Here is a 144,179-nt window from a genome sequence, read left to right as displayed (position 1 = left end):
GAATCGAGTAGCAAAAAAATATATATTGGCCCAAAGTTGAGCTCGTCCTTTGCTTGTGCATGAACTTATAGACGGTATCATAGTGCAGGGATGAAGATTATGTGGTATCTCTTGAGTTTTTTTCAACGCCTTATCAATCTTGAGCACTTGAAAAAATATAACCCTCACGGCAGTTACTATATTAAAATATTCAACTAGTGTAATAGGAGTTAAGGAGCAGTAGTGTTGTTATTACATTTATACGATAGAAAGTACTAATATCTACAGTAGTTTCTTTTATTATTTAAGTAGTATTATAGAAATTAATGATTTCGGAACAGTTATTAACAATTATTATCTTCTAGAGTCTATACACGCGTTAACCTGCTCAAATTCAATGCAGGCTGTCTAAAGGTTCTCTGCTCCTGGTATGACGGTTTCTTTTCTAGATGTCTTATGTGTCAAGTCGAAGCACCTTTCAGACATCATATGAGACCCCCCCCCCCTTTTTTCTGTCCTACATGTCTGTAGAAAAACTAGATATTTTATGAATACCACTATAAACAGACTCTGCAGGGAATTTTGATCACATTGATCCAATATTTTGAAAACATTAGTTTGAGACTATGTAGAATAAAAAATAAGAGGTTAAGAACCTTGAAAAAATTTAATATTCAAATGAAGACCATTCTGAAGCATTTATACATTACGGTGGAATAGTAAATGTATGTAACATTATTTATTTTCAATATGAGTAACCTTTTTTCTTTTTTATTGCAGAGCATAACAATAGTTCCCTAAACTTGAGCAATCCTTGTGAGAAGCAGAATATCATGGGATCCATTGTAGCAGATGCTTCGCCTTTCTTGTATCCATTTATCGTCGAGTACAGTCTGATTGCTGCAGCTGTACTATACGTCATGTGGAAGAACATAGGCAACAATCCCATGTTTCGCATCGAACAAAGTGCTGAAGACGCTTTATCCAGAACTTCAAGCTCGCAATCCTTTCACAGAGTTAACTGTGCCGGTTCCAGCAGAGGGTTGTTCGTAGGTCTATTCCTCTTAGTAATCTCGACAATTTGTTTAATTGTATTTTTCGTTTTTATCCACCACCAAGACCTAAGTCTCGTGGCTGTCTATCTCTCCGATTTATCTCATTCGATCATAATGCTTGTCTCAATTTTCGCTATCATCGTTGGGTTCTTCCGAGTTCGATTACTGCGTTTCCATTATGATCGGAAAGACCATCTCCGAGACCTTCTACTTCGAGTCAGTGCCTTTGGTTTATACACGTACGCTATGTTTGGCATTATAGCTGGAACTCTTTCACCGTTGCACCACACTCCTAATCTGCTGGTCATGATCACCAGCTGCCTCACCATAATCCAAGTCACCCTCCAGTCCCTATTCGTTGCTGACATCACGTGCAGATCGACTCATCTGCCTGAACATGATAATACGAAACCTGGAAGACAAGTAATAACTTTTCTCCTCATGGTCAACTTAACTTTCTGGATAATCTATACCTTCGAAATGCAAAAGGTTCAAGCCAGTCCTGTACAGCTTGGATTTTACGGATTCATGGCGTGGACAGTTATAGTTAGAACAACATTGCCTCTTAGTATTTTTTTCAGATTTCATTCATTTATAACATTTGCTGAGGTTTGGAAGAACTCTTACAAGAATATATGCAATTGAAACAAATTAGATCTTATGTTTCTTCAATTTTTATCGGCTTTTTGAAATGATACTAAGTGGTGTATTACGATCTTAAGTGTATTCGAGTTTGTTCATTCACAAGTCAACTATCTTTATTTGGAATGAAATTTAGTGTGCCCTTACTAAAGAAAGTAAAACTAAAGTTTCTCCAAAATCTTGGCAGTTAAAGCTGTGACACTTCGACAAACGTAGAATACACTTTAATGATGGTTGATATAGTGCCAAAAATTCAACGGAACAATATGTTTATCAATATCTCAGTAGTCAGAAAATTTGTAGTTTAGTAAGGTGTTTGCTGAAAGTATACATATTTTTGCGTAAGCATAATTAACTTTTGATGAAACAGAAAAATTCTCGGAATAAATGCATTATAGTTTTGTTTTAAATGTAAATCGATCAATTTTTTTTTCAAAAATAAAAACTTGAGAAATGTTTGTAAAAATGTACTTTCTATTCAGAATAAATTTATGTGGCAGAAGTGATGATATTTTTCTTACGAATAGGAACAGTCAAAGGTGGTACGAATGTCTCTGATCAGCTCTAACTTTTTTCATACAAAAATATCATTTGCTTCCTTAGTCAAGCCGAAAACATACATTTAAACCTAAAGGAGTTCAACTCAATAACACTTCTGGATTCGAACAAGCTTTTCAAAGACTCCTCTCAAACTTTTTATAGACTTCATTGTGATTGCAATTTTTCAAATCTTTGTAAACTTGAACCTTTCTTAAAAGAACTTTTACACGTCGTTTATATATATAAAAAAAAAAGTTCAATCAAATTTCTCGAAATGCCATTTTCGAGGGCCAAAGTGTCAAGAAATTTTTTATTCAAGAACTTTTTCATCCTCCCAAAAAGCGATTTTTCTCATTTTAGAGGGGAAGTAAGACATCATTCTCTGTAACATTTTTATAGAATAGATCCCTGCATTGCATACGCATGGAAATTATTTTAAGGTACAAAAAACATGCATTGCAGGTTTTTCACTTTAAACATTTTTCTTTGAATTCTAATGACAATGTTTAAAATATGCAACTTTACATATGAGAGAACTAGAGGTAGTCCATGCAATTGAACTCCTGATTTTAACATTTTTCATGCAATTTTTAACAGTAAATACTTTTTCGAGTCTTCCGTTATTATGCAACAACATGCCCATTGAGTGCAATAATAATAACTCATGATTTTACTTTTATATGTCTAAGTACTAATATCCCTGAAAAATATTTATATTGTAGAATAGTGTTTTGAAGTATGATTAGTACTAGATTTCTCTCTCTTTGTATGTTTTTTTTCCTAAATTAATTGAAAGGGAAGAGTATTATTTTTTTTCTTGTCTAAATGACTTAAGAGGTTTAAAATGGAAGCGAAAATGTATTGTTGGTTGTATTTGTGAATCTGATGTATTCTTAATGTAATGAATATCGATAAATCATAATATGTGTACTTACGTTTCATTACTTATCTGTGATCATTTTTCTTTTATCATTATTAATAGGTCATGATTTATTTTTCTCATTATCAACTCAAATTTCATTCAATTCATTTTCGTAAAAAATAATTGGTTGTGTATTAAGAAGATAATGTTAATAAATTTCGGTAGATCAGAAAAAAATTAAAAAAGAAACTGTACCGTTTTTCAATGATGAGTAGAATTCGATGATCATTTTACTAAAGTTTGTTATTAAGTGTTGTGTGGTTTTAATCAACTCTATGTACCAAGAAGTATTTTCATTTGTAATGCGTGTTGTAATATGTATTAATAAAAAGATTCCTTTGAAGCACGGTCTTTTTCTTCTGATAAACAGAGCACTTACTTGTTTAAACCAAGACATAAAGTGAAAATTTTCACAAAGCATTCCTTTTTCTTATTACTTCAGATCTTAATCGCATTGATGTATTAACATAAGTTATTTCAATGCATGAAATGAATAGACTTTAGCAAAGGGACATCTAGTAGGTAGGACAACGTTATCCCTAACACAGATCGATGACGACTGACTTAACCATCGAGAGATGGCATCACCAGTCATCTCCGTTTCCCCGATTTAAACATTAAACTAAAGGGAAAGGAAATATTTAGCCAAGAAGGTCAATTTCAAAAACTAATAAACCAATATATTTAGTTAGTATATGTTTATAGATCACAGTACGAAAACAAAAATTTGAATGTTCGTTGAAAACGTTTTATGCTGTGCTATAGCTTTTCCATTTCATAAAATGAGTAGTGTATTTTTTAAATACGTTAACCTCTACTTTATTCAGTTTATCAGTAGGGAAACATATTTAATGTTAAGTTGCAATGAACTACTGTGCGACTAATTTAAAGCCAATAAATTTTAATTTCAGAAAATTATTTAAAATTCAAAGCAAAGTATAGACTTAATATTTTGCTTTGTAAGTCGCTGTTCTAAGTTTGTAGAATATTTCTATAAAAAGTATTCATTTAGGAACATAGTCTTTTTTTTTTTTAAACTCAAATCCAACATTTTGGTAAAGTTACTTCAAAATCAGATAATATATGAGAAAATTAAAAGCTTCGTGTCAAGAATTTGAGAATTTTTTCATGAGCAATCGAAATAAATATTGGTGGGAAGAATGGTTTTTGAGTAGCTCAATACGTAAAATCAATTTCAAAGCCTAAGAATTAAATTTACATATGAGAAAATTTTAAAAACAAAGCTACACTATTTAAATCTGCGTCTTTAGAACATTTGGCGAAAGAAATTCCTCTCTGTCTCATTCCTAAAACATTTACTCGACGGGGAGATAAATTGAAAACTATACCATTAAAATTTTCAATTGTCATCCGGTTTGGCGCCAAATTTAGTGACATATAGCAATGTCGGTCGCCAAAATTGGTCGCCAAAATTGGCACAGTCAAAGATGGGTTGGGGAGCAAGTAGGAGGTGGATCCCCGTAGTTCCTACATCGAAATATGTTTTGAAAATCCATACCTTACATTTCAGTAGCATTACTTCAAAGATTTATTGGAAATCAATCACAGGAACAAGTTTGAAGAGCTTTTAAGAAAGATGTTAAGTAATCTACAAAAATAAATAATAAGAATAATAGTCTCATGGCACCTAAATAAGACACCGAACTTTAAAAGCTTAAAATTCTTATTCTCGAATGAGTAAATTAATATATATATATATACACTAACTACCAATAAGTATTTGGACACCTATGCAAATATCGATATCTGCGGTCCTAAGGTACGTCACGGCCTCCGCCGGTATATATCGTGTAGGAAACAGCATCGGCTTTAGTTGCATGCAAGATGCCTCGCTGTTCGGAGCTCTCTGATTTCGAGAAAGGTATAACTATCGGGTATCACAAATGTGACCGATCATTAAGGGACATTACTTGCGATCTGAAGTACTCAAAATCAACAGTGGCCCATGTGATTAATAAGTGGAGGGTGAGCGGTCATTGTCGGAATGTGCCCCGAGTCGGCAGACAAACGAAACTGGGAGATAGAGACGGACGAGTGCTGTCCTGAGAAATTCGGAAGAACAGCACCCAAACGATGGCCTTCATCAGCGAGAAATTTCAACAGGCATCTGGGAGTATTGTTTCATATAATATCATCCGTAAGGAAGTACATCTGCTTGGTTTTCATGGTCGTGCTGCTCCCCATAAGCCTTTGATCACAAAGTCTAACCGCGCTACTCGGTTAATGTGGTGCAAAGCACATCGAAATTGGACCGTAAATCAGTGGAAACAGGTTCTTTTGAGTAACGAATCAAGGTTCACCCTTTACCGTTCGGATGGCAGGGTCTGGGCCTCGTGTCTACCTGGAGAACGTCTCCTGCCAGAATGCATTGTGCCAACAGTCAAGTTCGGCGGAGGTGGAATTATGGTCTGGGGGTGTTTCTCTTGGTATGGGCTGGGATCCTTGGTCCCCATTCATGGTAAGCTCAACTCCGATGCCTACTGCACTATTTTGGATGACATTGTGCTTCCTACGTTGTGGCAGTTTTACGGGTTGGACCCCTGTTACTTTCAGGACGACAATGCCAGTTGTCATGCTTCGACGTTAACCAAAGCTTGGTATGGTGCCAATGGAGTTCATCGCATGGACTGGCCTGCCCAGAGTCCAGACCTGAACCCTATCGAGAACCTCTGAGACGAGTTGCATCGACGAATTCAGGGGTGCACTCCCCGTGCAAAATCGGTGAAGGAACTTCTATGTCTTCTCCAAGCTGAGTGGAAGAAAATACCACTAGCTGTCACACAAAGACTTGTGGAAAGTATTCCCCAGAGGGTTCACTCTGTAATTGCCTCTCGTGGAAGCTCTACCAACTATTGATTTTGAATAAAGTTAGTTTTTCTTTTCTATCACAGGTGTCCAAATATTTAATGGTAGTCAGTGTATATACTCAATCCTCAAAATATATTTTGGGGAAAAATGATGTATTTTAGACAATCGTAAATTTTCTTTAAATATAGTTCAATGATTTATTAGAAATTAATGACAAGAAATTTTTTTTAAAAATGCAGATGATATCAAAATAAATATGGATGAAGTTTCATAAAAATGCGGTAGTGAGAAGCAAAAGGATGTAAGTGCCTAAATGAAAAAAATTTGGAGGTGCCCAGTAAAAATAGTAGGAAAATCTCTCCACTGTTTTGAGCAAGAGATGGTTCTAGTAGGATAGGCTTGGTAGGTGCTGTTACGCAGCAAGATTTGGAAAAAAATCCAATGAAAAGGCCTACCCTGAATCTGAACTTTAAACTTATTTTATTCAAAACTTCATGAAGTCCACTTACATCCCTATGCTTCTCACTGCCTCAAATGGTCATAGATTAACAAAATAAGTAAGAATCGATATGAATTAATTAGTGCGTCAGGAAAGTTTAAACATGTAACGCTTTATAAAAGGGATAATGAAACCAATGAAATATTAAACATACAAAAAAAAAATTATTCCACACATTACTCTTAGTGAAAGAAAAAGCTGTTACAGTAATACATCATCATTGATTATTGCGAATTCTGATGATTCACAACGCTTCAGAGGAAATGCAATAAAATGAGCGTGTTAGTTCCCTGTAAACATAGAATAACATTTGCTGTATTAAGTCGATGTTTGCGATTCACCTTAGTAATAATGTAACAGCACACAAGCTTTAAGAGTTGCATATAAATATACTTTATACATCTTTGTACTTCCTTTAGCTACAGTTCTCGTGAAAATGTGGATGCCTTTGAACACCACCTCGAGATTCATCGACGTTAGAGTATGTAATAATTTATTCTTCAATGAAACAAGGATATTTAAATGCTCTTATTTTCATCACATGTTTGCGAACATAAAAGGACTAAACCAGTTAGAAAAAATGTAATAAATAAGGCAGCATAGTATGCGCTAACAACGATTAAATAAACATTTTTCTCGTAAACCAGTATCTTAAATTTATCGATTATTGACAATAAAATAAATTTCTTTCTAAATTCGAATTCCATTTTAAAGCATTACTGAGAGATTTGCCATAAATCATTTGATTGTTATCGACGATTATCGTTGTGCTTAGTGTTGGTTTACTGCAATTATTTTGCTCAACTTTACCACTGATGATGTCAAAAGAGAACACGACTGAGATAGTCGACACACTGATCCAAAATTGCAAAAACCTGTCCTCTGGCTGTTGCTTTTCGAGATGATTCAAACTGTTACTGCTGCGCTTTCAGATTTTCACCAAAGATCAATAGCTGTAAGTTGGTTTATGGTAATGTTCCAAACTTTCAGGAAGAGTCAAAACTCAATTATAGTTCTAAACTAGTACGTAACAAAATTGAAGTGTAGGAAGTACTACACACACATAGTATTAGCCAGATGTATTATAACTATGCAGCCAGCTAGATTTTGGTCACTATCACTACAATCCGAAACTAGAACGCTTTGAGACCAACAAGCTAACAAGACGATGAACATTCGACTGTGACATCATTATTCACCGTTGAACTCACAGAATTGCGAGATTTCGCGTTTCGTAGGCATTGGCATTTCTTTTCAGAAACTCCTTGACGTTTGTGTTTCACGCGCCGATTCTGGAACCATATCTTCACCTGCTTTTCTGAAAGTCGTAAGTATGTGGCTATTTCGATTCTTCTTAGACGAGATAGGTACATGTTTGCCGCAAATTCTCTTTCCAACTCCACTAGTTGTGTACTGCTGTATGCTGTCCTCACTCTCTTACAACTTTGTGCTTCTTCCGGGTTCAAGTCCTTACAATCTGAAGAAAAAAAAAATAAGTAAAATGATATCATTTCGTTTTTTTAACACATTGTTTAAACTTATGTCGCTACTTTATTGTGAAACAAAGCACATGGAAGACAGAAAATAGAGAGCGTATGAAACTAAAAGTACAAAAAATGGCGGGAACCATTCGAACGGCATTCTTCAAATTACAACTGCAGTATTATAGTAAACGTTTTACACTAAGATAAAAGGGTACTTTCTTTGGAAACAGACATAGGGTATAGCAGCTATTTTGATCTTATTTATGAGCTTTATGAATGCTTCATCTGCAACCTTCAATAACAACGGCGGCTTTCTAGAGTCTGGAAACAGAAGTTTACTGAAGTAGCTTAGGTTGTTCCTGATTCAGAGTATTATCTGTGGATTTTAATTCAATTCATTCTCTGCCGAACTACGTTCTAGAAATTTCTACTTTGGCATTAAGGACTTAAACTAATGATAAATGATAAACTTACGAATTTGTGAGAAATTCTTGGAGTATCACTTTTTTTTGACCACAGAATTGGTCTCAAAATTTTAGTGTCGAAACATTTTCCATCTATTCGAAAAAGTTTAAAACGAATTTATCATTAGTTAATGTTTTACTGTGAATTAGTTAAATCTAGTTGAGTTTTACTGTAGACGTGTACTTCTAATGTTTTTATTCACTGCCAAAGCCATTTGTTGTTGTGTCTAATGAAGTGCAGAGTGCGAAAGATTTAGATGCCTCCAAAAGTCTTGATGACAAGATCTGGTGGTGCTCCAAGTTGGAGGAGGGAGCGAATAATGGCCTGGCAATTAAAAACATGATCCGGGGCTAGTTGTGAATGGGAACAGTGCTTGCAGGTGGGATAGGATTTAATATTAGTTTGTAATATCTTCATGTCTTTGAAATGTCCTGTACGTAGCCTAGCTATTGTAGAAGAGAGGTTTCTTGGGCAGGTGAAGCTCGGGGATTTTTGCCTTGCTGAAATGCTGATTGTAGATCCATCGCCTAGCAACAGCATTCACGTCTGTGAAGGTAGCTGTCAGAAGTTGATCTTGTCAACCTCCCACATGCTTCCTTTGCAAGGGCATCTGCATACTCATTACCGATATGAGCGGGGATCGACTGGAGAACGGCCAAAGCCATTTCATGTTAGTGATACAAATCACAGCTGAAAAGCGTTCAATGTGGACTGGCATATTCGAACAACATGTCAACCATGTTGCCGCCACAAGAGGTTTTTTTCTAAACCAACTAATGTATCTGTATGAATTACAATTGCTATCACATATTAACCTTATCAAACTCACGTCAAAATAAGTTGCACTGAGAACTCGCTATGTGAGGATTTTTCTCACATCACTATTTTCCTCAAGAGTGTCTAAAATGTGCTTTAGTTGAGTATATTTCATTTAAAATTCACTATAAGCATCACATGTTATAAAAAATACTTCCTGAGACAAAACAAAACTTAATGTGAGTATTTTTCATATGGCGTGAATTTTGGAGGGGTTAAAAAAATATTCAGTTTTATTAATCCTGTTATAAGTTTTAACTAAAACCGAAATTGTTCTCATTCTTTGACTACCGAAAAGAATGGCAATTTAACAAAGCATGAACAAGGAGGCAAGTACTTTTTTGTATCAATAATCAGCACATAATGTGTGATTGTAATTAATATGTCCCAGTTTCAAAATGCTTTAAAAGGAAAACGACTGGTCAGAATGACTTCAAATTTGAAATGAATGTACTTAAAGAAAGAGAAAACGAGATGGAGTAAGAAAAGAAATTGAAGTTTATTAGTTTTTCAATGAAGTACCACGCTCTGCTTGTAAAAAGGGTCCGGGACACAATTTTTTTTTTCTAATCATTTAAAAAAAAAATCCGTTTTTTTTCTGTTTAGCAGGAATTTTTGAATTTAGTTTCTATCCATCTAGAACGAAAGCTATAGCTATTTTTGTTGACGCGTTTAACTGTTATATTTCACTTAAAAACTTTAAACGCGTTTTCCTCCATGATGAAATTTTTCCCGAGTTTTTGTATTTAAACTATTGTTAATCAAGAACTGATAAAGATAAAGTAATGAAATGTGGAGCATATCTTTTTCAAACAGTTTACTTCAATTTTTATTCGACGAAATTCAAATAAAACGCTTACTACAAAAATATGATTTAAAAAAAAACGAAAAGTATCTTCGAATTTTTCGAAATTTTTTCTCAATTATTTTTTGTTCAATTATTTTTTTTTTTAAATTGCCAAATAAAAATTAAATCTTAGATATTTGTGCACAAGTTTTTGAAAAAAAATTAAAAATTGACCATGAATATTTTGAGTTATAGCAACTAAAAGCAACCTCATTTAAAATAAAAAAAATAAATTTCAATATTTTTTTTAATATTATGATTTTGCTTGTTAAATAGATGTTGAATCAGTGTAAAACATTTTAAAACTCTTAATTGTTTCTTTTTTTTTTTAAATGTGTCCCGGACCCCCTGAAACTCTTTTTCAAGAATGGTGACTGTGTGCTAGAAGTTTTAAGGAAATTCCTGTCATTTAAGAGTAAAAAAGGGCTGTAGTTCGATGTCTACCCGAGATACTCGCATGAAAAAAAAAATGATTCAGAAATTCGAAAAGAATGTGAATTAAAATGTGAAAGAGAAAATAAATTAGTTACTTTGACGTCAGTATAAGATGTGACCGCAGCATTAAAGGATGGGCATTTTTCTTACGCCATACAGAATCTCCTTTCTTTAAATGGACGTTTCACTTGCCAAATCGATTAGCTCCATAAAACAAAAAGTCGAGAAAAGGGATTAAGAAGATGGTGTTATCCATTGGAATGAATGGGCCCTCGTGTTACATTTTCCGCCATCGCAGGATCAGAACCAAAAGTTTAATATAAATTCACATTCTAAGCATTGATTAAGCACTATTAAGGCAGAAATGAAGATTATTTTAAAAAGTGGAGTTAAACGATTTGGCAATTAAGGCATCCAAATACTAGATTTAGTTCAAATTTGAAATCATTCTGACCAGTGATTCTTTTTATACAGCATTTTGAAAGAGGGACGTTAACTCACTGTAAAAAAATCCGGAAACGTTTCTGAGTATATCGTGCAGCTGCGGTTCATGAAAGTTTCAAAAACGTTTCTGAGTATTTCGGAATCCTCTTTCTGTAATGTCCAGAAACGTGTCTGAGTATTTCGGAATCCTCTTTCTGTAATTTTCAGAAACGTTTCTGAGTATTTCGGAATCCTCTTTCAGTAATTTCCAGAAATGTTTCTGAGTATTCTGTGCAGCTGTGGTTCATGAAAGTTTCGAAAACGTTTCCGAGTATTTCGGAATTCTTCAAACAATTTTCAAAAACGTTTCCGAGAATTTCGGAATCCTTTTTCCGTGATTTTTTCTAAGATATAATTCTTTACTATAGTATTGCATACCATATCAGTTTCAATTCTTTCATATCTAAGAGCAATAATACACGCAATTTTAGAATCATTCGTGGATTTTTTTTTTTTTTTTTTTTTTGAATTTCTAATGACAAATAGCATGGTTAACAGCATGACATATGCACAGTTATAAATTTTTGAAAAATTATGAAATAATCTAGTAGTTTCATTCCTAATCATAAAAAAAAGTCCCCTTCCGAAAAGTACCAACAGAGAAATTGATGAATTTAAATATGACACCAAGTCCCCCTGCTGGAACCATTCGGGTTGATTCTTCGGTTCTTGCCCTTTTCCAGTTCATCACAAATATAAATACTTAATCAAAATAGGTTACTGATTTTATTTTTACAGTGTGCGCAAAATGCATTATATATTTTATTTATTAAAACATTGAACTCTATTACATGATTATTCCATTTCATATATACGAGAATCCCCCCCCCCACCATAAGAGTGATGGTGCACCCATAAAATGCTATAAAGCGCCCCCCCCCCCCTTAAAAAAGCAACTCCCTGAAAATGTCAACGGCACAGTCTGCGTGGTGAACGCCCCTCGTCTTCTCCCCATATGTACATTGCATATTAATAACATAGTTTTTTAAAAAATGATCACTTTTAAAACAATGACATGAAATAAAATTCCTTTTTATTTTGGCTTGTAAATACAGCTGTTCCAATTTTTGCCACTGACTCATTCCTCCTGACTGTCCTACATTAAACTAGTACATCCGCGAAGGAAATGTTATTTACGGAACAACTAATGTCAAGGAATTTTTATTGTTAATCACATTTAACAAAATGTTTAAGCAGATGAATTCATTGCAACCGTTTTTGAGTTTTTCGGAATAACTTTTCTGAGATTGCCTTTATAAATCTTCTTTCTTTTGTGTAATTACTCAGTTTCAATTTGTTACAACAAATAGTACACTGCGTACATAGGAGGTATGTAGGATAACTTTAAATTAATTAGATAAACCCAAAAACAGTTACAATTGAGCCTCATCAAATGCTAATCAACAAAAATATAAATGTATACAACAACATGTTTTAAAATATTCATAATACTTACAAGTGAACAAGCGGAATAAAATCTAAGTAACTCCATTACAACTGGATAAGTAATCCAAAGGGTTTCGTTTCATAAAGTATAAACACGGGTGTTGAAACTATTCACGCTTGAACACACAATATATGTCTAATCATGAAAATATGATATGTCTCACTGGAAATTGTAAAGAAGCAAATCATTATTAACCAACCTAATAACTGCTTACATGTCTAAAAAATCAAGGGCAGTCCAAAATGCGAAGGCGTAAAATTAGTTTCGACGCATTTTACCACTCTCTAGACATGAAATAACAAGCAATCCAATGGTAAACAGTTGCTTACTGCAGCAACCATAGATAAGGAAATAAATAAGTTCTCACTGGCGCCCGTGTTGGAAGGATAAAATACGTTTCGAAGCATTGCGTCAGCACTTCCGCTTCTAGATTTTTTGAAATAACAAAAAGCTTTCTGAATAATTAGGAGTTCGCTATTGGATGAAGGATTCTTACTATTTCGGAAACGTTTCCGATATATCCAGAAACGTTTCCGAAATTTGTTACAGTGTAGAATCATTTTGTACAATGCATGCGTCTAAACGTGGTTTAAAACTTACTAATATGTATTATTTAGAAGCTATTAAACTGAAGTTAATAAGCGAAATATAATATTTTGAGATAGGTATAGTACAAATAACAGGAGAAACACCCATATGTTTGGCGGAAGTAGACATTTAGTGGCACTCTTAACGAATGCTGCGTTCCAGCATGATTTAGAGCTCCAAACCGCTACCTATGCTCAAAATCTTACACTTTCCGCTTGCACCAACGGTTCTCAATCTTGAAGTGAATTTTAATGTTCAAGCTACTCTATGGCCTTAAGTTCTGCATTTAAACTATTGAAACTTGTTTTTACTGTAAGTAATAGATTCACGTTGCTTTTCATTTAATGATATTTTGTGGTTACGATTTTTTTTCGCAGTCCTTTAACTAAATATCATAAACCATTCATAAAAGCTTAATTATAACAAATGTTTATCCTAAAACAGCTGCAGTAAAACATCATTTATACGTCTCTCAATTATACGTCTTTTACAATTCTGCGGAGTTTTTATGAAGTCCCGATACATTCCAATTCACTTTAAAGCAAAAATGCATCGTTTATACATTTCAAAATATCAATTATACGTTGTTTCTCCCTCCCTGAAATTTGAGTAGAAAGAAAACAATTTATTTCATTACAATGTAACAAAGAAATGAAAACGGATCCAATTTTTATACATAATTCATTTTATTTCTCAAAGGAAGCACAAAAATACTTATAGGTCAATTTCAAGTAGAATTATAGTGACATAATTTGAATTAGAAAATTAGTTTTTAGTTAAATGTAAAAACGTTTTCCAGTTCACTTTTTGCAGCAAATCAATTTTTTAATTTAAACAATTTAAATAATTAATCTCTAATAATGAATGGTTTGCTGTAAGAGATGGTATTATATAAGATGCGGTTTAGGAAATCAGCATAAAATATTAAAAATTCAAAGTTTTAAAGAAATACGCATTAAAAACAATAGATTAGTATTTTTAAAAAATATATTGTATTATTACAGCAGGAATTTAAAGTACAAATGGCAATCATCTGGACTTCAAAAAAGTTATTATTTTCCTATTAACAGAGTAAAATAGCAAAAAGCAATCTGTTAACATATGCAGCAACTTTAAGTAGTTTTCGAAATATAGCTGAAAGTTTTAAAAATTCAAACACACAGAAACCATAAACTAAAGAATTTGAAAACATTACTATAAAAAAATTAGTTCAGATATGCAAAAACCGTTTTTACGAGTATGTATAGTCAAATTACATTTTAGATTCTTATTTAAGATATTTTTTTGCTAGATCAGCAGCAATTCATTAAAAAATATTCGTCTTTTTAACAAACTATAGACGATAAATAAAAATTCACTCTTATTACCATGAATGCTCAACTTTTGCATTTCATCATTGCGTAATTTCTTCAACATATACAGTTAAGAGTAATTAGAAAAGTGTTAGACATGTGATAATAGAAAAAATATGTTATTACGATAACTTGAAGTACAAAGGGCATAATAAAGAAAGACATCAAGCATAAAAAGTTACAAACAATATATAGTATACACGTGGGTCATCTAATACGCTGAGCATGACTAAAACATTTGAAAACATGCGAAAGTTTCAGTGCGTGGGATGGCGATAGGAAGCAATATAAATTTTCTCGCATGATAATAATTGACATGAATTTTAATTTGACATGATAGTATTTTATGGCTGCTTTCAACAAAATTTTGAATTTCATGCTCTTTGACTTCAATCATGTCACCTGCCGTGTATAATTTATCCCAAATCACACACAAGTCTGTCATGTTTTTCCGAAATAGTTCACTCACGTAATCACTGATTGAGCTATTAGTACCATTTCTCACAGCAAAAGTATTTAATATTATTAATTAAGTTTTCTTCAAATTGTGTAAATTAAAAATTGATATACTTCAAAAAAAAAAAGTGAACTGAAAAACATTTTTACCTTGAACATATTACTGATTTTCTAATTCAAATTATTTCACTCAAGTTCAGTCATTTTCTTTCGATTGTTCAACTTGAAATTAACCTATCAGTATTTTTGCGCTTTCTTTTAAGAAGTGAAATGAGTTCTGTGTGAAGATAGGATCCATTTTCATTTCTTTGTTACATTGCAATAAAATAAATTGTTTTCAGCAACATCTGTTAACTTGATGAATACGTACCTGTGAAGCGGCTTTTGTAGGTAGGAAAGCACCGCCATGTGTTTTAGTGTTACGGCGTTCTATTCCAGGGGGTTTTGGGGAGGGCCGGTGGGAGTGCAAAAAGGTACTTTCGGGCTTGAAGCGCTTGATTAGTGATTTGAGTCTAACTTTGAAAGTAAGTTGTGCGCTTAGTATTTAACAAAGGTGTAGATTGTAGATACTCATTTTGCTCAGAATTTTAATCTCTACAAGTAATCTGCTATATGTATGGTCTTTGGAAGAGTTATTTTTGAGATATTGTTACATTAATGAAAAAACAGGTGTTTTTTGTCCCTAATTTGGGCGTAACGGCTAAAACTCACTTAGAAGAAGGGGGGGAAACTTAGTATGTGCTCATTCCAGACCCATGCGGCCATAGATTAAAGCAACTTCCAGCTTTCCACCAATTACTTCCGTATTCAACTTCCCAACCACTGGGCTATAACGAACTATGCATAATTTATTATTATATTTTCGTGAAAGTATCTCTTATACCCACGGAAATATAAGCATTTCTTTCAAAAATACAAATTTTGTTTTGAAGGTTTTCGGCTCATAACACGCAGTTTTTCAGTCAAACGTTACTAAACTTTCGGAATATTTGACAGCATACAAGAGAAACATAATAAAATTTGAAATTAAAAGATTGAAAATTTAATGAAACATGAACGTTTAAAGCGTTAATTTTAACGTCAATTTTCACCGCGCATGCGCGAAAGATAGCAATTTATAACCTTCATAATCAAAATCCCAGATAGATGCAACTCATAAAAAAAATTCCACCTCAATATCTTTAAAATCTAAAAAGTTATCAGCGATCTTAATGAGCCGAATTTCAGTAATTCTTGGGTATGCGACGAATCGTGATGGATCGTTTGCACATAATCCGTTTTTTATCATGAATCATTCTGCACGATAACAGGTAGGTGTTGCCAGTTTGCGAACGACCCCTTAGCAAGGGCACCCGTATAGGGGGGCAAGGGGGGCTCAAGCCCCCCTCCCCTTAGAAATGAGAATTTCCTTACTCTTAGTGCTTTTTTCTTTGCAAAAATGTATAAAAATTTCTTTTCCAGACATTAATGAATAAATTATTAAAAATATAAAAACTTAATATGTCTAATCTGTACTGAAATCGGTTTCCACAGGGAAAATATTCTGCTAAACCACGGGGAAAATTTTTGAGCCCCCCCCCCCCTTAAAATTTTGCATATGGGCGCCCTTGCCCCTTTGTTTTCATCGCCTATCCAAGAACTGTTGAAATTCGGCTCATTAGATCGCTGATAACTTTTTAAATATCTAAAGATATCGAAGTGGAACTTTTTCATGAGTTGCAGGATCTATCTGGGCTTTGGATCACGAAGGTTATAAATTGCTATCTTATGCGCATGCGGAGAGAAAAATTAATTGCTTTAAACGTTCATATTTCATTAAATTTTCAATCTTTTTCTCTCAAACTTTATTATTATGTTTCTCTTGTATGCTGTCAAATATTCCGAAAGTTAAGTAACGTTTGACAGAAAACTCTGCTTGTTATGAGCCAAAAACCTTCAAAAGAAATTTTGCATTTTTGAAAGAAATGCTTATATTTCTGTGGGTGTAAGAGATACTTTCACGAAAGTATAAAAATAAATTCTATATAGTTTGTTAACTTATTTCTGAAATTTATTGCTTATTCTCAGCTATTTACAATAAAAGATTATAAAAAACCTTCTTGTGTTTCCTCAATCTTTTGCTGGTCCCCTAAATGAATAGTAGACTTAATTTTTATTTGAAAATGACAGCTGGAGTATACTTTTTAAGTGAAAAAAATTACAAAGCAATTAGTCTCTAATTTCTCGAAAAATCCGTAAAAATGTTATTTTTTGAAAGTGTCCCAATACTTTTAGGCATATAGTGTACATCCGGTTGAAAGGAGAAGCGTTAAATTCGATTAGGACAAGACTTCCCCCCCCCCCCCCGAAAGATATCGGCTAGGACTACTCATTCTCCGATCCTTCCATTTTGTTTTCTTAATTATCTGAATAAATTTTCGTTTGATTTTGATCAATTCAAATGTTTAACGCTTGGTTCCTCGCGGAAATTTCAATCGCATAACAATTCTGAGAAACGGATTAATGTCGGACAAATCTTTTAATCTAAGAAGACCAATGGCATTAAAGATAATGTTTAGTGTGGAAAAAATTGCTGAAATTCAAGCTATATTTTAAATTCTGTTTCAAAAATTAGATTAAAATTATATTTAAAAATCAATATGCATTTTTCGATAGACTTAATATTGATTAAGCAAAAGGGGTGATTTATTGAATCCAATCGCAGTGAATTCAAAGTGCAAATGATTTTATAGTTGAAAAATGGTTCATGAGATTTCATTTTAAAAAAATGTTTTGATTCTTGAGTTTTATTATTATTATTATTTTTATTCCTTTCGCACTAAAAAAGATAATATATTTTCCATAAAATTCACTTTGTTGAAGGTGAGAAACTGGTTAGTTGCATGATTTCGATTTAATAAATTCAAAGAAAAGCATGTCGAGGAATGTGCGGCAAAGTGAAACAGCGTGGCAAAGTGAACTGGTGAAATATTTACTCTTCTTTTAGCGCCACCTATCTGGTAATATTTTAACTATGTAGTAACACGTGTAGTCTATTCCAGTCAAGAAAAAATTACCTCTGAAAATCAAAGAATATAATAATGCAAACAACTTTCAAAAATTGATACTCTTATTATAATATTTTGTTGCAAGTTAAAAATTATTTTTGTTATTACAAAATGATAAAGTTATAGTTATTAACATTTTAAATATTAATTAAAATAAACTACTACTCGGTGCAGTATGCATTTGTTTAATATTAAGCTTATTTGTATTTTAAATGCTTTGCTCATTTAGTCAAATGCATATGGGGTAAAGTGAAATAGTTTATTTCTTTAACTTACTAAATCCTTTATCAAATCACTTATGTATTCATTTACTTAGTAACACTCTTATTTATTCACATTCACTTGCTTTCCTATCCATTCACTATTTTATTCACTTGTTTATTTTCTCTCATACATTTATTTATATATGTATTTAATCATTTATTGCTTCATTTCATTTTCATTTATTCTCTTATTTACTCTTCATTTGATCAAAGAAATCTTTAATAATTGAATAGAAAATACTTGATTAGAAAAATATTTTATTTTTCACTTTGCCACATGAAAAAAAAGTGGAAAATTTCCACTTTTGTTGGAGGTACAAGTTTATTGCCGAAAATAAAAAATAATGTTTCAATGCAAGTTTTATTATAGTACTATATATTGTTCCATCTTTATGTATCCTTATTATGATAGAAGTTTGGTAAGACCTCATTTGGAGTATGCTGTTCAGTTTTGGTCTCCTTATCTTAAGAAAGATATTAATGTATTGGAAAGGGTTCAAAGGCGGGCTAATAAATGGACTTTCTCATTTAGATTATGATTCCAGGCTTAGAATATTAAAAATGTACAGTCTTGAGCAAAGAAGAGACCGAGGGGACATGGTTCAGTTGTTTAAATTTATTAAAATGAAAGATGTTATGGGGCTAAAGTTTAGCACTGAAAACAGGACAAGGGGTCATTGTTTTGAGCTATTTAAATCCAAGGCTAACATGGATATTAGGAAAAATTATTTTAGCAAGGTAGTTGAACCTTGGAACAGCTGCCCGGAAGAGGTGGTAATGAGCAAGGGAGTAGATAGTTTTAAGAGGGCCATTGATCTTCACTGGGTATTGTAAATGGACTAGGACCAGCAAAGCTGGTCCCAGAGCCTGTTGCTGGTCGTCACTTTTGTATTTGCATTTTCAGAACAAAATTTCCAGCTCGTTCATTTTGAAAAAAGCAAGTAATCTTAACTATTTCACTTCGCCTCTCATTCCTCTACTTAATGTTACTACAAAAGAAATTATAACCTATAAAGTTATAATTTTCAACGCATACGAAAGGTGCGATCTGAAAACTGTTTAATCTAAAAATTCTTAGAAACTGTAAAACACCTATAGAACCTCCACAACTGCAACTCAGACAACTAGTACACAACTAGCCCGTAGATGTCAAAAGCATGCATCATAAAAAAAGTACTTAGGTATCCCATATTAGGAAGTCATAATGGGTGACTTTACACTACTTTTTCAAATTTGAAATTTTATACGGATAGAAATGTTTGCCATAATTTAGTGTCTTCAATTAGTTCTTTCCTACCATTTCAAGCTTAAATATTGGGAAACATTTTCTTGGATACAAAATGTTCCTAATTAAGTTCACTAGCATTAGAATTTTCAGAAAGATAACGTCTAACAGTTTGGAAGAATGAACTATACACTGTTAAAAATTTTCCGGAAAATTTACAGTAATTGTTACTGGTATCCATGTTGCCAGTAACTATTACCGTAAAAATCAAATGTTACTGTAAGATTTTACGGCTTCTTCGGTAGCCCACAGCAACCAATTGGCGCTGGGATCGCTTATTTCTCCGGTAGAAATTACCGTAGAAATCAGCGATGCGTTAAGTCCGCCATTTTACAGTAACAATTACCAGAAAATCTTCCTGAATTTTTAACAGTGTAGTTGTCTTTTTCATATTAAGGGGTTACAGTACCTCAAAAATAATCAAACGATCAAAAAAACATTTTTTGCCCTTTTCACAGCTAAAAATTATTCCTAACACAGGGGGAAAGTTTCAACGCTTTAGTTCAAATATGAAAAAAAATATGAGTGATTTTAGGTCGTGCTCGCTATGTGTTCATATGCAAAAAAAAAAAAAAAACTTGAAATTGCTTTTTCTCGATGATAGTTTTGTGTTTTCATGTTGGTGAAATCCCTAAAGATTTTTTTTCTATTAAAGATACAGCTTTAAAGTAATACTTTTTGCAGTACGGATAATATATTTAACAAAACTAGGCACTGGATAAGCATTTTATCAATTACTGAAATGTTTAGCGCATGTTATACTTTTTAAAAAATGCAATTTTTTGCATAATTAATCTCAGAAAATTTTCGAATAAATATAAAAGTAAATGAATGCACAGGTTTTTAGGGATGATTATTGCGATCGTTTAGCAAAATAATAATAATAATAAGTAAAAAACAAAAAAGCCTTAAGAATTTTTAAAAATTGAAATTTTCCTAACTTATTTTAATTTATAGAAAAAAATACGCAAATTTTGAAAATAAATTATTGAATGCGAAGTATGCATGTTAAGGTTTCAAAGAATAACATACTTTATACTTAATTTTTCAAAAAATGTTTTGAATGTAATGTGACCTCTTAATCCTTAACTGGTGAGTGACTTTTTGTAATGAGGTTGCAGGTACACTTAAAAATTCAGGAAGATTTTCTGGTAATTGTTATTGTAAAATTGCATCGCCGACGCATCGCTGATTTTTACGGTAATTTATACCGGAGAAATAAGCGATCCCAGCGCCAACTGGTTGCTGTGGCCTACCGAGGAAACCGTAAAATTTTACAGTAACATTTGATTTTTACGGTAATAGTTACTGGCAACATGGATGCCAGTAACAATTACCGTAAATTTTCCGGAAAATTTTTAACAGTGTATGTAATGTAACCCCATTATTATTTGTTTTGTGGACTCCACAAAATTTAGTAAACTAAAGCAGGAAAATTCAAGAATATTTCGAAATTTACATCCTTTAGGGTTGTCAAAAGAGTTCCCAGTATATCGCGAAACGCATACAATGTTTGCGCGTTACAATGCATTTGGAGAAACAGATGAGAAATATGAAAGGTGCGAAACAAACCAAGTTCATGTAGGACAAAATGTCTAAACGTATAAAAATTAATGAAATTCATTGGGAGCAATAACAAAAACGAACTTTTACTGTGTCGGTTAATTCTTTAAGTTTGATGCTATGTGACAAATGTATTCAACAAAATAAAAAATCCCTTTTCATATTTTTCTGAATTCCTGAGTATTTTCCAATTCTAGTACTTGTAATGTATTGTTATCAATAAGCTCCCATCAGAAAAGAAATAATTTATTACTAGAGAGCAGTTGAAAATGCTACCGTAAGTAGGCAAAAATATACTTCAAGTAACAACAAATAGCCGGTAAAATCGCATATTTCTCATAAAAGCAGTACGTAAATAGATAACATTTGTAATAAAATCTAAAGCGTTGTAATTTTTCCAACAAATTTATGCCCTTCACTAGCATAAAAGTATAGATGACACGTACTGGGGGCAAGAAAACTTTCAGAAGTAAAGGGGCTATGCACCTCTTTTTTTAAGTTCCAAATTAAGTTGATTGAAAAATGATAAAATTCATCGATTCTCGTGAAAGAATTGACTTTATGATTGTGTGTTTTATATTTTCTCACGTTATCATTTCATAAAAATTAAAATAGAACTTTGAATTGAAAGGAGGAAGTCTACTGGGGCCGTTTGTCCCAATTTTTCAGGCCATGAAACAATTTTCTTAGAGAAAGTGATTTAATCAATAGTGACTTCAAAATTCAAAAGCCCAATTTTTTTTGAAAAACCATACTTAGGGGCGCCGGCCACCGAGTTTCCCCGCCCAGTGAATTCTTAATCCCGGACTTTGTGATGCACCAGACGCTGTTTAGAATGTAAATTCCCAAATAAGAACTTTAACACTACACTTGTTACAACAAAAATTCGCGCTCTTTATTAGTTCTATTAACTGGAAAAGGGGCAATATTATTTTGAATTACAGTCCCATTAATTTTATATCAATACCACATGGATAATCTGAACTGTGGACAATGTTGCAAAAATGAAAAAAAAAGAAGAGAGAGAGAAATAAAAACAATGAAAGACAAAAAAAAATGAAGGGAAAAAAAATTTAACTGATGTTGAATGTGGCATAGTATATTGCATGAATTAAACACACAGGATATAGTTGTCTTCTTCCACTTGTGAAAGCATGATGTGCTTCATTGCATTGACTTTTTTCATTAGCTTCAAACGCTATACTTGAAACTGAAGTAAAACTTTGCTAATGATTCTGATTCAATTAGAGTTTTGTTTATCTCCATTGTATTGTCCGTTCGGCTCTCTCAGTAAATCCGAAAGTTCAAGTTTAATATTTAATTTCTTAACAATTGACAAAGAAGTCCCACTTTAAGTAAAGAATAATCTTATTGATGGGAGGATTTCCATTTCAGAAGGGAGTTGCAATAAAATTTAGTTTTCTTTCAGAAAACAAGTTTTAATACAGAGCCGTACGGCGGGACCATTATAAAATTTTCAGAAGCTTTACCCTTTTTTTTCTTTCTTTCTTTCTTTTTTTTTTTTTTTTTTTTTTGTAAGGAAACTATTTCTCGTAAAAGACATTATTTTTGAACTGTGTTTTCAGCTTAAGTAAAGAGCCTTTAGTAAAAAAGGAATCGTTCTTGGTGGAGGAATTTAATGTCACGGCCTTCATTATTGCATAAAATGCAAATTTGCTCCTAAGCTAATTCATTTTCTGAAAATTTTAGTGCAATTAAGTACATAGTCAAGTTTTAATTGTGTTTCTTACAACAGTGTAAAAGTGGAGAGGCGCACTGCATGAAATGCACACGAATACTGTGTGTGTGTTCGTGAAATGCGCATACAACACTCGTCATTGCAAGATACGAAGATTCGTTTGTGCGTGCAACGTGTATGAGCCATGATATTGACCTTTCCTCGCAATTTTAGTAGGTTCATATTCTTGTTATTTACATGAATGCTGAAAAGTCATTCATGTGTCAACAATCGGTAACAATTAATAGAGGAAGAAGACACTAAAGTGTCACCGCCCGTTTACAGATCGTAGAGTAAAAATACACTACAGCTGACTGATAACACATTAAACAAAGGGCACATTTAACCCTTAACCGGTGAGGTGGGGTGTCTTACGTATTATGTTAATGAGATTTTTGTGTTATAACGTTTTGCAATGTTCATGAATCGATCGCCAAACACGTTACTAAAAAAATGCAAATTTGACGGGAAAAGCAAAAAAAAGTGTTTGATAAGAATATATGCATCTAATAACGTGTAAAAAATATCTAAATAATCAATAAATATATAAAATTAAATAATTATTTATTTTATTTCATTTTATCATTTTATTTATTTACGAGTGGCACCCGCACGGCTTTTCCCGTAGTAGAAAATTAAAAGGTCATTTGGTTTGCCTGTATATTAACAAATAGTGAGGATGAATTTCTCGCCAATTGGCTATGTTAAATGGCTCGCCCATGTTACGGTTCCACGTTATGATGATTTCGTAATCTACTATTCCACGTTGTGATCATTTGCTCGGAAAAAAATTCTTAAAATTAGAATATAAAAAGAACAAAATCGAATTTTCGAAAAATCGCTTCGAGGTGCACACCCCCATGCTACAAACTAACTTTGTGCCAAATTTCATGAAAATCGGCCGAACGGTCTGGGTGCTATGCGCGTCACAGACATCCTCCGGACAGACTTTCAGCTTTATTATTAGTAACGAGCTATGATTACAGAGATTTTTAAAATACGAATATGCTAGTAAAAATTCCTGTAAAACATCTTTATTTTTGCAAAATGAAAATAATGATTTATCTGATCCATTTCTTTTGGAATGAATGGTTCAAGTACATAACTTTTTGCAAAAAGTTCTCAATCTTCTCTTGAGTTCAACTTATTTTGATCGTAAAATAAAGAATTTCTGACACACTTAGCGGAAAAGCTCTAAAAGTATTTAGGAGCTCTCGCATGCCCAAAAAAGAAATTGAGGGAAGTGCATATTGTCATTCCAACAAAGTAAAAACATTTTTTAGCTTCAAATTACCCTGTAAATAACTAAATCATCTATACTAATAATATAAAGCTGAAGAGTTTGTGTTGTTTGTTTGAACACGCTAATCTCAGGAACTACTGGTTCAAATTGAAATATTCTTTTTGCAATGAATAGTCTATTTATTGAAATAGTGGTACCCGCACGGCTTTGTCCGTAGTTGAAAATTTAAAAGTCATTCGGTTCACCTGTATATTTACAAGTAATAGATGACGAATTTCTCGCCAGTTGGCTATGTTCATTTGCTCTCACATTCCACGTCATGATAATTTCGTAATTTACTTGTCCATCTTATGATAATTTTGCTCCGGAAAGCGTTCTTAAAATTGAAATAGAAAAAGAACAAAATCGAATTTTGGAAAAATCGCTTCGAAGTGCACACCCCCACGCTACAAACTAACTTTCTGCCAAATTTCATGAAAATCGGTCGAACGATCTAGACGCTATGTGCGTCACAGACATCCTACAGTCATCCAGATAGAGAGACTTTAAGCTTTATTATTAGTAAAGAAGATTATTATTATTATTATTTGAGATACTAGGTTGTCATTCTAGGTCATCGATACATGGCTGTATATCGCTCCTTTGGAAGAAGAGTGACAAAATACGAAGAAATGAAATTTTACAAGGCTGAGTTTGAACTCTTCAGGCAATTTGCAATGCAAAAGTAAATTTGCTGTGCTCTCCAGTGGTTAATATTAGAACAGGAAACTAATTATTTTCCCAAGAAGATTGTCCTTTGAAGGCTTTTAAGCGAAAATAAATAAATAAATATTTCGTACTGTGGCACTCTTCTTCCAAACGAGCGATATGTATATGTGTGTGTTTTAGTTATATTCGCATAAATAAGTGCAGAAATCATCGGAAATTTTCCCACTCAGATTTGATAGATTTTGTTTGACACACAAAAAATCGTCAAATTTTGAAATTGTTTTTAATTATTATTTTAAAAACTTCCGTTTTCTTCTGCTTAAAAGGACGTTTGAATCTTTTTTCTATCTCAGTTAGAACGAGATATATAATTAGTTTTGTTGCATGCATTTAACTATTATTGCATTTAGCTTTAACATTTTAAACGCGTTTTTCTCCATGATTCAATTTTTCCCGATTTCTAGCATTCAATTTCTTATAAGTAATGGGCCGATAAAGTAATGAAACTTGGATCATATCTTTTTCAAACAGTTTACTTTAATTTTATTCGGCGAATTTGAAAAAAACGTTTACTGCAAAAAATATGATTTTTAACAAATAAAGTACCTACGAATTTTTCGAAATTTTTTTTCAAATATTTTTTATTGAATTAATATTTTTAAAATCGACGAATAAAAATTAAAGCTTAGATATTTGTGCATATTTTTTGGTAAAAAATTTGAGAATTGACTAAGAGCATTTTCAGTTATAGCAATTAAAAGCAACCCCATTTAAAAAAAAAAAAACAAATTTAAATTAAAAAAAAATTAATATTTATGTTATGATTTTGCTTATTAAATAGAAGGTGAATCAGCAAAAAATTTCAAAACTCTAAAGTATTTAATAAAAAATTTTCAAAATGTGTCCCGGACCCCCTTAAGTGAAAAAAAAAAAATGGAAAAAAACTTACCGTTTTCTTCTTTTTGAAACGCTGGCGAATTCTTGATCACTTTTTCTTTTTTCGAGTCACTTTTATTGCTGTTTGAAGTCGGCAGTGGCTGTGTCGATGACAGCTGCGTCTTGGTAAGAGAGTTCAGTTTTTCCGAATCATGATTGCAAGCGGTGCAGTCCAGTGCCCCATGCGATGCATAACTGAAAATACCTTTCTGAATATAATCTGGAAAACCAAAGCTCCTACAAAAATGATGCGGAGTCAGACACAAAGAGTGGGGTAACATAACGTTGCTATTGGTAGGCCACAAACTTTTATGCAACATTGCTTTGCTCTCAAATTCGGAGGTTTCGGCCCCTGAATCAGTTTTTGTCAGTAGAGTTTCCATTAGAAATGATTTAGACATGTTTATGTTTATGTTTCGGATGGAAGTTTACTTTGAAGTTTTATGATTTCAGAATAAATTTCTGTCTTTTATTCATTTATCTCACAATGAATTTTCAAGTTTAATTCTTGCACACTCCATGCTAGTCAGTTTTTGTATCTACTAATTTAAGAAATTATTTTGTCGAAGTTGACCAGAGCTTCACAACACAAAAGCAAATCTATTTTATCTCGGAATGAAAGATTTGCAATCCATATTGAGGTCAGACCATATCTGAAATAAAATTTGAATCAGTTGTGCAAGATAAACCTCTTTCTTTCTCAGTCTCAAACTTTTCACGTTTTTGGCCTTCAATGGAGTTTTTTTAAATAACATCAGATGCTTTAAACTATTTCAAGTTTACCACAAGCTCATGAATGATCAACTTGACGCAACCTAATTATATTTCACAATTAGACAGACGACGATAAAAATGTTAAAATTTTATGATCGAAGAAAAAAACGATTTCTCAATGACAACAGACTATTCTAAAAACGGAGCAGTATTCTGAGGTCCTCAAACCGACTGAACAAGACGAAATTTAAAACTCTATATAACTCAACTTCGGATAGCATGTAAAAAAAGACCAAATGATGCTGAAGAAAGTTTTGGATGGTGCTTGGGGACAGGAAAAAAGAGAGATTCGATGGGGGGATGATTGCGACATGAAAGCAAGAGTCCTTCATTTGTCGCGTGTGGGACAGGAAAGGGGTCGGCCGTCGAATGGGAAAAGGGAAGGCGGGCTCTGATTTGTGAAAGGCGGAACCAAATTGTACCCGCGTTGCAAATAATGTGCGAGTGCGTCTGGTTTCTCAATACTTAATTAGTTCTGCATCAAGATTTTTTTTTTTACATCCCTCCAGTACGCTCTGCTGGTAGAAAAAAAGTCACATTACTTTATTTATTTATTTATTTATTTATAGGTTCTGTGACTATTAATACAATTAACAGGACATACTCGTAGGACTGAAACAGGGTTCGAATTTAGCGTTCTTTAGTCGTTTGTCGCTCTAAGTTTTTGTTTGATGAATATGCTTTCAAACGCCAGAGTCATTTTTAGTAACTTTACATTATGCAGTAGGGTCATTCCATATCAAGTGATCCAAAGTTTTTTCCCTCACCCTTTTGTATTTCTTTGAAATTTGGCTCATCGGTTGCACGCTTTGAGGTAATCAAAAGTTCAAATTCTTAGATTTTTATCTCTATTATTTTTTTATTTATGACACTTTGATTTTTCGAAAAACCCTCTTTTTTTCATGGATGCTTGAACATAAAATGGACGATAACTCAGCACCAAATATAGATAGAAAGATTTGGTAAAAAGCCTTTTAAAGTACATTAGTTGCTGTTTAATAGGATATGCAACATGACTAATTTCAAAAAAAATTTAATTTAAAAAAAATGAAATTTAAATTTTAAATTTAAATTTCTCAGAAAAGGTATAATGGATTTTTTTTTAAAAATTCTCAAAAATTTGTGTGTATTTTATCTTTATGTGTGCAAAATTTCAAGTTGGGATCTCAATGGGATCATATTTTTATGAATTTTTAAATAAAATTTGACATATGAAATAATGACATTTTTCAGGTTCTAACTAGTTAAATATGGGGTTCTCTTACTGGGGATGGTCTAGTAAGTAGTAATTGATCATGACTATGCTTGAAATGAGCTGACATAAATTTGTGGATTAGTAAACCCCCCCCCCCCCCTCCGCCACACAACCACATTTTATCTTTTTTTTTTTTTTTTCAAAACAGTATTCAAAAAATAAATAAATAAATAAAAAGCTGGCACGTAAGAGTTATAACCATAATAAACTGGGACGCACGCTGCTAAACATCAGTAGTGACTAAAGCTTATAAATGGGTTGAGGGGGGGGGGGGGGTCATAAAAACTAAAAGTCATAAAAACTTTAACAGGCAAATAGAACCACTCATTTACAGCTTTTTTTCTTTCGGAAACTGGGACGGTAGGGGGGAGGGGGAGGAGGAGGGGGGAGGCAATCTGGAATGAAACTTAACAACATGGAAGGTTATGCTCAAACTAGCAAAATTTGTTTGATTTATAACTGCTTTTAATTTATGTATAAATAGATCTCGCTGCATTGCTCTCTTTTACGACTGAAATTAAAACAAAGCTAGCATTAAAGAAAAGAAAAAAACAGCTGCACTCCGAATGTTGTAGAAAGACATTTAGTTTTATGTGACAGACATGTGATCTGATACTTAGATTTATTTTTAGTTTAGTGTGAAAAGAATGAAACAACACGGGGGGAACACTCCTATTTTGCTATGATCTTGTGGCAAACTATTTCTTTCCTCCCTCCAATATTGAAAGTTGGTGCAGGGGTAAGGGATGGAATGAATCATAACTTTCTTATCAGATAGTGAATTAATCAAGTACACTTTGTGAAGTTAGGATTGAAAAAGAAACACTTGGTCTGAAAAAAAAAAAAAAAAACCATCAGGTGAGGCGTGATACTTGTATAGTGTTAATCGTATGTGTGGATGAGTGGGGGGGGGGGGGTAATGTACTTCGTCTTGCTTTAAAGAAGAACATTTGCTAGCTTTTAATATGTTTTCTATTCATTTTGTTTTATTTTATTTATTTATTTATTTTTTACATTTTGAAAATAGTTTTGAAAAAAAATAATAAAAGTGGTGGTCCGGGAGGGAGGGGGGCTTTTCTTGTCTTAAAGAAGAACATTTACCAATTTTTAATAAGTTTACTATTTATTTTGGTTATTTATTTATTTATTTATTTTTACATTATGAAAAGTTTTGAAAAAAAAAAGACAAAAAGTGATTGTGTGGCAGAGGGGGGGGGGGGGGGCAGGTACTAATCTACAAATTCATGTCAGCTCATTTCAAGCATAGTTATGATCAATTATTACTTACTAGACCATCCCCAGTAAAAGAACCCCATATTTAACTAGTTAGAATCTGAAAAATGTCATTATTTCATAAGTCAAATTTTATTTAAAAATTCATAAAAATATGATCCCATTGAGATCCCAACTTGAAAATTTGCACAAATAAAGATAAAATACACACAAATTTTTGAGAATTTTTTAAAAAAAAATCATTATACCTTTTCTGAGAAATTTAAATTTAAAAATTAAATTTTATTTTTTAAAAATTAAAATTTTTCTGAAAATAGTCATGTTGCATATCCTATTAAACAGCAACTAATGTACTTTAAAATGCTTTTTACCAAATCTTTCTATCTATATTTGGTGCTGAGTTATCGTCCATTTTATGTTCAAGCATCCATGAAAAAAAGAGGGTTTTTCGAAAAATCAAAGTGTCATAAATAAAAAAATAATAGAGATAAAAATCTAAAAATTTGGACTTTTGATTACCTCAAAGGGTACAACCGATGAGCTAAATTTCAAAGAAATACAAAAGGGTGAGGGAAAAAATTTCCCAAATTTTGGATCACTTGACATGGAATGACCCAGTATTGTTTTGGCTTACGCGGACCCCCCGGACGGTAAAACCTAAGGCTTACAGTAAGAGTTGGGGTGTGTGCGGAGAGAAAGTATTATTGTTGCTGGTAAGGTTCAAACTCGCTTTTAGAATAGATTTCATGTCTATCTTCTTCAAGCTTTGTACAAAGAAGCTAATTGACGTTCACGGAATTACCTTTTTCTCACATTTCATCGCCCACGTGCTTTTCCAAACAGGATGTATTTCAAAGTGAGTTTTAACAGGAAACAATCGTAAACTGCTGATTAAGACTCCTACTGGGTAATTAGGGCTTGTGCTAACTACCGAAAAGTAGCACGAATCTCTTTCACGGCATGGCATGAATAGAATAAATTATATTTTAAAATAAATGCCAAAGCAGAACATTTTGTCAACTAAGTTAAAAAGTGCTAATGGTCAATATGTCTGTGTCTTTTGCATCCCAATTTCGAAGTCTGGGCTGAAAATATGTAAAATGTAGTTCAATCACTTGATAGCAATGGAAATGCAATATATTTTACCGATAGTTTTATGGAAAAATATATAATGCTTCCCAATATCCTGCTACGGAGAAGTTGTAATTGCAAGAAACTAAGGGCAATTTAGTTTTTTTTTAAATCAGTACTACAATAACTCATATTTTGCAGCATATCATCTGACCTACTATTTCTTCTAGAAGCTTTTTCAGACTTCACACAACTAAACTTAAAAGTAATGTTATTCTTAATATTAATGTTACTCTGTAGCTAATCACTCGACTTATATTCTACGGATAATAAAGAAGAAACTTTTTATACTTGTTTTATTAATTTCAAGCAAATTAGCGAAACTAAATCGAAGCTTAAAATGCCCAATAAAATTTTTTCAATAGAGTTTACTTAAAAAAATTTGCTGGAGATCAGGAGAAAAAACTCCTATGCGAGAAATAAATGGCAGTGAAAATAATTTAGAACCTTTTTTAAAAATATATATATATATGCTTCTTTGTATGTTTATCTTTTAGTTGAAGAGCACCGAAAACACACAAACAAGTATTTGAAAAGCATATAATAGCTGTTAAAAGTATAGCTAAATAATCATCATGATTTATTTTATTTTTTTTTATCTGTTTTTGTTTTCAGCAGTTTTGAAGAATCATTTAAATTTATTTCAGGTTTTCAGGTATAACATTCATCAGGGCGCCATCCTACGAATACAACGTTTTGGAAAATTTACTTTGAGTAATAGGAAATTTCTTTTGTTAAAATAGTCGGAACTGCTTAATCGCAAACGCTAGAAACTAAACTTATTATAAAAATTAAAACAAAGTTTATGTTGGACAAAGAGCTTACTAAGCGGGAAAACATTCTTGACGGGAATTTCTTAAGCGAGATTCACTATATAGTCAAGTTAAAAAAAAAAAATTCTGGTTTGCAATTTTAGCGGGGTGTCTAAGAACCCGATTCAATGGTGAAAATCACCCCTATTTTTCAACCCTCTCGCTCGTTTACCTCAAGCTAAATTAATCGTGAAACATTTTTAATCTTAAATTGGCGGCTAAATCTGCATGAAACTCCACACACTATTTTATAAATCAGTGAGAAATGAAAAAAGTTTTAAAAAAACAAGAGATAAATTTGCATGGCAAATGTAGAATAAATATGAAAATGAAGATTTACTCACAACATCAATTACAATTAGAAGCCATATTATTTACCCTTTACCAAAAAAAAAAAAGAAGAAAAGAAAAAGAAAAGAAAACACGAAAAAAAAAATTGTATATACAATCAACTTGATAATTCGAATTCTCTAAGGACCTGCTGAAACCTTCGAGTAATCGGTAGATAGAGTTATCGGAAGTTCCTATCCCAGCAATCAAGAATCTCTTTTATTAATACTTTTTTGGAATTAGTGCATAATATATAAAGTATAACACCTATTGTTTGGATAAATCTGTTATTAGTTCTAAAAAAAAAACCTTCTCGGAGAATAAATTTTATTAAGATGCTTCGAAGAAAGAAGATATTTTTGACTGCTGACTTTTTTTTTTTTTTTTTTGTATCTCATCTTAAAATGTCATTAAGTTTCTAAATACTATTTGACTTATCCCCATTTTTGGAGTTTTCCCAGACACTGCAGTAAAATATTCGTAAAATCTGATACTGACTGTGGTAAAGATTGCACATAATCCTCCATAATCCCTCCGTAGAACAAGTATTCACACATAGTTACATTTTCCTCAATATTCACTAAATAATTTCATTTCCGCTCAGTCCACACCAACAAAGATAAGTCCATCAAAAATTAGCAAGCAATGAAATTTTAGGTTGTCAGCAAAGGGAAAAAGTAACGCAACCTTGCAACAGCATGCACATGAAGGAGCACTATTGTAAATAAATTATCTCCCTCATACAAACTGGTTAGCAAAGCGATGTGTTTAAGGAAGAAAAACTTTTTTTTTAATTTTTATAAAATGAAAACAATATTTTCGCAAAAACTTCGACTTAAAAGGAGCACATTCGTGATACCGCACTGTAAAAAAAAATCCGGAAGCGTTTCTGAGTATATCGGGCATTAGCTGTGGTTCATGAAATTTTCAAAAACGTTTCTGAGTATTTTTGAATTATCTTTCTGTAATTTCTAGAAATGTTTCCAACTATATAGGAATCCTCTTTCTATAATTTTCCAAAACGTTTCTGAATATATTGTGCAGCTGCGGTTCATGAAATTTTCAAAAACGTTTCCGAGTATTACGGAATCCTCTTTGTAATTTTCGAAAACGTTTTTGAATGTTCCGGAATCCTTTTTCTGGGATTTTATTTTACGTCTGGATTATTATTTTGTGTACTATAACAATTTTAATTGGTTCTTTTACATCAAACAGCAACAGCTATTATACTTACAATTATATTTTTTTTTTCTTCTTCTTTGGCATTTTGCAACATCTTGTACGATTTTAATTTGCAAATGTCAAATCGGGGGGGGGGGGGGGGATTTCATGGTGGATGCTGAAAGAACCAATTGAAGTTAATACTGTAAACATTAATATTTAATAAAGCTTAACTAGTAAACTCAATATTTCACTATTGAAATTCTAATGACAGAGCGATTAACAGTACAGCAAATGCCAATTTTCAATTCATTGCAATTAAATTTGAAAACAAGGGTTGCAGGGAAAATAAAATGAAAACTTACATATCAGCACTACTATGTCTACAGACATATCTTGAAAAATATTTAACCTCAGAGTGTTAAATTCTTCGAACTTGGAGAGTTAATTACGTGAAATTTAAGTTAAAAAAAATTATCAATCTTACACTAATTTAAGGGAAAATTTCACTTAGCTTAAAATCAGGTTTCTTGTTACAGAAAATGCATAATTGGTGCTTGCAACTTTGCAATCAACTTTGCAAAAACGCTAAATTGTTTTGAGACAAAGGAATATGCCAGTTCGAGTTATCGAGAGTCAACCGTTTTCCATAGCTGTGAAACAAATTTTTTTCTTACGTAAGGGTAGCGACGTAGGGTGTTTTACCCTAGCATTATATCTTTTTTATCCACTCCACAAAATGAAGCAAACTAAAGTAGGACGTGAAAACAATAAGTAACCATGATTACTCAAAAAAAAAAACTATGGAGAGATCATTACAAACAAAACCAAATTGAATACTTCATTAGAGTGTGCCCCCCCCATCAAAATTTAAAAATATCAGCTCTAACTGAAAAGCAGATCACTTCAATGCTACAGGAAATTCCGCCGCTCATTAGGCTTCCGACTACTCGTGTAATGAGCTATACTATCAAAATGAAATAATGAATTTGTTTCATTTTATTAATTAGAAATTTTGTTAGTTTCGGCAATACTGCATTCAACATAAATCACTTTTGAACCATCAACAGAATTCAATTTCCTTAGCGTTCAACTTTCCATTTACAAGTGTTTGTTTCTTAATAATGAATGCTTCTTACATATTTGTTTTGTTTTTTTTTTTTTTTTTTTTTTTTTTTTTTTAATATAGGTCTTGAACCCATAAATTTTACACCTGAAAAGATTGCTTCTATTTATCTTCCAGTTTCGTACTCATGTCAAAATAATATGCGTTCTAAAAATGAGTTTTCTGGGATTTTCTCAACACGTTAACTGTGGCCAATGACAAGTACAAAAAAATCCTCTCATTATTAGTTGGCCGTTTTTGATTTTTATATGGGTCATTCTCCAGAAAACGTAACTTTTGAACGCAAATATCGTTCAATTTCGAAACCTTTTGCTACTTTTTTTTTTTTTTTTCATTCTTAAATGAAAGTGTCACCTACTAGAAGTAACCATAAACAATGGCCCAGCTAAGTTCCAATTATTTTACTCATAAATAGAAAAAAATAAAATAATGCCTTGTTTACGGAAATAAAAAAAAAAGAAAAAAGCTTTTAATGCTTAAAAATCGAGGCCGATTCAATACCAAAGTAGCAATTTTGTTAATGGTGCAAACAATGAGCAATTTTAGTGATTGGTGGGAATCTAATATTAAGCTCTCCTAATTAAAGTACGGCTTAATTAGCAGTTATCCTTTTAGTTCAAATGTGTGTTAAAAAATAGCATTTAGTGAATTTGAGGATACACTGGCAATTTATAATTTTGGTAGAATGCTTAAGATTGATGTATTTCCCCTCCATCAGTTACTTTCGCCTCAGAAATAATGACATTGATAAGGTCTGACACGGAGGTGAGGAATTTTCCATTAATAAAGGCCTAATGGATACATTTTTCAGGGAAATATTTTGTTTTTTCGTTGCTACAATCCGCACATATTAAGTATATGAAAACATGTTCACTACTTTTTTTTACATTGATTTACATCCCTGAAATTCAAGCTCATGGAGGTTTTTAAAGCAAAATCCATCTTATTGTATTTCGAAAAAAAATCTCAACTTTTTTAGTGACTTAAAATAAACAAGGGGGCTGGCTCCCTTGTATCATGGAAAATAAAATTTGACGTCATTACTGCCACGTGTTAATGAGTGATGACATTTTGTGCTTAGGTAACGGAGTTGAGAATTTATTGTGTGACATGACTACTTATCCTATTAAAACAGACTAAAACACAATATTAAAAAATAAAATATACTTAAACAATTAGTATTTAAGACACTTGTGAAAGGAATAATAAATAAGTATATACCTTTAATTAAACAAGTTACTAAGCAACAGAAACAGTCACACAAAGTGTGTGATATGATACCGGAGGTGAGAATGCACAGTTGTGCACCAAAAATGTACTAAAATAAAAATTATTAAATAATTGTTTTGGCTGGTTTAAATAGATATATTTTTGATAAAATTAAACCGTGTTGTAAAATGAATTGTTCTTTAAAGCTTTTTCTGTAAAAGGCGTGTGACTGAAAAGTTACACTTTTTGAAGAATGACCCATATGAAGACATTAAGTACACAAATCAATGATCAGCAATGAAAAAAAATCCAAAATTTAAATTTAATGAGTTTTAAATTTAAATTGCGTGGGAAAATGTCAATACTGTTACACTTCAGAAAACTCATGGAGATGTTCACGGTATTATCCCTACAGCCATCATCTATATAGCGGATTAGAATGAACGGCAGCAAAGTTCTTGTATGATTCCATTGTGTAAAATGTTTGCTATACAGGTTGATTCTAAATTGTTTTTGTAGTTAAAAGGGGTGATAGTGCTTATTAGAGTGGGTCAAAAAAGCTTTTTTTCGAAATCCGTTTTTTAATAGCGCGGAAAAGTTCCTTTCTGGGTCTGTTCAAACCCTCAAAACATTTCACTAATTTCCTTTGATATTTAGCCGCGCCCCTTTGACTTAAAAGAGTTTCAAATAAAAAAAAAGACAAAAATGTACTCTGTCAAGCAGCAGAAATGTTAACACGTTAATCAGTCGTAACCCTCAAAAACTTATATGAATTTCGTCCCATATTTAGATTCGTCCCTTTAACACTAAAAAACTGACAAAATGAAGAAAATTTGTTTAGTTTTTTTTCTTCAAAGAACAATAACTTAAAAAGTATGTTTGAAATTAGTACTGAAATAGACAACGGAAGTATGCAATGCGTTCGTTAGAATATAAACACAACTCATCCAATTTTACTTGCCATTTATTAGCTGATTTAAAAAGAATGCTCACATTCAAATAAAACCTGTTCTATACAATTTCCTTTTTTATGCCTCAAACAGTATTTTCTGCAAATTTAACTGGCGCTTCAAGCAAAGCAATGACCAAAATTATTGCAGCAATTCTCGCTGATTTTGATTCCCTCCCTGAGCAACAAAAATATACGTATAATTAGATTAAAACAAAGTAGGAAAATAAGTTCTGAAAAAGGGAGAGAACTAAAAGAAAAGGAATTAATATCAGTTAAAGGAATTCCTATTAAGAGTTCACATTTTGACGATCGCATAGATGACACCATTCAAATGACATCTAGTCATCAAACGTTAGCATCTGAAGTGCATGTAGTATCTATAGAACTAGTTAGTAAGTACATCCTTCATTTATTGCTAACATCAGGTGAAAGTGAAAAATAAATATCGCATGGTATTATAGTTCTTACAAAAAATATATGTGAGCTTATTCATCTTATCTGTTATTGAATGCGATGAGACATAATTTTTTTTTTTTTTTTAAATAGAACCGACTTCAAAATTGCTCTAAAAAGTGAAAAATAATTTTATTCTTTAAACACCATCGATAATACTTTTAAACATAATTTTTGAAGTTGGCGCAAAAACGATCAATAAAATCATTCACAACCATAACTCAACTACAAGTATAAATTTAACCAGGTCCAGTTTCTTCACTACCAAATGCATTACGCATTGATGACAGCATATTTGAGTAACGATTAAATGTTTCGTTCCTAACTTTGGATGATTTTTTGATAAAAATATGAACGAAGCATGGTTACAATGGATTTTACTTTTTGTTTTTGCGCCAACTTCAAAAATTATGTTTAAAAGTATTATCGATGGTGTTTAAAGAATAAAATTATTTTTCACTTTTTAGAGCAATTTTGAAGTCGGTTCTATTTTTTTTTTTTTTTCAAAATTTTTTTATTTCATTCTTTTTAGTGTAAATGTAGATATTTCAGTAAAAGTAAGAAGTTACCTAGTAAGAAGTTCGGCCCTATATCACTGTATTGCTTTAGAAAAGCCGTTATTCAAAATTATCATTACAATTACTATTAATGTTACTGTTATATGGCACCAAACTTTTATAACAATGAGTTTCATATTGTCGCGTAGATGAAGATAGCGAAGACAATGTGAAAGCCAAATGACGCGAATACTCAAGCGTTAGTCTCAACTCGAGATCTTTATTCAGAACCACGAATGAACGTTACATCTCCTTATATACAACTTGAGAAAGTGCTGGAACTTTCCAGACTTGGAAAGATACAGAAATTAATAGAACATTCGAGAAAATACGGGAAACAGTAGAAACGAAATTTTAGTAAAATTCACTTTGTCCTAGTCGGGATTTGAACCCGGGCCGCTCGTGTGGGAGGCGAGAATTCTACCACTGAGCCACCGTTATCCACGAGTGAAAAGTGCGAACTTCGCTACAATATCATTTAATAGGGAAACTGCATAAAAATTACCGTTTTTTGCCCATAACTTTTTTTCTAAAGAACAAATATGGTCAAACAAAGTAATGGGACCTAAGTTGAGCCATCCCCTATCCATTAAAAAAAGAATCATCAAAATCGGTTCACTAGGTGAGACGCTATGAGTGGACAAACAAAAAAAAACATACATACGGTATGAACTGATAACCGCCTCCTTTTTGAAGTCGGTTAAAAATTAAAGAAATTATCTCTTATTTATAGTGTTTTTTTCTTTTTTTTTTTGCGATTACTATTGCAATATGTCCCACAGTAATGCATTTAAAGTGGATCATTTTGAGAAAATTTAGAAACTTCTGTTAATGAAGAACATTTGACATAACATTTTTCATTAACAGGGAGATCATGTCAAACAGTATAAGACTCGGTTTTTGATACAAGAAAGTTTCTTTCGGGTTCGGGGGGGGGGGGGGGCTCGGATTTTGGTCCGAGACAATATCACCCGGGGTCGGGCGGGCTCAGGCGGGCCCGGGCTGTCAAAAATGAGCCCGAGCTCATCTCTAGTAGAGAATTTCTGCATTATTGAAGAACATTTTCTAATTTATTTCTTAACGGTATTTATCGAAATTAATGTGAAATAAAACGCTTTATAGATCATAAAATGCCTGTCGTAACTTAAAAAATTTCTCTTCTTCGAAATTGATGTTAATTTACTAAAAGCGATAACCCAAGCATATGAATATATAAAACATCGTATGGTACGAAAATCAATGATGCTTTCTAAAGAGATGTTAAATGTGATTTGAATTAAGAGTAATTGCAGAGCGCCGGAGCCAAAGGAAAACTTATTTTTTCTATGCAATGAAATTTACGTTATGAAATTGATCTCATTTCAATGTTCAGGTATCCGACTAGGTTCGGAGCAGTTTTTTTTTTAAAACACTATTATGAAATAATGTTTTTTTTAGAAGCAGAATGATCTTAAAACGTGTATTTTTCTTAAAAATAAACTATAATATCAATAATTTTTTTTAATGGGGGATTTTTTTGGCAAAAATGACTGAAAATTACCAGTTAAGAGGAACACTGTATTAATAAAAATTAACTAGCTATGCACAATTTGCTTAGATTTTTTCACATGTATAAATATTTCACATGAAACAGACCGCAGGTTAAGAAATATTTCAAGAATTTTCAGGTTTATGACAAATTACGTGACTTTATCCAGAAATTTCTCAAAAATTTGTCACTTTTTTTCAGTAAAAAAGCTATAAATCAAAAAATATTTCATCATTTACATAGTCTGTGGTCTATTCCACTCACAAGTACTTACAAGACAGGCATGCCAAATTTCATGCTTGAATACTGAATAGAATTTGCAAAATCATGTTTCCCGTAGCCAGTATCGAGAAATGATTGCATTCTTCAAAAAACGTAAGTAAAGATTAGACTTAACACGCGTTATACTGCAGACACTTAGTATTCAAATGCTTATAACGTGAGTTCTAATTCGAGTAGGTTATAAAACCAAAATGTTTCATAATCTTAAAGAATAGGGCTGTTGAATAAAACTATTTTGAGAAAAAGTGAATTTTGATCGAAAATCGCCTTTTCAACGTAGTCGGATACCTTATGAAATAGATGTCATTGCAAATTTTCTCATCAAGCGTTGAGTAGTTCAGATCATAAACAGAATTACCCATTTGATGCTACTTCGCTTCGTAAGCTGAACCGGCATTACATTTCTGATCTCAGCTTTTAGGAGAACTTTCCAACCTTTTCTTTTCAACGACCGTTCTAAAGATCCTCTACAGTCCCTTTGGTGGTTATAGGTATTTTGGATGTATTGGTGAGTTTCAAAAGCAATTCTACATTCATGTGCCTTATGAATGATATTTGAACTTCAATCCCCGGGATTATATTGTCATTTAATTTTCCTCCGCAAAAGGATGAGTTGCAGATAGAGCGGGTCCCACGCTACAGAAACAACTTAATCCGGTTGGATACAGAAAGAGGCAAACATGTGCATTTCCAGCCGCCCATTGTCATCTGCGAGGGAGCGTACAAAAGACTGGAGATGAGCTTACTGAGGAGAATTTTCTGGACAAGTACGTTTTCGACATCAGGCTTGATCAGTGTCATAACCGTTTTGTTGCTGACCTTTTTTTTTGCCGGGCTGCTGTTGCTCCTTTTCTTGCCAACTGCACAATGGCGGCAGAGATAGCGATATGAGCAAGAGTCCCAATATAATAAAGGGAGGGAGGGGATAATGCTTCACTAACTGGTACTTTGCAGATCATCTACAAAATTCTCTTAAATGACTTTCGGCTGCATGACATCTTTACTTTAAATAGATGCTTGCAAACATGGAACGGAAGTTACTTTGAAGTACTTTTACAAAGGGATGTCACCGTTGATACGATCAGAAAATCATTTTAGCTTCTTGAAAATTATTTTCGCCTCGGTATTCTAAGGTTTTTTTTTTTTTTTTCTGCTTTGTTTGTTAACCGTGGACCAGTTGAAACTGTATTTCGCTCACTCCCCTTTTTTTTCTTCTTTCTAATAGAAAAGTTCAACTTCTGTTACATATACTACATCAATGGTCAAAATGTATTATTAAAATTTATGGTGAAATTTTTTGACGGTCGTTTAACGATAGCATTTCATGGAAATTACTTTCCAGGTCATGTTGAAAGTCATATCTAAGTACGATAACAAAGCGTATTAAACTGAGGCTCATTTTCGTTCCGATGAATATTATTCAATATGAAATCTCCTGTCATCTCTTTAACCCCGAGAGGAGTTCAAAAACAGCTGGTTTTGCCTATTGAGTTCATAACTTTATTTTCCTAAATCAAGTCGGAATCCTAAAAATACTTCAATATGCTTTTCATACCTATTTAAAAGAATGAAACGGGCAAAAATTAAGTAAATTTTTCCACTTCAAATTATCAGAAGCTTTTCAAAGACAATGAATCTTTAGCTCATGTCTCTTAAAGACAGAGTCACCAAAAGGGTTGAGATTTGAGTGTGCACACACGTGTCTGCAATTAGGGGCAAATTTGTGCTTTTACAACGTCGTATTTCCTACTGTTACTACTGAAAATATTTTTAAATCACCACCTTTGTCTATTAAGTGTTTAAAGCGACTAGGAACCACGACGCATCGTATTGCACAAATGAGAAAAACAAAGTTAACAACATCGGTTGGACTGCCGAGAGTCGCAATACGCTTCTTGCACTTCCCAGATAAAGGTGTGGCGGTCAACAATCCTCCGGCAAACTGATGCAAATGAGACGAAATTGACTCCTACAAGCTCATGATCTTTTGTGCCGGACTCATTCACGAGCACCGGATATGGCTCTATTTAGGTGAGAAATGGACCCCTTAAGAGTGGGTGGCACGAGGGTGTTGGTCATTCAGAGAGGAGGAAACAATATGGGCGCCCTGCCTGTCCAGCTGCAACCATCATATCCATATTCAACCGAAGAAAAGAGCGTTGAAAGTTATTGATCGTTGTTATATGGATGGAGTCTTGTTTGTAAACAAATTGCTCACCCGGGCGCACAAACTAGTAGGCCCCTTGCCCCCAGGATCATCCATCATCGACCTGTCAATGATTATTAGCCGCGCACGCGCCTAGCGTCACAACAGGAGAATCGCTGATCCTGTTAACTGTCGCGTTTTCTGCTGGTTCAAATTACAACGGGAAAAGGGTTTAAAGCATACGGTATATCCATTAGGCTATTTTAAAACGGTATGAGGCTCTGAATAACATTGATAACCTTCGACTATTTATCCAAAACTCTGCAATACAGTGAAGCATCATCTATATGTTTCTCTTTCATGCTTTTTAATCCTTTAATCGTTTTTTAAATAGATTCTTGCAGAGTCCAATATACATTAAAGTGTACTTATGTTTTTTTTTTTCATGCAACCCTTTAAAAAACGTACAAGCGGTGCTTCGCTGTATATTGTAATTCTTGCATAATCCTTTGTTTCAACTTAAATTATTTTCAGAAATTTTGAAAAAAAAATCAAAGTTTGTAATTGAAAATCAGTAGATAATGACGTAGAATTTCATTATTTTACGGAAAAAAAATTATTTTAATCTTTTTTTCCCAAAGCATTACTAAGCAGGAAAAACAGTAATTTTCAATTAAATAATTTGTCATAAAAAAGAATCTTTACTATGCAATCGTCACTTATAATATAAGGAAAAAAAATGCTAGAGGCTTTTTTTTCACTGCGCAAAAACATTTCTAACTTCAAGACTTTTAAAACTGAATTAGGAAATTTTGGCAGATTTCGTAAGTCTTCATATTTTGATAACGGGCACAAGAGGGAAAATAATTGAAGCACCCAGAAACATATTTTTAAGACGCTTTTAAGTGTTGCCTATTTTTTTTTTTTTCATTACTACACTATAGTACGGTTTCCTGGTTGAAATCCAAAAATTTACTAAAAATAGGGCTTTATGCCCTACGCGCTTCGCAACCGCCGTGCTTGCAAAATTCAGGGTTCCGTCCCAAATTTGCGTCGCCAGTACCGCGCATGCTGCTTGTGCGCGCGTCTATTTCTTAATTTTAGATAATTATACAATACTTTAAACATTTTTTCTCCCAGTTTAATTACAATAGACGCAGAAAATCTGTTAAAATATAATTGTGACAATTGAAGATAGAGAAAACTGGGATTAAAGTTGCCTTACGGAAAGCACCTCAACGGTTAGATTCGTTTAGAATCCAGGTGTTTCAGAAAAATTAACGATAAAATAAATTGGTGGCTCTTTTGGTACCTAGAGAATCTTTCATTGATTAAAAATTGATTTTTCTCCCATATTTCTTGTAAACAAACTTTTTATCTATAAATATCCTTTTAACTACCTTTTACAAAAAGGGAAGTATTGTATTAGCGAAAAAAATTACTCAAAAATCGACCTTAATTTACATTTTACTCGCCCCCGAATGAATATTGAGTTTTTTTTTCGACTCAACCACACATGCATAAGTGCCTAAGAACGTATTGACACGCGAAATATCCATAATGACGATTCCCGAGTTAATTACAACGAATTTTCTCGTGACGTCTGTATGTGCGTATGTGCGTCGCATAACTCAAGAACGGTAAGTTCTAGAAAGTTGAAATTTGGTACGTAGACTCCTAGTGGGGTCTAGTTGTGCACCTCCCCTTTTGGTTGCATTCGGGTCCCCAAGCTATAAATAGGGCGTAGAGTAATAATGTTGACATATAAAGCTTGTTGCGGCATTGAACATACGCATATTTATTCAAAACAGAAAATTAAACTAACAAAGTTAGCATTACTTTAACCATCAATTTTGCAAAAGGAACTCATAAAGCATGTGCTTGAATTTTTTAGAAATGAAATGATAAGTGAAATCCTTACTAATACTATAAATGCGAAAGCGAGTTTGTATAATGTTTGTAATTCTTTCACGCATTAACTACTCAACCAATCATTATGAAATTTAGTATACACACTGTAAGAAGTGCAGAACAGTTTTAAACATAAACTTCAAAAAAAAAAAAAAAAAAAAATTCCAAGATCTGTAGTTTTATAGAAAATCATTAATTTGCGGTATCCCAAGGGAAAAAAAAGTTATACTTTATTGATTTTTTAGAATTTTAAAGCATTTATAAAGCTTCACAGTACGAACTTTACCCGAAAATTGAGGGATGACAAATCACCAAAATACTCTTCATTTTAAGTTAATTTCATACTCTAAAACGAGGCTAACCTTACTTTTTAAACTATCGTCTGCTGTTTCTGGTCACGGAATTGAAATGAAGTAAAGTTGCTTCATAGCACACGATATTTTCACTTGAAAAAATAATGAAAAACATGCTTTTTTTTTAAGTATCTTTCTTAACAAAATATTTTCTGTTTCGTAAACAATTATTTGTGGAAACATGAGTGAAAACTTTTTTCATATATTCAATAAAAATAATGGATTTAGTTCTCATGCTTTTTTTAAAAAAATTTCGACAGCACTTTCTACCAGTCCTTTTATGTAGACCACAATAGATTGGAAAATTTCTGTGAAGTTGATGTACGTTAGTTTTAGAACTACTTTTAGTTTTACTATTTAAATATTTTTCTGAAATTTTCAGAACATAATTCATTAATTCATGCGAATCATTAGCGCAGCCAGAAATACCTACAAGGGGGGGGGGGTGATAAAAAAACTCCTAGTGGAAAGGATTTTTTGATCAAAAATACCTTCTGGTTGAGTTTCTTTTATTTTTTGATCAAAAATACCTTCTAAAGGGGATTTTTTGATCAAAACCACCTTCTGGAGGGGGAGGGGTTGATCAAAATACCTTTTGAAGGGGAACTTTTGATCACAAATACCTTCTAAATGTGGTTTTTTGATCAAAACAGCTCTCTCATATGCATAAACTAATGTTATAGAATTTGCATTTATGTTAAAACCAATGTCTCTGGGGGGTGTTTTCACCCCCAACCCCCCCCCCCCCCCTTCGCTGCGCCACTGATGCGAATTCATCTAACTAACAATTATCATTCTAACGGCTATGTCAACGTGATCGAAACATCACGCCTGATGCTGGTTAAGTGTATAAAGTTGACTAAAGTTTTGGGACGTTTAAAAAATCCAAAGAGGTCTAAATTTAAATTTTAAGTCAGAAAATTGCTCTTTTCTACACATTGACAGGAAATTTTATACTTTATTTTGCCTGATTACTGAGCTGAGCATGAGGCACTTGACACAACTTTTATTATTGAGGTAGATCGTGAAACGCAGGCAATGCAGCTACTAATGAAATAAAGTGGAGTGGAGTTCCTTAGTGTAGGAAGAAATAGCTATAAACCAACAAGAAATAGTTTATGTCCTGATAATTCTTAACTACTCATATTTTTGCGTTCGGATTAAAACGTTTCTGGATTTTTTTTTTATAATAGAGTTATGTGATCGTTAGCTGTGCGGAATAATTTAAATTTCATTCAGTTTTACGTAAATTTTGTATTTTTTTTCTTTATTTTAGACACTTTCATGATGAAAAAAGTTATATTTATTTGTTTTTGATAAATTTATTCATCTTGGCTTCTTGTTCAAAAATAACTTGAAGATTCAAAAATTATTAAAATGTATTTAAAACAGCATTTTCTCCGCCGATAAATTGGTAAAATTTGGCTGATTATGAATAATCGGCATAGCGACCGAGTACAGCGGATTAATATATATATCCCTACCTTCAATATCTTCTTAAATATTGATTGCTAGAAACATACTTTTCCAGAACATGCAAAATGTCGAGAAATTAAAAGTTACATCGCATCGTCCAAATACTGAATGAATCACTATTCAATCGTTAAGGACATTGGAAATTGCTTACATTTAATTTAAACTATAAAATTATGTGCGTGTTACCTGTTTCTCAATTGATTTTAACGAGTTTTTAAAATTATTTCGTTTTCTTAATTTATATTCGTATTACTCCATACTGTGGGGTAAATTGACCGTGATAATAAGAATGAAAAAAACGCTTCAATAAACAGTTTTTTTTACTCCCTTTTACAAAAAAGGGAGTATTGTATTCGCGAAAATATTTTCACTCAAACATCGACCTTAATTTCCATTTTTCTCACCCCCGAATGAAAGTTGAGTTTTTTTTTTTCGACCTGACCACACGTGGATATATATACCTAGGAACCTACAGACACCCGAAATCTAAATTATGACGACCCCCGAGTTAATTACAACGAATTTTCCCGTGACGTCCATATGTACGTGTGTATGTATCACGCATAACTCAAAAACGGTATGTCCTAGAAAGTTGAAATTTGGTACGTAGACTCCTAGTGGGGCCTATTTGTGCAAATTCCATTTTGGTTGCATTCGGATGTTCCTAAGTTTTTTTTTTTTTTTTTGCCCCTTTCGGGGGGAAATCATTGTTAATTTTAATATAAATTCAAGTGGTGTTATAATTTGTCGCACGCTTGGCGATATATCGCCGGTATTTTGGTCGCCAAGTTTTGTCGCCAACTTGGCGACAACTTTGCCGGTTTTTTTTTAATTTTAAATTTGGTTTCAATTTGGCCACTTTTGGTGATGTTTAGAGAGTAAACAGTTGAATCACATTAACATTGCCAATTATGGGGAAATGACATTAAATTCTAGTAAAAGGAAGTAGTAAAAGGAAGTCATGTGATGCACTCATCAGCTCTTTTTTTTTTTTTTTTTTGTTCAAAAGGAATCAAATAAGAAAAATTGAAGCTACACTCTTACAAAATAGTACTAGATATCTGTCAAAAAAAGAAAAAAAAACTAATGAAGGGCTCGGGGTAGATATTTGACAAACCACAAGGAGTGACTTTTCGATCAAAACAAAATTCTTGTTTCTCATAACTAAAATTGAAATAAACATGATAATGGATTATGTCATTTAAGGAAAAACATTTCTTGTTTTACTATTGCAACCAGAATTTAGTATTGTTGTTGTATGATACCTTCGAAAAATCCTACAAATATTTTTTATAAGTTGGAAATTGGCCTACTGAAAAATTCCCATCATGTTGCCCCGAGCCTTTCAAATATTTTAAGTGCTTTTAAATGGCATTCTCACGTGTTACACGTATCCTCCAAGACAAAAACAAAATTTCTTCGATAATTCTCCAGTCAGAAATAACGGCACGAATATTGCCCATTCTGTAAGTTCCTTCCCTTATATCTTACTTCACGTGTGTCGGAGAGCTGCGTATTTCACATCATTTACATAACTCAGTGATGTACTTCTACTCTAAAATTTGCATAAATTTCTGAGCACTCCTTCTTGGTGTTGCATTTTCAATGTTGAGCAGTGTATTATTTAAACAAAAATATATAAAAATTTATACTTATTTTTACCACCTGTAACCTTTTAAATGTGATTATTAATTTATAGTACAATATGCTACACGTAAAATTGCAAGTTTGATCCATTTTAGACAAGTATGAAACAATTTCAGAACGCATGGATGATACATAGATCAAAATAGCATACTTTGGTTGGTAAACATCAACCACAGAACAATTTTTATTATTCTTTCCAAGGAAGTATAAAGTCGTTTGCTTTTAAAAAGTAACAAAAACTGAATAGATCCCTCACTCCCTGCCTCTACGTCTTATAAATCATTAAATTAGTCTAAGTGACAAATTAAATGATTTATAAGACATAGATGTTAACTTAAATTTTAAAACAAAATTTAGTGGGAGAAATTCCAACATATCGCATTATCAAGTGCTTCGAGATTAATTCGGTCCGAACTCGACAAAAGCATTTTTATGTATGTCATACTAGGGGTTTTAAACAAAAAAAAAAAAAAATGAATTTTAAAGCTTTTATTTTTATAAAGTTTTTTTTTTTTTCTTTTGGGCAATCACGATTGTTTATTGCTTTCATTTGACTGTTTTTGGCGATCCTTTGATTTTTCCCACCAGCATCCTCCGCAGCATCACCCCGTCGACTGGCTATTCACGATGCTGCCCCTCTAGCGAAAACCGTCTCCAGGTTTCGTCAATATCCTACACTTACACGCATACATACACGCACCTACACACATACACAAACACATACACACACATACATACACCTACACATACACACAAACACACACACACCTACACACTCACATACCCACAACTACCCACACACTCATGCCTGCACACAGACACAAAAACATTGCCTACACACACATACACATACCCCCCACACACACCTATACACATACACACAACTACCCACACATTCATGCCTGCACACAGACACAAACACACATGCCTACACACACACATACCCCAACACACACAAACACATACACACAAACACATACACACACAAACACCTACACACTCACATACCCACAACTACCCACACACTCATGCCTGCACACAGACACAAAAACATTGCCTACACACATACACATACCCCCACACACACCTATACACATACACACAACTACCCACACATTCATGCCTGCACACAGACACAAACACACATGCCTACACACACACATACCCCAACACACACAAACACACACGTTTACATATACACACACACTCGTGATTGCGAAAAACATAATTTAAATTCAAGATGACAAAATTCAAATTATTATTTTTTTTTTATTTATTTATTTATTTTTTTTTTTTTTTTAAGTTTAAGACCATTAGATGATTTGAACCTGGGGCTTTGCGAAAAACGTTAACGTCAGAACTTAGTCACGTGTTTAGAAAAGGAGAGGGCGTATCGAATTTTCGAACTGCTCTTAGCCATCTGCTCGGGGATTAATGAAAGAAGTGCGGAGATATATGAAGGATTTTTTTTTATCCAGATTAGGACACATACTAAGGCATGACTAAAGGGATTTTCTGCTACATTACAGAAAAAGCAAAATCACTGTCTATTTTGATTGACTTTCTGTGCCCTATACGCATGAAAAAAAAATTTATACACGTTGGCTTTTCGAAAACTTAATGTGCGAGAAGAATAATTAATTTGGTTTCGATATTGAAAGTGATTCAAATAGTAGGGGTGAACGCTTATTTAAAATCGATCTTTTACATGAAGAAATATTTTCAAATAAATTTGTTTAATGAATTCGAACATGGTCATTTATGGTATCAAGTATCACAGTCATAACTAAACAATGATGATGAAACATGAAATATTTTTTTATCTGTATACCAATTGCATTTTGAAGAAAGCGTATGGTTAATGAAAAATGGTCACATCTACTTTTGTGTTAAAATATGGTTAATGTGAGAAACCAACGTAAATAAACAAATTTTCAAGAAAAAGCCCTTTTTTTTGTTAAGAATTTGTTCTTTATTTACGTTGGTTTTTCCCTTTTGTCAAAGCGCATGGAATTAATTTTTCTTTTCTTTTTTTTTTTTGAGCAATCACATTGCTTCTTGTTCTCACTTGACGGTTTTGATGTCTTATGATTTTATTCCCCCCCCCCCCCCAGCCTCCCTCTGCAGCACCACCGTCGACCGGTCCCTCCCGATACTGCTCCTCTACAGAACACCGTCTCCAGGTTGCGTCGATATCCTACACACATACGCATACACACACATACACTCACACTCGAAGACCTACACACACACTCATGCTTGCACACACACGTTTGCACACACACATGCCTGCACACAGACACACACACACTCGTGATTGCGAAAACATAATTTGAATTCAAGATGTCAAAATTCAAATTACTTAATTTTACTTTTCAGTTCAATATAAACATGGTGCATTAAAACTTTATAGAGGAGAAAAAACTCTTTTTTTTTTTTTTGAGTAGGGAGCGAATTTGCAAAATAACTTTTTTTTTGCACTTCATTTACTTTCAACTCTCCAACTTTCCTTCGTTTTCATAATACATCGGTCGACATTATTTCTAATTCTTCTCTTGCTTGTGTGCAGCAAAGTTAAAACTCGGATTCACAGCGCCTGGCAAGGGAATGAATGCTTCGTTTACCATTGGCGCAACCACGGGAGGGGTTTTAGGGTTAAAACCCCTCCCAGAACACAAGCACATTCATTTCCTTCGTTAAAATCAAGGGGGGAAAAGCAGAGTACTTGAGCTTTTCCAAGCAGAATTGGTTTCAACAAAATATCTTTTACTGCTTTTAATGATCGGGAAGCTGTTAGAAATTACTTTTCAATTCTTAAATATAAAAGTCATATTTCATGATGATCACCCCACGTCCCAACTGGTATAAGATAGCTAAAATGGTGTCAATAAAGCTCTACAGGGTATCATGGTGCCCCCGCACTTCCATCACTGTACAAATCCTTTTTCTAGAAGACGCCTACAAAGAGAACCTACTCCAACAGATTTTCTGAGGCTCTTTACCAATTCTCATTGAAAGATCGAAACCGTTATTAGCTAGCATTTGACATTCATAAAGACATGAATGTATTTAAGGAGGAGCTTTTAAATGATCTCGGGGGGAAAAACACAAAAAATTGATATAAGATTAAAGTAAAACTAATGATAAATATTCTGTGCTTTTTCCCACTTTCTTCGTTTCACAATGATATCGATACGAATTATTAATTGTTGCTAAGCAAGTACTTTGAATGAATAATTACTAATATATAGAAACTCTTTGATATTGAATAATTACAAGTTGTAAATGAAAGGGAAAGAAAACAATTATTGATTTTGAAAAACCTTCCCAGAAAATTTTTCTGGCTGCGCCACTGTCGTTTACGGTGACTTCATTTGGTACAGGGCCCACTATAAATACAGTTAATAGCTTGAGTAGTTAAGTTTGAATTAATAATGAATGTCTCTCTATTATGCGCTTTTGAGAGATTTTACGCCAAAATATTCGAGACAAAGTAATTGTTTTTCCTTAATTGTTTTCGCTGCTTTGACCTTCCAAATCGTACAACGTCGGCGTTAGCAAAAGCAGTGAAATTAGGATAAGATTCAGACATCGGCTGATCGCGTACTGTCGATTTCGCACCCCGCAAGACGAATTATTAATAGACAAGAAAGATTTTTGAAAGAAAATGTAAAACAGAAAAACATTCCACATTTATTAATCTCGAAGAGATTAATCAATGAATCTCGCGTTTGCTTAAAATTAGAATTCCGCGTTTGCTAGATAGTTTCAAAACACGTTGAGGAATCAAATGTATTTTGAACGCCGAATAAAAATCCATCCCATTTCATATCTTCACACTTTACACCGTAGAATTTACACTGCAGTCAAATGTCCCCCCCCCCCCCCTCCCATTTGCTAAAAAACACTACGTACAGCCATTATTCCGGGTTAAATTAGGGAAATTTTACTTCGTAAGTAAAATACTACTAACATTCCTCGTAACAAAGGTCACACTTTCAAAAATACAGTTCAGTAAACTTTTAGTTCAATGTAGGGTTGGTAGGGTAGGTTGGGTTATTGAAAATAAAATTTCAATGATTGAATTTCAAATTACTCAATACCTCTTGAATGATTTGATACACGAAAATTGTATAAAAGACTACTCCCTGAGAGCAACTGTGAAGGCAAACTCTACTTTATGGCAATTTGTTATCGAACGAAATCTTGTTCCTATTCACTCTAGCGTGGTTTCATTTACCCCGAGAGGGTAAAAGGAAAAGAGACTTCTTTCCCCAAGAGGTTGATGTAGTTAAAAAACCACGACATACACACTGAACTCGAAGCCTAAGATGTTCTTGAGCAACGATACTAAACTTGTGGCCACATGCGTGCCATTCGTAAGTGCAATTTAAAGACATATGACAAGCAGCGATATAAAACTTGAGTTTGTGTAGACAGCCTCACAAACACGTATTTCCCCACCTCACAACCATGAAGAACTTTTATATTTCTATTGATTTAATAAATTATAAATTCTGAATTACTATTTGAAGAGAGTTTACCTGACATTACTTATCAATGAACTAATTTATTTATTTACATTATTATTTATTTATTTGCCCTTTTTCTTTCATTTATTATCTATTTATTTGATTTCCTGGAAAATAGGCTAAAATAGCTGAGAAAAAGTCAAAAGCCATCCAAATGTCAACTGAAATCAAGCACTGAGAAAATTTCTTCAAAAAATTAAATTACATTTGCTACATTTCTGTAAAAGACACAAAAAAATACAATTAACATCAAAATCAAAGGCATACTATTTCTTTTCTAAAAGGTAGGATGGATAAAAACCTAAATTGTTTACAATTACCCCAAAAGTATACAATATATATTGGGTAATTGGAAACAGCTAACTTGTTCATCAAAAAATAGCATAGGAGGCGAAATCCGTAACTAAATGCTTTAGTAACCTTCCACATGACAAATAAAAATATTTAAAATAACTTACTTTGTGCTTCTCGATCTCTTTCAGAGGAAAATTGGTTTCTGGTTTATTTCGAGTTCATGTACTTGATCACACAGGACCCGTTTATGATCTCACATCCAATATGACAGATAGCACAATACAGGCTCATAATATAGGACAGAATCAACAGCACAGAGAAAAGACGAAAAACTAAGCTCACTAAACTTTGAACACTTTTTTACCACATTGCCATTTCAAACAATGATGACTCCTACAGAGTTGCTTGAAAACACGCTAAATTCTCAAGATGCCTTTCGAATGTTGCCAATTCCTCACTCTCAACACTAATAGTTTAGTTTTCACTATCTCCACCCGTGTGGTGATGCTGTTTGTTTCTATTTGCTCCATATTTCCACAAACTCTAACTGATCTACATGATTTTGATACATATCCCTAATCAACAATGATAGCGTGGAGTGTTACCAAGAGGAGGCTTTTAATATTTAAACGTCAGCATCAGCCACGTGTTAATGTGTTCTTTCGTTTAGTGACCGGATGCATTGCGTTTTCAACATTTCTGTTTATAAAAACAACAATTAAAAAAACTAACATTTGGAGCAAATTTAGTGTGTGCATCACAAATTGCTGCAATGTGTGCATTGATGTTGTGTACCCCCCAGTTCAGCAGCTTGTTTTTAGTCATGTCACCCTAAGAAAAATGATTAAAAACTTGATTCGCTTGCTTTTACTGAAATTTTCAAAACAAATTAGCGGAAGAATAAGTTTATGTTTCGATAATAATTTATGTATGTTTCCCCACATCACATTTCCTGAACATATTTTTCAATAATGTCTTTTTTTCACAAGAAACGCATTAATTACATCAATTCGCAATATAAATTCTGATTCCCGTAAAACGAATCGATGGCAAGTCTCTGATCCCAGCGAGTTTTATTTGCAAATTTTAGCCCCTTGCCAACTATTTTTTCCGGGTTCCTCCCCTTTAATCACCCTCAGCAGTGCGGTTATGGAGTTGGAGAGTTCACAAAAAGTCAGCTGATGCTGAAGAAACGGAGATGAAATAAAAAGCCTGACAAGTTGTCAAACCAAACCGTCCGGTTCACCACTTCTCCAAACCAGCGTCTCCGCCCCCGAGATGGCCATCCATCATTTTGTGACAACCCATTCCTGCGCCATCTTGAGCACCTGGTCGGGGATGAAAGCGACTCTATTTTGCCCTCTAACAGAGCCTTTTCAAAATTACGTCTTTTCTCTTTCCCGAAGTCGAGACTCCTTCCAGCCTGTTGAGCGGCAATGGAGGGGGAGGGACCGCACTTCACTGCACATTAGAATGGAGGTGCTTTTAGAGCCCACTTATATGAATTTAGTCTTCCGGAAAGGAAATTGGGATTTTCATCAATGAGATACATTCCTATTCCAATATATTTTTTTTTCCAATTCCGATTAGGAGATTCATTTTGACTTCCTTTGTTTTGCAAGAATGATTTTTTACCTTTGATGCTTAACATTTAACAGCCTTTTTCAGTATAAAAAAGCAGCCCCCCCCCCCCAGCAGCAGATTCATTTTTTTTTTCTGCAGTCTGCAACGAATATTTAAAAACCCAAACATAGACTGTAAGATAAATCAACGTAAGATTAGTTATAATGAAAATGAAACTCTAAAGTTAAAAACTACAAGTAAACCGTAAGCAAAATAGAGTGAAAATCAACTGTTAAACTGAAGCGCAGGTAGCTACCAAAGCAAGTGCTTTTGACCTCTAAGCCACTGAGGACCCCCCCCCCCCTTTTTTTTCATTTTACTTTTCTTTGGGGGCCTCCGTGGCACTGCGGTAGAAGCTTCGTCTTCTAAGTCGGAGGTCGTAGGTTCGATTCCCGTTGGTGCCCTGGGTGTTACTTCCTTTTCTTGCGCTGTGAATATTTCCTGTGTGTGTCCGGAGGCAAGGCGCTTGGTCCGCAGTCATCTATGCATGTGAAGCTGTTTAGCTTGTAAATAAATAAAATGTTTTTCTTGCTATTTCTCTGTGGTAGAAGATTCGTGTTCTAAGCCGGAGGTCGTAGGTTCGATTCCTATCGGTGCCCTGGGTGTTATTTCCTTTTCTTGTTGTACATCTTTCCTGTATGTGGAAGAAGGCCTCTATGTAAATGAAACTGTTCAGCTTCTGCATAAATAAAAAAAAAATATATAAATACTATTTTTTTCTTCCTGGTCTTTTCTAAACTGTATTTTTTTTTTATATAACACTTTAAAACCGACAGGTTAATGCAAAAAGTGGAAAAAAAAAACCCTTTCTAATTCAGAAAGATTTTGCCAATCTCCTCAAAAATCTGCGACGGATGTTGCAGCGTAGCGTCACGCTGTTTCCGCTGCAGGGAGCGGCTCTTCAGTTTTTTACTTCATCAGTTACTTTCAATAGCCTTTCCAACAGCTATGCGTAAAATTTAGTAATTAACCGTAACTTATATAGGATCCGCTTATAGTGTCATCCAGGGGATGGCAATAATTATAACGCTATGTAAACGAATACCGTTATAGCAAAGCCTCGGTCCGATACAAACCTTACAAGGAAATGACGAGATTTTACATGTTGCAAAATACGAAAAGCAGTACTAAGGTACAGCGATTATCATCTTTTTACATTTTTCGTATAGCAGACACTTTTCCGAGATTGCTGCCGACGAGGACCTTCCTGTGTTTTCTTCAACAACCAACCTCTGCAAAATCCTTTAAACTTAAACAATCTAAATACAGTTGCACGACGTGAACATTCATGACCGAATGCATATTGCTGCCGTTGAACGAAATCTTTTTGATTTAATCCCGCTTTAAAATCATAGAAAATTTTAGCACGATAATGTTCTCGCGTCAACTCTCTTTTCTCCTCTGTCTGAAATTAAAATTACGCTAAAAACCATGAAATTGGTCAGTAAAAAATCGTCTGCATTGTTGAAATCGCTTGTATTTTCAAATTCAATCGTTATTTAATTATTTCTTTTTTCAACTTCTCGTCTGCGCGTATTTCACAAGTTTCAGAGTGACCTTCGTATATGCTCTCGTGTTATCACTGTGACAGTAGAAAACTAGTCCTAACATTCTGAAAGAAGTAAGTCGCTACTTCTTCCGAGATGAGGATTTTACGCGATTTTACGCGGATTGTTTGATTCTTCCATACATTGGTTAGGAATCTAAATTTCCTTTGAACTTGAAGATTCCTAAGTTAAGTTGGAATATTTTATTCTAATCGAAACAAAAAAAGGTCGCACAACTTATTTAATTGTATTTGTTAAGGGGTCACAGTATCTCAAAAATGATCAAACAATGAAAAAAAATTTTATTGCTTATTTCAAAACCAAAAACTAGTCTAAACACAGGGGAAAAGTTTCATTGCTTTAGTTCAAATATTTAAAAAGTTATGAGTGGTTTTAGGTCATGATCGCTATGTATTCTTATGCGAAAGAAAAACTTTCAATTGATTTTTCTCGATGATCCTTTTTTCGTGTTTTCATGTCATAAGAATCCCTAAGGCCTTTTTTCTATTAACGATATAGCTTTAAAGTAATACTTTTTGCAATTAGGATAATATATTTAACAAAACTGTGCATGGGATAAGCATTTTATAAATTACTCAAATGTTTAGAGCATGTTAAAATTTTAAAAACCATATTTAAAAAAAAAATTAATCTCAGAAAATTTTCTAACAAACACAAAAGCAAATGAATGCACAGATTTTTAGAGATGATGATTGTGATTGTTTAGCAAAAAGTTTTTTTAATATTAGTTTAAAAACAAAAAAGCCTTAGGGATTTTAAAAAAACTGAAATTTTCCTACTTTTTTTGAATTTCAAAAAAAAAAAGTAGGCAATATTTTAAAAATTTGAAAGTAAATTATTGATTACGAAACAAGTATGCATGTTACGGTTTCAAAGAAAAGTGAAATTTACTGAAATTAAAAAAAAAAAAGTTTGAAAAGTACTGGGACCCTTAAAAAGATGAATTTTAATGTCTTTCGTCTTTCTGAATGATTCCAAAAATCACACAACATTCAATTTCAAAGATCTTTGAATTTATATTTTTGCAGGTTTCATTATAACGCGAATATTTTAACTCTATTTGAAAGTTGGTTCTTTACTGCGTTATGAGGGGATGCTATTTTTTGAAGGTCGTATTTGTACGCAACTTGCTCGTACAATTGGAGAGAACACGTTAACTACACGCGGAACAACAAAAGATCACGCCTGACAGTAGAAAAAAAAAGCTTTGCTTGATTTGCATGAACACTGGTACTCCTGATTCGAACTCATCCACTGCCCCACTAATTTGCTGTTTTGTCGGACCCACCTTATTCGTTGCGAAAAAAATCACATGGATAGCTCCTTTGAAAAAGAAGCGAGTGCTGACAATAATACGAATTTCGAAGGGGAGTGCCGAAGGCTTTACAAATAAATAAAGGGGGAACTGTGTGAAATGCAGTGGGGCACGAGCTGCAATTTATTGCTTGATCGGTGAGCTTGAAGGTCAAGGGCAGCAAACATTGGCAAAAAAGCTTTTACTTTCTGTGAGATGAAACTGTGGTTTCAGAATTTCAAAAGTGTCAGCAAGTCCATGCTTTTTCGTGGAATACTTTTTTCTGATCAAACTCTGAACTTCGAAATTAAGTGTTACGTATTCTCACTGTTAAATCACATTTCGCTAAGGTTGAAAAAAAAATACTTTTTTGCCTTTTATTTCTTGTTGACAGAAAGGATAGAGAGGTGCATTGCTGAGTGAGAAAAGAAATGAACCCCACTCGTAATAAGAATTTTATTAGGCATTTATGTAGATTTTTGAACTTTTTTTTTTGGCATTCAATAATATATAAAATAATAATAAATTATTTTATATATAAAATATTAATAAAATATTAATAATAATAAAAAATTCATTGAATTAAATTTCTTGATTTTGCCATCTTTAGTCGTTCATCTGAATAGCTGTGGAGAAATGATTTTCTTAATCAGTTCATGCTAATAGAGATCCCTGGAGACTTGCACATTAGTTTTTGGCGCAGAAGTAAAACCATTTTGACTATATTTATTTGACCATCTGTACCAGATATTGCATCCATTCCGAATTAAAATATTAAACTGCTAACTGATAACAGCTACGCCGAAAAGAAATGATGCAAAGTGAAATCAATCTTTTTTATGGTTTGAAAATTAAATTTGTACTTTGATGTACGATAAAACTTGAATCTTTTTTTCATTATGATTTAATTTTGATTTTAAACGTTGAACATATTATGTTTCACTCATCCCTATATGATGTTTTCTCACTGTACCCCAAGGGTTGGGCCCAGTGAGACTAAATTTTACATTTTTTTTTTTTTCATATTATATCAAAAATTTTAAATAGTAATTTTTTCTTTTTTTTGTGTGTTTCAAAAGTTTGTACACTTAAGCTGCATTACAAGCAATCCTTAAAAATTTTCTTTCCGAGTCCAAGTTTCCAAATTTGTTGAAATTTATATTTTTTGTCTTTTTGTGCCGCATCCTCTCCTATTATCAAGCCGAAAAAATTAAAAACAAGTAATATTGATTCCTCAGAAACGTAGAGTATATTTACCTCCAAATATTTTACAAATAAAAGTTTAATTGATTTTAATAAGTTGACTTTTCGACAATTACAATCCCTTTGCCATAATTTTCAGCTGTTGAATTTCTCTTTGGATCTTAATTTTTCTGACATTTTTTTTTTTTTTAGTTTGTCTAAGAAACAGTGATCTCGCAGTTGCAGCAATGTCCTTACTATTTCAGGGAGTTATTGCAGGCATAAAAAGAAAATAGACAAAGCAAATAAAGATTAGTAATACAGAAATCAGATACCTGACGTGCCATTCGAGACACGTAAATTCATTTTTAAGTCAATTTTTCATTTGTATTACACCACATCTAATAACATTGAAAATTTGATTTCCTATACCCTTCGATTGAAATCAATATTGTTGACCATTAGAAGTGTTTTTCTGTTCGCAATGGCAGATCAACATTCATTGTTTAGGAGAGGGGGAGGGCAGTGAGACACGGGGTATAGTGAGACACATGGAATTTTTCCAATAATTCAAATACAAAAAATTAAAAAAGTATGCTCTATTTTAGTTAACCTGTATGGCAACTCATTGGAGATTACTTATTACAACAATTTAGCTTACATGGAAGCTGAAGCTCTTTTATTTTTGTTATAATTTTCCTGCATTTTTACTTTTACTTAAACTGAAATTTTACTTCTTTTATTTTGAAGTATAAATGTTTATTCAATAATCAGCATCAGCGCATTAATTTAAAGTTGAAACTGTCTTAATCACATGCGTGTAATGTTCATTATTTCATACACAATTTTTGTCATACTTTTTACTCTTGGTTCAAAAATACCGCTTTGGGGGTACATTGGGAAAGGGTCCAATAACACCGTAAAAATTTTCCATTACGAAGTAAACACTTTAGAATAATGCGAAGTAACTGTATTTTATAGCATCATTTAAAACTAAATTATTGACATTTGCTTACGCCTAAAAAGTAATTAATAGCTCATTTATCTGATGATGCTATTTTATTACTACTAATGAATGTATTTTTTCTGAATTGTAATGCTACATTATTCAGGGTTTTTGTGTTTTCAAACATGTAACAGCGCTCTGAAATTAACAAATCCTATGGCATTTGGTGTTTCAAAAACAACAAACAAATTTAAATTTTTTGAAGACTTTCGATGATTTTCTAGGTTGGAATGAAGTTTTGATTATATTTTATATTCTATAATTACTTTATTGATTTTAATAAATCGAACGTTTTTTAAAATAACTTTTCAGCTCTCACATGGGCTTGAGGATTATAACTACTACTTTTAAGTCTTGTCATAAAACTGCTTTCATATGTTTTGTATATTATTATTGCACAGTACAGGTTGTATAAAACTCAGAAATTTGTTTTGCATACCGTTGAAAAGTAGAAACAACGCGTGTCAATTTCAGTGCTCATAATCACGAAATATCTATGACTATCGAATGTGCTGAAATAGAAGTATCAAAACATAATCCACTTAGAAGTGTCTTCTTTTTTTAGTGTAAAAGCAAGGGTAGATTCAATTTCACGTTTTATGAATGACAACACTTCCTTCTTAGCTACCATGAAGATATTCTCCGTGATTCGTTACAATCATTTCCCAATTCCACTCCTTTCTTTACATCTGCTAAAAAGATCCTAAAAAGGATGGAAATTGACTCCAACTCTCTGAAAGGGTTGCAGATTCAATCGAGTGGAAAACTGAGGGCCTTAATAGGCAGGAAACTAGCAACGGCCACGGAAGGATTAAGGGGTTACCTTTCAAATGCTACGTTGGATAGTATGTGATAATTGAATTAGAGGTCGATAGGGTTAAAGTGGCTTATTATCTTGAACCCCCCAGTTTGTCACTTTATTGACCTGACTTCCAGTGGAAGGGTTCGAGTCGGGCACATAAGCGGCTTAGCGACTCTTTGAAAGGAGCTCGCGGCTGAGCAAACCCCGTCCCCATGTGCTTACCTTTACTAAAGAGTAGTTGAAAACAAATCAACCTTTTGGGTAAATACAGTTGGGGACCTTCTGTAGCTGGGAAAATTATTTATATCTTAAAAATAATCTCTCTGGAACAGTACCTTTAAACATATCTCAGTAACCACTTTGATGTGTAAATATTTCTTAAATTCAGTCCTCACCGGTTATAACGTACTTTCATCCATTACGAATGGGCTCGTTTCGACACATAAACCATCATATACCAGCACATATGATTATATATACCAGCTGGTATATGTAATCATATGTATGATTATATATATGATTACAGATACCAGCTCATAAAAACCCCCATTTTCTTCAAATGCCAGCAAAACGTGTTAACTCAAAAGTGGAAGCTTTCCTTACCAGGGAATATAACGTTCAATAATACTAGTAGTAGAAAGACTATCAAAGGCTCGTTTAGGAGTGAAATTTTATGCAATCTATTGGAAAACTACTTTGATAAGAAAAAAAAACTTGCAAAAGTCTTCCGATTATGTAAGTCGAATTCTATTCTCATTCTTGCACTTCCGGCTTGAAAATCAATTATTTGTCTTGAAGGTTTATCTGTTACAATTTTATAGCGATTTGAAGATTCTCCGAGAATTGAACTTCAAATCAAAAATTGCAATTCCTATTGAATACTTTGCTCAAAGTTATTAAAAAAAAAAGTGTCTACTGGTCGCTTTCTACTAAATAATGTTTTGAATTTTCAAGTTAACCTTTACATATACCAGCTCATAAAAAACCCCATTTTCTTCAAATACTAGCAAAACGTGTTAACTCAAAAGTGGAAGCTTTCCTTACCAGGGAATATAACGTTCAATAATACTAGTAGTAGAAAGACTAAAATTTTTAAAATAGGAGTTTTTGATAACTATTCAAAAACAAATTTTTTAATTTGTTTTTTCAAAACGCTGCAAAAAAATATATTTCCAAATTATACATATCGTTTAACAGAAATATTTATGATCTTTAAAATAAAAAACGTAACAAAATTTTGTGCACCGTTTTCAAGATAATGCAATTTGGGTAACGGCACCAATAACAAAGGTCCATTAACAGACAGTCTAAGTTTGGATTTAAATAATAAGAATTTTAGGCTGGTAAAACTGATGTTGCTGCGACTCCTGAATACAGTGCAACCATCTAGTGTTATCAGAGTGAATTTTGTAAGCCAGTTGGTATTTACAAGGTAGTGGTGGAAAGTTATGAACAGCTACCACGAGGTTTACCCTTGTTTCATGCTCATTTGAATTTAAGGGGTCGAAGGACCTTTAACCTTCAAAATTTTCGATTTTCTGGAAAAAATAAATGTTATGCCTATATTAATTCTGAACAATTTGATACCTTATTTATTACCATACTCCAAAATCTTTTCAAGTTATCGTAAAAATGCGTAAACTTTCCCCATAGAGATTTATGTTAACAGCAGCTGTTTAGGCATCTTTTTGTCAGGTGCCAGTTTCTTCGGTTTTCTCGTTTTGCGCGATTGATATCTCACAAGGTTTCTTATATATTTCCGTAAAACTTTTCATGCATGTTTGTCTAGTTTATTTTTATGATCTGAACCTAAATTTTAACTAAAAATTAAAGTTAATATTTAAAAAAAAATATTTTTGCCGAAAATTTTGGAAATTTTCGATATTAACTTAAAAAATTTCAAAACAATAAATAAATAATTTTTAAAAAAATAACTAAACTTAGGCTCAGGTCATAAATATAAACTAGATAAACATAAATTAAAAGTTTTACGGAAATATATAGAAAACTTTCTGAGATATCATGCGCGCAAAACTAGAAAACCGAAGAAACCGGCACCTGAGAAAAAGACGCTTAAAGAGCAGCTGTTAACATAAATCTCTACGGAGAGAAGTTATGCATTTTTACAATAACTTGAAAAGTTTTTTGTGTATAGTAGAAAATAAGGTATCAAAATGTTCAAAATTAAAAAATGCATAACATATATTTTTCCCAGAAAGTCGAAAATTTTGAAAGTTAAAAGTCCTTAGACCCCTTAATAAGGTTTTAGATATAAAAATAAAGAACTTTTGCACATTTTGAAGAGAAAAGGGGGATTCTGACCATTACTCATTCTTTCCTCATTATGTTACTGGGAATCATCAGAATTGTCGGTGTGGGTTACTGGGGGTGTTGGACCTTTTTCCGAAATTGAGCAAATACAAATAGAATTAACTAATTCAGGGGATCCAGAAGCAGCCAAACGTTAGATGAGATATAGTTGCATGAAACAAAAATAGTTTAAAAGTCTAAATATATTAAAAGGTTCAGAAAATTGAGTTAGCCTGAGAGCGATGTCTTTAGCATGTCTGTTACTGATGCCGTCACCATAAAAAAAATTTTGCCGAAAATTGCAAGCGAGAAATGGCACCGACGTTGCCATTTTCATATTGCAAAATCCCGAGCTAGGAATTTTTTCGAAAAAAAAAATGCTTTACGTTTTTAATTTATTTTGTTATATGTTTAAAAACTACCGAAACTATGAAGGCAATCATTCTGCCTGAATTGACTTATACCAAAGAAAAAGTCTGACTGAGGCTGGGTACGCGGAGCAACTGTTCCGAACCGTGTAGAAAAACGATCTAAAAAGACAACCACTGCATCAAACGTTAAAATTAATTGAAAACTTTACTTCGACAAATTCATTAACTCATAGATTTCGTGTCCACGAAAAAGGGGGGGGGGGCTTTGGAAATCATTTCTGTAGAATTTTTTTTGTCGCTACGCGAGATCTTCCTCAATTCTTGATCAATTTCCTTCATTTACCCCTCTATTTCAAACTTATCGAGCAGGCTAATGACGAAAAATAACGGTCCAAACCTTGTTTTTCTATTAAAAAAAGAAAAAAAAAAACCTATTTAAAAGCATCGGACTGAGTTTTGCAGTTAAATTTATAAGTTTAACTTGCACTATATATGAACGACAGAGGTAAATGGCTTGATCGGTAGAGCTTTCTTGTGGTAACCAGATGAGCGAGAGTTCGGGCCTTCTCTGGACGATCTGCTGAAATCGGATAATTAGACCTATATCACGCATTACATGTACACTTACCATACATTAAGTAAAGCAAGTGAGGCAGCAAAATAAAACTAAAGCATAATGTGAGCAAAAATATAATAATCGAGAAGTTCAAATCTGGAGATTGAAGGGGTATTTTGTAAACTTTTTTAGGGCAATTTTTGAGGCACTAGACGCAAACGTTGAAAACCGTGTGCTTCTTATAGTTATTTTGATAAAAAACAAAGCTGTTTCCGATAACCAAATTGTTGGCTAAGAGTTTACAATTGGTATTTAAAATATTTAAATGAACAGCATGATTCATTATTTCATCAAAAAATTCCGAACTACCAAGTCCTGATGCTGATATGCACCCTCACTCAAAAACACCTTCACCGTCCCAATTAACTGGTCAAACTAAGTTCTTAAGATTAAGTTCCTAATTTTTTCTTCTATTTACAATTATGCAACAATTTTACCAAAAATGTTAAATTCATTTTTATCTGTAAGTAAGACGTAATTCCAAAACGTTTTGAGCTTATTTAACATTGATTTTGCGACGAAAAGCGTAAGCTTTCTGTTTTTCGCACGGCCAAGAAAATTTCTGCGGGAAGATGTCCCATTTAATCCTGTTAATTAGAGAACTTGGCGAACAATTTTAGGTCAAAATTAAATGTAAAAGTTTTCATTTAACTCTGCAGAAACTTTTACAGCACTCAAATGTGTATTTTTCATAAATTGTTTAACTGTAAATCTCCGATCACACTTTGTCAACTAAACTGGTTGACCTTTTCATACCTTGTTTTCGGTCCGATTCATTTCGTTCCGATTCTTTTCGTTAAAGCATTTTATCAAGCACTTTACTATGGAATGGAATAAATTAACTAATTTAGAGACATTTCAAACCAATTTACCGCTACTGTGAGGAAAAAATTCCAATTTCGAATGGTGTTTGTGGTTTTTTACGAATACCAGCCATTTTAAAGTAATAAGCACAATATTAAGGAATAAATAAACAAAAAATTAAAGCCAAATGACTTTTAAGGGTCAACACAATTCAAACATAATAAAAAAAACGACATATGATAATTTTAATCATAAATTTATTCGAAAATATTTGAGTGTACGATGATTTTTGTGGCGTATTATTTCTCTGTCTTTTCGTTTTTTGACCCAATTCAAAAATAAGATCAGTCAATATTTTGAAAAAACTACAGGGTTTTATTTAGAATGACATAGGAATGATGTGAAAAAATATTGGACTTCATATTCGAATTCAGTTTCGCGTTATTTTGGTTTTACTAAAAAATTTCAAAGTGTACGAACACTTTTGGGAGCCACTGTAGCTTTGCTGTTCATTTACATCCACAAATCCATGAAAAAATATAAGTTATTCTTCGATTCTTGTACGTTTCCTCTGGAAATGAGGAAATGGTAGAACAGCAACAATGTCAAAAACAGTGACTGAAAATGCATTGTTTTTTGTATACAAACTCAGTTTTTGTGTTTATTGGCACAACGCAGACCCTGTACAATAATTTTGCATTCTATTCATCAACATTATTTATTTTGCAGACATACTTGCAGTGCGTTGTAATTGTGAACAGCGTTCACAATTTTCACTTTTCACTTTTTTTAATCACTTTTTTTAATTCACATTCACCCCAGATTTTCAAAATGAAGAGGTAATTGTGAATTAGTAATAAAGTGATAAAAAAAAAGTAAAAGAAAAAAAAAGAAAACAGGTGAAATAAATATCTGAGCAAGTCGACCACTTAAGAAGTATTACCATAAAATTGAAACACACAAATAAATAAATAAATAAATAAATAAATAAATAAAAGATTTATCCAATGCGTTGTCACCCAAAACGAGGTACTAAAAAAACACTATATTTTCTTCAGTAATGAAATATATATACCAGGAGTTGGATGATTGTTTCCAAGGTTTAGTAGCATTTTCAAAAGGAAATAGTTATTATACTATAAGTTTTTTTTCCATAATATTACTGTAAATAAAGAAGTTATAGACGTCGTTCACAATTCCCCAATTCACAGTTACCCCAGTCAACCCTAAATAATGAATGCCTAAAGATTAATTCATGAGAAAAAAAACTTGACTTCTTACGTCATTTCAGTGTTGATTTTTCAGACAGCCACCATCACATAAGAATTCATTCGAGTAAATGAATCCCCGAAATAATGAACTAAAACCTTCAACATCTGTAATTACCAGCCCCTCCCCCCACATTAAATGAATTCTATCTCAAAAGTTTTAACCCTATAGATATAGCAGGAACTCTATATCCTCTAAAATTTGTATTCCTTTTTAAATAGTGAGGAATTCTGTCTAATCTGTAAAAGCTCGTCGAAAAGGAAAAGAAGTTCAAGAGCGGAGCTCCCGTGAGTTTAAATGCTAATTCAAAATCGAACACACCCCTGCCATCGCTTAAATCACTACATTGGAGACTTAAGAAACTAGTCCAATAAGACTGGACCGTTATGAAAACCTTGAGCGAACCGAATTCACAACATCTCCGATCCGCTGAATCAACAGAAGGAGAATCGCAAATCTCTTGAACACACAAGCAAAGCGATTGTACGTCGTCAAGTCCATCTTTGAACCATCGACAATAGATTTTTTTTTTTTTTTTTCAATTTATGCGTGATGTACAAAAAGAGTTTAGACAGCAGGTGATGAAGTAAGCGATTACGTATTCTGCGTTTGATCTTCAGATATAAATGCAATGTGGTGGAAACATATAAAGCTTTTTCTTTCATTTTTTGCTCATATTGCTAACTCAGTGTTTCTCAACCTCTTTTGACCCACGGGAGCGGTAAAAGCAAATGAAAAACTTTGCGGACCGGTGAAATCTTTATCGTTTTCTTAAAAATTCATAAAATAAATAATATGAATAATAACTCTGGGGCCGTTAAAAAACATGTGAAAAAATTCAGGGTTCTGATGTTTTTTTTAACAAAAAGTAATGTTAAAAATTAATAAAACAATAAATATCTACCCCTCCACTTGGTATCAAAGATCTGTCACAAATACGTTATAATTTAAAAACGAGTAATTATTTAAAACATGTGAGAAATTATACATTTACTAAAACATGACGTATTCCGAAAATGAAGCATAGCTGTACTTATGGATTATTTACATGATGAGCCAAAAATATTCAGGGATATTACAATTACGAAGGAACAAAATCGTTTCATAAACGTTAATCAAGAGTAACAAAATAAAATGCACATAAAGTTTTTCAACCAGTTAAATAAAAAACCAAAAGGAATTTCTAACGCTATCGAGCATCAACCGCTAACAGGAAATGATTCTAACACTTGAATGAGAAAGCAAAAAAAAAAAAAAAGAGCTAGACAGAGAGAGAGATTTTTTTTTCTCGCTAGCTTTCTGTTATAATTACGAAGCACAAGAAACATTTTTATTAAGGTTCTTTTGGTGATTAATAAAAGCTGCTTATAGAGTATTCAAGAAAGTAATGACAGATATTTTTAGTAGCGTTTTGAATGATGGAAATTTCACGATAGTAACGGTAAACGGGAACTAGAAGACTAACGGTTACTGAAAAGCAATAAATGCACTTTTAAACACTTAACTATGTTTGAAAGCCCTAAAAGCTACAAAGTGATCAAAAGCTGTACTTACTTGTAATTTCGGATAATTAATCCTACAAAAGTTGTGTTTCAATCCAATAGTGTACATCATTCAATGTGAGAGACACACAAACGCGATCATTATTTGTCCGCCATATTGAGGTGGTTGAATGTATGTCTAAGGTAAAAAGCGCATGCGCAATGAGTCTTTCTGCGATTACATGCTGTTTTGGCTCCTCTGCTCTATTTTCTGGCCTGCATTGCTCCTTCAGGCACTATGCTTTCACCTTAGAGGGAATATTTTCACTCGTCTGGAACCCCTGGTTAATAACAGTGTAGACGACCCGTGCGGAACTCCGCACTGTGCTTCGAATCGTTTCATAAGGCATTTCGCTCATTAAAAATTTGAAAGAAAGAACATTGTGAAGAAGAACCGAAAAAAGTAAACGAAAAAAAGCAAGCGCAAAAAAGAAGGATGTAATTTGAAGACATCAGCAGCAAAACCTCGTTAAATCCAACGTTGTGATAATTTGATCATCGTTCACCATTTGGGTGTACGTATTGTCAATGCAAACATAGATATCATTAAAAGTGTGACTGAGTGACTCGTGAAAAAGCAGTAATTGTGCATGTGAAAAAACGGGCTGTGGCAAATACAGTCCTGGTAATGTGAGCATCTGACGGAAAAAAAGAAGCATTAAAGAGACATTTATTGGCACGGATTCGAACTGGCGCCATTCTGATTAACAGCACGACACTCCAACGAACCTAGCAATTGCGCCTTCCTTTTCGAATGCTATTCATTGAAGGAATGCGTAATAAAAAACAGCAAAAAAGCTTTTTGCCAAAAAATAAATAAATAAATAATAATAATAATAAGATCATGCGTCTCTATGTTTTGTCATTAGCCAGCATGATACGATATAAAATTATTCGTAAAACATGGAATTTGATTAAAGAATGAGGAAGATTTCGCGTAGCGATTGAAACAAACATTTTAGAGAAATAATAAATTAGATTGAAAATAAGTGTTTTTATTTTTGAAAGTTGAACGATTTCCCATACCAGGCTCCTTAAACCGTAACGGCTTGGATGCCAGCACATGTTTTTCTTTTAATTGAATACTCAAAATTCAAAACCAAAACCATTTGAACTGAGTCCGTTTTTTAAGTGTAATTTTTCGAAGGTAGAGAAAATGTTTTTTTTTTTTTTTCAGCCGAAAGCAGAGGAGTAGAAAATGATTTCTTACTAATGAAGATGATAATAAATTTAATGTTTCATATCGTGTTTGAATAAATAATTAAATGTTTACTGGGCGAAACTCGTTATTTCAATTTTGCGTAGTATTTTGTTCATTTGGGGCACAAAAGGTCGAACGCTGCTATTAGAAAAATTTACATTTCAGCATACAATGAAAATGTTTTTCTACACAAAAAGGATTCCCTTGAGATAAATCTAATACTTTTTTTACGCTTACATTATGCTTTGTGTTCTGGACGGAGTCAAAGCTTAAAAAAAAAAGGAAGAACACCCTTCTATTAACAGTCAACTTGTACGAATGATAACTGTAGCCTGCATAAAGGAGTCGAAACAACATGTAGCATTCCCATTGCATTTACTTTATAACGTGTGTTATCTGTTGTATGTTATGAGTACATGTAATGCGTAATATTAATCTAAATTTGCTATTATGTCGGACAGCCAGAGCTTGCCCGAAGTTCAGTTAGTTTATAGCCGAACGCAAAAAATTGGAAAATTGTATTAGAACTTTGCTTTGAAAACAAAATCTACATAAGAACTTCAGGCTGCATCAAGGTTTTGCAACAGCAAGGTTCGTTTCCGAAAACTTGATTTTTCGACCGTAAGTCTGTTTTTCGTCATTAGCCGGCCTCATAAGTTTTAAAATTAGGGGTGCGGGATTAATATATAAGATAAGATATTGAAGAGAAGTGTTTTTATTTTTGAAATTTTTTACTATTTGTTATCGCAGTCTGCTTGAACCGTTATGACTTAGATGGCAGCAGGTGTTCATCATTTAACAGCACGGTTAAAATACAAAATAATTTGAACTACTTGTTTTTTTTAAGCGTAGCTTTTCGGATGTAGTAACAGTGTGATAGGCTATTTGTTTTTTACAAAAAGAAGAAAAAAATGCAGTTTACCCTTCAAATTGAGGCAAAAACTCTGTAGAAGAATCTATATTTCAATATACGATTTATTACTTTTTTCTGAACAAAAAACAATTCCATTGTAGTCTGAAATCTTAAAACTTATACTTTCGCTTACATTTAGCTTTAATTTTCTTACCGGAGTCAAAACTTAAAAAAAACTAAAAAAACTTACAATTAAGAATTAATTTAGCTCCATGTTTCATCATCTTTTCATAGCAGCAAGGAGCGTTTCCATCTTATCTATTCCATCACAATTGTTATTCAGTGTTCATGTAAGGAGCGATATTTCTCTAATTTTTTGATGCAGATTGTCCGGACATGGGCCCGAACACGCATTCTTCTGGTTACCAATCGAACACTCGGCCGATCAAGCTATTCAGCTCTGCCGGTCATAGTGCAAGTTAAAGTTATAAATTTAACAGAAAACCTCATTCTGGTTCTTTAAAACAGGTTTTTTTTTTTTTTTTTTTTTTTTTTTTTTGACAGAAAAAAAAATTAGTCCATGGGTCTATTTTTCGTCAGTAGCCTGCACGATAAGATTTAAAATTTGGTGTAAATCAAAGAAATCGATCAAGGATTGAGGAAGATTTCGCGTAGAAACCAAAAACAAGCTACAGAAATAATACATAAAGATAAAAGAATGTTTATGAGAAGCATAGGCGTCGGAAGCGGGGGAGCTGGGGGAGCTTGAGCTCCCTCTATAATATTTCAGACCGGCTCAGCTCCCCCGGAAAAATTCTAACCGTATAGCTCTTTGCAGTACATTGTCTATCTCAAACCTGATTTCAAAAATGAGATCTACCTTTTTTAGGAATTTCCACATAATAACCAACAAAGAAAGGGGAGAGATGAAGTGGTCAGTACATTTGTGTTTCCCTCTTTTCAAACCTCTCGATTCCCGGAAGAAAAAGAAAAGTATTGAAGACAAGTTATCTACATATGGGTGTTTTCCGCCCTCTCCACTTTGAGCTTGTCTTTCGCAAGTGTATTACACATTACACTGTAGCTCAGTTTAATGTTCATGCCATTTGTATCTCACACTTCCACTAAAAAGAGATAATCGTGAGCCAGTTTTGTATTTAAATATGAAGGTGCTCCAGACACGTATCAAAAAGAAGGTTTCTAAGGTAAACAACATCTGACCTTCCGGACGCTATCTAAAGAATCTCCGGCGAATCCTTTTAAATTCGTTGATTAAAACAAACTTGCAAAATATGAAACGAAAGTTAAATTAAAATACTGAGTGGTCATATAATATTTTTGTTTATAGTAATCATCAAAAAAAAAAAAAAAAGAAAGAAAGAAAGAAAAGGAAAGAAAGGAAAAAAAAAAAAACAATGCAGAGGAAGAAAAGAAAAAAAGTTCAATTTACAAACAAATTTATTTAGCATTTTTATCCATCGTTTCTTTCTCTTTTTTATTTTTTTTCATTTCTTCATAAAAAGTTCAGCCCCGATCAAAGAAAATTCTTTAGCGAGTTCTCAAAAGTTTAGCAATGTAGTTATTGAACAAAAAATAGTTCTAAACCAATTTTCGAGGGATTATGATCGTATGTTTCGGGTGTTAAATTCCACGTTTTGATCAAAAGATACGATCCCCTACCTCCTAAATTATTAAAAAGCGTTGCAATGTTCGTTTTTGGAGATCAATATCCTGAAAATTCGCGGAAGAGAGCCCATGACTGAACACCTTGCCCTCCACAATAAGATAGATTATATAATATTCCGTTCAATTTCAAAACATTGCTATGCCTCTAACTAGACACGTACCGAGTAGCACTTTGGCCGAGTACCGAGTACTCGGCCTTTCATTACTCGGCCGAGTACCGAGTTACCAAGTACTTGGCCTTTCACTACTCGGCCAAGTTACCAAGTACCAATTATGTTTTAAGAAGAACCACGGACACACATGTAATGAATTTTGAACTTATTGGAATAGTTGTATAGACCTTGTCCATATAACAGTTCTTAAAATTAAATTCCTGCTGAAATTTAATTACGCATTATTTGAAAAATTTTGTTTTTGTCAAAAATTTTACAAAAAAATTATTTTTAAAATTAAAAATAAATAAATAAAAGGTATAATTAATCAAGTTGGAATTAAAACAAAGTATACCAATCTATTATAGTTCTAGTCCGCCAAACATAAATAATTTTTAAAAGCAAATAAAACAAATGTGCAGGAACACTGCAGACACGTATTTCTGCATTACAAGGAACGTCTTTTTCAGCGCATAAAATGTGAGCTAAAGAATGTAAAGACATTCGACAGAAGAATCCGACTTTTGGCGGATGCCTTTAAATCCACGAGCTCACATTTTGTGCATTGAAAAAGGAATTCCTTGTAATGCCAAAACACGTGTCTGCACTGTGCTTTTAACATTGTTTTATTTCCATTTATTTTTTAAGCAAAGGTATTTTTATATTTCTTATAACTAATTTTTGTTTGTAGCAAAAATCCATTTTTAATATAAAAATTCCATACTTTCTACTATTACTTTTCTGCACAATTTTTAAAAAATAAGTTTTATTAACTTTGGGAACATTAAAATAAAGACTAATTCCATTGAAGCATTACAGACTTCCTTATTCTCAAAATTTAAATTTGACTTGTAAATGATTGCAGAAAATTATATATGCTTGCGCTTTTTTGTAAATTTTAATATCTGTCTTGGACAATATTCAATTTTTTGCAACTACTCGGTATTGGCCGAGTATCTGATCAAAATTGGGCCGAGTACCGAGTGCTCGGCAAATTGGCCGAGTAGTTACCGAGTACTCGGTGCGTCTCTACCTCTAACATTAACAAATATGATCTATCTCGAATAATTTTCGGAGAGCGACACCCGAAACTCCTCTATGATATCAAAAAAGAAGGATGAAAATTCAGTTTTTAAAACTACAATTTCTAAAACTTTAAGGGGAAGGAATCTTTTACAATAACCTCATTGAGGAACGCTCTCTAAGACTTCAATTTCTAAAAAATTCCAGAGAGCCCTAGAACTTCCCCCTTTACCTGACATCATTGAAGACCGTCTTCAATTGCGTTTTTGGAACTTCAATTTTGAAATATTGGGAAAGAGATGTAAATCGATTGAGGACAATCCTTGAGTCATATCATTTTCCCTAACGTCATAAATATGGTCCGAATTCGCGCTTTAAAGACATAAATTCCGAAAAATTTCCAGGGAGGGCATTTGAACATTTTCTCCCCTTAACATTACCAAAGACCGTCTAAACTACGTTTTTAGAACTAAGATTTCGGAAATTTTCCGGGACTGAAGCTCCAGGACCCCCTATTGATGTGTGCTCATCTTCGAGAACTGACCGACACCCTTCCAAAAAAACCAGAAGTTTTATCACCTCATTCTCTCCATATACTATTGAGGCGGTGAGAAGCAAGAGGATGTAAGTAGCAAAATTAAAAATTTGGAGATAACCAGTACAAATAGTAGAGAAACCTTTCCTCTGTCTTGGGGTGAAAGATAATACTAGTAGCGCTGGTTGGTGCTGCTGTACAGCATGATTTAGAAAAAATATTAATGAACTCTTACCTGAGACGTTATCTTTAAACGCATTTTACTCAAAACTTGAAGATATCCACTTACATCCCTTTATTTCTCACTGCCTCAATTTATATATTAGATATGATTGAAAACATTACTGGGAAATGGAGAGGAAGACGAAAGGATCGACAATCATTTCAAATAAGAAATTTTTTTCAAGTGCTCCCCCCCCCCCCCTTCCCCGCCAAAAAAAAAAAAAAAAAAATCTGGTGGCGCTACTGCTTCTGTCCCTTGCATCCCTATCTTGAGCCCCAGCTCCCCCTACGTTTATATACTTCCTACGCCTCTGATGAGAAGTATTGAAAAAGGAAGGTAATTGACAATCGCGGAATAGCTTGTAATCCACAATGGAAGATTAAGTTTTATCTCCGAGTAAATTGAAATGTTCACAGGTAAACGAATGGACGAGCTTTATTTCGGAATATTTTTTATAAAAAGTAATTATTTCATTCAGAAATGAACTAAATTCTACGAAAATTTTCATGCCTAATCTAGCCACAAGTAGGATCGTTACCTCACCTTAAATTATGCTTCATATCGTCGCTGAAATTAATTATTATTTTTTTTTAATTTGGATTTACGCCTTTCTGCAAAAAATATCCTGAAAGACTAATTTAGAGTTATGAAAATGTAAATGAAATGTAATGAAGCAGATGTGTTTCAAACTGATTTATGGCAATAAAAAAAAATCTAACACTGACAAAAATAATTAGTGATGTCCGTATTCATAAATTCATTGTCCTAAGAAAATACATTTTCCTCTTTCTCTCGTCTTGTTTTAGTGGAATAATTAAGTCTGGTGTAGCAAAATAAAAAAAATACAAAAACTAGCCTAGTGAGATAAAAATCAAAAGGTTAACATGTGTGTAAAACTATATTCATATACATCCAGTGGCGCACAAAAGGGGAGGGTCCAGGGGGTCCGGATCCCTCCCTTCGCCCTCGAGGTTTTTTGATTGACTACAATATCCTTTTTATGTAAAACATACAATAGTTCCATGCAAACGTAACAATTTCAGATTAAAAAAATAAAATAATAAAATTTATATTCTCTCTTTCTTCCCCTACAAAATAGAACAGTATGTAAACATAAATTGTTCTTTAATGATGATTTTGCTTCGCTGTTTTTATTTTTAACTATGAGAAAAGAAAATACATTCACATTCTGCTTTCTTTTTTTTTTCGAATTTTTTTCATAAATTTATTTTAGTAACTAATTCTTAGTAATTACTCGAACATTTTATTTTTTTTTGTCCCCGACAATTAAAAAATCAAGATATGCTTGGATGCTGGTTGGAGTATGATATGATAATGGTGAACCTTCGATCCTGGACCCCTCCTTTGAGAAATTCCAATGTGCGCCACTGTATTCATCAAATACATCCTCCATGGGCCGCGGTCCACTTATGGGCCGTGAACAGCGTGTTACTGGGCCGTGGACACTGGTCGAGAACCAAGAAAAATCTTGAGGTTTTAATTTCGTTTTTCTGAGCAATCACGATTGCTTATTGCTTTCATTTGACTGTTTTTGGCGTGCTATCATTTTTCCCACCGGCGCGGCGCCACCCTCTGCCAGCACCACCCGTCGCGTCGGCCGGCCTCACGATGCTGCTCCTCTAGCGAAAACCGTCTCCAGGTTGCGTCCATATCCTACACACACACGCATACATACACGCACCAACACACACGCACACACAAACACATACACACACATATGCAAACACCACTATACACACACATACCCCTACACACATACACCACCATACACACACATACCCCTACACACATACACAAACACATACACACACGCATGCATACAGACACCTACACATACACACAAATACACACAACTGCCCACACATTCATGCCTGCCCACAGACACAAACACATATGCTTACACACACACACACATACACATACCCCGCCCCCACGCCCAAAAACACTTATACACACAACTACCCACACACTCATGACTGCACACAGACACACATGCCTACATACATACACATACCCCCCCCCCCCACACACACATACAAACACACACTCGTGATTGCGAAAAACATAATTTGAATTCAAGATGACAAAATTCAAATTAATAAATTAATTTTTCTTTTCTTGTTTTTTTTTTTTTTTTTTTTGCAAAAATTCGCTTGTTAGATGTATTGTCACTCAAAAGATCTCCGTGGCTTATAGCCAATACGTAACTTTAAGATTAAAAATTTTCATACTTCTTGAGAACATTCTCCTATAATTGAAGTTGAAGTCTAATGAGTCAGAAACTCCTTTAAAGAAAATCGTATTATATTCAAGCTTCAAAAGTTAAAATGCTCCTCCTTTGTTGAACTGCCAAGACTAACCAGTGAATTGAGACACTTGAGGGGCTTTTCGACAACCTACCTATTTGCAGAAGACTTTTCATTGCAGTTTTTTTTAAAAATAATATAGAAATGCATTGAATGTTACGAGTTATTTGAGCCTAAAACTATATATTTTCAATCCAGATATCAACTTCCTCGTATAGGAAAAACGACGTCAAAAATCCTATGAGGAGTTTTAACTTTGATGGCTTATTTTTGAGTTTGGATGGTCAAAATGAATGCAATCAAGTTATTTTCGTTCTTAAAAATTATTTTGAAAATTGTTCTTCGAGAGTGTATCTATATCAGTGATGAAGCATGAAGAAAGAAGGAGATTTAACATCTCTAAAATTTTGCTTTTAACACACTTTCAATCCTAATACGGTATATTATTTACTTAAGGACAGTTATGAGCGCCTCCTCCCGAAAAAGTAAATTTTGGATGTGCAAGTAATATGTAGTACTTAGTGGGCCTCAATGGTGTTGTTTACAAAACTGGTGCGCCGCACAACTAAAAAGGTTGGGAACCGCTGAAATATTGCCAAAGAAAGACTTGCGTTCATTAAAAAAAATAAAAATAATAATAAAAAACATTTATTTGAAAGAAAATTACATTTTACATGAAGTGTGAGCCACAAAAATTTATTTTAAGGAAAATTAAAACTTTTAAAAATGTGTGAGCATACCTAGTTTTGTCTCACATATAACTGACGGAGAAGAGTCATCTTTTCATTAGTTTTGGAGGTTAAATAATTTCATTAAGATAACACCATTCGTAAAACAAAGGAACTTAAATTGTCGGTTACTTCCAAAACTTGTTGGTGCGTTCCATGCTCTCAACATTTTTAGCTCCTACTTCTTCTCTCACATGAACAGCTTTCCCTGGAAACCTGAGATCATTCCATTCTACAATAAAAGAATTCCATGAACTTTCCAACACATTTTACCGAATTTGTAAGAAGTAGATTCAAATAGGTCAACTTTTTCTAAATCTCCTACAACTTTTAGTTCCTCTTCATCTTCCATAATAAAAGCCATGTAACTGAGCCCTGATGATTTGAGTCTGTAGTCTCTCTCTTCTTCAGTTGCTGACAACTCCGTGGGTTTTCTTGTGGTTTTCCTGTTTAGAGTTTTACTTTTATCTTTTATTTTATTTTCCAAGTCTCTCTGACGAGTTTTTTCAAGTTTTTATGCTGGGCCAAAGTAAGTCGCAAATTTTAAATTGAGTTATGTGATGTTATTGTCAAATTTTTAAATAAAAACCTTAACAAAAATGAGAAGTACAACTATACTACTGAATAAAGTAGTGAATAGTGTTCATAAATAGGTACAGTGAAACCTGTGTAAGTTGACCACTCGCGGTGCAGTACTTTGGCGGTCAACTCAGACAGGTGGTCAACTTATAAAGGGCGGTAATTTTTTTTTTTTTTTTTTTGTCATTTCTTGCAATATGTATTCATTTTTTGAGGAATTCACCTTTACTCTTTCTGTTCAGCTCCATTTCCATTGTTTAACATTATCGAAAGTGAAACAATAATTAAAAATACTATTCAAATACTTTTGTTATTTTTCCCTTGTTTTTAACTATATTAGACACTGCAGTTTTAGAAATCCCATATATGCCAGCTAATTTTCTCTGTCTTTCTCCATTTTCAATTACTTTTAATATTTCATACTTTTTATTAATCTCAAGTTCAGCTAACTTTTTTTGAAGCCTTTTTATGTAAAACTTATAGTACAAAGAGCAACAAGCTCGGCTCTCCCAGTTCATAAAGGCAAAATTTAAATGTCCTATATCTTAATCCCTTGAACCAGAAACATGTAACTTTTCTCATTACTCATTAGCAGGCCCAGGTCTGCGTACCCGCAGTGCGAGGGGCCCGCGTCCTTAAAGGGGCTAACGGCCCTAGAAATTGATGGAAAAATAGAAAAAAAAGTAGAACTAAGGCTTATCGCTATTCAAATAGACACTGCTGGCCACTAGGGAGAGGCCCTACATATTTTGTTGCAGGGGGCTCAAAATGTACAGATCCGGGCCTGATCTTTTTAGCAGAATTCCTGTGTTGCCACAACGTATTGCAACTGAAAGAAAAGAATTTGAACTTTTTTACTGACACCTATTTTCATTGAACGGAGTACAAAAAGCTATCTCAAATAGAACAACAAATGAAAAACAAGTTTGGAGAATAAAGAGCAGCATCAGCTTTATGCTGCTGTTTAGTTAGTAAAATGCTAGTATGTCATCAAAACATTAAAAACATTCTTTGAAAGCAATCAAAAAAAAAAAAAAAAAAAAAAAAATTATTATTATTATTATGAATAAATAAATAATAAAATAAAATAATATGCTGAAGAAAGTTGAAAAAAATAAACCAAGTGGTCAACTTACAATGGGTTTTTTACAATACTTCAGACCAAATTTGGCGTACATTAGTGGTCAAGATAGACATGTGGTCAAGATAGAGAGGTGGTCAAGTTACAGAGGTTTTCCTTCATTATATGAGATAGGACTAATTCCGTTCCTGACAAAAGTGGTCAACATAGACAGGTGGTCAACTTTACAGGTTTTACTGTACTTAGCAAACTCTTAGCTGATATAAAACTGCTTCTAGGTCTGAGAGGTTACAAAGACACAAGTTAGCACAAGGAACACAAAACCACCAGTGTTGCTAATTGTCGAGAGCTATCAATCTGCTTGATATACATTTTACTGAGTGCTATTGGTTTCTCTCAAAACATCTCTCTCAAAATTCTCTCAAATGGATTCGATCAAAATATGTTTCAAGATTACTTCCTGAAAGTTTACAGAGAACGTTGTATCTTTTTCTCAGTTTGGGAAAAAGAAGGAACCTACTAAGGCAAAAGTAGCCCGTGTCTACGGTGGTCTAAAACTGCACTTTTAAAACTACAATTTTGGCAAATTTCCGGGAAGAGACTCTCAGAATTCTCCCACGAGTTCGAAGAATTCAGTTTCGAAACATTTCCGGAGGAGGGCTTCCAAACTTCTTCTCCCTCAACAATACCAAAGATCGTCTGAAACAGCATTTTTAGAACTACAATTTCAAAATATTTCCGATCGATATCCTATTCGATCCTGCCTTCCCTTTAATCATAATCGAAGATAATCTGTACGCGTGTTTTTAAAGTCTCAAATTCGAAAAATTACTGAGTGATGCCCCTCGAACTTCTCCCATCTCCCTAACACTACTAAAGATAGTCTAAAACGATATTTATGAAATTAAATTTCGGAAACTTTCCGGGGGAGAACACTTTTAACTCAGTGGCGGATTTATTAGGGGGTTGGTGGGGGCGCCCACCCCCTTCGTGACCATCATTTTCTAAAACCAATAATATAGAATTGAAGGAAATACCAGCAATTGCTACTAATTTCAATCAGGTACATTCCACAAATTTGCTTTAAATTAAGTTTAGATAGTAAGTGTAGTCGAGAATTTACAGCGTTACCCATTTTTTAATTTAAACCTAAGCTCGCCCCTCCCCACTCTTTTGAACTTTAATAATTTATATATTTCTATATGTGTCTTCCAACCTGTTTCTTCCACGGACTACACTATAACTGGTTTTACATTGCTATGACTTAGAACAGTGCTTTCCAACCCTGGGGACGATAGCCCCCAAACGGGAGATTTGACACTTCAAGGCCACGATAAGTTCGCGAGGGGCGATTAATTAGTATTTAAAATACAGGATAAAGGGGGAGGGGGCAATTGACTCCCTACCCCCTTACATGACGGGTTTGGGAGGGGGAGTAATGGCTTTTATGGTTTTCAACTGCCACCCCTTTGGATTAGACTGTAAATCCGCCCCAGTCTGAACTCCCTATAATGAGAGAATATTGCACTTAGCGATTAGTTTCATATTGCTACAATCTTGTAATGGCACCCTCCTAAACCGGAAGCTGAAGCCTTTCTCGCTGTCTCTCTGTTAACGTAGTAAATTGAGGAGTCGCAAAACTCATACACTCCAGAAGTTTTTGACCTTGCGACGCGACGGCTGACCCTGCATTCGTGTTTTTGTTTTTTTTCTCCTTCCATTAAAAAAAAAAAAAAACTTAAATTTACACGATTATGTGCATTGGAGGGGGGGGGGGGGATTCGCCCCTGAGATAAGGGCTGGTTTTGTGTTATCTCTTGGGCCGGGTCGTTTTAACGGTTACTCCGGCCCTGACTTCGGTGTAAAACAGCCTTAACTTCATTTCGGTCGGTTGATCACATGACAGCTGATGATGTCAGCAGTTATTCACCGATTGTTCAGCAATCAATGTTTCATGGAACGCTTTCGGTTGATACGCGGTTACTTGGGCAGACGAATAACAACCAGTTAATCCGTAGCTCTATTTAGAACAAGGAGGATAGATGAAATCTTCTATCCTCCTTGATTTAGAACGCTCTGGTTCGTCACCAGTTAACCGGTAGCACTATGCGAACGCAACCTTAGATTCATACGTTAAACACTTGATGAAGAGGAGAGGCGCAAATCTCTACCCTTTATTTGTTTATGATAGATCCGTCAACCCTAATGTAAAGTACTAGTTAATGTAACGCAACGTAGCTTAGCAAAATGTTTTTCTTTCGTCAAACTGGTTCTAACCAAATTGGAAGCGAACGCGTCCCCAAGCTTCTACAGTTGAAAGGAAGGAATAATTTCGAAGGTGATAGTTTCATGAATTTTTTCTCAACGAGACTGGAAATCAACTTTTATTTCTTAACTCATATTCAACTTTTATTTCTTAATGCATATATATCTTATGCTCTCCAAACTCTGAACCCTTTTTCCAAGTGGGAGTGCTTTGTATTCAGGATAGAATGAAATATTGAGACAATGGCAGTCATCATGGACAATGGCGACTAAACTAGGTGTGGGCAACTGGATTTAGCTAGACCCCTTATAATAACTGGAAGTTTTATTTAAAGCAAGTAACGAATAATATCGCATTTACAGGTAAGATAAATCCGTATAAAGTCAATCAGTCTTCGCCATCATATTTCAGTATTTTTATTCATTTATTTTTCAAAATGCTTGAAGGTTGACACAAGCTGTTGATATCTCTCTTTGCATTCTCAAAAAACACTCCCAATACAAAAATGAATTTCTTAACATCTTTTCTTCATTTTATCTCTGTGGTTGAAAAATAATATATTTTTTTTTTTTTTTTTTTTTGCAAAATTTGTAGCAGATGACATTTTTAAAGAAACCTTTTTTTAACATTAAAAATATTACAGGGAGCAATTGGTTTTGAATATCATGTTGAAACGTGCACATCCTTAAATTAGACATGAGTAAAATCTTACTGTAATTTGTAACAAAGTTATAAAATATTATGCTGGGGAGGGGTACTGGTGTACAACTTTTGCATTCGTAGCCTTTCGTAAAATAGTGTAAAAATGTACTTATGACTCAAAAATAAAAAGCATTAGTTTTTCACAATTAATTGCAAATCAAACATTATTAAAATCTTGGACACCAGGGAAAAAAGTTATTTTATTGGTTGATTTGACTGTTCTGGTATGACACTTAATTGGGAGAGAAAAAAATGTGCAATTTTGTTTCTAATTTTATCACTTAATTAAATAAATGCACTTCTCTAAATTGGGTGATCAGTTTAAAATATTTTAAAAAAACTTAACTGATTTGTGATTTTTTTAAAACATCTCTTCATCCGCATTTTAGTTGCAGATTGCTCTGTTTTTCATGATTCAGGAATCTTCATTGATTCAAAAAAGATCTATGACTAGCTAAGTGAGAAACTCCAGCAAAATACAGATTAATTTTGTCTATCTAGAGCAAGTGGAAGTATGCTCAACATTGATGGCAACAGGGGGGGGGACATAAAGCAATTTTCTTGAACTTAGGTTTCTTTAGGTGTCAACAAAAGCACAAAATTGGCCATTAGTTGATTGAAAACTTAATTAATTTTAACTATTATAAATTAAATACTTAAATTATTATTAATTAAACTTAATTAATAATAATTCAATGCATTAAAATGACCTAGTTAAGTTGTATTATAGCCTGTTAAGACCAGTATTCGCACCAGCCAACATAATACAATAGATAAATACTACGAAAATCTAATAAAAATTAAATGTTTTGTGAACATGAGGCATTTAAATATTGATTAAACATTAGCATAATACTCGACAAAAGACATACATCCATCTTGTATGCAGAAAAATACAATAAGCGTCAATAAATAATAGTAAAACATGTGGTGAAAATCTTCTTTAAAATGAAATATTTTATGAGTATAATTCAGACATTGATGAATATTCAGCAATTCTTTTCAATTGTCGAAAAATCAGGGGAATGAAGACGCTGCAGTCTCAGAGTCTGCTACAAGAAATTCGATATGTTTCCATTGGTTTTGGGTTTATCAGTATTTTTTAACTTTAAAAAAAAAAACAACAACAATGTTTTGTCATCCAAAAGTTCCATTATTTTGGTTACAGGTTGTCATTTTTCTAACAAACACAGCTTTTTCAAGCATAGTTTCTGTCTAATACCATGAGCTAATTAAGCAAACCCTCATGTAAACAGATTTCGGGCAAACACGATACTAAAATTTTACATTTCTTGCCCGACTCTAAGTCCAAAACACTGATTTAAACTAACTATACAGCTCATTTAAAAAAAAAACTCAGTACGAACAAAAACGAAACTATCTGAAAATCCCAACAGTAAAGTCGGTCATTCCATGTCAGTTCAACCACACCCCAACGCCTACCATCTCAGATTTCAATGAAACTTTGTATACTTCAACTTTTCATAGTCCTAAGTAACCTCCTAAAGTATTTCTTTTCTATTAAAAATAGTTTTTATTTTTTGACCCTTCAAAGTTTTGCAATTTTTCGTTAGTTGCCATTTACAGTTCTCTGAAAATAAACTGGAGTTATTTGCAAAAAAAAATTCTCAATAACTAAAGATAAAAAAATTTTGAAAATTTTTACATTATATATTAAGATTTCAACTATTTCAGAAAAAAATATGTCAAAAATCTAAATCTATATTTAGCAATTAAAAAAATTGACAAATTGAAAATTTTAAAAAATTTTCAATAAAAAGATAATTGTCAAAATTTTAATTTTTTGGCATGAGGATCTAAATTAAAATAATTTATGCAGTAAACCAAATTCTAAAAATATAAAGAAAGAATGAAAGAATAATGAATCATCAAAATTCAAAGAACTGGATGGGTAGGTTTTCAAGTTGCTTAGAATTTATGCTATTTAACATTTATTTACACGGAATTCCTTTTTAAAAAACTTATTTAATTTTTGTTACAGTTATATTTCATTTTTATCCTTATTTTTGCAACTTTATCAAAATTAGTTTTTCTTTTATGTAATTCTCTATCTTTGTTGATTTTTAGCTGCTTTTTTCCATTGTGTTAAATTTTCTAATTTTATAATCTGGACATAAGCTAATAAGTTTTGATAATTTTAATAATTTTGTAATCTTATGTTGGAAAGTCATAGTGTTTTATGAATCAAAATAGTACTTTTAAACTAGTTGATCATTCATTTGTCACTAAATTCATTGTAATTAACTAAGGACATTAATTATGCAATAGTTTAGTCTTTGAAAATTTAAAGCTTAAAACATAATTGTGTTGTGCATTATTATTTAATTTCCTAGGTGAGCAATAAATACTTTCATTATCAATTTGAGCGAGAAAAATAAAACACGTGAAATATTCACCTGAGTAATACAAGTCTTTTTCCCTTTCTCAGCAACACCAACCAACATGGCCGCCGCTCACTGACAGTTATTTCTATCATGACAATGGGAGTAGATACAACATGTTCCCTCTTGTACTCCTACCTCCATGGTTTAAAAAGGTATATTTTTGATGAAATTAAAAAGCATTGTTAAATGAATTTTTGGTACAGATGTGATACACCCCCCCATTTGGCGACATTCGATTTTTTTGCACAAAATTAAAATATTTTTCTCGCCAATGAGGCGATAATTTTTTATGCATGGCATTCCTGGCCAAACTAACCTGTGTTTAGCAACCCAAAGGCAATCTTACAGATCTGTTCAAACTTGTTTACTTGGGTTGTTTGGGTTTCACGCAGGAGAGATACGTGGTGTTGTTTCGTGCAATATACCTTACAGGAATGCTTATTTTGTGTTAGTTTAAATTCAGTAGTTGTGTTTTGAAGTAAAAACATTAGAAAATGCCAGTTTCTTCAAACTTGAAGGTTAATTAAAAGTTAACTCCAACGTGGTGTGTATCTGTAACGTGCCATTGTCATATGATGTATTGTTTTAGACTGAGTGTGAATATTTATACCATATAAAAAGGTAAGTTCTTCATTTTAGAATTCAAAAAAAAAACCTCTCACTTCCAAAATTCTTTGTTTTTACAAATTTTTGAGGGGTTCTTGTAGTTTTTAACTTTATTTTTACTGTATGTAAATTAATTTTACAGAAATAGTACAGTTATTTTGTTCTAAAAGTTAATTCTTATCGATGCCACGAATTATTTAGACATTCTATTAACGTGCCTCCTTTAGCTACTGAATTTTGTGTTAACAATTGAAAGTTCTTTCGGTTGTACTCTTAAAAATGCTGAATTTTATTAATAAATCTGCACAATAATGGTGCATATTTCACACTTAAAACTGTCATTATTGTACACTGAACGGAAGGAGCCACCCTTGGGTGTCTCCATGAAAATATACATAACTGTGACCATACTCCGACTGTAATGTATATTAACAGTCGGAGGGATAACTGGCGAGCCAGAGGTCTCATAGTACTTTCGTAATGAGACCTCGGCAGGGCCGGCGAGCCGAGGTCTCATTACGAAAGTACTATGAGACCGAGGGCTCGTATCCCGGAGAAATGATGAAAAAAAAAATTAATGCGTTAATTTCTACTTGTAATTAATACAATAATTTATTTCATTGTATTTTAATATGTTTACAAAAAACCCCGGCCCTGTACATTTTTGAAGCATATATTTGTGATGTTTTTTGTTGTGCTTTTATGTTGTTTTTATATATATTGTGTTCTGAAGTGCTTTGATCATGTTTTTTTATCTGATTTTTTCCTGCTGGCGCTAAAAAAGCATCGCTATAAACGATGTATGACATATGTCGTCATACATCGTTTTCTTGGTGACGCTTTCTTGGCGCCAACAGGAAAAAATCGCCAAGGGTGGGGGGGTATATCACATCAGTTCCGAATTTTTCCATGAAAAATATTATCGTATTGTACATTTGCTATATTGCATATTGGGATATGTTGCCTTTTTCCAAGAGATAGTTTTGTCCCCATTTCACTTGATCTGCCTTTGGGTAAATAAGCTTTAGGGATTGGTTCAAGAGTAATGCTAAGGCAAAACTTAAATATTAATCAAGGTCTTGTGAATGGCACAATGATCATAGTAAAGAGCATCGATTGGCTTGAAGAAATTATCAATTAGAGCCAGGTGAGCTACTTGCAGCTTGTGCATGTTATGTTTGATGAACCTGATGACCAAGTTCATAAAACCATTCGAATAACTCCAAGCTCAGTTGAGTATGACCGTTTGAGAGGCAGAGGCAAAATAATGTGTGCTGCCCCTTATTTTATGGTGGGGCAAACTGAAAGGCTGCACTTTGGATAAGGCTGTAATTGATGTTGGAAAATGTTTTTGCAAAGGCTCAAGTTTACGTTGCATTAAGCAGGGTAAGAACATTGGACGGTATATTTATTAGTGAACTGGACCCGCGAAAACTTTTATAAAACCCTCATGATTCAGCGTCGTTGATGGCTTGGAAAGACTGAGGACTTTTGACTGCTCATCAATAAGTGAATACCTAGTTATATTATTGCATCTTTTTTTGCTATGTAAAATTATTATGTACATCAAAGCAAAATTATACAATCTAATCTTCACTTTACACATTCATTCTCATTTTCGCACAAACTTTCAACATTAATACTAAACTTAGATTTCACATGTACTAATAATAACTACGCTTGTACTGTATCTTGCAGCATTGCTGGCACACACGGATAAAGAAGGTGGGTTAATTTATCCTATTATTAATACTGAGCCATTGTTTTATCATAAATGTCTTGGTTTATGATGTTTGATTATTAAGTATGAATTACTCACGTAATTATATCACTCATATTTTTGTTGTTGCGTCACTGGTTAAAACAAAAAATATTGAAATAAAAAAAAATGCAAAAAACTGAAACCAGACAATGGCAGAAAGCACTAAAATGTATGAACCAAGGTCGAAGCTATTTGATATCACCGTTTTATTGAGTAGTACAAGTCATTTGATAGGTTAGATATTCCTATTTATTTAGTTCTATTGAGAGAGAGAGAGAAATCCTATGTCACTTCCTCATTAATAACATTATAATTAATGCCATCATGCATTCTCAAATACACTAATGTTCAAAAAATATGTAGTTGACAACGCCATTCAAATTGAATTATAATGTTATCAATGGGGAAGTGACAGGATTTCAATAGAACTAAATAAATAGGAATATCTAACCTATTAAATGACTTGTACTACTCAATAAGACGATGATATCAAATAGCTTCGACTTTGTTTCATACCTTTTAGTGCTTTTTACCATAGTCAAGTTTCAGTTTTTGGAACTTTTTTGTAAATTTGAAACAAATACTGTGAGAAATTTATCGAATGTATAATATATATAGTTTCTTTTGGCTTTCATTTTAGAGCTTTTTTTAATAGAAGAAGATTTATTTGCTGAGCTTACTTCAAAGAAAAAATAAAGGATTGAAAAGGAACAATGGAAGTGCACATTGTAAGTTGAACTACATTTGAAGTGATTTTTTTATTTTATCCAAAAAAAAAATATATATGTAAGGAAATTAACTATTTTCGAAAGCTGTAGTGATTCTAACATTGTAATAGTATGAAATGTGATATTAAGCAATGAAATGAAGCTTTCCATGCAATTGCAAAGTAAACAAAGTGATAATTACTCGGTTAAATGCCTGGGGCACAAAATTTCTTTCAGTTAATCGCCTAATGTTGGGAATTCCAAATGATATTATAAATTCTTAATGTTTATTTTTTAAAAATATTATTTCATAATTTTTGGATTCAATAAATTCTTGGTATTATTTTATCTTGCAAAGTCATAAATGTTAATCCAAGAAATGTGACACATTTTCCCAGTCTTAGACATATGCGTGCCTCACATCATGAAATGACCCCTTTTTGTTTGATTGGCTGCTGTTCTAACGTCTGGAAATGCATGTATTAAATTCCATGAAAATTACTGTAGCTGACTATATATATTATGTTTCTGTAGATGATTTGCTCTCTCTTTTTGTTGAACGTACTGCATTTTAGTTTCTCGGTCTGGTTGTTTGCTGTTATGCTCTCAGATAGGCATTTGAAAATGTAAACTTCCATAGCTAACCTAATTTTAATGTGATTGTATTTCAACTTGTTAAATGATTCTTTTTTGGTCATATTGAAAGATTGAGTATTTAAAGGTTATGCAAGTTTACTATATTAGAAATGCTTCATGAGCAATTTTTTCTCATATAACCAAGAATAAATTCTTGCAAATGAATTTCCTCATAGTCATAGACATCCACTATAAACAAAAAAGTAAAATTTAAATCACGCATGCTGAAACAATGAAAGTATTTTGCAGTAACTACAAATGAATCATAAGTCATTGTACAACTTTAAGACTCAAAAGATCAACACATATTTTGTTTAAAGATTTAAAAAAAAAGTTAAAAAATCATGTAATTTTTTTACTTAAGGTATCAGTGACAACAATTAAAGATGCAGGGCAAGTGGTTTTAAGAAAATTGTTATGTTTGCCATTGTAGACATTATTTCTCCTGGTTTAATGCATTTAGAAATACAATTTTTTCTCTCAAAGAAATGCCTCTATCGGGGATGCACAAAGTGTGCAGGTATAAGCGCAATTTTATGCCTACTCTAAATGTTTTTTGACTTTAGTTATTTTTTTCTCTTGTCATTTAAATGTTCTAGTGTTACGATATTTTTGCAATATGCTTAGCATCAATGGTGCATACTCTTATCTCAATAAATCTTAACTAATCAAGCAAATTAGGTAGTATATGAAGTTTTTGTTGAAAAATGCTTTTTGGACCATTTTGGAATGCAAAAGACTGAAAAATAATGATAATTAAAGAAAATTATAAAAGAGCTACTCTGATTTCTTTCCATAAATATTTTTAAAAAAAACTTAGTTAGTCTGCCTTGTATATTTATGTACCTAATAAGAAAGCTGCATAGATTTAAAAAAATTAAACAAAATAAAAACTATATAGCAAACTTGCATTACCTAAAAAAATATAAGTTTCTAAATTAATTAAATCTGTGATTTGTCTATATAGCATTGCTAGTTACTTTGCATTAGTTAGATTTTACTCTTTGCAAAAAAAAAAAAAAGTTTATGAAAACATTTGGGCAAAAACAATAAAATTTATCAAAAAAAAAACAATTTTTGAAAAAAACAAAAAAAAAACAAATGGTTTTTTTTAAAAGAACCAGTTGGTTTAAACGGAACTGATGTGATATACCCCACCCTTGGCGACTTTTTCCTGTTGGCGCCAAGAAAGCATCGCCAAGAAAACGATGTATGACGACATATGTCATACATCGTTCTTAGCGATGCTTTTTTAGCGCCAACAGGAAAAAATCAGATAAGAAAACATGATCAAAGCACTTCAGAACACAATATATATAAAAACAACATAAAAGCACAACAAAAAACATCACGAATATATGCTTCAAAAATGTACAGGGCCGGGGTTTTTTGTAAACATATTAAAATACAATGAAATAAATTATTGTATTAATTACAAGTCGAAATTATTGCATTAATTTTTTTTCATCATTTCTCCGGGATACGAGCCCTCGGTCTCATAGTACTTTCGTAATGAGACCTCGGCTCGCCGGCCCTGCCTCGGACTCATTACGAAAGTACTATGAGACCTCTGGCTCGCCAGGACCTCGCTTCGCTCGGTCCGTTATCCCTCCGACTGTTAATATACATTACAGTCGGAGTATGATCACAGTTATGTATACTACAAGAACCCCTCAAGGATTTGTAAAAACAAAGAATTTTGGAAGTGAGAGGTTTTTTTTGAATTCTAAAATAAAGAACTTACCTTTTTATATGGTATAAATATTCACACTCAGTCTAAAACAATACATCATATGACAATGGCACGTTACAGATACACACCACGTTGGAGTTAACTTTTAATTAACCTTCAAGTTTGAAGAAACTGGTATTTTCTAATGTTTTTACTTCAAAACACAACTACTGAATTTAAACAAACACAAAATAAGCATTCCTGTAAGGTATATTGCACAAAACAACACCACGTCGTAAAATCCCCCTAAGAGCGGAACATAGGTGCACCTACCTCCACGGACACACATGCGAAAAGAATTAGTTCACATCTGTACTTCCCAGGTATATTCTGCAGGGTTACTAGGGCTACCGGAAAAAGTTTTATCGCCAACGTTGGCAATTTTCGAAATGAGCTAAAAATTCTATCCTCACCAAGGGGGGGGGGGTCTATATCACATCTGTACCGTTTAAATCAAACAATCCTGTGCAATACATTGGTGAGGTTCATATCGGAACCTTAGGACATGTACTCTCTGGGTACTCATGGTACATTTCGTTGGAAATCAGAAGTTTCCTGGATGAGGATCATTGTACGGAGAGGAAGGGATAGAGAGTCGGCTGTGAGTTATCTTTGGCAGGCTGTACTGGAAATGATAATGCCAATGTTCGTTTTTCTTTTGTCTGAGAAATAACATGGTGTCATTGACATCTTCTTTTCGAAAGAATTGTTTGAAAATTTGGCATCTTTTACTACCCCCCCCCCCCCCCGCCCTTTATGTCACCTTACAGTTTTAAGACTTTTATCCAAATAGAAAGCTTTTGAAAATCTACACCGATTTACTCTCTGAAAAACATTTATTTCATAATCATTCTAAACCTCGGGCGGATCCAGACAGAATTCTAGGAGGGGGGCTGTTTGGGAAAATACGATGCTTTGGAAAATTTTTGAATTTTAAAAATATTAATAGAGCCCACCTTTAACTAGAGCATTTTTTAAGGAATTTTTCACTAGGCGACACAAGTTTAACATAAAGGCTGTAACCTTTCCAGTAATTTTCCTCTTTTCTTATCCACCGTGTGTATATATCGTCACCTCAAAGTGGTATTCCTGTGATCAGTACTGTTTGTTCTGAGGTGACTCTATAGGACTTCTGGTTTAAGAGGAAGCTGATTTGAACCAACCGTAAGTATGTCCGATAGAAGGAGAAATTTTTTGAATTTGTAGTCTTAAAAATGCATTTTAGATGATCTTTGGTAATGTTAGGGAAGATGAGGTTCTGTGGCGCTCCCTTGTCTATTTTTCGAAATTGTAGCTATAAGAATGCAGTTTTAGACTATCTTTGGTTATGTTAGAGGGAGGAGGGATTTGAGTCCAGAACTAAAGAAATTTTTCTGATTTGCAATCTTAGAAATGCACTTTCACTGTCTTAATATTAAGCGCTCGGGTGTGCCCCCCTCCCCCAGCCCATTTTTCGAACTTGAAACCTTAAAAATGCAAACATTACCTCCAATAATATTAAGAAGAGGGAGGTTTGGGGTTTCTCTGCCGGATTTTTTTTTTTTTTTTTGCAATTGTAGAGCCAAAAACGCAGTTTAGTACGATCTTTTCGTAATGATACGTGGAGGAGAAATTCGAGGGCCCACACCAAGAAATTTTAGTAATTTGCAGTCTTAAAGATGCATTCTAATTATCTTTGGTAACAGTAGAGGAGAAGAGGTTTGGAGGGCTCCCACCGAAATTGTAGCTCTAAAAGGCTGTTTTAGACGATTTTTGTTAATAGTAAGGGGAGGAGAGATTAAAAGGCTCATCCCAAGAAATTTTACTAATTTATACTTGAAAACGCATTCTAGACTTTGGTAAGGTTAAGGTTTGAAGAGATTTTGAGGTCCACTCTCAATTTTTTTCCAAAATTGAACTCTTTAAATTGCAAATGTAGGTAATCCATGATTCATAAGTAACTTTTAGAGGACCAGCAATTTTTCGAAATTGAAGCTCCAGAAACTTAATTCTTGTCTCTTCCATCCCAGGCTATTTTTGCTTGCCTTGTGGAAGACACAACGGTCATAAATCTTTCGGAAACAAACTAACACATATCCCTTTTCTTTCCCCCCTGGGGAAAGTAAACGTATCTAACAAGACGAGCCCATTATGCTAAATAAATCCAAATATTTGGTATTCACTTCATATTTTTGAAATTTTTGTGTAGTGGCCATGCCCTCCCTCTGCATTGTTTCCATTCTTGTTAGATTGCACATGAATTACAATGCAGTTTCATTTAAATTTAAGCTAGGAAAGAGAGTTTAAAAAACTATACTTGAAACTTTCTCAGTGTGGTTTTATAGCTCCCTAGCGTTGTTTTTATATTCTTGGTTGGGGGGGGGGGACTTAGAGAAGAATACAAGGGGGGACCCAAAAGTAACCGGATTTTTGTTCTAAAATATTTATTTATTAGTATATTCACTAAATTTCTTTAGTCTCCTTCAAAGTGTTCCCCCTTAGATACAATACGCTTGTTAATTATTTTTTTCCACTGTTAGAAGCTCCTCTGGATTTCTTTAACTTTGACCATGTCCAGTGCCCATTGCAAAGCAGTTTATATCCTCTACATCATCAAAACGCTTCACTTTCAGATTTTTTTTTCATCCTCGGGGACAGAAAAATATCACAGCGGGCTAGATCTGTCGAAAACGGCGGTCGTTGAACGACTGGCCACTCCTGAGAGGCAAAGTAGTGGTTTATATTGAAGGCTGTGTGTACGGGAGCGTTATCGTGGTGAAGGAAAAGTTCTTCTAATTGCCCGTGCAAGATCCAACTCACTCTTGTTTCTTCTAAAGTTTTGTCAGTTGTAAAACAATGACTCTTGTTGATTTTTTGGTGGATTTTTTCAACGTTTTCGTCATTTCGAGACGTTCAAGGGCGCTCAGAGTGAGCATGATCGTCAGCATTCGTACTACCATGTTTAAAGTGCCCAAACCACTCGAAAACTTGTGTACGGCTCATAGAATCATTGTTGAAAGCTTGTTGATGCATTTGGTAAGCTATTCCGTAGCCGACTTTTCAAGCAGGAAGCAAAATTTCAAGCTTGCAGTTTGTTCTTTGAAATCTTCTATATTGAGTTCGCAGGCAGAAAGCAACAACACCTCAGAAAACCAACACTACGATCCAACGTTGTCAACTAAACTGACGCCACTTGCACAGGTAGTTTGTGAAGGTCTCTACTTGAGCCATCTAGCTGGAGAACACTCTACTACATCTAGGATTGGCAACGCACCATTAGTCCGGTTTCTTTTGGGTCCCCCCTCGAATAAGGATTTTTTCATATTTAGCTAAAAAAGGTCTTTAGCTATTTTTGGAACTTTCTCAGGATGGCAATGGCCCCCCTCTCATTGTTTTCCTTATTGTTAGACTTTGTATGTATTATAAGGGAATTTTTTTTGCATTTTTGCTCAGAAAAAAGGGATTTTAACTATTCTTGAAATTTTCTCAGAAGGGACCATGGCCCCCATAACCCTCTCCCTAGATCGGCCCATGCTAGACCTTGAAACCCCATAACGTGTGAACTTGTTTAAGTCTCCCTACAGAAGTCTTTACTGTCTTTAGCAATCATCTTTTCAGTCCGAGTAAAAAACAAGTAACACTGTATTCAATGAAAAGATATCCCTAAACATAAAAAAAATACATGAAGAAAAGCAAGTGCTAAAATTATGTTACAGGCCCATGACGTCATAAAATATGGATGTAAGCAGTAGTAAAAAAAAGATAAACATCAGCAAATTGAAATCCTTGCTGCAACGTCAGTGGCAGATAAGAGCGATGAATGCTGTTTTCGGCTGTGCATGAAGACTATCATGTTGTTCTGCATTTAAAAATTTGTAAAAAAAAAAAAAAAAAGAAACATAAGCATATTTTTGAAAAAAAAAAAAAATCCTGGACATCGGAAAATAACTATTACATAAATAAATTTCGAAAAAAAGGCTTTTATGATTTTGGGGGATGAGTTTAGACAAAAATTAAGCTCTAGAAAAAATGCAAACTGAAGGTTTTTCAAAAATTCATAAAAAATACAAAAATTGCTCTTTTTCATCATATTTAAAATTCAATTTCTTATGTTTTAGTACAAAAATAATTTTTTGGTGCAGTTAGTTAAGAGTCTGTGGGGTAAAGAGCACTAAAAACTGCTAAAATTCGCATAAAACATTAAATAACTTTTTTCTATTTAAAGTATCAAAAATTGAAGCCGAGGTGCACACCGTCGGCAAAAATTGCACTTGTATACCAAATTTCATCTCTCTAAGCCTTACCGTTTTCCTGGAAGTGCGCCTAACACACACACACACACACAAACATCCTATCTTATTATAATTATAAAAGATATAGATTATTGCACATTCTTCAACAGTCACTCTAAAATTATGCATTGAATCAATGTTTCTAAGATAAAGTTTGGAAGGTTTATTTATGCTTAAGATTTTTTTCTTCTATATCCAACATTGAATACTTCTGTTTCTACTCAGTTTTTAAAGTACATAAAAGAAAAGTATAAATAGCTTATGCACCTGCTTCAAAAATTATGATGGGACAAAGTTTCTATTTCGTTTAATTAAACAACCTTGAGATATAACAAAAGATTGTGACAGAAAGTGATCCTCTTCAACGAGGGAAAGGGTTGCCTGTGTGGGGTGTCCCTTGATCATGTGATGTCTTAGGGGATGTTGGCTTGCACTCTGAGTGGAAAAAACACATCTTCTCTTTTTTAAGATCTATTTTTCATCTTTGATTTTGACTAGATAAACAGTTTTTGTTGCATATGTAATCCTTATTACATTATAAAATTATGATTATAAATTGGATGCTTACGATTTTCGTGTTTAACATTAAGATTAATATTATGTAAGAGTCAAGTATCTATATCTCAAGCCAATGTAAAATAAAATGCAGCTAATAAAGCTTTAGAATATTCCCCTTTCAAAAATTTAGCAAAAAAGGCTGAATAACAATTTCTCTTCATTAATCAGTGTGGCACTATTATGTATATCTTCAAATTCTTTTGTTCTCATATTCTTTGGTGGAAGGAAATAAATTGTACTTATTTCTATTTTCAGGACCCTGACAAATCTAAGGCTCCAAGGAAACGAGGAAAGCCTATCTGTTCAGCCACTTTAACGAAAAAGGTACCATACTTTAGAATCTGATCTAACAAACCTTCTTCACCATTGCAATATGGTATCTTACATTGTTTCTGTTTTAGGCAAGTAGTACTTCATCTGCTTCTTCTGGAAAGCGCAGATGTGGAAGAACTGAAAGTGTAAGTATTACCAAAATTTCTGAAATATAAATTTAGAAATGATGATTTTTATTCCAAATTTCTTATTTGATGTAGAAAAAAAACTGTACAATGAGGCAGAGAACCAAGAAATTTTGTTAACGGCCCGTAGCTATAGTTTTCTAAATTACCATTATTTCGGCTAAAAGTGGCAGGGCTGCTGTGAGCATCTTCTATGAGTGACCCCCTCCTCCATTATTAACCAGTTTTCTAAGGCACTGATTTTAATACCTATCGACTAAATGATAAAAATAAAAAACCTGGGAGAGACCATCGAAATCTCTCCTAAGGACCAGAATTTCAAAACTCAGCACAAAAAAAGAAGGAGTCTTATGTAAGAAAAAACTAGAAGAGAGATAACGAAAGGAAAGAAGCAAAACTTTTTAGTCTGGACGCATATCTGTCATCTCTTGCTTGCGAAAGTGAAAATATATGAATGATGGTCTGAAAGCCGTTGACTAGGCATTTCAGATGGATTTCATGCTGTCATGACAACATCTCTATATTACCCTGTCATATCAATAGGTATGCAGGATTACAAAAGCAAGATAATCTTGCCTAGACCTTGATTTTATATTGTCATGACAACATCTTGATATTATCCTGTCACATCAATATGTATGCAGGATTACAAAAGCAGCCTGCCTTAATATTTTACTGATATTATGCTGCATACACCTTGTCAGTCAATATTGTAGCAGCCTGCTGACAGCATAAATGGAGTAACATAACAATACTGATGCAGCATTAATGCAAGATGATTTTTCTTGCATGTCAACCTTATGCAATATGGAGGCAAGATCTTCTGCTAACTGGGTTTGGAATAAAAATCATCATGGGTTAAACCACTTTACCAAAAAAGGTACCATACTTTGCAATGTGATGTAACAAAACTTCTGCACCATTGGAATATGGTATCTTACATTGTTTCTGTTTTAGGCAAGCAGTACTTTATCTGCTTCTTCTGGAAAGAGCAGATGTGAAAGACCTAATAGTGTAAGTATTTCCAAAATTTATGAAATAGAAATTTAGGAATTTTTTTTGCTAGTATTCTAGTTTTAATTTGATGTAGAAAAAAGCTGTACAATGAGGCAGAGAAAGAAGAAAATTTGTTAACCACCTATAGATATAGTTTACTAAATGACCATTATTTCGGTCACAAGTGGCAGGGCCACTGTGAGCAACTTCTGTGAGTGACCCCCTCCTCCATTATTAACCAGTTTTCTAAGGCACTGACTTTCCTCCCGATCTACACAATGATAAAAAAAAACCTGGGAGATACCATCAAAATTCCTCCTAATGACCAGCAAATTTCAAAACTCAGCACAAAGAAAGAAGGAGTCTTGTGTAAGAGAAAACTAGAAGAGAGATATTGAAAGGAAAGAAACAAAACTTTTTAGTCTGGACTAGTCTGGTTCTTAAGCATCTGTCGTCTCTTGCTTGTAAAAGTGGAAATGAATGAGAATCTGAAAACCATTGACTAGGCATTGCAGATGGATTTCTTTCTAGCTCCTCTGTTATAGAATCTCAAAACTGTTACAAAAAGGCGGGCATAATTTTTTGCACCCTCGGGAGGCTAAAGGTGACACTTTTAAATCTCATGACAGGAAGGGCACTCATCTGCCATTGTTACACATTGATTAGGACAAGCAGTTTTTTAAATTTTTCTTCTTTAAATTGAGATGTTGCTTAAGAATAGAACAGAGGCATGCCTAGATCCTTTTAGTTGTTAAAATCTTTTTAACTCATTTGAACATGCTCATTTGATAAGGCACATGGTTATAACATGGCAATAACATAAACAACTAATTTATGTGGCTAACGTTCTGGGAGAAACAAAAGTTGTTTCATTAAAAATAAAGAATCCAAAACAGACAAACCTTTTCTTGCCTTTTAATCGAATCAGATCCTGAATAGAATGATGTAAGAAATATATTTTAGAGGAAAAGAAAAGTCAATTCTCTGTATAATTATATTCTGATCATTAGGGGAGGGTGGCCCAAAATGGGTAGGTCTTCTTATGCCCCCCCCCCCCTGGTGTGTAAGCGGCGATGCATACGTATGTCGTGTTTACATGAACACCCCTGAGTTTTAATCAGTCCCAGCGAAGTAGCAATAAAGCGGCATGGTTCAACCAGGCTTAAAATTTAAAAAATGATGCATTTCTAAAAAACCTAAGTTTTGTAACTTGCAATTTGTTGAAGACCAGGTTATTTTTTTGGTTGTCAATAATATTACCTTATTTTGACACCATCTACCTACAAACTATGATAGTCATTTCGCTTGTTTCTTCTTTAATTTTAAAGTTATAATTATTGAAATAAAATGATGTGCCTTCATGCAAAGGTGGTTAAGCAAAGCAGGCACAGGATTTAATCATATTTATTTGAAATTTCTTGACTGGTGTGCTGGCTTAGATTCTCTATTTTAATAGGATAAAAGTATGACTTTAAAAAGTTATTTTTTAGGATTCCAATTAATTTCTCTATCAATTTAATCAGTTATTTCTTTATGCTTTATAAACAAACTTCATCTCTCTAAGCCTTTCTGCTTTCCCAGGAAGTGCGCCACACAGACACACACACAAACACACATCTTTTTTTATTATATGTACAGAAGATAGATATAGATTATTGCACAATCTTCAAAAGTTACTCTCAGATTATGCATTGAATCAATGTTTCTAAGATAAAGTTTGGAAGGTTTATTTATGCTTAAGATTTTTTTCTTCTATATCCAACATTGAATGCTACCGTATCTACTCAGGTCTTAAAATACTTGAAAGAAAAGTATAAATAATGCACTTGCTTCGAAAATTATAATGGGATAAAGTTTCTATTTCATTGAACTGCATAAAAGATTGCGACAGTAAGTGATCCTTTTCGAGGAGAGAAAGTGTTGCATGTTTGGGGTGTCCCTTGATCACGTGATGTTTTAGGTGGTGTGTTCTCGCACTCTGAGGGGGAAAAGCCTCATCTACTCCTTTTTAAGATCTGTTTTTCATCTTCAGTTTTGACCAGATGAACAATTTTTGTAGCATATGTAATCCTTATTTCATTACAAAATTATGATTATAAATTAGATGATTGCGATTTTCTTGTTTTAGAGTAAAATTACGATAATGTAATTGTAAAATATTTTTATCTCGAGCTAATGTAAAATAAAATGCAGCTAATAAAGATTTAGAGCATTCCAGTTTTAAAAAAATCAGCAAAAGTGGCTGAATTACAATTTATCTTGATCAATCAGTGTGTCACTATTATGTATATCTTCAAGTTCTTTGGTTCTCATTTTCTTTTGTGGAAGAAAATAAATTGCACCTTTTTCTATCTTCAGGTCCCTGACAAATCTAAAGCTTCCAAGAGGCATAAAAGGACCATGGGTTCAACCACTTTAACAAAAAAGGTAACATACTTTACAATGTGATCTAACAAAACTTCTTCACCATTGGAATATGGTATCTTACATTGTTTCTGTTTTAGGCAAGCAGTACTTTATCTGCTTCTTCTGGAAAGAGCAGATGTGAAAGACCTAATAGTGTAACTATTTCCAAAATTTATGAAATATAAATTCATTAATTTTTTTTTGCTAGTATTCTAGTTTTAATTTGATGTAGAAAAAAGCTGTACAATGAGGCAGAGAAAGAAGAAAATTTGTTAACCGCCTATAGCTATAGTTTACTAAATGACCATTATTTCGGTCACAAGTGGCAGGGCCACTGTGAGCAACTTCTATGAGTGACCCCCTCCTCCATTATTAACCAGTTTTCTAAGGCACTGACTTTCCTCCCGATCTACACAATGATAAAAAAAAAACCTGGGAAAAACCCTCAAAATTCTTCCTAATGACCAGCAAATTTCAAAACTCAGCACAAAGAAAGAAGGAGTCTTGTGTAAGAGAAAACTAGAAGAGAGATATTGAAAGGAAAGAAACAAAACTTTTTAGTCTGGACACACATCTCTCGTCTGTTGCTTGTAAAAGTGGAAATGAATGAGAATCTGAAAACCATTGACTAGGCACTGCAGATGGATTTCTTTCTAGCCCCTCTCTTATGGAATCTCAAAACTGTTACAAAAAGGCGGGCATATTTTTTTGCACCCTCGGGAGGCTAAAGGTGACACTTTTAAATCTCATGACAGGAAGGGCACTCATCTGCCATTGTTACACATTGATTAGGACAAGCAGTTTTTTAAATTTTTCTTTTTTAAATTGAGATGTTGCTTAAGAATAGAACAGAGGCATGCCTAGATCCTTTTAGTTGTCAAAATCTTTTTAACTCATTTGAACAAGCTCATTTGATAAGGCACATGGTTATAACATGGCAATAACATAAACAACTAATTTATGTGGCTAACGTTCTGGGAGAAACAAAAGTTGTTTCATTAAAAACAAAGAATCCAAAACAGACAAACCTTTTCTTGCCTTTTAATCGAATCAGATCCTGAATGGAATGATGTAAGAAATATATTTTAGAGGAAAAGAAAAGTCAATTCTCTGTATAATTATATTCTGATCATTAGGGGAGGGTGGCCCAAAATGGGTAGGTCTTCTTATACCCCCCCCCCTGGTGTGTAAGCGGCAATGCATACGTATGTCGTGTTTACATGAACACCCCTGAGTTTTAATCAGTCCCAGCGAAGTAGCAATAAAGCGGCATGGTTCAACCAGGCTTAAAATTTAAAAAATGATGCATTTCTAAAAAACCTAAGTTTTGTAACTTGCAATTTGTCGAAGCCCAGCTTATTTTTTTGGTTGTCAATAATATTACCTTATTTTGACACCATCTACCTACAAACTATGCTAGTCATTTCGCTTGTTTCTTCTTTAATTTTAAAGTTATAATTATTGAAATAAAATGATATGCCTTCATGCAAAGGAGGTTAAGCAAAGCAGGCACAGGATTTAATCATATTTATTTGAAATTTCTTGACTGGTGTGCTGGCTTAGATTCTCTATTTTAATAGGATAAAAGTATGACTTTAAAAAGTTATTTTTTAGGATTCCAATTAATTTCTCTATCAATTTAATCAGTTATTTCTTTATGCTTTATAAACAAACTTCATCTCTCTAAGCCTTTCTGCTTTCCCAGGAAGTGCGCCACACAGACACACATCTTTTTTTATTATATGTACAGAAGATAGATATAGACTATTGCACACTCTTCAAAAGTTACTCTCAAACTATGCATTGAATCAATGTTTCTAAGATAAAGTTTGGAAGGTTTATTTATGCTTAAGATTTTTTTCTTTTATATCCAACATTGAATGCTACTGTATCTACTCAGTTCTTAAAATACTTGAAAGAAAAGTATAAATAGCTTATGCACTTGCTTCAAAAATTATAATGGGATAAAGTTTCTATTTCATTGAACTGCATAAAAGATTGCGACAGTAAGTGATCCTTTTCGAGGAGAGAAAGTGTTGCATGTTTGGGGTGTCCCTTGATCACGTGATGTCTTAGGTGATGTGTTCTCGCACTCTGAGGGGAAAAGCCTCATCTACTCTTTTTTAAGATCTATTTTTCATCTTCAGTTTTGACCAGATGAACAATTTTTGTAGCATATGTAATCCTTATTTCATTACAAAATTATGATTATAAATTATATGATTACGATTTTCTTGTTTTAGAGTAAAATTACGATTATGTAATTGTAAAATATTTTTATCTCGAGCTAATGTAAAATAAAATGCAGCTAATAAAGATTTAGAGCATTCCAGTTTTAAAAAAATCAGCAAAAGTGGCTGAATAACAATTTTTCTTGATTTATCAGTGTGTCACTATTATGTATATCTTCAAGTTCTTTGGTTCTCATTTTCTTTTGTGGAAGAAAATAAATTGCACCTTTTTCTATCTTCAGGTCCCTGACGAATCTAAAGCTTCCAAGAGGCATAAAAGGACCATGGGTTCAACCACTTTAAAAAAAAAGGTAACATACTTTACAATGTGATCTAACAAAACTTCTTCACCATTGGAATATGATATCTTACATTGTTTCTGTTTTAGGCAAGCAGTACTTTATCTGCTTCTTCTGAAAAGAGCAGATTTGAAAGACCTAATAGTGTACGTATTTCCAAAATTTATGAAATATAAATTTAGGAATTTTTTTTGCTAGTATTCTAGTTTTAATTTGATGTAGAAAAAAGCTGTACAATGAGGCAGAGAAAGAAGAAAATTTGTTAACCGCCTATAGCTATAGTTTACTAAATGACCATTATTTCGGTCACAAGTGGCAGGGCCACTGTGAGCAACTTATATGAGTGACCCCCTCCTCCATTATTAACCAGTTTTCTAAGGCACTGACTTTCCTCCCGATCTACACAATGATAAAAAAAAACCTGGGAGATACCATCAAAATTCCTCCTAATGACCAGCAAATTTCAAAACTCAGCACAAAGAAAGAAGGAGTCTTGTGTAAGAGAAAACTAGAAGAGAGATAGTGAAAGAAAAAAAACAAAACTTTTTAGTCTGGACACACATCTCTCGTCTCTTGCTTGTAAAAGTGGAAATGAATGAGAATCTGAAAACCATTGACTAGGCATTGAGATGGATTTCTTTCTAGCCCCTCTGTTATAGAATCTCAAAACTGTTACAAAAAGGCGGGCATAATTTTTTGCACCCTCGGGAGGCTAAAGGTGACACTTTTAAATCTCATGACAGGAAGGACACTCATCTGCCATTGTTACACATTGATTAGGACAAGCAGATTTTTAAATTTTTCTTCTTTAAATTGCGATTTTGCTTAAGAATAGAACAGAGGCACGCCTAGATCCTTTTAGTTGTCAAAATCTTTTTAACTCATTTGAACAAGCTCATTTGATAAGGCACATGGTTATAACATTGCAATAACATAAACAACTAATTTATGTGGCTAACGTTCTGGGAGAAACAAAAGTTGTTTCATTAAAAACAAAGAATCCAAAACAGACAAACCTTTTCTTGCCTTTTAATCGAATCAGATCCTGAATGGAATGATGTAAGAAATATATTTTAGATTAAAAGAAAAGTCAATTCTCTGTATAATTATATTCTGATCATTAGGGGAGGGTGGCCCAAAATGGGTAGGTCTTCTTATGCCCCCCCCCCCTCCTGGTGTGTAAGCGGCGATGCATACGTATGTCGTGTTTACATGAACACCCCTGAGTTTTAATCAGTCCCAGAGAAGTAGCAATAAAGCGGCATGGTTCAACCAGGCTTAAAATTTAAAAAATGATGCATTTCTAAAAAACCTAAATTTTGTAACTTGCAATTTGTCGAAGACCAGCTTATTTTTTTGGTTGTCAATAATATTACCTTATTTTGACACCATCTACCTACAAACTATGATAGTCATTTCGCTTGTTTCTTGTTTAATTTTAAAGTTATAATTATTGAAATAAAATGATGTGCCTTCATGCAAAGGAGGTTAAGCAATGCAGGCACAGGATTTAATCATATTTATTTGAAATTTCTTGACTGGTGTGCTGGCTTAGATTCTCTGTTTTAATAGGATAAAAGTATGACTTTAAAAAGTTATTTTTTAGGATTCCAATTAATTTCTCTATCAATTTAATCAGTTATTTCTTTATGCTTTATAAACAAACTTCATCTCTCTAAGCCTTTCTGCTTTGCCAGGAAGTGCGCCACACAGACACACACACAAACACACATCTTTTTTTATTATATGTACAGAAGATAGATATAGATTATTGCACACTCTTCAAAAGTTACTCTCAAATTATGCATTGAATCAATGTTTCTAAGATAAAGTTTGGAAGGTTTATTTATGCTTAAGATTTTTTTCTTCTATATCCAACATTGAATGCTACTGTATCTACTCAGTTCTTAAAATACTTGAAAGAAAAGTCTAAATAGCTTATGCACTTGCTTCAAAAATCATAATGGGATGAAGTTTCTATTTCATTGAACTGCATAAAAGATTGCGACAGTAAGTGATCCTTTTCGAGGAGAGAAAGTGTTGCATGTTTGGGGTGTCCCTTGATCACGTGATGTCTTAGGTGTTGTGTTCTCGCACTTTTGAGGGGAAAAGCCTCATCTACTCTTTTTTAAGATCTATTTTTCACCTTCAGTTTTGACCAGATAAACAATTTTTGTAGCATATGTAATCCTTATTTCATTACAAAATTATGATTATAAATTAGATGATTACGATTTTCTTGTTTTAGAGTAAAATTACGATTATGTAATAATAAAATATTTTTATCTCTAGCTAATGTAAAATAAAATGCAGCTAATAAAGATTTAGAGCATTCCAGTTTTAAAAAAATCAGCAAAAGTGGCTGAATTACAATTTCTCTTGATTAATCGGTGTGTCACTATTATGTATATCTTCAAGTTCTTTGGTTCTCATTTTCTTTTGTGGAAGAAAATAAATTGCACCTTTTTCTATCTTCAGGTCCCTGACAAATCTAAAGCTTCCAAGAGGCATAAAAGGACCATGGGTTCAACCACTTTAACAAAAAAGGTAACATACTTTACAATGTGATCTAACAAAACTTCTTCACCATTGGAATATGGTATCTTACATTGTTTCTGTTTTAGGCAAGCAGTACTTTATCTGCTTCTTCTGGAAAGAGCAGATGTGAAAGACCTAATAGTGTAAGTATTTCCAAAATTTATGAAATATAAATTTAGGAATTTTTTTTGCTAGTATTCTAGTTTTAATTTGATGTAGAAAAAAGCTGTACAATGAGGCAGAGAAAGAAGAAAATTTGTTAACCGCCTATAGCTATAATTTACTAAATGACCATTATTTCGGTCACAAGTGGCAGGGCCACTGTGAGCAACTTATATGAGTGACCCCCTCCTCCATTATTAACCAGTTTTCTAAGGCACTGACTTTCCTCCCGATCTACACAATGATAAAAAAAAAACCTGGGAGATACCATCAAAATTCCTCCTAATGACCAGCAAATTTCAAAACTCAGCACAAAGAAAGAAGGAGTCTTGTGTAAGAGAAAACTAGAAGAGAGATATTGAAAGAAAAGAAACAAAACTTTTTAGTCTGGACACACATCTCTCGTCTCTTGCTTGTAAAAGTGGAAATGAATGAGAATCTGAAAACCATTGACTAGGAATTGCAGATGGATTGATTTCTTTCTAGCCCCTCTGTTATAGAATCTCAAAACTGTTACAAAAAGGCGGGCATAATTTTTTGCACCCTTCGGGAGGCTAAAGGTGACACTTTTAAATCTCATGACAGGAAGGGCACTCATCTGCCATTGTTACACATTGATGAGGACAAGCAGTTTTTTAAATTTTTCTTCTTTAAATTGAGATTTTGCTTAAGAATAGAACAGAGGCACGCCTAGATCCTTTTAGTTGTCAAAATCTTTTTAACTCATTTGAACAAGCTCATTTGATAAGGCACATGGTTATAACATGGCAATAACATAAACAACTAATTTTTGTGGCTAACGTTCTGGGAGAACAAAAGTTTTTTCATTAAAAACAAAGAATCCAAAACAGACAAGCATTTTCTTGCCTTTTAATCGAATCAGATCCTGAATGGAATGATGTAAGAAATATATTTTAGAGGAAAAGAAAAGTCAATTCTCTGTATAATTATATTCTGATCATTAGGGGAGGGTGGCCCAAAATGGGTAGGTCTTCTTATGCCCCCCCCCCCCTGGTGTGTAAGCGGCGATGCATACCTATGTCGTGTTTACATGAACACCCCTGAGTTTTAATCAGTCCCAGCGAAGTAGCAATGAAGCGGCATGGTTCAACCAGGCTTAAAATTTAAAAAATGATGCATTTCTAAAAAACCTAAGTTTTGTAACTTGCAATTTGTCGAAGACCAGCTTATTTTTTTGGTTGTCAATAATATTACCTTATTTTGACACCATCTACCTACAAACTATGGTAGTCATTTCGCTTGTTTCATCTTTAATTTTAAAGTTATAATTATTGAAATAAAATGATGTGCCTTCATGCAAAGGAGGTTAAACAAAGCAGGCACAGGATTTAATCATATTTATTTGAAATTTCTTGACTGGTGTGCTGGCTTAGATTCTCTATTTTAATAGGATAAAAGTATGACTTTAAAAAGTTATTTTTTAGGATTCCAATTAATTTCTCTATCAATTTAATCAGTTATTTCTTTATGCTTTATAAACAAACTTCATCTCTCTAAGCCTTTCTGCTTTCCCAGGAAGTGCGCCACACAGACACACACACAAACACACATTTTTTTTTATTATATGTACAGAAGATAGATATAGATTATTGCACACTCTTCAAAAGTTACTCTCAAATTATGCATTGAATCAATGTTTCTAAGATAAAGTTTGGAAGGTTTATTTATGCTTAAGATTTTTTTCTTTTATATCCAACATTGAATGCTACTGTATCTACTCAGTTCTTAAAATACTTGAAAGAAAAGTATAAATAGCTTATGCACTTGCTTCAAAAATTATAATGGGATAAAGTTTCTATTTCATTGAACTGCATAAAAGATTGCGACAGTAAGTGATCCTTTTCGAGGAGAGAAAGTGTTGCATGTTTGGGGTGTCCCTTGATCACGTGATGTCTTAGGTGATGTGTTCTCGCACTCTGAGGGGAAAAGCCTCATCTACTCTTTTTTAAGATCTATTTTTCATCTTCAGTTTTGACCAGATAAACAATTTTTGTAGCATATGTAATCCTTATTTCATTACAAAATTACGATTATAAATTAGATGATTACGATTTTCTTGTTTTAGAGTAAAATTACGGTTATGTAATTGTAAAATATTTTTATCTCGAGCTAATATAAAATAAAATGCAGCTAATAAAGATTTAGAGCATTCAAGTTTTAAACAAATCAGCAAAAGTGGCTGAATAACAATTTCTCTTGATTAATCAGTGTGTCCCTATTATGTATATCTTCAAGTTCTTTGGTTCTCATTTTCTTTTGTTTAAGAAAATAAATTGCACCTTTTTCTATCTTCAGGTCCCTGACGAATCTAAAGCTTCCAAGAGGCATAAAAGGACCATGGGTTCAACCACTTTAAAAAAAAAGGTAACATACTTTACAATGTGATCTAACAAAACTTCTTCACCATTGGAATATGATATCTTACATTGTTTCTGTTTTAGGCAAGCAGTACTTTATCTGCTTCTTCTGAAAAGAGCAGATTTGAAAGACCTAATAGTGTAAGTATTTCCAAAATTTATGAAATATAAATTTAGGAATTTTTTTTGCTAGTATTCTAGTTTTAATTTGATGTAGAAAAAAGCTGTACAATGAGGCAGAGAAAGAAGAAAATTTGTTAACCGCCTATAGCTATAGTTTACTAAATGACCATTATTTCGGTCACAAGTGGCAGGGCCACTGTGAGCAACTTATATGAGTGACCCCCTCCTCCATTATTAACCAGTTTTCTAAGGCACTGACTTTCCTCCCGATCTACACAATGATAAAAAAAAACCTGGGAGATACCATCAAAATTCCTCCTAATGACCAGCAAATTTCAAAACTCAGCACAAAGAAAGAAGGAGTCTTGTGTAAGAGAAAACTAGAAGAGAGATAGTGAAAGAAAAGAAACAAAACTTTTTAGTCTGGACACACATCTCTCGTCTCTTGCTTGTAAAAGTGGAAATGAATGAGAATCTGAAAACCATTGACTAGGCATTGAGATGGATTTCTTTCTAGCCCCTCTGTTAAAGAATCTCAAAACTGTTACAAAAAGGCGGGCATAATTTTTTGCACCCTCGGGAGGCTAAAGGTGACACTTTTAAATCTCATGACAGGAAGGACACTCATCTGCCATTGTTACACATTGATTAGGACAAGCAGATTTTTAAATTTTTCTTCTTTAAATTGCGATTTTGCTTAAGAATAGAACAGAGGCACGCCTAGATCCTTTTAGTTGTCAAAATCTTTTTAACTCATTTGAACAAGCTCATTTGATAAGGCACATGGTTATAACATGGCAATAACATAAACAACTAATTTATGTGGCTAACGTTCTGGGAGAAACAAAAGTTGTTTCATTAAAAACAAAGAATCCAAAACAGACAAACCTTTTCTTGCCTTTTAATCGAATCAGATCCTGAATGGAATGATGTAAGAAATATATTTTAGATTAAAAGAAAAGTCAATTCTCTGTATAATTATATTCTGATCATTAGGGGAGGGTGGCCCAAAATGGGTAGGTCTTCTTATGCCCCCCCCCCCTCCTGGTGTGTAAGCGGCGATGCATACGTATGTCGTGTTTACATGAACACCCCTGAGTTTTAATCAGTCCCAGAGAAGTAGCAATAAAGCGGCATGGTTCAACCAGGCTTAAAATTTAAAAAATGATGCATTTCTAAAAAACCTAAATTTTGTAACTTGCAATTTGTCGAAGACCAGCTTATTTTTTTGGTTGTCAATAATATTACCTTATTTTGACACCATCTACCTACAAACTATGATAGTCATTTCGCTTGTTTCTTGTTTAATTTTAAAGTTATAATTATTGAAATAAAATGATGTGCCTTCATGCAAAGGAGGTTAAGCAATGCAGGCACAGGATTTAATCATATTTATTTGAAATTTCTTGACTGGTGTGCTGGCTTAGATTCTCTGTTTTAATAGGATAAAAGTATGACTTTAAAAAGTTATTTTTTAGGATTCCAATTAATTTCTCTATCAATTTAATCAGTTATTTCTTTATGCTTTATAAACAAACTTCATCTCTCTAAGCCTTTCTGCTTTGCCAGGAAGTGCGCCACACAGACACACACACAAACACACATCTTTTTTTATTATATGTACAGAAGATAGATATAGATTATTGCACACTCTTCAAAAGTTACTCTCAAATTATGCATTGAATCAATGTTTCTAAGATAAAGTTTGGAAGGTTTATTTATGCTTAAGATTTTTTTCTTCTATATCCAACATTGAATGCTACTGTATCTACTCAGTTCTTAAAATACTTGAAAGAAAAGTCTAAATAGCTTATGCACTTGCTTCAAAAATCATAATGGGATGAAGTTTCTATTTCATTGAACTGCATAAAAGATTGCGACAGTAAGTGATCCTTTTCGAGGAGAGAAAGTGTTGCATGTTTGGGGTGTCCCTTGATCACGTGATGTCTTAGGTGTTGTGTTCTCGCACTTTTGAGGGGAAAAGCCTCATCTACTCTTTTTTAAGATCTATTTTTCACCTTCAGTTTTGACCAGATAAACAATTTTTGTAGCATATGTAATCCTTATTTCATTACAAAATTATGATTATAAATTAGATGATTACGATTTTCTTGTTTTAGAGTAAAATTACGATTATCTATACATATAATAAAATAAGATGTTTGTGTGTGTGTGTGTGTTTGTGGCGCGCATCCCGGGAAAACGGTAAGGCCTAGAAAGATGAAATTTGGTATACTGGTGCAGTTTTTGCTGAAAAAGTGCACCTCGGGCTTCGATTTTTGATATTTTTATTAGAAAAAAAGTTATTTAATGTTTTATGCGTTTTTTTGCACTTTTTAGTACTTTTTACCTCACAGACCCCGAACCAATCGCACCACACAAATATTTTTTGTACTATAATGTAGGAAATTTAGTTTGAAATATGATGATTGAAAAAATTTTGAAGATATTGCAATTTTTGTATTTTTTATAAATTTTTTTAAAAAACTTTATTTTGCATTTTTTTCTGGGTTTAGTTTTTTTCGAAACCAATCCCGCAAAAAGTATTAAGCTCTTGATTCCAAAATTTTAGTTGGTAATAGTAAAAACATTCCGCCCCCTTCAGAAGAAAAAAGTTTTTAAAAATACGCAAAAGTTTTTTTTTTTACAATTTTTTAAATGCAGAACGCGACGCGACCTGTAAGCATTGCCGGCTGAGTTCCGCACTTCCTCATCACGTGACCTAACTGAAATCGTTTGCTTTCTTTTCACTTTTTTTTTCCCTTTAACTTTCAGAGATTTCATACCTTTATTTTTCCAACTTTTTTTTCTGGACGTTTTGCTATATTTATTTTTGGTTAAATATTTGTGCGCATTTTAATTCAATAAAAGCGGTGTTTTTTTTTTTTTTTTTTTTTTTTAATCTTTTGCAAGCGCTGCTTTTTGCACACTACGGAGAACACATGGCCTTTTTTTGCGTGCAGTTTTAAGTAAATAATTAAAGCCCGCGGTTTTTTGCATGATTTTTGTAGGGATTGGTGGTTAGGTTTGGTAGATAGAGAGATGATATTAAGTGGGCAAAAAATGTTTTTTTTTTTGCAAAGAAAAGGATTGTTAATTACTATCAGAGATAGATATGCATGGATCGTATAGATATAGAAAGAAGGGTGGACAAATATAGAGGTGGATACAGTAGATAGACAGTAAGAAATAGAGGAACTTCAACGGGGGATCAATAGCCCCCCCCCCCACACAAACACATACCATGACTTTGAAAAAACAATGCTTTCACATAAAAGTTGAAGTGCTTTTTGTTATTTTCCGACAAGATTTGCATGAAGAGTATGCCCTTTGTGCCTCCCCCCCCCTTTAAAAATATTCCAAAGGACATATAACTGGAGATAGATCTAGAAAATACTTTATTCAACACAAAATTTATTTGAGCAGCCGCCGATGGTGCCAACCTTGGCGTAAAAAGGCGAATGATAATATTGATGTATAAAGAAAAAGATTGATTAATACCATCGACAAAATTTTCTAAGCAGCCGCCGAAGAAGCCAACATTGGCGTAAAAAAGCGAATGATAATATTGATATATAAAGAAAAACATTGATTAATACCGTTGCTAAATTGTCTAAGCAGCCGCCGAAGGCGGCAACCCTGGCGCAAAAAGGCGAATTGCGTAAAAAGGCGGACCAGCTGGTCGCCGAAGGCGGCTAGTGTAATAATAAAATATTTTTATCTCGAGCTAATGTAAAATAAAATGCAGCTAATAAAGATTTAGAGCATTCCAGTTTTAAAAAAATCAGCAAAAGTGGCTGAATTACAATTTCTCTTGATTAATCAGTGTGTCACTATTATGTATATCTTCAAGTTCTTTGGTTCTCATTTTCTTTTGTGGAAGAAAATAAATTGCACCTTTTTCTATCTTCAGGTCCCTGACAAATCTAAAGCTTCCAAGAGGCATAAAAGGACCATGGGTTCAACCACTTTAACAAAAAAGGTAACATACTTTACAATGTGATCTAACAAAACTTCTTCACCATTGGAATATGGTATCTTACATTGTTTCTGTTTTAGGCAAGCAGTACTTTATCTGCTTCTTCTGGAAAGAGCAGATGTGAAAGACCTAATAGTGTAAGTATTTCCAAAATTTATGAAATATAAATTTAGGAATTTTTTTTGCTAGTATTCTAGTTTTAATTTGATGTAGAAAAAAGCTGTACAATGAGGCAGAGAAAGAAGAAAATTTGTTAACCGCCTATAGCTATAATTTACTAAATGACCATTATTTCGGTCACAAGTGGCAGGGCCACTGTGAGCAACTTATATGAGTGACCCCCTCCTCCATTATTAACCAGTTTTCTAAGGCACTGACTTTCCTCCCGATCTACACAATGATAAAAAAAAACCCTGGGAGATACCATCAAAATTCCTCCTAATGACCAGCAAATTTCAAAACTCAGCACAAAGAAAGAAGGAGTCTTGTGTAAGAGAAAACTAGAAGAGAGATATTGAAAGAAAAGAAACAAAACTTTTTAGTCTGGACACACATCTCTCGTCTCTTGCTTGTAAAAGTGGAAATGAATGAGAATCTGAAAACCATTGACTAGGAATTGCAGATGGATTTCTTTCTAGCCCCTCTGTTATAGAATCTCAAAACTGTTACAAAAAGGCGGGCATAATTTTTTGCACCCTTCGGGAGGCTAAAGGTGACACTTTTAAATCTCATGACAGGAAGGGCACTCATCTGCCATTGTTACACATTGATGAGGACAAGCAGTTTTTTAAATTTTTCTTCTTTAAATTGAGATTTTGCTTAAGAATAGAACAGAGGCACGCCTAGATCCTTTTAGTTGTCAAAATCTTTTTAACTCATTTGAACAAGCTCATTTGATAAGGCACATGGTTATAACATGGCAATAACATAAACAACTAATTTTTGTGGCTAACGTTCTGGGAGAACAAAAGTTTTTTCATTAAAAACAAAGAATCCAAAACAGACAAGCATTTTCTTGCCTTTTAATCGAATCAGATCCTGAATGGAATGATGTAAGAAATATATTTTAGAGGAAAAGAAAAGTCAATTCTCTGTATAATTATATTCTGATCATTAGGGGAGGGTGGCCCAAAATGGGTAGGTCTTCTTATGCCCCCCCCCCCCCTGGTGTGTAAGCGGCGATGCATACCTATGTCGTGTTTACATGAACACCCCTGAGTTTTAATCAGTCCCAGCGAAGTAGCAATGAAGCGGCATGGTTCAACCAGGCTTAAAATTTAAAAAATGATGCATTTCTAAAAAACCTAAGTTTTGTAACTTGCAATTTGTCGAAGACCAGCTTATTTTTTTCGTTGTCAATAATATTACCTTATTTTGACACCATCTACCTACAAACTATGATAGTCATTTCGCTTGTTTCATCTTTAATTTTAAAGTTATAATTATTGAAATAAAATGATGTGCCTTCATGCAAAGGAGGTTAAACAAAGCAGGCACAGGATTTAATCATATTTATTTGAAATTTCTTGACTGGTGTGCTGGCTTAGATTCTCTATTTTAATAGGATAAAAGTATGACTTTAAAAAGTTATTTTTTAGGATTCCAATTAATTTCTCTATCAATTTAATCAGTTATTTCTTTATGCTTTATAAACAAACTTCATCTCTCTAAGCCTTTCTGCTTTCCCAGGAAGTGCGCCACACAGACACACACACAAACACACATTTTTTTTTATTATATGTACAGAAGATAGATATAGATTATTGCACACTCTTCAAAAGTTACTCTCAAATTATGCATTGAATCAATGTTTCTAAGATAAAGTTTGGAAGGTTTATTTATGCTTAAGATTTTTTTCTTTTATATCCAACATTGAATGCTACTGTATCTACTCAGTTCTTAAAATACTTGAAAGAAAAGTATAAATAGCTTATGCACTTGCTTCAAAAATTATAATGGGATAAAGTTTCTATTTCATTGAACTGCATAAAAGATTGCGACAGTAAGTGATCCTTTTCGAGGAGAGAAAGTGTTGCATGTTTGGGGTGTCCCTTGATCACGTGATGTCTTAGGTGATGTGTTCTCGCACTCTGAGGGGAAAAGCCTCATCTACTCTTTTTTAAGATCTATTTTTCATCTTCAGTTTTGACCAGATAAACAATTTTTGTAGCATATGTAATCCTTATTTCATTACAAAATTACGATTATAAATTAGATGATTACGATTTTCTTGTTTTAGAGTAAAATTACGGTTATGTAATTGTAAAATATTTTTATCTCGAGCTAATATAAAATAAAATGCAGCTAATAAAGATTTAGAGCATTCAAGTTTTAAACAAATCAGCAAAAGTGGCTGAATAACAATTTCTCTTGATTAATCAGTGTGTCACTATTATGTATATCTTCAAGTTCTTTGGTTCTCATTTTCTTTTGTGGAAGAAAATAAATTGCACCTTTTTCTATCTTCAGGACCCTGACAAATCTAAAGCTTCCAAGAGGCATAAAAGGACCATGGGTTCAACCACTTTAACAAAAAAGGTAACATACTTTACAATGTGATCTAACAAAACTTCTTCACCATTGGAATATGGTATCTTACATTGTTTCTGTTTTAGGCAAGCAGTACTTTATCTGCTTCTTCTGGAAAGAGCAGATGTGAAAGACCTAATAGTGTAAGTATTTCCAAAATTTATGAAATATAAATTTAGGAATTTTTTTTTTGCTAGTATTCTAGTTTTAATTTGATGTAGAAAAAAGCTGTACAATGAGGCAGAGAAAGAAGAAAATTTGTTAACCGCCTATAGCTATAGTTTACTAAATGACCATTATTTCGGTCACAAGTGGCAGGGCCACTGTGAGCAACTTATATGAGTGACCCCCTCCTCCATTATTAACCAGTTTTCTAAGGCACTGACTTTCCTCCCGATCTACACAATGATAAAAAAAAACCTGGGAGATACCATCAAAATTCCTCCTAATGACCAGAAAATTTCAAAACTCAGCACAAAGAAAGAAGGAGTCTTGTGTAAGAGAAAACTAGAAGAGAGATATTGAAAGAAAAGAAACAAAACTTTTTAGCCTGGACACACATCTCTCGTCTCTTGCTTGTAAAAGTGGAAATGAATGAGAATCTGAAAACCATTGACTAGGCATTGCAGATGGATTTCTTTCTAGCCCCTCTGTTATAGAATCTCAAAAGGCGGGCATAATTTTTTGCACCCTCGGGAGGCTAAAGGTGACACTTTTAAATCTCATGACAGGAAGGGCACTCATCTGCCATTGTTACACATTGATTAGGACAAGCAGATTTTTAAATTTTTCTTCTTTAAATTGCGATTTTGCTTTAGAATAGAACAGAGGCACGCCTAGATCCTTTTAGTTGTCAAAATCTTTTTAACTCATTTGAACAAGCTCATTTGATAAGGCACATGGTTATAACATGGCAATAACATGAACAACTAATTTATGTGGCTAACGTTCTGGGAGAAACAAAAGTTGTTTCATTAGAAACAAAGAATCCAAAACAGACAAACCTTTTCTTGCCTTTTAATCGAATCAGATCCTGAATGGAATGATGTAAGAAATATATTTTAGAGGAAAAGAAAAGTCAATTCTCTGTATAATTATATTCTGATCATTAGGGGAGGGTGGCCCAAAATGGGTAGGTCTTCTTATGCCCCCCCCCCTCCTGGTGTGTAAGCGGCGATGCATACATATTAGGGTGCGTCTTATTTTTAAAGGTGTTATTTTTTTATGAGGCACCGTCTCATTTTGTTCCTTTGGATGAAAAAAAAATTCTCATATATCAAAAATAAAAATTGAATAATATTTAGAGGGTGCTACCACTGCTGCAAAATTGGTCAACTCTCTCTCTTTTTATTTTTTTTTAAATTTATGTATTTAGTGTGGATAATAAGTAGCAATCAGTGAAAAGTTTGTCTTGTAACATGGAACTAACAAATAGAAAAATTACAATATTGCTGAATGTAAAAGACCGAAAGTGTAAACCTGTGATAAGAATGGCATTACCGAACTTTCAAACGCTTTTTTGACATTATTACATAAAATGGCAGACATGAAATGCTTAATTTTTTCTGGTATATATAAGAAATAGGTATTTGTAAACCCAACCAACCTAATGCCATGTTGGTTAAAAATATGTCAAGAGCTAATTTTTGCACCATTTTTGTTCAAAATGAATGCAATTTTAATCACTGGTAGCACCCTTTAAATTATGTTCCAATTCTATGAAACTTTTATGCGTGTATTTTTTCATCAAATGGAAGCAATTAAAGGGATGCCCCATAAGAAATTCAAAACTTTTTTAAAAAGTGCCTTATAAGACACACCCTAATACGTATGTCATGTTTACATGAACACCCCTGAGTTTTAATCAGTCCCAGCGAAGTAGCAATAAAGCGGCATGGTTCAACCAGGCTTAAAATTTAAAAAATGATGCATTTCTAAAAAACCTAAGTTTTGTAACTTGCAATTTGTCGAAGACCAGCTTATTTTTTTGGTTGTCAATAATATTACCTTATTTTGACGCCATCTACCTACAAACTATGATAGTCATTTCGCTTGTTTCTTCTTTAATTTTAAAGTTATAATTATTGAAATAAAATGATGTGCCTTCATGCAAAGGAGGTTAAGCAAAGCAGGCACAGGATTTAATTATATTTATTTGAAATTTCTTGACTGGTGTGCTGGCTTAGATTCTCTATTTTAATAGGATAAAAGTATGACTTTAAAAAGTTATTTTTTAGGATTCCAATTAATTTCTCTATCAATTTAATCAGTTATTTCTTTATGCTTTATAAACAAACTTCATCTCTCTAAGCCTTTCTGCTTTCCCAGGAAGTGCGCCACACAGACACACACACAAACACACATCTTTTTTTTTATGATATGTACAGATGATAGATATAGATTATTGCACACTCTTCAAAAGTTACTATCAAATTATGCATTGAATCAATGTTTCTAAGATAAAGTTTGTAAGGTTTATTTATGCTTAAGATTTTTTTCTTTTATATCCAACATTGAATGCTACTGTATCTACTCAGTTCTTAAAATACTTGAAAGAAAAGTATAAATAGCTTATGCACTTGCTTCAAAAATTATGATGGGATAAAGTTTATATTTCATTGAACTGCATAAAAGATTGCGACAGTAAGTGATCCTTTTCGAGGAGAGAAAGTGTTGCATGTTTGGGGTGTCCCTTGATCACGTGATGTCTTAGGTGATGTGTTCTCGCACTCTGAGGGGAAAAGCCTCATCTACTCCTTTTTAAGATCTGTTTTTCATCTTCAGTTTTGACCAGATGAACAATTTTTGTAGCATATGTAATCCTTATTTCATTACAAAATTATGATTATAAATTAGATGATTACAATTTTCTTGTTTTAGAGTAAAATTACGATAATGTAATTGTAAAATATTTTTATCTCGAGCTAATGTAAAATAAAATGCAGCTAATAAAGATTTAGAGCATTCCAGTTTTAAAAAAATCAGCAAAAGTGGCTGAATTACAATTTATCTTGATTAATCAGTGTGTCACTATTATGTATATCTTCAAGTTCTTTGGTTCTCATTTTCTTTTGTGGAAGAAAATAAATTGCACCTTTTTCTATCTTCAGGACCCTGACAAATCTAAAGCTTCCAAGAGGCATAAAAGGACCATGGGTTCAACCACTTTAACAAAAAAGGTAACATACTTTACAATGTGATCTAACAAAACTTCTTCACCATTGGAATATGGTATCTTACATTGTTTCTGTTTTAGGCAAGCAGTACTTTATCTGCTTCTTCTGGAAAGAGCAGATGTGAAAGACCTAATAGTGTAAGTATTTCCAAAATTTATGAAATATAAATTTAGGAATTTTTTTGCTAGTATTCTAGTTTTAATTTGATGTAGAAAAAAGCTGTACAATGAGGCAGAGAAAGAAGAAAATTTGTTCACCGCCTATAGCTATAGTTTACTAAATGACCATTATTTCGGTCACAAGTGGCAGGGCCACTGTGAGCAACTTATATGAGTGACCCCCTTCTCCATTATTAACCAGTTTTCTAAGGCACTGACTTTCCTCCCGATCTACACAATGATAAAAAAAAAACCTGGGAGATACCATCAAAATTCCTCCTAATGACCAGCAAATTTCAAAACTCAGCACAAAGAAAGAAGGAGTCTTGTGTATGAGAAAACTAGAAGAGAGATATTGAAAGAAAAGAAACAAAACTTTTTAGTCTGGACACACATCTCTCGTCTCTTGCTTGTAAAAGTGGAAATGAATGAGAATCTGAAAACCATTGAATAGGCATTGCAGATGGATTTCTTTCTAGCCCCTCTGTTATAGAATCTCAAAACTGTTATAAAAAGGCGGGCATAATTTTTTGCACCCTCGGGAGGCTAAAGGTGACTTTTAAATCTCATGACAGGAAGCGCACTCATCTGCCATTGTTACACATTGATTAGGACAAGCAGTTTTTTAAATTTTTCTTCTTTAAATTGAGATTTTGCTTAAGAATAGAACAGAGGCACGCCTAGATCCTTTTAGTTGTCAAAATCTTTTTAACTCATTTGAACAAGCTCATTTGATAAGGCACATGGTTATAACATGGCAATAACATAAACAACTAATTTATGTGGCTAACGTTCTGGGAGAAACAAAAGTGGTTTCATTAAAAACAAAGAATCCAAAACAGACAAACCTTTTCTTGCCTTTCAATCGAATCAGACCCTGAATGGAATAATGATGTAAGAAATATATTTTAGAGGAAAAGGAAAGTCAATTCTCTGTATAATTATATTCTGATCATTAGGGGAGAGTGGCCCAAAATGGGTAGGTCTTCTTATGCCCCCCCCCTGGTGTGTAAGCGGCGATGCATACATATGTCGTGTTTACATGAACACCCCTGAGTTTTAATCAGTCCCAGCAAAGTAGCAATAAAGCGGCATGGTTCAACCAGGCTTAAAATTTAAAAAATGATGTATTTCTAAAAAACCTAAGTTTTGTAACTTGCATTTTGTCAAAGACCAGCTTATTTTTTTGGTTGTCAATAATATTACCCTATTTCGACACCATCTACCTACAAACTATGATAGTCATTTCGCTTGTTTCTTCTTTAATTTAAAGTTATAATTATTGAAATAAAATGATGTGCCTTCATGCAAAGGAGGTTAAGCAAAGCAGGCACAAGATTTAATCATGATTATTTGAAATTTGACTGGTGTGCTGGCTTAGATTCTCTATTTTAATAGGGTAAAAGTATGACTTTAAAAAGTTATTTTTTAGGATTCCAATTAATTTCTCTATCAATTTAATCAGTTATTTCTTTATGCTTTATAAACAAACTTCATCTCTCTAAGCCTTTCTGCTTTCCCAGGAAGTGCGCCACACAGACACACACACAAACACACATCTTTTTTTATGATATGTACAGAAGATAGATATAGATTATTGCACACTCTTCAAAAGTTACTCTCAAATTATGCATTGAATCAATGTTTCTAAGATAAAGTTTGGAAGGTTTATTTATGCTTAAGATTTTTTTCTTTTATATCCAACATTGAATGCTACTGTATCTACTCAGTTCTTTAAATACTTGAAAGAAAAGTATAAATAGCTTATGCACTTGCTTCAAAAATTATAATGGGATAAAGTTTCTATTTCATTGATCTGCATAAAAGATTGCGACAGTAAGTGATCCTTTTCGAGGAGAGAAAGTGTTGCATGTTTGGGGTGTCCCTTGATCACGTGATGTCTTAGGTGATGTGTTCTCGCACTCTGAGGGGAAAAGCCTCATCTACTCTTTTTTAAGATCTATTTTTCATCTTCAGTTTTGACCAGATAAACAATTTTTGTAGCATATGTAATCCTTATTTCATTACAAAATTATGATTATAAATTAGATGATTACGATTTTCTTGTTTTAGAGTAAAATTACGATTATGTAATTGTAAAATATTTTTATCTCGAGCTAATGTAAAATAAAATGCAGCTAATAAAGATTTAGAGCATTCAAGTTTTAAACAAATCAGCAAAAGTGGCTGAATGACAATTTCTCTTGATTAATCAGTGTGTCACTATTATGTATATCTTCAAGTTCTTTGGTTCTCATTTTCTTTTGTGGAAGAAAATAAATTGCACCTTTTTCTATCTTCAGGACCCTGACAAATCTAAAGCTTCCAAGAGGCATAAAAGGACCATGGGTTCAACCACTTTAACAAAAAAGGTAACATACTTTACGATGTGATCTAACAAAACTTCTTCACCATTGGAATATGGTATCTCACATTGTTTCTGTTTTAGGCAAGCAGTACTTTATCTGCTTCTTCTGGAAAGAGCAGATGTGAAAGACCTAATAGTGTAAGTATTTCCAAAATTTATGAAATATAAATTTAGGAATTTTTTTTGCTAGTATTCTAGTTTTAATTTGATGTAGAAAAAAGCTGTACAATGAGGCAGAGAAAGAAGAAAATTTGTTAACCGCCTATAGCTATAGTTTACTAAATGACCATTATTTCGGTCACAAGTGGCAGGGCCACTGTGAGCAACTTCTATGAGTGACCCCCTCCTCCATTATTAACCAGTTTTCTAAGGCACTGACTTTCCTCCCGATCTACACAATGATAAAAAGAAACCTGGGAGATACCATCAAAATTCCTCCTAATGACCAGCAAATTTCAAAACTCAGCACAAAGAAACAAGAATGAAAAGAGCTTGAATCTTTTTCTCCCTGAAAAATATGAACCCGGTTTTAGGCTGCTTGAAATTTTTCGTAGTCATGTTAGCTAATTTAATTATTTAGTATTGTATTCTTTTTTTTAGTATGAGTCTAAAATATTTTAGCTGATAACATTTTCTTGTTTTTATCTTCACATTTTTGGTATTTTTTTGTGTAAGCTTTCTTAAAAAAATTCATTAACTATTTGTTGGCTAATAATTAACATAAATTAATAAATGTTAGATAGAAAACTTTGATTAAAATTTACATGTGTTTACTTTAATTTACTTTTTTATTCTCTAGACCTAGACTGGCTACAAGTTTATTCTGTATGTTTTTAACGATACAAGTTGTGTGTTTCAAAATTCTTTATATCGTTAGTAAAATGTAATTAGTTTTTACCTGAAGCATTTAACATTTTATAAAATTTTCTGCACCCTTGATTTCAGCTACTGAATTTGGGATCTTATAAAGGCTAAATTTATTGTAAAATCCTTACTGAAAAAGTAAACATTCTTTTCTGAATATGTTTTTGATTAGAGTATCCGTTTGGGTTTATGAGTTGCAGTTATATTAATCTTAGAATCTCTTGCCTCTAGGAAGCTGCCAGTGGTATGCTGTTAGTGACCTGTCCAGCATCCGAACATCCCCCTGAAGACGGGTAATTTTTCCTTTGAATTCTTGAAATTTGATTAGTTTATTTTTTAATGTTTCTGGTATTTTTATAGGGCCTGATTACTAAATAGGCTAAGTAGACATTCGCCTGGAAGCCCGACTTTGTGAAATAAAAGAAGAAATTTTAAAGTTGAAAATATTCAAAAATAATTATTTTAAAACAAAAAAAAAGTTGCCCTTTTCCCTGTTTTTTCCAACTATATCTCATTTTTTAGTGTTGACAAACAGGGATCAATTTAGACATGTGAAAACCCGTGCACAAATGGCAGCTAGAGAGCCGTTACCAAAAAGAGATTTTATTATTCATTGCTTTCTTTTACAAAAAAGGACGTATTGTATTCGCGAAAAAATTTTCGGCCTTAATTTCCATTTTCATCATCCCCGAATGAATGTCGAGTTTTTTTTTCGATTCCACCACGTGCATATATACCTAAGCAGAGCCGGCCTTAAGCCGATTAGAGCAAAAAAGAGTCCAATTGGGCCCAGTGCTACGAGCCCCTCCCCCTGTAACAAAATCTTTTTTTCCTCACGAAAATAAATAAAAGAAAAAAAGAAATATAAAGTTTAAATTCACTTGAATTATAATATACTTAACTGATATTTAATCTGGGAGTTTGGAGCTATTACTTTCAGTGTGAGTAAGGGTGTAGGGGGGATTTCCTGAAGCTTTTAGCATCCCTATTAAATTTATCAAAATATATTTCCAAAACTAGTCTCAAATAAATTTAGAAGAAGGTAAGGACATAGAAGCAGGTGACTATGGTACAGTTTTGGTACATTTCTGACTGTAATTACTCAACATTCATTCGAAAAAAAATGCAGTTGCGTTATTATTATAGTTTAGGACCTTGTCTTTTGATTAAGACCCTGAAATAATTTGAAAATTTACCCACACCCCCTCCAGAGCAGTTTTTCTTGTACTATCCTCACCCTCTCATTGCAGGTGAGATTGGTACAACACATGTTTCAAGATTTTCATATAGGTTTTGGTGGTTTGTACCATACTCTACCTATCTTATATTTTAACGGGAGAGTTATAGATGTAAGTTATGCTGAAATTTGAACTTTGGAGAATCAAATATATTATTAAATGGAGATAAAATAAAGGCTTAATTTTCTTCATAATTTTTGAAAATGGGTACCAAATCTTATAATCTTTTTCAGGTCACTGCCAAAACTTACCTCGTTTCAACATTGTTGAAACTTCAAACTCACTTGCATCTACATTCGTGATTTTTCCTGGGTACTTTTTCCCGGATAACCCAACTCACCCTCCAAAATTTCAACTAATTACTGTACCTAGAGATGTAAAATTTCCAGAAATTTTGAAATGGTGGAAAAACAATTTTTTTTTTCTCAAAAAAATGGAAAAATTGACACAGAGTTCTTTATACCCAGTGTCCCTTGCATTGCTGGCATGTTATCTTCCTCCTTCGACCTTCCATACAGTCGGTCCAGGAGCTCCTTGCTGCATGTGGTGTTGCATTTTTTAGGCTTCGCTAAGTTGGTTGCTTAGTTATTAGTGTGGAATAGAATTGTTTTAAGAATAATTTATGAATGAGTGATAACTGCATTTGTTTATTAATATAATACTAGACAAGCCATATCACAAATCATGTGCAATCAATGATACAAATGGCCGAAAAAAAGTTTTTCGTCCCTAGACTTTGAAACAAAGGACATGCAGCCCAGAATTTTGTATTATCACTTCAATCTCAAGAGTAAGATTAATTTTATTCAAAGATTATTTAGGTTATTCTTTAAGATAAATTCATATGTTTTGTCCAGGAGATATTTTCAATGCTGACATCCATTTGGAAATGTACTTTATTGTATTTATTTATTCACTGCTATCTTTACTCTTTAATGTGCAATAAGAACTTCTGCAATTATTCCTAACCAGGCATTTTATGTCTTTATAATACAATTAGTCAATAATACAATTACTTAAGTCAAGTATTATGCAAAACGAAGAAATTTTCATGTTTTAAAATAAATTGTGAGTACTATTAATATATTTTTGTGAATTTCTGATCATATGTCAGCTTTAAGAAAATATTCTTAGGCTAGAAAACTAATAAGTCTTGAAGAATAACAGGAATAATTAATTTAATTCTCGATTTTGAAGTGAAAATAATACAAATAAATAAATAGATAAAACACTTTGCAAACGTATTGATTTCATACTGTCATGTCAATGTATCCTGACATTTTCCTGTCATATCAATACGTATGCTACATTACAAAAGCAAGATCATTTTGCCTAGACCTTGATTTCATGCTGTCATGACAACATCTTGTTATTATCCTGTCATATCAATACGTATGCAGGATTACAAAAGCAGCCTACCTTGATATTTTCCTGATATTATCCTGCGTACACCTTGTCAGTCAATATTGTGGCAGCCTGCTGACAGCAAAAAAGGAGTCATGAGCAGTTCTCAAAAGGTGGGAGCAAACACAGACCTTAACTTTGAAGCTTTAACACCAAATAACTTTCATTTTAATGAACTAAAAAAATTTTGAATTAAATTATAATACTGTATGGAGACAAGAATGGACATAAATTATGGAAAAATGCTCTTCAAATACCCTTAAAAATATTTTCTCTGCTAAAAGGCACATTTTTTCATTACATTCAAAACGTTGACTGAGCAAACGAACCATCCAAAAAAATTTTTTTTTTAATTATTTCCATACGTTTCAAAAAAAAAAAAAAAAATTAAGGGTATGAATCTCAATAACTGAATAATTTTTTAAAAAATATTTTCCATAAATTACAGAAGTAAAGACATTATTTATTTTGTAAACGATTTTAGAAAAAAAGGAAGTTGGAAGTTTGATGAATGTCCAAAAGTTATGATCTGGACAATGCTATTATTTGAGAGCTAAATATATGATTTATATGTTTTAAAAGTATTTTTCAATCCTTGAATTCAATTTTTAATTATTTTAAAGTGTTTTCATATGTTTTTATGTAGTATCTTTGAAGCAAAATCATTTTTCTTAAAACATATATTTGAGATGTCCAAATTGCGCTACGATCTAGACGCCGATAATGCTGTCCATTTATTGAGCATTATAAATGATCTTCTGTCTTGTAACCTTAATAAAAAAGGCTAGTATAATGTTAATTTCTTCAATCCATTGGTATTTTGCACAATTATCACGTTATGTATTGAACATAAATAACAATAGAAACACAAATTTTGATCGTAACAAACGCATTTAAGTAAACAAATAGGTGGCAAAAATCGCCAAGCGAATTCCAATTGGTGACAACTCGCAGCGTACGATAAGAAAAGGATTACTAGGGAGGAATTCCGGTTTTCGCCAACAGTGTCGGTTTTGGCGACTTATCACCTGCGCTGGCAAAATGGATGTCCCCCCTCACCCCCCCCATTTTATAAAACCATAACAAAATTTTATTATTTAAAGATCAGTATATAAAGTCATTCATGTACTTCATAAATCCTCTTTTCATTGCAGAATTTAAAAATAGATAAAATTTTCTTTGGAAAAGTTCAAAAACTGTGAAACTTAAATTATGATGATGTCCAAAATTTGTTACCTACTGGACAACTGTATGTAAAAATGTTTACCAGTTACCTACAGATTGATCATTAAATTTGCTATTTAGTAATTTTTATAAATACCTGCTGTCTTTTTATATTTGTATATGATGTTCTAGGTGTACATACTAAGCAATAAAAGCAAAATTGATGTCAAATTTAAAAAATTTAAAAATGGCTCAGAAGTAACTGTTTTGTCCCCACCTTTTGAGAACTACCCTCACATAACAATACTGAGGCAGCATTAATGCAAGATGATTTTTCTTGCATGTCAACCTTTATGCAATACGGAGGCAAGATATTTTGCTTACTGGGGATGCACGTAAAACATCTCCATTACAATTCTAAAGATCACAAATTGCTTATAGCTTCCATTTATATTTTGTACATATTATTTGTACATATAGCATGAAATTTGGTTTTTAAATCTTCAAAGTTTTTTTGCATTCATAAATTTACATTCTAACATTGACATAACTCCAAATCCCATAACTCTATTAGTTTCTCATTCTTCTCCTCTAGCCTTCCCATTTTCTGCTCCCATTCTCGTTCCTCTTTTTCTCTTTGTTGTCCCTCTTTTTTCTATTTCTAACCTCTCTTCCACTAAAGTGCATATAATATCCTTTGCTAATTGTTCCTCATATTCCTCTGATTTTAAAATTAGTTTTTTCAACTGTGTCATTGTGCAATTAGGAGGTACAACTGCTCCAAATTCTATTGGTAACACAACTAAATCTTCCTTCCTATGCTTCTCTAAAAATGCCATTGCAACTTTTTACCAAAAATGAAAAAACTATTGTCTTAAGCAACGTATGTCTTACCACATTCAAGTTAGAAATTTTCTTAACTAACTTCGTTAACATATACATGTAATCACAAGAATAACAATTTCATGTAATAGCATAGTCAAACTCCAGTCCTCTAAGTTTCAATTGATTTCAACATTCCACGCTCATTAAATTGTTGCCATAATTTATTATTCAACAAAACAATGTTCAAATACACACCAATGACAATACTTAATATTTTTGTAGAAACCTTCTAGTGTTTTCATGTACATAAATTGTAAATTCTTTTTCAGTACTTTTACAACAATAAAAATACAAACTCATAATTTACATAGACAACAGTAATCCTACAGCAATAGCTATACTTTATCTAAATAACATTATTCACTATTTTGTGACTCAATTACTGTGTTTTTCCAACAATAAAAATAATAACTAGTAATTTACTTAGATTCCCGTATTTTTACAACAATAGTTATACTTCATCTAAATAACATTAGACCAGGGGTTCTCAAACTGGGTGCTGCGGCACCCTGGGGTACTGTAAGAGGTGGGGAGGGGTGCCTCAAAGTGCCAGGGTTTTGTGGCAATTTCCTCCGGGGCTTGGAATGTTTATCAAAGAACTATGTTACCACAGTACAGCAACAACGTTGACTTTACTGGAGAGAGAATCTGTCCAAGTTTTTTTCACAAGTGTTCAATATGTGAACCTTTTGTAATGCAGTAGGTGTCAAGAGTTCAAAGTCGAATTCTTATTTCACTCGCCGTAACATGTCCTGATTAATAATCTTTTATTTTCCTACAAGACGAGGCACCTCTCATTATCTTAGATATTCTTCCTTTCCTCAATAACAAGCTTCCTAGCCGTTGAATTTAACAAAGTTCTGATGACGACAATCACCTTCTTTGGTGGCCACCAAGCTGTTACATAAAAAATTGGGAGTTTGTGCCCCTTGGGCTACATGATTTACAAGATTTATTCCAAAAAATCACAACCACATTTTCTATGATTGATTGTGACATGTTATAACGAGTGAAACAAGAATTTGACTTTAGATTTGATATCTAAATATCTATCTTGATATCTAGCTGCTATACGAAAGGTCCATAAATCAAAAATTTTGAAAACAAAACTTGTACAGTTTCATTCTCCGGTAAAGTCAGCAATCGTTGCTGCACCGGGAATATATTTGTTTCAATGGGGCTTTTAAACCCCGGAGGGAATTTCGATATGTATGTGTATATAATAGAAATGACTAGGGTGCCGGGAAAAAATTCTAAATCTTTAAACAGTGCCACGAGTCAGAAAAGTATGAGAACCCCTGCATTAGACAGAACTTGCAATTCCATTACTATATTTTTACACCAATGAAAATAGCTTTTCATGGCAATTACTTAATTTCCTGTATTTTTACACCAATAAAAATACTCTGACCCGTTATTAATTTACCCTTGTTATGTTATTCGTGTACCAAACAGAATACTTAGCATAAAAAATGTTACTGATGTTATTCCATAACTGTATTTCTAGTCCAATAAAAACATCTATTAATGATAATTACTTATTTTTCTGTATTTTTACCCCAATAAGAATACTATTTGGCCATTCATTTATCCCGCTTACTTTTACATCAATAAGACATAAATAACATTACTCATTTGATATGTAATTCCATTACTGTATTGTTACACCAATAAAAATATCTATTCATGGTAGTTACTTCTTTTCCTGTATTTTTACACCAATAAAAATACTACCCAGTAACTTCTTTATCTCAATAGTATTCCTACATCAATAGTAGATAACACATTGCATAAATACAGTGTTCCTTATTTGCATGTTAATTCCTGTTAAATTATTCATGTCTCGCTACTTATACCACTATATAAGTTCTTAAATAAATTAATATAAGCATAAAATGTGCAAACTCCAATAAAATATACTTTGAAATTTTTATTCCATATTTGACTGCCATAAAATATACTTAATTATTTTTGCAAGTATTTTCCCTTTGTACCCTTTTTACCAACAAACATCTCGGAGCTCTTAATTTCTCCTTTTGATAGCTGTAATCCTTTGGCTAAAATCACTGCTACGGGTACCTTAGAGCTCCTCCTGCATTTCCAAATCCGACAGTTCATCATCAACAGTCATTGGCGCTGACTTCTTTCCTCGTACATCCAATGCTATGAGCTCCTGCTTGAACTCCACCAAAACTCACTGAAGATTTCATTGAATCACCACACAAAAATTCTGGCTCTCTGGAATTCTGATCATTCGGCTAATCCTCAGTCATTGAAACACCTTATGAACAGTTCTCCTTATGCTATAGGTTTCCTTTCATCACCGCACTGAAAAATGCTATCCTCCCGGAACTTCAATCATATGCATACTAGGTTGGGTAAAAAAAACTTTTTTCTTCTAATCAATTTGTAATAGCGCAAAAAAGCTTGCGCATTAGCATCCTAATAACGGGAAAAATAATTTAAAAACTTATAAATCATTTTTGAAATTGCGCAAGAGCCCTCAAGTTGAGAAAAAATAGAAAAAAATCGGCAATTTTTAAGGACGTTTATTTTTTTCAAAAAATTTACTTCATTTCTAATAGTATAAAAAATACACTTTGCCGTTACTAAAATGTATAAAAAGAACTGTGGGGGCACATTGTTGATCATTTGAATCTGCACAGAAAGTCTTAAAATGCCATTTATAAAGTTAACTTTATACTATTTCAAAAATTCTTAAGCTCACATAAAGCTATAAAAATGTACTATTAAACATCCGTTTTAATGTTTTACACACATTTCTCTTATGCGTTAAATGACTCAGGACTCGACACATTCAGGACCATCATTTCAAATTTTTCTTGGGGGGGGGGGGGGGTCAAAGGGAAGTTTCAACACAAAATAGCAAAAATCATGCCCACTCAAATGTAAATACTTTTATTTCTCAAAGCCATGGTGGGGGGGGGGGGGCAATGGACCACCCCCTGACCCTCTAAGTGACGGGCCTAATCACTTGGCCGTGGCAGCAAATTGAGCCCAACTCACCACCCTACCCAATCAACTAACCAATTTGGGTGTGATTCATTATGCTGAAGTTCTTTAAATTCTGACTTCATATCAAATATTCTTGATCTGATTGTTGTTTACTATTAAAACCTTCTGTGTTTTCATGCTTGCAACAATTTCTTGCAGCCTCTGTCACAAGTTTTGTACATCTCTCTACCGATTGAGTGTGGTATCAAATATTCAAGTTAAGGCAGGGCTTTGACTTTCAGTGAAGTTCAAAGTCTTCTGTTTGCTATATTTGACAACAATGGTAGTGGTATCAGCTTACACTTGAATCGATTAATTAGTTCAGGGTAATCTGTGGCTTAAAAATTAATTAGTGAAAGCTTGAAGAATCTAACGTGACGCACTACTTGCGGCTCATTTCAGACTTTCAGCGTTCTCCCGTTGTCTATTTTTTGAATGTGCTGTGTGAAATCCAATATCATCACCACATCATATTTTCTGTATGACAAAAGAAAGTTTCTATGAATGACGGGATTAAGGATTTCTTTTAATGTTATTTGGTAAATGTCTTGTTGTTTGAATGACTTTTATTATATGCTTTGGACCATCTTTCACGTTATAATGCATCTTAATATCAAACTAAACAGGAGCCTAGGTCTTTGCTATAGTTTTTCCAGTAACTGCATTAAGCATGACAGACTAATTTAGGAAACATCAAGTCCTAACACCGAGTTAGCACAGTTAACGGTTGGGAGTAACTAAGGGGTCTGGGATTCTTAATAGCTAATTCTGGATCACTTGCTGAAATTTTTCCATGCTCGGGGTATGAAAGTTTCAATGAAATGGTGAAATTTCCGTGCTACACTCAGTCAGTAGAGATGTGTAAAATTTTTGAGAGACTGGTGGAAAAGTTTGCGAGCATGAAATCCCAGATGGTTTTACTAAGTAGAAAACATTAAGATCAAGATTGTAGATGAAAAATTTAATACTAAGTCAGAGAGAGAACTTAAAGAATTTCAACAGAAACAGTTGGTAGGTTAGTTGTACAAATTGGTAGGTTAGTTGGGTAAGGGGGGGGGGGGAGAACTCAACTTGCTGCTACCTCCATTTTTAATATTAAAAATGCAACCTATATTAACTCGGATATTAAATGCGATAGGTTTAGTACACTTTATAGTAGATCAAAAAATAAAAAAAAACTACATAAATTTCTTGGATTAATGTCAAATTTAAAATGCACTAATATTTTACTTTAATTTGATAAAATCATAATTGCTAACTTTAAGCAATAACCTCCTTACTGAATTTTTATACATTTTATAAACCTTATGTCATAAATTGTATTTGATTAAATCTTTTAAATTATACTTGGTAATTTAAAATAGCTTTACTAATGAATATGCAACCCCCCCCCATACACACACAAAAAAATATGTTTATTCAGCTAGTAATTCACTTTATTTGCAACCAATTTGAAATTTTACATCTAATAATATATTATTAGAAACTCGTGACTCAAATATAATTTATAAGTAAAAGGATTTCTCACAATGCATAATACTTAATAAAGTTTAGTTTATTTGATAAGTGTTCAAAAAAAATTAACAATCACACTAAAATATTATGATGCATTGTGATTAATGCATGTATAATCTAGAAAAAAATAGTAGACAAATATGAAAATATTTATTTTGTTTCATATCTCTTAAAAGATGTCGAATTTCAAATCTGAACTTCAATAAAAATTCCTAGGCAAAATGACCTACCTTTATATGCTCCTTCCTTTACATGAGTTACACACAGCAATCTCTACTTTTTAAAACTAAATTCTACATAGTGAAAAAAGCTTTAATGTCATCAAAATTACTGTAAAATGTTTTTATTGACTAACATTTTAAAAAATGCATACAAACAAAACATAACAATTGCATGAAAATTTGACAGGGACAAAACATCTATGTTTGTTTTCAGCAATCACGAATTGCTTCTTGTTTTCACTTCACCGGTGAATGATGTTCCTCCTTTGATTTTTGGAAAGGAGCCTCGGGAGCACCACTGTTGACTGGCTCTTGTCCTACTTCTCCAGCACGCAGTCTCCACCATTAGAACTGACCATCAGAATCCCCTCCTGCTGAGCGGTTGCTTCTGTATCCCACACACACGCCTTCAAACATACACACGTCTTTACACACAAACACACAGACCAGCACACAAACTCATGATTACAAAAAGCTTTATTTTAATTCAAAATGTCAAAAATTCAGATCTTTTATTGATATTTATTTATTTCTTTTATTTGATTTTATCTAGTCAGGCTTTGATGTGCCGCAAGTAATTTTTAACCACAACTTTCATGGCAGAATCTGTTGCTCTATTTCTAATTAATACTGGGAGGAAACCAATTTATAAAAATACTTATTTTGCCAATGTCAATACAACATCTGGAGCTTTGTTAATACATATTATAGCAGAAAAAAATACTTAAGAATTTAATGCAAAAATTTAGAATTTCAATTACAACATCATGACATTTGGAGCTATACTTGCCTGCAACTTAAGTTGACAGTGATATCATCACGGCGCCAGAAGAAAAACTGAGTTAGCAGATAAAACATCACACTTACTACCTACCCTACCTGCTTCGCAAATAAGAGGAGATCACCACCTGTCTATGAGCTATGGCTGGCTCATTTGATTCAAATGGTCTTAATGTTCCACACTGCTTTGTTCGTAAAATTGAAAATATGTAATGATTGACAGAAATTATTACCAAAAAAGGTTAAGTATGAGTGGGTTTAATGAGCAAATCTGATTTTTTAAGGGAAGAGCGTAATTTCACCCGAATTTCGGAGAAGACGCTAGAAACTATTTCCTTCACTTGGTCTCATCTTATTTCTCCATTGTCAAGTAAGCTTGCAGTCGAGTACACAATACTCAAGAAAATTCCAGAAATAACTATAATTGCAGATATAACTGGCATGAAGACCTTTTCAACAATAAGTACCCTTTTCTAATTTTTTTCTGAAAAACAGCCAAGAAAACTTTTTAATTCAAAAAATGAGAAAATTGCAAAAATAATGGACTGATGCTGCATAAAGCATGTGTTTTGACATTTAGAATGATTAAATTGTAAGATATACTTACCTTATATCCTTGAGTGTTACGGGATATAACTTTAAAAGATGTCGACAACACAGAGAACAAACATAACAGAGAAACTACATTAATTTAAATAGTTCCTCTTGAATGTTTTTCTCAGTAACTTTTCCACTTGGTTTTTTCTTTTGCTAAAATAAAGAAATAAATATTTGCTATCTTGTTTTTCGGAATAATTTATGAGTTATATATTTACATACTTGACAAATACAGGATACTGCAATAAATAAAATTAAAAAAAACTGGCTTGACAGAAAAGAAACATAAAAAAGAAACTACATCAATTTTATTAGGTATTCACTCTTAAATGTTTCTCTTCGGATGTTTTTATTCTATTTTCTCTTTTTTACTATAAAATAAATATTTGCAAAAGAATAATTTGTATATTGTATTATAAGTATTTTGTGTCATTCTAAATGCTCAGTAAAGTTTATGTCAACAGGGTTGATACTCGAACTAAGAGCTACTTGGTACGGCACTAGTACACATCAAATACATACAATGTGAATTTTGAAGCCAGACTTTATGAGTAATAGTTGCTAACTTAGATTCATGTATAATTGTTGTAAAATTTACAGCATTCAGGGACTTATAAAACATTACACTAATTTTAATATGGTAGATTTCCAAAAACTTGACACTTAATAAGCCGGTCAAATCCAGAAAATTCATCTGCATTCTGGCAGGACGAAAACACCTGAGGGGGGGGGAGGGGGAATTATGCATTCCCGATAACCTGGCATTTTTAAATGCGCCACTCTTTAGTCAACAGTGGGCTGAGTTTTCGGGACAAATGTAATACCATTTGATTTTAAATGAAACAATCAGGAAAATTGAAAAAAATCATGCCAAAATAATGCTTATGATTAAGGAGGAGTAAATGAGACACTTGGAATACATTGGTAAAACCAAAATTCTAGCACATTGAGGAGTAAATAATAGTGCACATCTCGCTAATGTAAATGAGTAGCTAAAACATGAATGCAAAAAATAAACCCAACATTGGGTCTTTTTTTTTATTTTTATCTGCCATCCAACAACAAGTGGGGAGGCTAAAATGCAATCTTTATAATGCAAACACATATATTCAAGCAATGTGCAATTGAAAAATTTAGGTAACTGGTTAGATTTTTTGGGGGGACTGAATGCTTAAACTGAACATTCATAAACATTAAAATTTCAAGAAAATAACCATTTCCACAAACCAATTAGAGTTTTAACATTCTTTCAGCAAAGTAACACAACACATGCAAAGAAATCTAAGTAAGTACCTAGCCTACTTGCAAGATAGATTTTTATAGTTTAAAAAAAAAATGAAAAGTTAACACAATTGAAGAAATGCGGATCGAACATACACGAAAAGAAAGCAAATTTCTAGAAAGTTAGGGTACCTGTGGATGTTTCTCCTCATTAGCGAAAAAATTATCATTGAGTTTAAAAAAAAATACATTTAGCAGAAACAAAAAAAAACTTCAAAACAGTTTAATGCCCCACTATATTTTTAAAACTGCAAATAAAGTAGAAATGGCCGATATTCAAATCAAACGTTAGAGCGGTAACAAACAAACACTTAACGTCCTTTTGCTGACCAACAAATGTTCTAAAATTTTAAAAGAACAAAAAATCACCAGCATCTGAAACACTTAACTAAGAAAAAAAACATCGTTTACGTAATTAATGTAGTCACAGCAAAGAAAATTATCCAGCACAAAATTCGTCATCCATCAAACCACTGACCTGTATCAAACTCACACGATCGCGATTTTGTTGATTAAACAATGAAGTTGAGAAGAAGAAGAAGTTGTAGTTTTCTACCATATTTAGGTTGCGTTCGACGAAGTTCACCGATCGACCGGTAAGTAACTGGTGCTAACCGAAGCGTTCTATGATCAACCGGTTACCATTCTAAGCAGTTGATTGGAACAAGTGATCATTAGCTATCACGTGATTAACTAACCGGTCGGCCAGTTACTAACCGCAACATTCTTTGATCAATCTGCTGCCGCACCGGTTACCATTTTAAGCTTTTGATTGGTTGATTTGAACACGTGATCAACCATCGGTAGCTACCGATAGGTTGAGCACGTGACAGCACTTGCTTCAATCAACAGCTTAAAATTGTAACCGTTAATCATAGAACGCTGCGATTAGTAACCAGTGAGTCATCGGTTAACCGGTTAAGGTTGTCGAACGCAACCTTAGAGGCTACATTCGGAGACAGGCACCGGTGCCACCGCAAGAGTTTGGAAACGATCGAGTCGCAATACAAATACAAAAGTGACGACTATCAATAGGCTCTGGGCCCAGCTAAGCTGGGCCTTTTAGTCAATTTAAAATCCCCAGTGAAGATCAATGGCCCTCTTAAAACTATCTACTCCCTTGTTCATTACCACCTTTTCCGGTAAGCTGTTCCAAGGTTCCACTACCCTGCTAAAGTAATAATTTTTCCTAATATCCATGTTAGCCTTGGATTTAAATAGCTTAAAAGAATGACCCTTTGTCCTGTTTTCAGTGCTAAACTTTAGCCCCGTAACATCTTTCATTTTAATAAATTTAAACAACTGAATCATGTCCCCTCGGTCTCTTCTTTGCTCAAGACTGTAAATTTTTAGCATTCTAAGCCTGGAATCATAGTCTAAATGAGAAAGTCCATTTATTAGCCTTGTAGCTCGCCTTTGAACTCTTTCCAATACATTAATATCTTTCTTCAGATAAGTAGACCAAAACTGAAGAGCATACTCCAAATGAGGTCTTACCAAGGTTCTATATAAGGGCAGAAGAACTTCTTTAGATTTGTTTGAAATAGATCTATTGATTAATCCAAGCATTTATTGGCTTTGTTACTAGCTATGCTGCACTGTTGACTAAACTTTAAATCCTGACTTATTATTAAGATGCCCAGATCAGTAACTTTTTCTGCCTAATGCCTGAACCTTGCAAATAATAACTTGTACACTTATTTCCATGCCCTAAATGTAGCACTTGACATTTCCCAACATTAACAGCCATACTCCATTTAATAGCCCACTCCCTAATATGATCCAGATCCTCTTGCAGCTGATTTGCTTGTTCTTCATTTTCTACTATCCCCATAACTTTGACATCATCAGCAAAACAATTCATGTTCCCAGAAATATTTTTATGAATATCGTTCACAAAAACAATGAACAAAACAGGCCCTAACACTAATCCTTTAGGAACCCCGCTTAAAACCTCACTCCATTTAGAATAATTTCCCCTTACAACTACCCTTTATTTCCTACCGGTCAGCCAGTTTTTTACTCAAATGAAATTTTTCCCTCCTATTCCTTTATCAGCAAATTTTCTAAGTAGAGCAACATGCGGTACCTTATCGAAAGCTTTTCGAAAATCAATGTAAGCAAAATCTACAGGTTTATATTGTCTAAAGCCATGGTAACTTTGTCATGGAAATGTAATAAATTAGTTGCACACGATTTACCTTTCCTGAAACCGTACTGAAAACTAGTCAATAGATTATTAGTCTCTAAAAAATTTACTATCTTAATTTTTATCATTGTTTCAAAAATTTTACAAACCACCGAAGTTAGACTCACAGGTCTATAATTTCCCGCACTCCCTTTAGACCCTTTCTTAAAGAGCGGTGTAATGTTAGCCAGCTTCCAATCCTCTGGCACTGTCCCGACTTACAAGAAGCATTGAAAATTTTTACAATCACATCTGCTTATTCCTCTGCACATTCAACTAAAATTTTTGGATAAATATTATCTCGGTCCGGAGCCTTTGTTTCTTTAATTTTTTTCAAATGAAGTAAAACGTCATCCCTGGAAAATACAAAGTCCTCAAGCGGAACGAAAGTTAGTGTCTTGTTGGTGTCAACTGTTGAGATACAGTTATCGTTAAAAAACACTCGAAAAAAAGTTATTAAGAACATTAGCAATATTATTGTCGTCCTGAATTAAAATTCCGTGCTCATCAACCAGTGGCCCGATATGACTATTTCGAACTTTCCCCGAATTAGCGTACGCAAAAAATCTGTTAGGATTCTTTTCTATGTTATCTGCCATCTTTACTCCAACTCTCTTTTCTGAATCCGTACCAAATTCTTAAATTTACGCCTTGCCTTACAATATTGGAGCCTATCTGCACAGTGACCAGTTTCTTTAAACCTATGAAAAGCGGCTTGCTTGTAATTTAAAGCGTCTTTTGTTTCCATGCAGAACCACATCGGCCAAATTTTAGTGTTGACACCCTTTCTCCTAAAAGGAACAAAGTCCCGAACCGTTTTCGCTAGATTTTCCTTAAACTCTGCTCACTGAAGATTCACATCGCTATTGTCCAATCTGGAAGAAAAAACTGCTTTCAAACTCTGCCTAAGTGCCACAAAATCAGTATTTCTGAAATTGGGCACAAACCTAAAATTCTCTACTTTGAGCATATCAAATGTAATCTCAAACCTAATACTGTTATGGTCACTATCTCCAATGTGTTCCCCTGCACATAACCCTTGAACAAAACCTTCCATGTCACAGAAAACTAGATCCAAAATCACGTCCTGTCGAGTACCCTGAGCTACAATTTGATCTAAGAAACAGTCACCAATTACTTTCGAAAATTCCTCTTCTCTAAATAAAATATCCCATTATGATGACTGATCGCTTGCTTGAAATGTCACTAATAATATTAAACAACTATTCATCTTGACCCTGGCTTAAGTTGGGTGGCCTATAAATGTTCCCTAAACGTAATGAACGCTCCGAACGTTCCTAAACGTTCCGAATGTAGCATAAAAGGAAATGAATTTAAAAAAAAACTCACCTCAAATCAACAAAACTTTAAATTAAAAGAATTAGAGGCTTGAATATAAACAAATCAAGTAATATCTAAAAGTCAAATATCTAGCAGATATCCATAAATCAAACTTACATGGATATTTATTTTAAACATTCGGGTTATTGAACAATCATCCACAAGCTATCCAAATATCTATATGTAAAATATGTAGAAATCTTGCAAAACAACTTGCAAAAATCCATATTCAAAATCTGGATATCCATAAGCTATTCGAATATCCACATCCAAAACGTGTAACCGTCTGGATATCTTTAAGATGTGCGTGAAATCCATATCCAGAGACATAGACAGATCTGAATATCCATCCGCTGTGTGACAAATCCAATAGATATTTGGATATGTGATGGACCTTTTTGGATGTTTAAGAGATAATTGTGGTTTTCTGGGTTAGACCGCCGCAAGTTACTTAATAATCCTCTCGATCTAAACTTTCTCAATAAAATGACAAGATTGCGAAATTTGTTGTCTTATGATCATAATAACTAAGTCAATGAAAATTAACTAAAAAGGGTCAAATTAAAAATAATTATTAAATAAAAACAAAAAACCAGAATGCGTAAAAACCCAAAACAACTAAAAAGAAAAAAAATATAAGGCTGGTAGTTTGCAATTTATTAAGTATTACTGAATAACTACTCCAATGAAATAGTTTTATAATCGTTACACACATAAGACAAATCATAAATTCAAAAGCAGAATAGAAGGATCAACAGTCGGGGCCCACTCCAATTTTACGGGGTTCCTTGACTGGTCAAAAAAGAATCGGCAAAAATCAACGGTAACACTCTTCCTTTGTGGTGTCAATTGAACGTATTTCGACATACTGCAACTCATAAGTCCCGATCGTAAATGAAAGCATCGAACGTTCAACTAGTTTTTGTATATAGTTAGAAGGATAATGCAATCTTACGCAATAGCTTGTGTCATGTACCGATGTCAATTCATGTTATATGATGCAAGAACCGTTAAATATTTCATAATTACTTATAAATGCTAAAATTATTTGGATTTTGCGGGTGATGCAATTTTTTTACCACCACAGGGGCATGATTTTTGCTGTTTTACGTTGAAACTTCCAATGAGTTTTAACGCTTTGACCCCTCCCCTCTCCCCTGGAAAAATTTGAAATGACGGGCCTGCACGTGGTGTCCTGAGTCATTTCAGCATAAGATAAATGTATCTAAAACATTAAAGCAGGTGTTTAATAGTATATTTTTTATAACTTTATGGGAGTTTAAGAATTTTTGAAATGTATAACTTTGATTTAAAAAATGGTATTTTAAGGCTTTCTGCGAGAATTCAAATGATCGGCAATGAGCCCCCAGTTTTTGCTACACATTTCGATAACTACAAAATGCATTTTTCATACTATTAGAAATGAAGCAAATTATTTTTTGAAAAAAATATACGTCTTTAAAAATTGCCAATTTTTTCTATTTTTTCTCAACTAGAGGTCTCTTGCGCGATTTCAAAAATTAACTAAAAATTTTTATTATTTTTCCAGTTATTGGGATGCCAAAGCGCAAGTTTTCTGCGCTATTAAAAATTGATTTGACAAAAAACTGTTTTTCGACCCACCCTAATGTACACACCAAATTTCATTTAAATCGGTCCAGCAGTTTTGAAGATAATTGACCAAATCTGAAAATTCTCTTATTTTCTTACACCAGTACAATTTGTGGTACGTGATTAAAATTTCAGGATTTCTTCAAATTCCATTAGTAGATAGTTCATACAATAGTTATTTGGTTAGCTGTGTGCTTAAAAACTACAACTACAAATAATTCAAATATGGAACTGAACCTCTTTTTTATATACAACATTCAGAACACAAGTCGAGTCCCGATAATCCGAGTTGACAAGGGCCAACGCCATTTTTTTAATTATTTTTCCCGTTACTTGGATGCCAATGCGCAAGTTTTCCGTGCATACGTATTGATATGACAGGAAAATGTCATGATACATTGACATGACAATATGAAATCAGTACGTTTGTAAATTGTTTTATCTATTTATTTGTATTATTTTCACTTCAAACTCGAGAATTAAATTTCATTCTTTAATTATTTCTCTTATTTTTCAAGACTGATTAGTTTTCTAGTCTAAGAATATTTTCTTAAAGCTGGCATCTGATCGGAAATTCATATCAAGATATTAATAGTACTCGCAATTTAATTTAAAAAATGAAAATTTCTTCGTTTTGCGTAATACTTGACTTATTTTTTTAAATTCATGATTCTAATTGTAATTTAAAGACATAAAATACTTAGTTAGGAATAATTGCGGAAGTTTTTATAGCACATTTAAGAGTAAAGATAGCCATAAATAAATAGATACAATAAAGTACATTTCCGAATGGATGTCAGCATTGAAAATATAAATGTCCTCTGGGCAAAATATATGAATTTATCTTAAAGAATAACATAAATAATTATAGAATAAAATTAATCTTACTCGTGAGATTGAAGTGATAATACGAAATTCTGGGTTGCATGTCCTTTGTTTCAAAGTCTAGGGACGGTCTCGGCCATTTCTATCATTGATCGCACATCGTCTGCGATATGGATTGGCTAGTACTGTATTAATAAGCAAATGCAGTTATCAGTCATTCATAAGTTATTCCTAAAACAATACTATTCCACACTAATAACTAAGCAACCTAAACAATGCAACGCCACGTGCAGTGTGGAGGTCCTGGATCGACTGTATCGAAGGTCGAAGGAGGAAGATAACATGCCAGCAATGCAAGGGACGCTGGGTATAAAGAACTGTGCGCATGCGCAAGTATCAACGAAGGTCCACTTGTTCTATTGTGTACTAATTACCTTGACGGCATGAAATCAATACGATCTCGTCGGCGTCTACGTGTATGCAATGCTGATATTGTAAGGTAATATCAGTATTGGTATTTTAAGATGAATGCAATGTTGAATACGTGTTGTTATTGCAATATTGCTTTTTAATCTTTATGCAACCTTTATGCAGTATGAAACACGTCAATATTGACACCGTCAGTATAATATCAAGATCTGTCAAGGTTGATGCAAGAAAGTTTTCTAGTAGGGTTATTATAAGATGACACACATACAAGAAAACTAGCAACTAACAACTATTGCAACTCTCAGCTGACAAACTATTAACTATTACTAACATTCTAAAGATTTCACATCTCAGAATAAGTTGCCACTAACTCAAAACTAAACTTTAACAATAACGCCAGTCAGAGCTTATCTTGTGCGATTACTTCAACAAGGGTTGCCAGTGATGAGTTAAAAGGCGCCTTTTGCGACTATTTTTGACCATAGGCGACTATGGATTTTTTTTTTTTTTTTTGACAAACAAGGCCCAAAGCCACTGCGCAGGCTACGCTTCTCATGCTTGATATTTCTATCGTTCTGCATCTTATAAATATTTTAGCCAATTGGACGTTATTTTGATATTTGTTGCCGAAGATAAACTTATTTTAATTTTTATTTTAATAACTAACAAAAAATGTTTATTTTATAATTAAGTACTTGTTAATTTTTTGGAGCTTGATTTTAATAGTTACTAGATTATCCATTGTTACTGATTTTTGGGGAAACATATGAGGCAGTGAGAAGCAAAATGATGTAAATGGATATTTGCAAGTTTTGAGTGAAACGTGTTTAAATATAAGGTGCTAGGTAGGCTTTCATTGGAAAAATTTCTAAATCATGCCGTTTAACAGAACCTACCATGGCCACCAGTCCTATGTCTTTTCCCAAGACAGACGAAAGTTCACCTACCATTTGTGAAATGGTTATCTCCTAATTTTAAAATTTCACTTACATCCCTTTGCTTCTCACTGACTCAATAAATTTAAATAATCAAACTCATAATATTTTTGTTTTAAAATTACTCTTGAAATGCAGCACTTTATTAAGTTGACTTTATAAGTCATGATCTCAAAAGTGTACTTAAATAGTTTAGTAGGATTGTTGATTTTACTGATATTGGTACCGCTTTTTTACGTCATTGAAGAAAAGAGGAAGACTTGGATGTGTTATACAAATACTGGCACTCTTAAATTGCATGTAACTAAAAACGGCAGTATTAGATGCCAAGCTTATATCGATGTAAAAAAATCATAGATTGTATAAAGTGAACATGGGGAAAATTTCTCATATGTGTTCTAATTCCAGTCTCAGCAAAACTTGGAAATGAATTTCAAAATTACTTCTGATTTTAAATTATTGTATCCCGAGTAGCATCAACTCATCGGCCGTTCATCGAAATCCGATCAAACTTTGATCGGTCGATGATCGGCCGATGATCGGATTCCGATGAGTTTTCATCGGAAATCGCTCCAATATGTCTCATCGGCAATAGTAGAATCCGATCATCGGTATCCGATGAATTTTGCTCCCTATACCGATGAGATTTGGAGCAATATACGAGCAGTGCTTTTCCGAGGCGATGAATTTTGGATGAAAATACGATGAGATTTGGACCAATATACGAGCAGTGCTGTTCCGAGGCGATGAATTTTGGATGAAAATACGATGCGATTTGGACCAATATACGAGCAGTGCTGTTCCGAGGCGATGAATTTAGGATGAAAATACGATGAGAAGTAATAACAACTGCGATATAGGGACAAGCAGGAGGAAAAAAAATTAACAGTGGGAAGATGGGTCCGCCATCTTGGATGATCACGTGACACTTCCGCCATCTTTAAAACTTTCAGAAGGGGTATTTTCGGATGACGTCATTTGGGACAATTATTTAATATACTTTAATTTCTTTTAATAACTTGTTTACTTAATTTCTAATTTAACAACTTTTGATGAACGTGATTCATGAGCTCAATCTAAGTCGCTTTAGCCGGGAATCGAACCCTAGACCTCTGGAATACGAGATTCATACGCTAACCACTAAACAAGCAATGCTCTATCCAAGGAGGAAAATAATGTATTAAATGGAAAATCATCATTTGTGGCGCAATCTATCGGGGGTAAGGCCATGACAGATTTCTGAACGGAATTTGAGAATTTTATTCAGTGAATATACTTGTGGCGCCAGCTAGTGAAGAGTCGGAGTCGATCATTTTGCCCGCAAACCGAGTCGGAGTCGGTAATTTTGGGAGTCAAATTGAACAAAATGGAATTGTTTTGGAGATAGAGAGAAATCATTCAAGAGTCGGAGTCTCATTTTGTTCGCAATTCCAGTGAGGTAATCGGGGTTGTAATCGTGGAGTTAAAGTTGAATTGATTTTGCAGCAAATCGGAGTAAACCCTTCCAAAATCCAGGAGTCGGATTCGGAGTCAGTCTTCTCAGTCATTTTTCCTCCGATTCTCAACCCTGAATGTTGATCCGTATAGCCTTACGTTTGATCAATAGTCGGATATTCGAATAATAAAACTTATCCTATTTTAACAGTGGGGAGGTTTCCAAAAATTTAAGATTGGGAAAACTTTTATCGGAAAATTTAAACGACCTACTTTTTTTAAGATGAAATGTAACTCGGCAAATTTTCATCGGAAAATTTGATCGTTACGATCTTTTTTTCCGATGAAATGCAGCTCGGCAAATTTTCATCGGAAAATTTGATCGTTACGATGTCTTTCTCGGATGAAATTTCGCTCGGCAAATTTTCATCGGAAAATTTGATCGTTACGATCTCTTTTTCCGATGAAATTTCGCTCGGCAAATTTTCATCGGAAAATTTGATCGTTACGATCTCTTTTTCCGATGAAATGTAGCTAGGCAAACTTTCATCGGAAAATTTGATCGTTACGATCTCTTTTTCCGATGAAATGCAGTTCGGCAAATTTTCATCGGGAAATTTGATCGTAAGGATATAGTTTTCCGATAAAAAACAGCTCATCGAAAACCGTTCTCGGATTCTGATCGCAACGATATCAGCGTGCATTACGCGATGAGTTTAGGAGGAGTCGATGATCAGCCGAGCAAAATCCGATGAGTTAATGCTACCTGGGTTAGCATTAAAATGAAAAATTTTTCTTTTTAATTGTTGTTTTGGGATAGTGGTAGTTAATTTGCTCTTTACAGTCCACCCTATTAAAGATTGATTTTTAAGCTAAAATAGTGCGGTGTATAAAAGGTTTTCTCTGATGTTTTGTGAACTAGAACCAAATCAGCACTTGAGTTCGTACTTTCAAACAGTCCTAACTTTTCCTTGAAAATGTTCAATTTATCCTTGAAAAGTCATTGATTACTCCTTGAAAAATTAATTTAAATTTTGTGTTTTAACTAGAATGCAGTACATATATATTTCTTTAAATCACACAAACTCAATTTGTAATTCTTTTCTGTTTTAAAAATCAAAGAAAGTATGTTTAATTTGCCTTGAACGTATAAAAAATATCTTTGCTCAATTTTTATTCAAGACACTTGTGGAAGGCGTTGGAAAAAATAACTTTTGCTTTTTGAGCAGCTATTCTATTTTAAATGTTGACTACACTATTCAAATGTTAAAACAAATATTAGATCTGCGGATTTAAGTTTTGATTTTCTTTTATTTACTATATGTATTCATGTTTTTGATGACAGATATTTCGTTGTGTGATTGGCTCACGCATTTTTTTTTTTTTTTTTAAGTTGGTAAATTCAATGAAAATCACTGGAAAAAGGTTTTCTTCCAATCACATTTGAGATGCAAAAATCAACTTAATTATTGCTCCGAGGAGACATTTTTTTTAAAAATCTCATGCAACTAAAACAATTATTTTGAACAATATTTTGATGGTAAGACTATAGTTTTAAGTTTGAGTGGAATGTGTGCTAATGTGGGACTCCTCTTTCTCTCTTCCAGGAAACGGACTGCGTTGCACGAGGCAGTAGATGTCGAAGACGTGGTGTGGCTGAGGAAGCTGCTAGAGGAAGGGTCGAACACACGGGCCAGGGATGAAACCGGACAGACGCCCTTACATGCTGCTCTAATGAGGAGGAAGGAGAGGATAGCCGATATCCTGGTAGATGCCGATTGCATCACGGATATCGAGGACGAAGATGGGTACACCCCTCTGCAGATCGCAGCAGAGAAGGGATGCCTGAGAATCATCGAGAAATTGATAGCCGGCGGAGCCGATACAGCTCGAAAGGATCGCCAGGGGCGGACTCTGCTTCACATAGCCCTGGAGAACAGCGAGGAGGCTGCGGCCGAGATGCTGGTAGGGGCCATCCCGGACCTGAACGTCCCAGACAGACAGGGGCGAACCCCCCTGCACTGGGCCGGGAGAAACGGGCACGTGCAGGTCGCGAGGCAGTTGCTGGTGAGGGGGGCAAATCCACACATGGATACATATTCGGATTTGTACCCCCTGCAATCTGCTCTCTACGTAGGACAAGTACCGGTGGCCGAAGTCATTGTTGCGCATTATGCCCTCAATGACTTGGAGGAGAAATTACGCGAAATACATCTGTCGCGGCCAGAGAAGATGTGGGAGAAGCTGCTCCCGGTCTGCAAGATGGAGATCTGCAGGATGAAAGACACCCAGGTGAAAGGATCCCTGCTCTCTTTCTGCGATCTCGCCTTGAGACCAGCAAGCAGGTTGTCCCAGCGCCTCTCCGTTGAAGCGATTCAATGGCTGTGGGACAACCATTGCAAAATTCGGGAGTTCCCAATCTACGGCGCTTACCTTTGCAGTAAGCTAAAGGTAGTGAGTGACAGGAAATCCCACGAAAATCATATTCTAAAGAGCTTCTCTCTCCTCTCTCCGCCACTGCTGCCGGTGTGCACCGAAGTCATCCTCCCATTCTTGCCAGACGCTGACCTTCAAAATCTTGTCCAGGCCTGCAAGTTTCTCCGAAGTCCTCCTTAGAAGATGTGATCTTTAAAAATGGCTATTTTTTCCGCCCTTGAACCACTGTGAGCCGTGTCAACAGCACTGTCTCAGAAATTCTACCGGGGACCGATGTCGTCCAAACAAGCTCTCCCGAGTATTTTCCTCAAACATCCCGTTTCACAGTTCCCACCATCATCTCCACCAAGCCGCTTGTGGTACAATAAATTTCCAATTTATGCCGTTGTGAGCGTAAAATTGCTTCACCTTGAAGGAGATGAGAACGTTCCAGGGATTGGTAAGCTTCTTGTTGGTAGCATGAAAAGTGGCTGCGTTATCAGAGTAAATTGTGCGAGGAATCCCACGTCTTGAAACAAATCGTTGAAGTGCCATGAGGCGACGTGATAACAAGCCAGAAAACTCCCCTCCCCCCTGCTTCGTTACGCCACCAGTCGTCGATCCATGAACTTGGCGCGAAACTTAGAAAGCAGTGCAATAGACCAGTAACCAGTAGTGCTGCTTGCTCTGGTTGATATAGATGAAATAGGAAATATGTAACTTCGGATGCACATTTTTGAATACAATTCTGTTGGATTTATCTCTTCCATTCCACGTACCGGAATGTAGAGGCAATTAAAATATATATATATATATATATATAATATAAGTCTTAAAAGTGTCTGCTGAGTGAAAATGAGTCAGCAATTTCCGCTTCCGAACAACCTGCATGTGAAGAAAAAAGCTGGGGGCCTCATGGAATAAATTTTAAAGTTCGGAGGTAAGTACTTTTCTCAGATAAACAAATTTACATTTTATGCAGTTAAGATTACTTAAGTTTTCCTCCATTACACAAACAATTGTCAGTTTCCTTTCTGATATCTTTGTCTGTAATTTGTAATTTCAGTATACTGCTTTAATATTTGAAACGGTTAACTTGCAACTTTTTATTTCTTTATTTTTTCAACTTTGTACGCGCATTTATTCGAAATGGATTTTCCAAGCTGACAATATACATATGTCAAAATTTTCTGCAAATATACTTGTTGCTATCAGAAGCAACGTAACTTATTGTTGATATTCAGTTAATATGTAAACAAGTTTATTGAAACAGGCTTTTAACTGAACTAATCTTATATTTTCGGTTTCGATTAAATTGTTTCATACGCTAGCATGTGTTATTTTGATCAAAAAACATTCCTTGGTGGGCTTCCGTAGTTCTGAGGTAGAAGATTAGATCTGAACGCCGGAGGTCGTGGGTTCGGTACTCAAACATTTCCCTTACAACTACGCCCCTGCAATGTTATTCAAACAAGCTGGTTCTGTGCGTAAATTTAAATATATATATATATATATATATATATATATATATATGTATGGGTTTTTTTTCACTGTTGTCTTTAAGTTTTATGATATTTATGCACACATTGTGGTTAAGTTAACGGTATCCATAATTTCTGGGCTTGCGAAAGATTACTTTTGAGCAGTGGATACACAACGTGTTTTTGCCAAATGCTCTATGCTTGTTTGTTTATGCTTTAAAAGGGCAAAATATCTTGAACTACATATTTTTTTGAACTCCTTGGATTTTCAGTTAATAAGCTTTCAGGAACGCTGGAACTGTAACATAAATTGAATTAAGGGGCTGTCTATAAAGTATGTTGCAAAATTTTGAACAAATTCCCCCCCCCCCCTCCTGGTTACATGTAACGCTGTTCAACATGAGCATATTGTTATAAACAACGCCTGATGTCACACTTTTTGTTATCCCCTCCCTTCCCCCTGTCACAAAACTGTCACATTAAATTCCTAAAAGAGTATACTCAGCAAAATGTTGATCTAAATTTAACATATATGAGGTTTTAAGTTTTAAAGAAAGTTGCTAAAATGGTCATTCTATGAAAAGTTTTTTGAAAAAGGTTACTTTGTCATCAATTAATGCTTTTTAAAATAATTTTTAAAAAGCCTAAAATGATGAACGATTTAAGCCCCCCCCCCCACACAAGAATCATTAGCAGCAGAAAAAGCTGAAAATGGAAAAGTAGCCGAATTCCAAAAAAAAAGGCTGTTTAGATATTGAATACACATTTTTTTGATGTACAACATACAGTATTCATGATATTGTAATTCTTTAATTCACGTTTTTCAAGTTGAATTCCTGTGTAATTTTTCGAGATGCCCACCGAAGGGGGGGGGGTCGGAATCATAGTCTCATAGTAATGATAGCTTTTCAGCGGCTATAGTTATAAATAACTGTGCCCTTGAAATTTTAAGGGAGATGGAGATGTATTTGGATTTTTTTTTTTTGAAGTTTTTATAATTGAAGGGGGTAGGGCACCGTCTACTTTGGGGAATGGCACCCAAGCATTCACGTCTTTTTAAAAGCATAAATTTGCTCAGCTAAGTTAACATTAATAACCTGGTATTATGTACTTTAATTCGATGTTATGTCTTTGAAACATATTGCATTCATGTTTCCCGTTTACTTAAGTAAAAATGTTTATTTATTTTTTAAAATTTCATTTAATTCTTATTCAAATACAATAGTAAAATTATTTTTTGTTTTGATGTAATTGTGAAATGAAAGTTCATTTATTTATTTGAATACTTCTTAAGACTTAATGTTTCAATACAATATACGAGTAGTTAAAATGCGATTAGTTAAAAAAAAATTTCTAATGAAAAATAAAACTGTTTATTTATCACTTTGTTTTAACATGATTGTAAAATAAAATCGTGTTTAGTTATTTGAATACTTTGTAAGACTTATAAATGTTTTTATGTAAAATACTATGAATTAAGCTCAGTGTATTTTTTAATGTATGATTATCGGTTCCTTTTTATGTTTTCAAATGAATAAGTAGAACTTTTAATGCTACTAAAATAATAGAAGACGATAATAAATAAGCCAAATAGTTTTATTTAACCAAAATACTAATCGAAGTGCTCACTTCCCAATATCATTGTGGATCGACGAACGATGACGTCATTTGCTAGTTGGATGGTCTTCCTATCTCGAAGGCCTCGCATGAGGAATCGATCAGTCGAAAGATCTGAAACGGTTTCTAAGGGTAGTGCTCGGGTTGTGGCACAAGTGAAGAGTGCAATATAGGCCTTTTGTGTTGTTAAATGGTGACGAACATGCAGAGGGCCAGCAAATCGATTCCAGTGACAGAGAACGGTAATGATGGACGGATCCTGTCTATTGGTAACGGTGCTTCAACTAGTAATGCACCAGATAATCTTGCAATTTTGCAGGGTAAGCAGTTTCGTAAAACCTTCTTGATGGCCTGTCTACCTCGTAATATCCAATATTTGTCACGAAATTCAGAATGAACTACACGAACTCCAAGGTGGTGCAGACGAATATGTGTATGCTGGATCAATAACGAGGTGAAGCGATGAGAACCATCAAGTAACAGCGGATGTCGTTGAGACTCCGAAAGTTGAGCAAATTGTAATCGCCCTCCAAGTCGTATAAGCCCATTTTCGAGAAATGGATTAAATTTGGCACAGTAGCGTAACTTCAAATTTTCGGCTCACCCGCAAAATCTGGTTTTATGCTCCCTACTAAAAATCGTATTAATCTACATTTGCAGTACAATTTTTCAAGTTTGTCGGCTTCGCAATTTATTTTCAAACATGCATAAACACACACAAGGAGAGAGAAGGGGAGGAGAAGGCATATTGAGGTTTTAGTTTAAAAAGAGAGTTCGCAACACAGTGAGGAGAAAAAGAATAAGCAGTATGAATTTTATTGTAAATATAATACTTGTACAAAAATATGGGACAATACAAATTGGTGCAATAAATTTGGGGGGGGGGGGGGGAGTTTCTAAAATTTTAGTTTAGCAAACAGAATTTCAGACTATATTTGGAGTATTGAAGGCTCGGGGCTGTTCGTCTTAAATTTTTCGAATCTGAAGTTTTAAAAGCGTGATTGTAAGTCTTTTTTGTAACATAATAGAAAACGGTCAGTGACTTTTTTCCTGCTACTATTATTAAAGTTCGAAACACGCAACTTTAGAAGATCTTCAATGATGGTAAAACAACGGCGGGAATCGAAAGCTTTTTCAAAAATGTCGCTAATGAGGGTCTTCTATTACATTTTTAGAACTTTCATTTCCGAAAAAATACCCTGGGAGAGCACCCGATCTTGAGTCCTTCTTTTAATATCAATAAAGACCCACTAAACATTACATTTTTGAAGCTTCAATATTGAAAAGTTGAGGGATAGCTCCTGAACCCATCCCTTCCCTTAACGCTACTAAAGAAGCCAACGCATTTAAAGGCTCCAATTTCAAACAATTTCCGGTGGAAAGTTTCAAACCCCGTGCCTTCCCCCTACGTCATGAAAAATGGCTTACAACTTTTCAGGACTACAATTTCGAAAATTTTCCGGAGAGGAGCCCTCTTGTCCCTCTTTCCTTATCACTTCATCTTTCCACATCATTCAAAGATCGTCTAAAACAAAGTTTCTGGAACTCCTACATCGAAAAGTTTCTGGGGAAAAGTTTCCGAATCCCATGTCTCTTGCTCATTCATCAAAGACGGCCTATAATTGCGTTTTTAAGACTTCAATTCCGAAATTTTTTCCGGGGGAAGCCTCCGAACCTCCTGGGTTTTATCATCACTAAAGATATCTAAACTTGCATTTTTGTGGCTCTAATATCAAAAAATGACTGGGCAGAATTCCTGAATCTCATTCTTTCCCTTCAAGAAAAAAGGATAGCCTCAAATAATTGTTTCGAAAATATACCCTTAAATTTCAAAAAAATTCCCGAGAGGGAAATTTCGGGGTAGAGCCTGCAATCACTCCTACTTATACGCGAATATCAAACGACTCAATCAACAAACAAATCCATAACTATCTT

General features: G+C 33.4%; 3 protein-coding genes and 1 pseudogene across 3 annotated transcripts; 3 read left to right on the top strand and 1 right to left on the bottom strand.

The window, feature by feature from the left end:
• LOC129219171 (proton channel OtopLc-like) overlaps window positions 1-5,832 on the top strand; it is a 39,508-nt pseudogene extending 33,676 nt beyond the window's left edge.
• A 1,791-nt stretch (window positions 5,833-7,623) lies between these two features.
• LOC129219170 (GS homeobox 1-like) lies at window positions 7,624-26,023 on the bottom strand. Its single transcript, XM_054853491.1, has 2 exons — window positions 25,930-26,023; window positions 7,624-7,943 (listed from the first exon to the last, which is right to left on the bottom strand). Exons 1-2 carry the CDS (start codon window positions 26,021-26,023, stop codon window positions 7,624-7,626), a joined length of 414 nt encoding a protein of 137 aa, XP_054709466.1.
• Window positions 26,024-77,884: 51,861 nt separating this feature from the next.
• On the top strand, window positions 77,885-116,584 carry LOC129219169 (serine-rich adhesin for platelets-like). Its single transcript, XM_054853489.1, has 21 exons — window positions 77,885-78,186; window positions 80,976-81,083; window positions 83,940-84,027; window positions 91,459-91,527; window positions 91,605-91,661; window positions 92,619-92,675; window positions 95,016-95,084; window positions 95,162-95,218; window positions 100,072-100,140; window positions 100,218-100,274; window positions 102,610-102,678; window positions 102,756-102,812; window positions 106,708-106,776; window positions 106,854-106,910; window positions 109,243-109,311; window positions 109,389-109,445; window positions 112,413-112,481; window positions 112,559-112,615; window positions 114,940-115,008; window positions 115,086-115,142; window positions 116,100-116,584. Exons 3-21 carry the CDS (start codon window positions 84,013-84,015, stop codon window positions 116,163-116,165), a joined length of 1,146 nt encoding a protein of 381 aa, XP_054709464.1. The 5' UTR covers window positions 77,885-78,186; window positions 80,976-81,083; window positions 83,940-84,012; the 3' UTR covers window positions 116,166-116,584.
• Window positions 116,585-138,300: 21,716 nt separating this feature from the next.
• Window positions 138,301-139,347, top strand: LOC129219168 (poly [ADP-ribose] polymerase tankyrase-2-like). The gene has a single exon (XM_054853488.1). It carries the CDS (start codon window positions 138,301-138,303, stop codon window positions 139,345-139,347), a length of 1,047 nt encoding a protein of 348 aa, XP_054709463.1.
• Window positions 139,348-144,179: the final 4,832 nt, after the last annotated feature.

The sequence above is a fragment of the Uloborus diversus genome, chromosome 3 (genome assembly GCF_026930045.1).
Source record: "Uloborus diversus isolate 005 chromosome 3, Udiv.v.3.1, whole genome shotgun sequence".
Classification (NCBI taxonomy): Eukaryota; Metazoa; Arthropoda; class Arachnida; order Araneae; family Uloboridae; genus Uloborus; species Uloborus diversus.
Note: the sequence above shows the minus strand (reverse complement) of the source record. Positions and strands in the feature narration are given on the sequence as shown.

What these genes read in the sequence shown, in the direction of transcription:
- LOC129219170 (XM_054853491.1), bottom strand. Translation starts at nt 26,023, where the DNA reads ATGTCTAAATCATTTCTAATGGAAACTCTACTGACAAAAACTGATTCA. An exon ending in CAAAGCAATGTTGCATAAAA is followed by an intron (nt 7,944 to 25,929) that starts GTTTGTGGCCTA and finishes TTTTTTCTTCAG; the next exon opens with ATTGTAAGGACTTGAACCCG.
- LOC129219169 (XM_054853489.1), top strand. An exon ending in CAACCACTTTAACAAAAAAG is followed by an intron (nt 100,141 to 100,217) that starts GTAACATACTTT and finishes TTTCTGTTTTAG; the next exon opens with GCAAGCAGTACTTTATCTGC. An exon ending in GATTTGAAAGACCTAATAGT is followed by an intron (nt 102,813 to 106,707) that starts GTAAGTATTTCC and finishes TTCTATCTTCAG; the next exon opens with GTCCCTGACAAATCTAAAGC.
- LOC129219168 (XM_054853488.1), top strand. Translation starts at nt 138,301, where the DNA reads ATGTGTGCTAATGTGGGACTCCTCTTTCTCTCTTCCAGGAAACGGACT.